Source organism: Poromitra crassiceps (genome assembly GCF_964638095.1).
Source record: "Poromitra crassiceps genome assembly, chromosome: 5".
Taxonomy (NCBI): domain Eukaryota; kingdom Metazoa; phylum Chordata; class Actinopteri; order Beryciformes; family Melamphaidae; genus Poromitra; species Poromitra crassiceps.
In genome coordinates, this window is record NC_139642.1 from 58,461,313 (window position 1) to 58,590,382 (window position 129,070).

The 129,070-nt window shown below is 44.7% G+C and overlaps 7 protein-coding genes across 7 annotated transcripts in view; all 7 read right to left on the minus strand.

The window, feature by feature from the left end:
• Positions 1–14,532: 14,532 nt before the first annotated feature.
• LOC310776642 (uncharacterized protein) lies at positions 14,533–19,697 on the minus strand (the record flags this gene model as incomplete). Its single annotated transcript, XM_083636815.1, has 3 exons — positions 18,147–19,697; positions 15,783–15,795; positions 14,533–14,722 (listed from the first exon to the last, which is right to left on the minus strand). Exons 1-3 carry the CDS (start codon positions 19,159–19,161, stop codon positions 14,533–14,535), a joined length of 1,218 nt encoding a protein of 405 aa, XP_083492941.1. The 5' UTR covers positions 19,162–19,697.
• A 6,218-nt stretch (positions 19,698–25,915) lies between these two features.
• On the minus strand, positions 25,916–33,513 carry timm29 (translocase of inner mitochondrial membrane 29). Its single transcript, XM_083637975.1, has 2 exons — positions 33,348–33,513; positions 25,916–27,990 (listed from the first exon to the last, which is right to left on the minus strand). Exons 1-2 carry the CDS (start codon positions 33,454–33,456, stop codon positions 27,305–27,307), a joined length of 795 nt encoding a protein of 264 aa, XP_083494101.1. The 5' UTR covers positions 33,457–33,513; the 3' UTR covers positions 25,916–27,304.
• A 2,313-nt stretch (positions 33,514–35,826) lies between these two features.
• Positions 35,827–40,889, minus strand: xaf1 (XIAP associated factor 1). Its single transcript, XM_083637805.1, has 7 exons — positions 40,720–40,889; positions 39,714–39,849; positions 39,421–39,477; positions 38,386–38,617; positions 38,225–38,292; positions 37,306–37,563; positions 35,827–36,104 (listed from the first exon to the last, which is right to left on the minus strand). The coding sequence occupies exons 1-7, from the start codon at positions 40,755–40,757 to the stop codon at positions 36,072–36,074; spliced, it is 822 nt and encodes a 273-aa protein (XP_083493931.1). The 5' UTR covers positions 40,758–40,889; the 3' UTR covers positions 35,827–36,071.
• Positions 40,890–65,378: 24,489 nt separating this feature from the next.
• On the minus strand, positions 65,379–70,488 carry tekt1 (tektin 1; the record flags this gene model as incomplete). The annotated part of the gene is made up of 7 exons (XM_083636816.1): positions 65,379–65,538; positions 65,657–65,853; positions 67,300–67,525; positions 68,508–68,654; positions 69,459–69,587; positions 70,073–70,238; positions 70,323–70,488. The coding sequence occupies 7 exons, from the start codon at positions 70,486–70,488 to the stop codon at positions 65,379–65,381; spliced, it is 1,191 nt and encodes a 396-aa protein (XP_083492942.1).
• A 1,507-nt stretch (positions 70,489–71,995) lies between these two features.
• Positions 71,996–92,533, minus strand: LOC310776197 (inositol polyphosphate 5-phosphatase K-like). Its single transcript, XM_083636384.1, is given in 14 exon segments — positions 71,996–74,943; positions 74,945–74,980; positions 76,649–76,753; positions 77,783–77,866; positions 78,016–78,153; positions 80,096–80,330; positions 82,366–82,475; positions 83,663–83,774; positions 85,083–85,258; positions 86,313–86,429; positions 86,917–87,025; positions 87,643–87,747; positions 92,029–92,128; positions 92,487–92,533. Coding segments are annotated over 13 exon segments (1,461 nt in total). The 5' UTR covers positions 92,112–92,128; positions 92,487–92,533; the 3' UTR covers positions 71,996–74,892.
• Positions 92,534–93,812: 1,279 nt separating this feature from the next.
• Positions 93,813–120,815, minus strand: LOC310777077 (phosphatidylinositol transfer protein beta isoform-like). The gene is made up of 12 exons (XM_083637337.1): positions 120,677–120,815; positions 111,191–111,221; positions 102,001–102,146; positions 100,366–100,457; positions 99,857–99,864; positions 98,943–99,017; positions 98,679–98,762; positions 97,725–97,802; positions 96,796–96,906; positions 96,375–96,497; positions 96,173–96,232; positions 93,813–95,947 (listed from the first exon to the last, which is right to left on the minus strand). Exons 1-11 carry the CDS (start codon positions 120,691–120,693, stop codon positions 96,185–96,187), a joined length of 813 nt encoding a protein of 270 aa, XP_083493463.1. The 5' UTR covers positions 120,694–120,815; the 3' UTR covers positions 93,813–95,947; positions 96,173–96,184.
• A 2,307-nt stretch (positions 120,816–123,122) lies between these two features.
• Positions 123,123–129,070, minus strand: part of LOC310776644 (large neutral amino acids transporter small subunit 4-like) — a 19,090-nt gene continuing 13,142 nt past the window's right edge. Inside the window, exons 7-9 of the mRNA XM_083636817.1 lie at positions 128,919–128,992; positions 127,998–128,121; positions 123,123–127,748 (exon numbers count right to left, since the gene is read on the minus strand). Of these exons, the coding sequence (XP_083492943.1) occupies positions 127,584–127,748; positions 127,998–128,121; positions 128,919–128,992 (363 nt within the window). The 3' untranslated portion in view covers positions 123,123–127,583. The remainder of the gene's footprint in view (positions 127,749–127,997; positions 128,122–128,918; positions 128,993–129,070) is intronic.

Sequence of the window (129,070 nt, forward strand, 5' to 3'; positions counted from 1 at the left end):
TACAGTCTCTAGTGTATGATTCAACTTTTCCCATGTTCTAATCTAGTGTAAAAAAGCAAACAAACTGAAAAAATAAAAGAAAAAAATAAACAAAAATCGCAATAAATCGTAATATCGAATCGCAATAATCGTAGAATCGCAATAATCGTGAATCGCAATATATATCGAATCGGCACCAAAGTATCGTGATAGTATCGAATCGGGAGATAAGTGAATCGGCACAGCCCTACTTGACATACATTGTCATGATGTCATGGGCCTTTGGGAGTGTGGTCTTCCTGTTCTGAAGAATTTCCGACAAGTTCTCGAGCTCGGTCAGAACGTCCGCCATCAGCGCCAGACTTTTCAGGAAGTTGACGGAGCACATCTCAGAAAGCAGACCGTCGAACTTGGCCCTCTCTCTGCTGTCCCTCGTGTCGTCCTCCGACGCCTGGCGGAAATGCTGCGCCAAGGCTGGATAAGACTGCCAAACTGCAGAGACTGCCCTGCATGAAGAAGCGACCCAGCGAAGACCGAACAGTCTAACGGTCCTGAGGGCGATGTCTAGGTTGTGAGCACGTTCACTCAGCTCCCGCGTGGTTTTCGGTGACTGGCTATATAATGAATATAGGCCGCCAAGGAACGCCTGGAAGCCCTTTGTTCCCCCGGTCACATCCAGGGCCTGGTCCACAGCAAGCTCCAGTCTGTGGTTGAGGCAGTGCCATAGTAGGATGCCTGGGAAGTCATCCTGGAGCAACTTCCCAACACCCGAATTCACTCCCAGCATTCCACTGGCCCCATCACTGCAAAACCCAATGAGGACTTCCCCCAGCAACTCAACAGTGAAGCCGTTCTTAAGCAAGCAACCCGTAATCTGTTCCTTGATATGAGCAGCAGACATGCCATCCAGCTCGACCAGGTCCAATGGAAAGGCAATGGGCTCCATGTCTCCATCAACACTAGCCTTCAGAAACACAATGAGTGTCGATTTGTGCCCGACACTGGTTGACTCATCAGCCAATACTGTGATTTTACTCCTGGTCTCCATCATCTTTTTCAGAAGCTCCCGTTTCATCTGGGATGAAACGTGATCGATGATATCGACACAGACCGTCTTGCTGTCCAGAACGCACCCTAAATCAGCAGAGTTGGCACGCTGCAGGTCAATGAGACTCTCAAAGTGTGTGAAAGGCTTGTTGTTCTTGGCCACGTAATACGCGGTCCTGAACACCTTGGCGGTCGACTCCAACGTAGACTCCTGACTCACGGCGTTCCTGTTCAGAACCATATAGTTCCTTTCCGTCTGAAGAATCTTGATTGCTTCGTTGTGCGCTGCCGAGTTCCTGTGCTCGTGGATCTTCTTGCGCAGCGATGAAAGCTGGACATCCCGCGTGCTACCAAACGGGGTTATCTTTCGCTCGGCCCACTGGACGGCAACATTGACCACGCCCAGCTCCTTCACGTCGTGGCACGAGGTGCAACCTAGCTTCCCGTCGCGAGCGCACAGCCAGTCGTGTTTGCGTCTGAACTGATCGTACTGTTCTTCTCTCCATACAGAAGGGTAAGCAGTAGGCCTGGGACCATCACCTGCGCTTGCTTCTGAGGGTCCCGCCTCTTGGTTTTGCCGAGTCCCTGCCTCCTCCCTCTGGCCCTCAACTGTTTTAGAAGAGAATTACAGCTAAAGTCATCAACAGTTGAACAGTTTACAAGTCTCAGTTTCAAAGTCTCTGTTTACAAGTCTCAGTTTACAAGTCTCTGTCTTGGAATTTTTCAGAACATTGGGCATATAAATGAAAGAACAGGTGAGTAAAAATGTCTCAAAATGTCTCTTACAATGTGCACAATAAAATGGGAAATAAATTCTACGCATTTTTCCATCAAAGCAAAACACTTGACGTTAAAACAAAGTGTGCACAACATAGTTCCACAATAAATCCAAGGCACCCTTCCAAGCGCTGTGTGTGTGTTTATGGAACTAATGCACGTGCACCATTATGCTAGCTAGAGTTTAGCTTGTTTGACCTGCTGTTCATGTTGTTGGAATAAAACTCATTTTAGTTGGGAGATTTATTATCCGAGAAACAGCTGTCAGTTGTCAGCCAGTAACGTAACTAAACAGTGTTGGAACTGATGTAAACTGATAACTGTTTGGCCTGTGTGTCTTAGTTTTGGACTGAAAACATAGCGTTGTTTGGTGGGTACTGGCCTGGGTATTACGAGCAGACCAGTACCATTCAGGGAAGCCAGCCACAATGGAGACGTGCACAGGCAGTAATCATGGTCAAACTCTGGGGAGGCTGTTGGACATATGAGGAGCTGGGTTTAAAATATAAATCAAGCAAAGCTGTATCCCTGAATTGCCAAGAAACTGAGAGGATGACATTTTCTTAAATTAAATTAAACAACTCACATATTCTTGACAACTGACAACAGAAGTAATTATACTCCCCTTGATAACCTAACCTTATTCAGACTCAAATGAATCTCTCTCTAGATTTATGTAATTTGTTATTTGCTGTTGATATGGTCTAAGTTGTTCCGTTTGTTTTTTTACATAGGGTTTTCTTATTTAACCATGACCATACCCACACCCTAACCAAATTGTTGCAATGCCTAACCCTAATAATAAAAAATAAATAAACAAATAAATAAATAAATAAATAAATAAAGAAGAAGAAAAAGAAGAAGAAGAAGAAGAAGAAGAAGAAGAAAAAAATATGAAAAAATATTGTTAAAAATGTGTGTGGCACTGGTTTGACCAGGAATCGAACCCGTTGTCAGATTGGAAGGCAAGCGCCGCCTTACCCATTAAGCCAAGAGCTGAACCCCCCCCCCCCCCCCCCCCCAAAAAAAACCAAACAAACAAATGAGTTTGGGGCGTAGTTTCATCTATACTAGGTTGGCAAAAGCATAGGAAGGGGTGGGGGTCCCGCCAAGCACGTGCACGCTGTTCAGTGCTCACGCAGTATGTGTGTCCGGGGCGTAATGTTACCTCAGTCTGATGCAGGGTGTACCTTATATGCACATTCACTCAATTCGGTTGTCACTACCAAATTGTGGCAGTGTCGGGGTGTACAGTACATAGCCTTAGTGACATTCAGTTATAAAAGTAGCTGGCCAGACAGAGGTGGGTAGACTGCTAAATAGCCGGCTGCTGGCGTTTGGGGAACCCCCTGATTTCAGCAGAACACTGAACTTAACATGGCTGCAGCTCATTTACATTCAAGTTGTTGCTACTCTATAGGAGCAGTGGTTCGCAACCTTTTTGAGTCGCGAGTGGCGACCCCCAAAAACCTTGAGGGTAGGGTTCCCCCCTCCCGCCGCTGCCCAGCCAAACGACGACTTCCTAGTGCGCACGCATTCACACACTGATTTCACTCACTAACTGAAATCTTTTTTTATACGGTTTATAGTTTATATAGCTTTATATACAGGAGATGAAATCATTGGTATGGGAGATTTAATCATCATGGGAGAAAAACTATTTTATTTTTTACAATCATCCCCCCCCCCAAAATAATCTTGCGACCCCCCGGGGGGTCCCGACCCCCAGGTTGAGAACCACTGCTCTAGAGTTTAATAATGAGCACACTGAAGACAACTTTGGTTTCGACTGGTTTTCATAGTGAAAATGGACAATTTATGAATAATGGAAACATTTTATTTGTACATACCTGTTCTTGGTAACCGCACATCAGCTTTACAATCAGCATCCAGTAGCTCACGTTGTCGGTCGTTCTCTTTTGAACAAGAAGAATCGAACTCCTTGTACTCTGCTATCGTTCTTTCAAACAGCCCAAAGATCTCCTCAACCGCTTCAGCCATTTGTTTGTTGACCAACTCTTTCAGCATTTTGACTCGGAACGTTTTCATTGAACGATAGGAACTGAACTTGTTCCTGACAGACAAACGTTGTCCTTCAACTCTCTGTCTCTTCTTTGATTTATGCGAGTCTAAATCTGACTGAGGTTCTCTACTCTCCTTTTCATAATCATCACTGTCTTCAGTCTCCGGTTCAGAAGCGGCTGAATTCCTGCCAGCACTAGTTGGTTGTAAAGGACTAGCTGGATCTAAGTTCCTGGCTGATTCTGATATTCCACAGTGCTCTCCAGCTTCTGTTTTCATGTGTTCAGTTGAGCTGCTGGCTAGAGGCTCTGCCTCTCGGTTCTCCTCAGTTTGGCTTTGATGAAGTTGTGAGGACTGAGGTTTCTCTTCATCATCTTCACTCTTCACAGGGAAAGGAGTGAATGGGAACTCTGTGATATCAGCCTCCTCTAGCCCTTGAAGCTGCTTTCCCTCCTGACTGATCCAGTGTTCCTCCGGTTCCTCTTTAATGTGTCGGGGCTCTGGGTCCTCCTGGCCCAGCTGTGGAACATCTAACAGGAAGGACAAAAACATGTAACTGAAGGTTGTGATCACATTTACAGTAAAAAAGAAGAAGAAGAAGACATACTATTTTACAATCTTGCCTTCAAATTTGAAGTTGGACAGCTCAGTACAAAACCAATTTACTGGATATAAACACTGATTTAGCTTCAGTGTGTCCTCATGTTGGGAAGACAATGGATTTGCAGTTAAATCAATCCTTTATTTAGGGGAATATTGTCTGCAATGCATCACATGTAAACAATCCCTCAGGACTAACTTTAATTAACAAACATCATAGATATTTTTGTAATTTTACATCTTAGTAGATGGATCAAATGCACATGGACAACACTGGTAATAAACAGAAAAGAGACCAGCCTTGCTACTTTAAACATATTAGGAAGAAGCAGACTAAACAAGAGGTACATGAACTTTCCATCACCTGGAGCTCCACTGACACAATCTGCACGATTCATCATCACTGAGTCAATATATACAATGTGACACCTTAATACATTTAGACTAGTCTTTACTTCGCCTGGTTTTGAATAAGATTGGTTTACATGTTATATGAATAGCCCTATGTGAGAAAACATGACTTAAGGCCTTGAATCTTTACGTTCTTCTAATGGGCTACATGCACAACTCCACTACTTCCTGAAATTAGTACAGCTTCTTTATTTCCTGTCATCACTATTGGATGAACTGATTAATGTCAGGTGTGCTGCAGTCACAACAATGATCAGGCACACCTGATTAATCAGTTCATCCAATAGTGTAGGACAGGAACTAAAGAAGCTGTACTAATTTCAGGAAGTAAAGAAGTTGTGCATGTAGCCAATTCGGCACATAGGATTGACAAAGCAACAAACTCACCTTGTGCTCCACACTGCTCACTACCGACCAGTGTTTTATGGAATACACTGGTGGAATTGAAAGCAAACTCCAAAAGTATAATTTTCAGGGCTCGACTACATTAACAGTTGCCATCTGTAACATCTGCCAGAACCAACCGGCCCAACAGCAGCAGCAGAATTCTACAGTTTGTTCTGAGCTTGTTCGGGACAAAACGTTTCAGTTTACTCAGGGATGTAGCAGTCCAGATAGGGGCTACTCAGGGATGCAAACTCACCAGAGTGAAAAAGGTGACAGATACCAAGGCAGACAGACCACTCAAACGCATTCAATGAAGTGCCCTATTTTGGGATCAAAGGGGTGACTGTCACCTAAAGGTGACTAGTTTGCATCCCTGGTTTACTGATCAGGAGGAAATGCTAGTTTCTGAGCTCCAGAGGGAAGCTATTGTTAGCTGCTAGCTAAGAAGAATGAAAACACGTGTCGGACTCTGTCCCTCCTGTCCTGTTCAGTCAGCTGCTTTAAAGGCAGGCGCTTGTAACATAATAGCGGCGAGTTTTAATTCACCTGACTGAAATCAGTGGAGTCAGTACATCATGTAGAAGACATTCTACACAGTAACGTTACACACCTGGCGTGTTGATCTGGATATCAGGCTTCACGTCTGCTAGCAGCCTGCGGTGGTGCTCAATCTCCTCCTCGTACTCTGCTATCGTTCTCTCAAACAGCCCAAATATCTCTTCAACTGCCGCAGCTAGTCGCTGCTTCACCGACGCTCTCAGCTGCTGGACTGAACACATTTTCTCATAACGTAATGTTGGCATTGCCAGTGGCACGAACAAGTCTACATCAGTACTTTCTTCTTCTTCTTCTTCTTCTTCTTCTTCTTCTTCCCCTTCCCCTTCCCCTTCTTCTTCTCCTCTTCCTCCTTCTTCGTCTGGTTTTAGTGGCGGTTGCACAAACAGCTTTTTACCGCCGCCCAGTGGCGGTAATGCACCCAGATCAGTGGGTGGCACCTACTGATCTCGTGTGGACTAAAATATATCCTCTCTATTTATACAAACCATTGGTATCAAACAATAAACACAATAGTCATAATCACATTCAACGAAATCAAAGTGCATTCTTTCAGCCTTCTCTCTCTGACATGTACTTCTGGCAATACAATAAAACATGACCCTGTTTATTCCTCTCCACAAGATTCACACCCCCCATTATTATGCTTTCCAATCCAAAAGAGGAACTAAAGAACTAAAGCAATATTATTATTAGTATGATTATTTAAAGCAGTAAATAATTCAGTCGTGCGACTCCTCTAGATGTCATTTCTTACAGCCCTGACGGAGTAGGCTACAGCGTAGCCTAGAGCAGTGGTTTTCAAACGTTTTGTGACCGAGGCAAACCAAAGGTAAGACAAAATCTCAAGGCACACCTATATATTAGTGCAAAATAGCTTCTATAGAGGCTATCACTCTTCTAGAGGTTATCACTCTTATCACTCTAAACGTTTATTTACTAATGCAAAATACAATTTGACAAACAACTATATTACCGGTACTCATGACATATTTATTAACAAAATCATTCAGGAATTAATTTGAAACTTTGTAAAATTACTACATCAAAGCAGCAACACACATTTAAACCACACAGAGGCCACAAATTGACTCCTAACTTTTTGTATAGTTTTAGGCTATATTTGCAATACTAATGTATGTTGTTATGTCACAAATTCCCAAGGTGCGCACTAGGCACACTAGTTACTTTTTGTAACTAATTAATACTTGGACTTGCCATTGCCGTATTTTCAAATGTTCATCAGAAGATAACTAACGTTAACCATGACCCTAACATCCAGAGCACTGGAATACTGTAGCTATATGTGTTGCTGTTAACCACGAGCAACACAAACTGTCCATTTTGCTGCAACTCGACAGTACTGCTTAACCCAGAACCTTACTTCCTGGAACTCTTGAGAGTAAAAAAACTGGTCCATTGGAGTGAATGGAGATGTCACGACTCTTCTATATACACGGTCTGGGTTTGCCCATTTATGTTTGTATAAAGAAGATGGGCAGGTTGGAGCGGAGACCCCTTCACTGGTCTCCCCCTGGTGGTCAGTCTTAACGCAGACATCCTATCTACTGCAAACAAAACTCACACTCCTCTTCACCCAGTTTACCAACACTCACATCTTCATGTCCCTCACTGCCTTTCGGTAGGACTCGTAGCAGCACGACGACTTGCTTTTTGACACATAGTCCTTATGCATAGCTTTGATGTTTATGTCAGATGGGAAACATCGCGGATTTGGAGCGCGGTCTCTTTGACCGTGACTGATCGGTGGATTGAAGGACGCTATGTGCTCAAAGATGGGAGCCATGTTTAATTTATTGGCAGGTGTGTGCCTCCCTCTGCGGTCCGGTGGAGGAGTGAGACTGTTTGGGTCGCCGTTTCCAACCACAGCGATGACCATGCGGTCATTTTTGGGATGGTAGCCCAAAGTCGTCAGGAAGAATGTTTTACAGACCTCCTGTTTCTTCCCTTCACCGTTGTTGAGGAAATAGCTGAAGGACCTCGCACGTCTGCTGGGACCCTCTGTTCTCACACGCTTCACCTGCCGCTGTTCCACATTGTGGAATATGAAGCTCCTTTTCACAGCGTAAGGGATTTGATAGTACTCCTCAAATATGGCTTTTCTCGTATCCTCTTGGATCTTCACGCTGCACTTCTTTCTACACAGAGGACCACATGGCTTTCCCAGTCGCAGGACCTTCTTCTGCGGACTCGCAGACGACTCTTCCTCTGGGGGAGCAGCTGAGGGAATATCGTTCGCTGTGCCACAATCTACAACGTGAACGCACCCATCATCATCGCTATCCCACGTGTCGGCCTCGGGCTCATAACTGACGTCTGAATCTGAACAAGCTTCTTCAGTCGCGTGATCCTCCAGATTTAAAAGGCTGTTGGCTGCCCATTCCTCTGTGTAAATGTCTTGCTCAAATTCAGCGTCCAGTGGTGCAAACGATTTCTCCGGTGTCGCTGGTGACGGTGACGCTGGTGGTGGAAACTTTGGAGGAATCTCCTGATCTTGTACTACAAGAGAAAATATATGAAAATTAACATTTATTTAGAGGAGTTGATTATTTATTTGACATTTATTTGACACAGTCCTTATGCATAGCTTTGATGTTTATGTCGGATGGGAAATATCGCGGATTTGGAGCGCGGTCTCTTTGACCATGACTGATCGGTGGATTGAAGGACGCTATGTGCTCAAAGATGGGAGCCATGTTTAATTTATTGGCAGGTGTGTGCCTCCCTCTGCGGTCCGGTGGAGGAGTGAGACTGTTTGGGTCGCCGTTTCCAATCACAGCAGTGACATCACTGGTCCACACTAACTCAAATTAATAACTCATTAACTCGAATCAACTCTCAATAACCATCAAACTATTCATCATTCATCTAGTTTGACAGTTATTGAGAGTTGATTTGAGTTAATGAGTTATTAATTTGAGTTAGTGTGGACCAGTGATGTCACTGGTCCACACTTTAACACTCAATAACTGTCAAATTAAATGACAGATTTCAAAACCGTTTACAGTTTTCTGATATACTACTGATGTTCTAATGATACAAAGCTGGTTGAAAATGGGCGGAGTGTTCCTTTAAGATTAATCTAGCTCTAGCAGAGTGTTGGAGAGGAGACACATTGAAATAAAGAGTTCATTGAGGAGAACACGTTGTCTTTCGTATTTTCTGCCATAGGCATTCATTTTGTAAAAAAAAGAAAAAAGAAAAAAAAAGAAAATATTATTTATATGATCGATAATCGATAATTGATCGTTAATTTTCCCGATTTTCGATTATGGAAATTTTTCAAAATGAACATCCCTAACGTATACACACACACATATATATATATATATATATATATATATATATATATATATATAATGTTCTTTATAGGCTATAGCCTGTTATCAATTGTTTTTTAGCTCAATAAACACAGATCTAATTGATTGGAATTTATCCACTTTGCTAGCACACTGAAGTCTGCTGCCAAACACAAATATCTCCTCACATGGAGGATCTGTCTTCTGATATCAATAGTATATTGCATCAAAATAAGTAAATGGTTTCTCACCAGTGTGTATTCTCATGTGTGTCTTCAAGTGATCTTTACGACAAAAACGTTTAGCACAGTCTGAGCACCTAAATGGTTTCTCCCCTGTGTGGACTCTCATATGTCTCTTCAAGTCTATTTTAACACCAAAACCTTTACTACAGAATGAGCAAGTAAATCGTTTCGCCCCAGTATGGACTCTCATGTGTTGTTGCAGATGTCCCTTATGGCCAAATCTTTTACCACAATCTGAGCATGTAAAGCGTTTCTGCCCAGTAGAAGTTATATTATGACTTATGAGTGAGGGTAATCTGGACTGAGGTTCTCTAGTCTCCTTCCAATCATCACTGTCTTCAGTCTCCGTTTCAGAAGAGTCTGAAGTCCTGCCAGCACTAGTTGGTTGTAAATGACTAGATGGATCTAAGTTCCTGGCTGGTTCTGATACTGCACAGTCCTCTCCTCCAGCTTCTGTTGTCATCTGTTCAGTTGAGTTGCTGGCTAGAGGCTCTTCCTCTCTGTTCTCCCCCTGAAGCTGTGAGGACTGAGGTTTCTCTTCATCATCTTCACTCTTCACAGGGACAGGAGTGAATTGGAACTCTGTGAGATCAGCCTCCTCTGGCCCTTGAAGCTGCTCTCCCTCCTGACTGGTCCAGAGTTCCTCCTGTTTCTCTTCAATGTGTAGGGGCTCTGGGGCCTCCTGGTCCAGAATGTGGCTCCAGTCCTGCTGCTCAGAGAGAACCTCTTCACTGACCAGCAGCTGCTGGACGTCTGGAGGCAAGGCTGAAATACACACAGAGTGAGCAGAAATCATAATCTATTTCTCATCATCTCTATTTCTCTGTTCCTCATGTTAAGAAATCCAATTGGCAAAAGTGCTTTTATGTTTAAAGCACCAGCTGACTGGAATAATTTACCTGTCGATATTCGATCTATCTTCTCATACTGGTATGTTTAAGCGTGCACTGTCTTCTTACTATGAATCATGATAGACTCTTTTTGTTATCATTGAAACTGTGTGTGTGTGTGTGTGTGTGTGTGTGTGTGTGTGTGTGTGTGTGTGTGTGTGTGTGTGTGCCGAATTTAGGAGAGGAGAAGCGTCCCAGTCCCAGTACCGAAAGGGACCTCTGGAGTTTGAGTATTTCATTACATGTTTTGCTTCCCAGGTGTGCTGATGGATCACTGTGCCGCCGTATCCATGTGACTGCAATGTTGTTTGCTCACCGCGCAAGTGGTGCACCATGATAGTAATATATACACACCCTGCTGTAGATTCAGCACAGGCTGTGGAAAAAGTGCTTTTAAACGGTTGTTCCACGCAGGAATATCATTTTAACACGCTTGACCGTACTACTGGCTTCCGTAGGGAGATTATTAAGTCTTTGGATCTGCGATCAGACGTAGGAGACAGGCAGGAGAGCGTTTTAACCACTTGATGATACCCCCCATTTCGTTATGTGAGGTTATGTGTCGCTGTTTCGGAATAATGGAGGGATACAGCAGAAGATTATGGGACTACCTGAAAAAAAGAGGAACCAACAAAGTTTACTCCTCCTTTCATTTGACTAGAGCTCCATCTTCAACATATTTATTCCTTTTATATTCACTTTGTTCCCCAAAAACTGATATTTTCGTTGATAGGCTTTTATTTTGAAAGCTGTGACCTGACCGGAAGTCACCCCATTGTATTGTGTGTAGCTAGCTTGATGCTGCTACTAGCTAACGGTCCGGCCTCCAGAAGGACTAACCTGCTCTGTGCAGCTTCACTTGGGGTTTCAACAGGACGTGGAGCAGCTTCCTCTGGCGGCGGATCTCCTGCTCTGACCGCTGAACTTTGTCTTCGTACTCCGCCAGGGTTTTCTCAAACAGCCCGGAAATCTCCTCCGCAGCCGCAGTTAGCCGCTCTGTGAGCAGCGCTCTCAGCTCCTCCGTTTCTGTTGCTTTTTCCAGCAGCAGCAGAAAGTCTTCAGCAGCACAGCTGATCCGCTCCTGTACACACAGCCTCAGCAGCTGCACGGCCCCGCTGCTACCACACATTTTACTCCTTTCTGCTGCAGCACGTCAGCCTTGCTTTCGAAGAACAGTGTCAGTACGTCCGTACGTCCGTGGTACCACCACCAGCTACGGCAATACCACTTGGACAAAGACGGGTAGGCGTGCGGGGGAGAGAAAAAAGCAAAGCAAAGAGAGGACGAGAGAGAGACTGAACAGGGTGTGTCCAGGGTACAATGAGGAATAGTGGATAAAATAATGTGGAAAAAAGTAAAGTGAATAAACTGACTGTAAATGACGGTCAGTGAGTTAAACATAAAAGCTTAAACAAATGAGCCCGGACCAAGTATACATTCTTAAGGAAAATGTGTTTTTGAGCCCAGTAGATAGAACAGTTATATAATGACAGATTCAATTATTACAATGATCCTACCTGCTTTAAGAAAAATTATATAATAAGTGTCTGGGAAGAGTAGCCTAACAACTGTATAACTCAGCAAGTCCAATTGGAGTGAATTTAATTCACAACGAATGAGTAGGCTACACTGAATTAAATCAGACAGGAATTCAATTTCAAATATAAAATCAATTGTTCATTGCTGATTGTATTTCAATGTGGACAAATAATGAAAAAGATACAAAAAGTACAGCAAACCTTTTCTGACAGATGAGCCATTTAATGTTGAGTCAGAACTTTGCCTTCATCCTGAACAGCCTCCACTCTTCCGTAACGTCACATAGACCTTCATTCAAATCATATTCCCTCATTTGTTTCATCTCATTTTGCAACAATAATTATTTGCATTTGATCACTTAGAACAGAATTATGAAAATCACTTGATCAATGGTCTGTGTTAATATGTTTCCATTGACAATTATAATACTGAATTATTGTCCAGCCCAATATAATTGACCTCGGCTGCTGTGTGGCCTAGCATGTGCTTCTTCATGGTGGGTTTATGGCCAAAACATTTCCCACAGACTGAGCATTTAAATGGTTTCTCTCCTGTGTGGACTCTCATGTGTTCTGCCAAGTGTCCTTTATTACCAAAACATTTCCCACAGACTGAGCATTTAAATGGTTTAACTCCTGCGTGGACTCTCATGTGTGTTGTCAACTGTCCTTTCTGACCAAAACATTTCCCACAGACTGAGCATTTAAATTTAAATGGTTTAACTCCTGTGTGGACTCTTGTGTGTTCTTTCAAGGTTTCTTTACGGCCAAAACTGTTACCACAGACGGAGCATTTAAATGGTGTATCTCCTGTGTGGACTAGCATGTGTCTGGTCAAGTTGCTGTTACGACCAAATCCTTTACCACAGATTGCACATGTAAATGGTTTATCTCCTGTGTGGACTAGCATGTGTCTGGTCAAGTTGCTGTTATCACCAAATCCTTTACCACAGTTTGCACATGTAAATGGTTTATCTCCTGTGTGGAGTCTCATGTGTGTTGTCAACTGTCCTTTCTGACCAAAACATTTCCCACAGACTGAGCATTTAAATGGTTCATCTCCTGTGTGGAGTCTCATGTGTGTTGTCAACTGTCCTTTCTGACCAAAACATTTCCCACAGACTGAGCATTTAAATGGTTCATCTCCTGTGTGGACTCTCATGTGTTCTTTCAAGTGTTCTTTACGGCCAAAACTGTGACCACAGACTGAGCATTTAAATGGTTTCTCTCCTGTGTGGACTCTCGTGTGTTCTTTCAAGGTTTCTTTACGGCCAAAACTGTGACCACAGACTGAGCATTTAAATGGTTTCTCTCCTGTGTGGACTCTCATGTGTCTGGTCAAGTCTCTGTTATCACCAAATCCTTTACCGCAAAGTGAACAACAGTGTTTATTCGCAAGAATTTCCCAGTTTTTCTGTGTATCTAAGATAGACTCACGTTCACTAGATTCTGTCCAATTGTCACTGTCTTCAGTCTCAGAAGAGTCTGAAGTCTTGCCAGGACTAGCTGGTTCTGATACTCCCCAGTCCTCTCCATCAGCTTCTGTTTTCATCTGTTCAGTTGAGCTGCTGGCTAGAGGCTCTGCCTCTCTCTTGTCCTCAGTTTGGCTTTGATGAAGCTGTGAGGACTGAGGTTTCTCTTCCTCATATTCACTCTTCACAGGAACAGGAGTGATTTGGAACTTGATGATATCAGCCTCCTCCAGCCCTTGAAGCTGCTCTCCATCCTGACATATCCAGAGTTCCTCCTGTTCCTCTTTAATGTGTGGGGGCTCTGGGTCCCCCTGTTCCTCTTTAATGGGTGGGGGCTCTGGGTCCTCCTGTTCCTCTTTAATGTGTGGAGGCTCTGGGTCCTCCTGAAGCTGCTCTCCCTTCTGACTGGTCCAGAGTTCCTCCTGTTCCCCTTTAATGTGTGGGGGCTCTGGGTCCTCCTGAAGCTGCTCTCCCTTCTGAGTGGTCCAGAGTTCCTCCTGTTCCTCTTTAATGTGTGGGGGCTCTGGGTCCTCCTGGTCCAGTCTGGGGCTCCAGTCCTGCAGCTCAGGGGGAACTTCTTCTTTAATGACCAACAGCTGCTGGAAGTCTGGAGGTAAAGCTGCTCTGTGTAACAGCACTACAGGATTTAAATCAATGTCCAGCAGTGTCCAACAGTGTTGCTCATTCTTTTTGGAACGAGAAGATTCTAGCCTGATATCAGACTGAATTGTTAACTTGTTACACTCCATTTCCTTTTTCAGAACGAGTCAACTCAGTGGAGTGGAAAGATCTGAACTCAGGCAGAGAAGCTTCCTCCTCGTACTCTGCTATCTTCTTTCAAACAGCCCAAATATCTCTTCAACAGACGCAGTTAGCAGTTAGCTGCTAGTTCACCAACGCTGTCAGGTTTTGGACATTAGACATTTCCATACAGTGACACAGGAAGTTTTCCTCCTGAATGTTTTACTGACACGTTGTTCTCCAAAGCTCCAATAAACGTTAGCTCCATTAGCTTCACAGCTAACTAAACCATCTGAGTCGATAAGAGAGAGGAGCTTCTTCTTCTTCTCTGTGCTAAACGGAGCCTCGGCTCCAGTTTATATATTCGTGATAATATCATCCATACATACAGAGTCTTCTGTTGCTCAATTACAGTTGTAAAAAAAACTATACTAATGAAGAGGAAAATCGGTAAGCTACACCTTTGTCGTCTCTGCCACGGTTTTCTCAAACAGCCCGCAAATCTCCTGCGCAGCCGCAGTTAGCCGCTCTGTGAGCAGCGCTCTCAGCTACTCCGTTTCTGTTCCTTTTTCCAGCAGCAGCAGAAAGTCTTCAGCAGCACAGCTGATCCGCTCCTGTACACACAGCCTCAGCAGCTGCACGGCCCCGCTGCTACCACACACGTAAAGTGTGGCGAGTCTGTTGTGACCACTAGTGTCCACGACTCTGGTCCGTACCACCCATGCGTACCACCACCAGCTACGGCAATACCACTAGGACAAAGACGGGCGGGTGTGCCGGGGGCAAGAGAGAAAAAAGCAAAGCAAGCAAAGAGAGGACGAGAGAGAGACTGAACACGTGTGTCCAAGGTAACCCCCCCCCCCCATCTCATTGACACACAAAAACAATTCATAGTATTCCCATGATGTCACAAGCATTTGTCCTACCAATATGGCGCTACAATACACACAGCTCATTGGCTGTAAGTGTCACTTGATTGTAATCACCTGTTAATTGATCACAATCACATGTTATTTTCCTACCAAGATGGCCGTGTGGTGATGTAACAGAATGCTAGCATTAGCATGGTACAAAATAAATGAACATTTCCAATCCAGTCAACAGACGAGCCTAATTTAAAAAGCAGAAAAGGGGACACACACACAGAGAGAGAGAGCGAGGTGTGTGTGTGTGTGTGTGTGTGTGTGTGTGTGTGTGTGTGTGTGTTTGTGTGTGTGTGTGTGTGTGTGTGTGTGTGGTGGGGGTCATAGGGGTTCTCTCTGCAAGTCTCATCTAACTAAATTAGTAGGCTAAGTCAGTCTCACACATAGGGCCCACATTCTTCTTCTTCATACATGTAAGGGATAGGAAATAATGACATGGTTCCTTGTAAAAACAAAAGTAAAAGTGTAAACATTTGGTTGTGGCAATCAAGCACATAGTGAATCTGATGAAGCAGTATGTGAAACGCATAGTTCGCTCCTTCTTGTTTTTAATATAATCTAATAAAAGTGTTTATTCCATCCTGGTGTGTGCTGGAAGACTTCTTTTTGGGGTTCAGTTTCATATACGGTTGGAATTTTCACGTATGCCTAAATCGCCAATACAAAAAAATACTGTTTTAATTAAAAGCAATAGGATTTTGTGCGCCCTGATGGCTCCCCTGGTAGCACACGTATGATGGAGGCTCTGTCCTTGGTCCTTGTGCAGCTGACGCGGGTTTGAATCCGACCCAAGGTCCTTTGCTGCATCTCATCCCCTCTCTCTCTCCCCACCTTTCCTGTCTGCCTACTGTCCCATCTGAATAAAGGGTAAATACCCCTCAAAATAATCTAAAAAAAAAGAGCAATGGGATTTAGATGAGAGCATAAAACATTGAGGTACAGCTGCAACACTAGTACATGCACAAACCAAATAATCACAACACCTCTGAAAATAACACATTTAATATATTAAATGGGTTATTTTCAGAGGCGGAGACTTCCATCTCCGCCTCCTATGGCTCCTCCCACGGCTCCACATCCATCCAAGGCAGTTGCCTATGGATAGAAAAGGGCACAAGCCCTGAGCTATCCCATGATCAAGAACTAACGAACGAACGAACAAGGCTTATAAATGAGGTGAAGGCGGGACATTGTAATCATTGCTGTGACCAAGCAGCCTGTGCCAATCTCTAACCTGTGGTTTTGTAGCTAATGACTTAGAGAAAACTCTAATCTGTCAGTTTCTACAGGACAGCTTGGAGACAAATGCAGCTTTTACCTTTATGAAGAATGCAGGACCTGCTACAAATCTAATGAATGCCATTCTCAAGCTATTGGCTGGGACAGGATGTGGATTTCTCAGTGATTGCTGAGTGCAACAAAGGGATGCATAAGCTTTATGTTATACTAGCAGTATTTACATAGTCAATTTTATTTAAACTTGGAAGTGGGGAAGATGTCAAGCAAAATGTTGGTGAATGGAGGATCTAGCATTGCTGTCAAAACCCAAATGATTGACCACAACCTTGAATTGTTTACCTCTGAGAACCCCACAGAAAATTTAGTTTGAAAGGGAAGGGTTTTCTTTATTCACCTTTAATTTCACAAGTGTATATGATATATGTTCATGTTTTTAAGCTTTCAAGTTTTCAGCAGTTTCAGAAGCAAAAGCTGTTACAGGTAGACATTCCCCCCCCCCCTTCCAGGAAATGAGTCCACCCCCTTGTTTTTTTTACCAACGTCATCAAGACAGTTATTTGTATTTTCCATTTCAAACATAAAAGTATAATGTGATTTAAAAAATAAAAATGTGGAAAAAAGTAAAGTGAATAAACTGACTGTAAATGACGGTCAGTGAGTTAAACATAAAAGCTTAAACAAGTGAGCCCGGACCAAGTATAGATTATTTTTGTGCCCAGTAGATAGAACAGTTATATAATGACAGATTCAATTATTAGAATGAGCCTACCTGCTTTAAGAAAAATGATATAATAAAAGTGTCTGGGAAGAGTAGTAAGTTAACAACTGTATAACTCACCAAGTCCAATAGGAGTGAATTGAATTGACAATGAATGAGTAGGCTACACTGAATTAAATCAGACAGGAATTCAATTTCAAATATAAAATCAATTGTTCATTGTTGATTGTATTTCAATGTGGACAAATAATGAAAAAGATACAAAAAGTACAGCAAACCTTTTCTGACAGATGAGCCATTAGATATGTTGAGTCAGAACTTTGCCTTCATCCTGAACAGCCTCCACTCTTCCGTAACGTCACATAGACCTTCATTCAAATCATATTCCCTCATTTGTTTCATCTCATTTTGCAACAATAATTATTTGCATTTGATCACTTAGAACAGAATTATGAAAATGAAAATCACTTGATCAATGGTCTGATAATGTTTCCGTTGACAATTATAATACTGAATTATTGTCCAGCCCAATATTAATTGACCTCGGCTGCTGTGTGGCCTAGCATGTGTTTCTTCACGGTTTGTTTATAACCAAAACATTTCCCACAGACTGAGCATTTAAATGGTTTCTCTCCTGTGTGGACTCTCATGTGTTGTGCCAAGTGTCCTTTGTGACCAAAACATTTCCCACAGACTGAGCATTTAAATTGTTTAACTCCTGCGTGGACTCTCATGTGTGTTGTCAACTGTCCTTTCTGACCAAAACATGTCCCACAGACTGAGCATTTAAATTTAAATGGTTTAACTCCTGTGTGGACTCTTGTGTGTTCTTTCAAGGTTTCTTTACGGCCAAAACTGTTACCACAGACGGAGCATTTAAATGGTTTATCTCCTGTGTGGACTAGCATGTGTCTGGTCAAGTTGCTGTTATGACCAAATCCTTTACCACAGATTGCACATGTAAATGGTTTATCTCCTGTGTGGACTAGCATGTGACTGGTCAAGTTGCTGTTATCACCAAATCCTTTACCACAGTTTGCACATGTAAATGGTTTATCTCCTGTGTGGAGTCTCATGTGTGTTGTCAACTGTCCTTTCTGACCAAAACATTTCCCACAGACTGAGCATTTAAATGGTGTATCTCCTGTGTGGACTAGCATGTGTCTGGTCAATTTGTTGTTATGACCAAATCCTTTACCACAGATTGCACATGTAAATGGTTTACCTCCTGTGTGGACTAGCATGTGTCTGGTCAATTTGTTGTTATGACCAAATCCTTTACCACAGTTTGCACATGTAAATGGTTTATCTCCTGTGTGGACTCTCATGTGTCTTGTCAACTGTCCTTTCTGACCAAAACATTTCCCACAGACTGAGCATTTAAATGGTTCATCTCCTGTGTGGACTCTCATGTGTTCTTTCAAGTGTTCTTTACAGCCAAAACTGTGACCACAGACTGAGCATTTAAATGGTTTCTCTCCTGTGTGGACTCTCATGTGTCTGGTCAAGTTTCTGTTATCACCAAATCCTTTACCGCAAAGTGAACAACGGTGTTTATTCACAAGAACTTCACTGTTTTTCTGTGTATCTAAGATAGACACACGTTCACCAGATTCTGTCCAATTGTCACTGTCTTCAGTCTCAGAAGAGTCTGAAGTCTTGCCAGCACTAGCTGGTTCTGATACTCCCCAGTCCTCTCCATCAGCTTCTGTTTTCATCTGTTCAGTTGAGCTGCTGGCTAGAGGCTCTGCCTCTCTCTTGTCCTCAGTTTGGCTTTGATGAAGCTGTGAGGACTGAGGTTTCTCTTCCTCATATTCACTCTTCACAGGAACAGGAGTGAATTGGAACTTGGTGATATCAGCTTCCTCCAGCCCTTGAAGCTGCTCTCCATCCTGACTGATCCAGAGTTCCTCCTGTTCCTCTTTAATGGGTGGGGGCTCTGGGTCCTCCTGAAGCTGCTTTCCCTCCTGACTGATCCAGAGTTCCTCCTGTTCCTCTTTAATGTGTCGGGGCTCTGGGTCCTCGTGACTGATCCAGAGTTCCTCCTGTTCCTCTTTAATGTGTGGGGGCTCTGGGTCCTCCTGGTCCAGTCTGGGGCTCCAGTCCTGCAGCTCAGGGGGAACTTCTTCTTTAATGACCAACAGCTGCTGGAAGTCTGGAGGTACAGCTGCTCTGTGTAACAGCACTACAGGATTTAAATCAATGTCCAGCAGTGTCCGACAGTGTTGCTCATTCTTTTTGGAACGAGAAGATTCTAGCCTGACATCAGACTGAATTGTTAACTTGTTACACTCCATTTCCTTTTTCAGAAGGAGTCAACTCAGTGGAGTGGAAAGATCTGAACTCAGGCAGAGAAACTTCCTCCTCGTACTCTGCTATCTTCTTTCAAACAGCCCAAATATCTCTTCAACAGCCGCAGTTAGCTGCTAGCTGCTAGTTCACCAACACTGTCAGGTTTTGGACATTAGACATTTCCATACAGTGACACAGGAAATTTTCCTCCTGAATGTTTTACTGACAAGTTGTTCTCCAAAGCTCCAATAAACGTTAGCTCCATTAGCTTCACAGCTAACTAAACCATCTGAGTCGATAAGAGAGAGGAGCTTCTTCTTCTTCTCTGTGCTAAACGGAGCCTCGGCTCCAGTTTATATATTCGTGATAATATCATCCATACATACAGTCTTCTGTTGCTCAATTACAGTTGTAAAAAAACTATACTAATGAAAAGAGGAAAATCGGTAAGCTACACCTTCGTCGTCTTCGTACTCCGCCACGGTTTTCTCAAACAGCCCACAAATCTCCTGCGCAGCCGCAGTTAGCCGCTCTGTGAGCAGCGCTCTCAGCTCCTCCGTTTCTGTTCCTTTTTCCAGCAGCAGCAGAAAGTCTTCAGCAGCACAGCTGATCCGCTCCTGTACACACAGCCTCAGCAGCTGCACGGCCCCGCTGCTACCACACACTTCACTCCTTCTGCTGCAGCACGTCAGCCTTTCTTTCGAACAAACAACAACAGTCAGTACGTCCGTCCGTAGGCCTACTAGTGTCCACGGCTCTGGTCCGTACCACCACCAGCTACGGCAATACCACTAGGACAAAGACGGGCGGGTGTGCCGGGGGGAGAGAGAAAAAAGCAAAGCAAGCAAAGAGAGGACGAGAGAGAGACTGAACACGTGTGACCAAGGAAGGTAACACCCCCCCCCCCCCATCTCATTGACACACAAAAACAATTCATAGTATTCCCATGATGTCACAAGCATTTGTCCTACCAATATGGCGCTACAATACACACAGCTCATTGGCTGTAAGTGTCACTTGATTGTAATCACCTGTTAATTGATCACAATCACATGTTATTTTCCTACCAAGATGGCCGTGTGGTGATGTAACAGAATGCTAGCATTAGCATGGTACAAAATAAATGAACATTTCCAATCCAGTCAACAGACGAGCCTAATTTAAAAAGCAGAAAAGGGGACACACACACAGAGAGAGAGAGCGAGGTGTGTGTGTGTGTGTGTGTGTGTGTGTGTGTGTGTGTGTGTGTGTGTGTGTGTGTGGTGGGGATCATAGGGGTTCTCTCTGCAAGTCTCATCTAAATTAGTAGGCTAAGTCAGTCTCACACATAGGGCCTACATTCTTCTTCTTCATACATGTAAGGGATAGGAAATAATGACATGGTTCCGTGTAAAAACAAAAGTAAAAGTGTAAACATTTGGTTGTGGCAATCAAGCACATAGTGAATCTGATGAAGCAGTATGTGAAACGCATAGTTCGCTCCTTCTTGTTTTTAATATAATCTAATAAAAGTGTTTATTCCATCCTGGTGTGTGCTGGAAGACTTCTTTTTGGGGTTCAGTTTCATATACGGTTGGAATTTTCATGTATGCCTAAATCGCCAATACAAAAAAATACTGTTTTAATTAAAAGCAATAGGATTTTGTGCGCCCTGATGGCTCCCCTGGTAGCACACGTATGATGGAAGCTTGGTCCTTGGTCCTTGTGCAGCTGACGCGGGTTTGAATCCGACCCAAGGTCCTTTGCTGCATCTCATCCCCTCTCTCTCTCCCCACCTTTCCTGTCTGCCTACTGTCCCATCTGAATAAAGGCTAAATGCCCCTCAAAATAATCTAAAAAAAAAGAGCAATGGGATTTAGATGAGAGCATAAAACATTGAGGTACAGCTGCAACACTAGTACATGCACAAACCAAATAATCACAACACCTTTGAAAATAACACATTTAATATATTAAATGGGTTATTTTCAGAGGCGGAGACTTCCATCTCCGCCTCCTATGGCTCCTCCCACGGCTCCACATCCATCCAAGGCAGTTGCCTATGGATAGAAAAGGGCACAAGCCCTGAGCTATCCCATGATCAAGAACTAACGAACGAACGAACGAGGCTTATAAATTAGGTGAAGGCGGGACATTGTAATCATTGCTGTGACCAAGCAGCCTGTGCCAATCTCTAACCTGTGGTTTTGTAGCTAATGACTTAGAGAAAACTCTAATCTGTCAGTTTCTACAGGACAGCTTGGAGACAAATGCAGCTTTTACCTTTATGAAGAATGCAGGACCTGCTACAAATCTAATGAATGCCATTCTCAAGCTATTGGCTGGGACAGGATGTGGATTTCTCAGTGATTGCTGAGTGCAACACAGGGATGCATAAGCTTTATGTTATACTAGCAGTATTTACATAGTCCATTTTATTTAAACTTGGAAGTGGGGAAGATTTCAAGCAAAATGTTGGTGAATGGAGGATCTAGCATTGCTGTCAAAACCCAAATGATTGACCACAACCTTGAATTGTTTACCTCTGAGAAACCCCACAGAAACTTTAGTTTGAAAGGGAAGGGTTTTCTTTATTCACCTTTAATTTCACAAGTGTATGATATATGTTCATGTTTTTAAGCTTTCAAGTTTTCAGCAGTTTCAGAAGCCAAAGCTGTTACAGGTAGACATTCCCCCCCCCCCCCCCCCCCCCCCTTCCAGGAAATGAGTCCACCCCTTGTTATTTTTTACCAACGTCATCAAGACCATTATTTGTATTTTCCATTTCAAACATAAAAGTATAATGTGATTTAAAAAATAAAAATGTGGGGAAAAATTAAAGTGAATAAACTGACTGTAAATGACGGTCAGTGAGTTAAACATAAAAGCTTAAACAAGTGAGCCCGGACCAAGTATAGATTATTTACAACTGCATAACTCACCAAGTCCAATAGGAGTGAATTGAATTGACAATGAATGAGTAGGCTACACTGAATTAAATCAGACAGGAATTCAATTTCAAATATAAAATCAATTGTTCATTGTTGATTGTATTTCAATGTGGACAAATAATGAAAAAGATACAAAAAGTACAGCAAACCTTTTCTGACAGATGAGCCATTAGATATGTTGAGTCAGAACTTTGCCCTCATCCTGAACAGCCTCCACTCTTCCTAAAAGTCACATAGACCTTCATTCAAATCATATTTGATTCATCTCATTTTGCAACAATAATTATTTGCATTTTATCACTTAGAACAGAATTATGAAAATGAAAATCACTTGATCAATGGTCTGATAATGTTTCCGTTGACAATTATAATACTGAATTATTGTCCAGCCCAATATTAATTGACCTCGGCTGCTGTGTGGCCTAGCATGTGTGTCTTCACGGTTTGCTTATAGCCAAAACATTTCCCACAGACTGAGCATTTAAATGGTTTATCTCCTGTGTGGACTCTCATGTGTTTATCCAAGTTCCCTTTCAGACAAAAACTGTGACCACAGACTGAGCATTTAAATGGTTTATCTCCTGCGTGGACTCTCATGTGTGTTGTGAAGTGTCCTTTGTGACCAAAACATTTCCCACAGACTGAGCATTTAAATGGTGTATCTCCTGTGTGGACTCTCATGTGTGTTGTCAACTGTCCTCTCTGACCAAAACATTTCCCACAGACTGAGCATTTAAATGGTTCAACTCCTGTGTGGACTCTCATGTGTGTTGTCAACTGTCCTCTCTGACCAAAACATTTCCCACAGACTGAGCATTTAAATGGTTTAACTCCTGTGTGGACTCTCATGTGTGTTGTCAACTGTCCTTTCTGACCAAAACATTTCCCACAGACTGAGCATTTAAATGGTTTATCTCCTGCGTGGACTCTCATGTGTATTGTGAAGTGTCCTTTGTGACCAAAACATTTCCCACAGACTGAGCATTTAAATGGTTTATCTCCTGTGTGGACTCTCATGTGTGTTGTCAACTGTCCTTTCTGACCAAAACATTTCCCACAGACTGAGCATTTAAATGGTGTATCTCCCGTGTGGACTATCATGTGTCTGGTCAAGTTTCCGTTATGACCAAATCCTTTACCACAGACTGAACATTTAAATTGCTTATCTCCTGTGTGGACTCTCATGTGTGTTGTCAAGTGTCCTTTCAGACCAAAACATTTCCCACAGACTGAGCATTTAAATGGTTTATCTCCTGTGTGGACTCTCATGTGTCTGGTCAAGTTTCTGTTATGACCAAATCCTTTACCACAAAGTGAACAACGGTGCTTATTCGCAAGAACTTCACTGTTTTTCTGTGTATCTAAGATAGACTCACGTTCACTAGATTCTGTCCAATTGTCACTGTCTTCAGTCTCAGAAGAGTCTGAAGTCTTGCCAGGACTAGCTGGTTCTGATACTCCCCAGTCCTCTCCATCAGCTTCTGTTTCCATCTGTTCAGTTGAGCTGCTGCCTAGAGGCTCTGCCTCTCTCTTGTCCTCAGTTTGGCTTTGATTAAGCTGTGAGGACTGAGGTTTCTCTTCCTCATATTCACTCTTCACAGGAACAGGAGTGATTTGGAACTCGGTGATATCAGCCTCCTCCAGCCCTTGAAGCTGCTCTCCATCCTGACTGATCCAGAGTTCCTCCTGTTCCTCTTTAATGGGTGGGGGCTCTGGGTCCTCCTGAAGCTGCTTTCCCTCCTGACTGATCCAGAGTTCCTCCTGTTCCTCTTTAATGGGTGGGGGCTCTGGGTCCTCCTGAAGCTGCTCTCCCCTCTGACTGGTCCAGAGTTCCTCCTGTTCCTCTTTAATGTGTGGGGGCTCTGGGTCCTCCTGAAGCTGCTCTCCCTCCTGACTGATCCAGAGTTCATCCTGTTCCTCTTTAATGTGTCGGGGCTCTGGGTCCTCCTGACTGATCCAGAGTTCCTCCTGTTCCTCTTTAATGTGTGGGGGCTCTGGGTCCTGGTCCAGACTGGGGCTCCAGTCCTGCAGCTCAGGGGGAACTTCTTCTTTAATGACCAACAGCTGCTGGAAGTCTGGAGGTAAAGCTGCTCTGTGTAACAGCACTACAGGATTTAAATCAATGCCCAGCAGTGTCCGACAGTGTTGCGCATTCTTTTTGGAACAAGAAGATTCTAGCCTGATATCAGGCTGAATTGTTAACTTGTTACACTGCATTTCCTTTTTCAGGAGTCAACTCAGTGGAGTGGAAAGATCTGAACTCAGGCAGAGAAGCTTCCTCCTCGTACTTGCTATCTTCTTTCAAACAGCCCAAATATCTCTTCAACAGCCGCAGTTAGCTGTTAGCAGTTAACATGCAGTGTCTTCTGTTGCTCAATTACAGTTGTAAAAAAACTATACTAATGAAAAGAGGAAAATCGGTAAGCCACACCTTCGTCGTCTTCGTCCTCCGCCACGGTTTTCTCAAACAGCCCGGAAATCTCCTGCGCAGCCGCTCTGTGAGCAGCGCTCTCAGCTCCTCCGTTTCTGTTCCTTTTTTCAGCAGCAGCAGAAAGTCTTCAGCAGCACAGCTGATCCGCTCCTGTACACACAGCCTCAGCAGCTGCACGGCCCCGCTGCTACCACACACTTTACGACGAGTAGTGTTGCGAGTCTGTTGTGACCATGGATGTATTAAAAGAACTGGATAGGGGACGTGCCACGCCCACCCATGCATTCGGACGGAGCTTGCTCATTGGCGCATGAAGCCATCATGGGGGCTTTTTCTTCCTGGTTTTACTTCCTGACAATGCAGCCCAAGGCGAAGTGCGCATGTGTTCCATGACGTCTCCCACCCCTCCCACCCATGGATTGTATTACAAGAAAAAACAATTCATAGTATTCCCATGATGTCACAAGCATTTTTCCTACCAATATGGCGCTACAACACACACAGCTCATTGGCTGTAAGTGTCACTTGATTGTCACCTGTTATTTTCCTACCAAGATGGCCGTGTGGTGATGTAACAGAATGCTAGCCTTAGCATGGTACAAAATAAAGTAACATTTCCAATCCAGTCAACAGACGAGCCTCATTTAAAAAGCAGAAAAGGGGACACACACACAGAGAGAGAGAGAGGTGTGTGTGTGTGTGTGTGTGTGTGTGTGTGTGTGTGTGTGTGTGTTTGTGGTGGGGATCATAGGGGTTCTCTCTGCAAGTCTCATCTAAATGAGTAGGCTAAGTCAGTCTCACACATACATTCTTCTTCTTCATACATGTAAGGGATAGGAAATAATGACATGGTTCCTTGTAAAAACAAAAGTAAAAGTGTAAACATTTGGTTGTGGCAATCAAGCACATAGTGAATCTGATGAAGCAGTATGTGAAACGCGTAGTTCGCTCCTTCTTGTTTTTAATATAATCTAATAAAAGTGTTTATTCCATCATGGTGTGTGCTGGAAGACTTCTTTTTGGGGTTCAGTTTCATATACGGTTGGAATTTTCATGTATGCCTAAATCACCAATACAAAAAAATACTGTTTTAATTAAAAGCAATAGGATTTTGTGCGTCCTGATGGCTCCCCCTGGTAGTATGCGTATGATGGAGGCTCGGTCCTTGGTCCTTGTGCAGCTGACGCGGGTTCGAATCCGACCCAAGGTCCTTTGCTGCATCTCATCCCCTCTCTCTCTCCCCACCTTTCCTGTCTGCTTACTGTCCCATCTGAATAAAGGCTAAATGCCCCTCAAAATAATCAAAAAAAAAAGAGCAATGGGATTTAGATGAGAAAATAAAACATTGAGGTTCAGCTGCAACACTACTACATGCACAAACCAAATAATCACAACACCTTTGAAAATAACACATTTAATATATTCATCCAGAGCAACTCTGTGTGACTGGGTTTTTTTCTGTAACATGGTACAACAAACATGGTACTGTTCACTGCTTACAGAAACAGGTTTTTTCACAGAGAGATCAGTCTTTGCTGCATTATGATATTTGCATTATAATCCATAAAATCAACAGACTTCTGCCATAGGAAGCTCATATCCTTTCCAATCCCCAGAGGATACAGCTTGACATGCTTTTCTTGTGTCGACTAAAGGTCCTTACACATCGGGAGCGTTTTATTTTGTGCGATTAATTCGCACGTCAATAATATTTTCCGTCAGTCAATGCAACCGTGCATACCAACGGCAAAGTTTCGCTGAGCGTTATTGCGGCGTTTATTTTTTCAGACCAAGGTCGATTTTTCAGAAAATCGCTTCCGACGTGTACACATCTATTTGCATCGCAATTTCGTGGTGAATATTCGCATCGCTCTTGGTGTGTAACAGCTTTAAGTCTAATAAATTCTGCAGACTCAGAGGTGTGACCAAGTCAACTCTGCTTGAAACCGAGTCCCATGTCAGTCTCAAGTCTAAATGCAGATTATCAAGTCAAGTCAGTCCAGTATCAATTTAATATCTTCAAGAAGACTCAATATCTAGGAGAGGAAGAGGGCACTGAAAGAGAAGAGGCTAGAGGAGGAGCAGCACGAGAAGGAGGAGGTCACCAGGATGTGCCAAGAAGATGTCCATAAGGCTCAGCCAATCAGATATTATAGGCCATAAGGCTCAGCTAGTGTCCCCTAGAGAGAGAGTGGCGTCAGCGGAGGACCAAAATGCGAGACTCATTAGCCAATGAACAGCCAGGAATGGGTCTCGCGCTACTTTCGCATGCTAAAATAAAGCTGATAATGTACAATTTGATTCAAGAAAAAAAAAAAAACTTTCAAAGTACAACACAAACTGTCCATTTTGCTGCAACTCGACAGTGCTGCTTAATCCAGGACCTTACTTCCTGGAACTCTTGAGAGTAAAAAACTGGTCCATTGGAGTGAATGGAGATGTCGGGACTCTTCTATCTACACGGCTCTGGGCTCAGCCAATCAGATATGATAGGCCATTGGCTGTGAAGAAGAGTGACATTGCTCTCACAGTGCCCCAGTCGCCCAACTTCTCTAACTGCTTCCGACTGTGACCAACCAAAAGTGACTGGTATTTTAAATGAACAAAGCATTATGGGTAAACTAATAAGTCAGAGTCAAGTCCAAGTCATGTAACTCAGGACCCCCCTCTGCTATTGATAGATTCTGTCATTTCTCTGCGCACAGTTGATAATCTGATCATAATATTAGTCTGTGTCCAAGGCATCACGCTGAGCTGAAGGTGAGAAGCGATTGTTCCACACAGCACTTAAGCGTCTGCCTGAGCAGTCTGTTCTTCTTCCAGTGATTCCATTGGCTCTTGTTCTACGTGGCCGCCCTGCTCTGCCGCAGTTGCGTTGACGACTTCCTCCTCCTCCTCCGTCTCCAGCGGCAGCCACGACCCTTTGTGCGAGCTCTCGTTCCTCTCCACCTCCTTGCACCCGAGAGAGGGCGTGGCCTGCATGTGCGCCGGCAGGTGCTTGAACTCTTCCTCGTTGACGTCGTAATCCTTCATCTTCCAGTCCAGGACCCACCAGCGCCCCGCGAAGCCCACGTCCTGCACCCGCTCGGGGAGCTCCCTCCACGGCACCGACAGGTTGGAGCAGCAGGCTTCGTAGAGGCTGGCGTCCGGGTCGTAGTCGGCGCGGCAGACCAGCGTGAGGAGGCCCAGGCTGACGTGGCGCAGGCGGCCCTCGTTGCGGAGCGCCACCAGACGGAGCACGTGGCCGTCGGAGGCGGCGCTGCGGACCCAGGCGGACAGCAGGCCCAGCTGGTTGGCGCGCTCCAGCAGGGCCTGCTGGAAGGAGGCGTCGTCGGGTTTGGTGTGGAAACAGGCCCAGGCGCCGCCCAGGAGGCCCGCGTACACCGAGGCTTTGAGCGGCCGCTCCCAGGCGCCCACCACCACCTCCCGACACGCCTCTTTGTAGTCTGAACACAGGCTGCGACACCACACACCTACACACACACACACAGAGAGAGGAACACACAGGGACAGCGAAGGGAATTAGCTGCTTTGACATGCGAGGAATAAACACCTGGATCAGGATTAGTGTGTGTTTACGTGCACACGAATAAACCGGTTATTATCGGTTACCCGATGATCAAGTGGTCATGTAAACAGCATCCTTTACCGGATAAAGCCCGTTATCGGTTTATGAGAAAACCCATGAACACACCTTTCTGCTGAATCATCATTGCAGCGAGTGAATTGTCCACTCACAGACTTTGAGGTGAGTTACTGCTATTTAATACCAAGTGCATGGAAACGCGGAAATCCGATTATTGCCGGTCACCCGATTATTCTCAGTTATCTGTTTATTGTGTGCATGTAAACGCACTCAATGTGCCACGGTGGCCGGGGGGGGGGCCAAGACTGAGTCTACTCTGCATGTTTTCATCCCAACCAAACACCGTCCACAGCAGCTCCTGTCTCTGAAGAACACACCTCCAACCAGAGAGGAGGAGCTGAAGAGTCCAGTGAGACAGAGAAGGGCTGGGCGATATGCACCAAAAGTCATGTCTCGAATCTAGGGCAGGGTGATAATTCCATTATTATCGTTTATCGTCTTTCAGTGGAATAACATTGTGATGATATGAAGATGTATTAATATCGTGACACAATTCTGCTGTCTGAATTCATGATGACCGGCATAAGTTATTTAAAAACTCTGGGAAAATGACGTATGGTTGGTAGGAAGGAATATTATTTGAAAATGTCAGTATTATCGACACCACGCCAAACATTACCATTTGGTTCAATATGATGAACAATGAACATTAATTTGATTATTCAATGTGATTTTGCATAGATGAACCATATCATGACGCATATCGACTGCGAAAAATACTTATGATTATCATAATTTCGATCATATCGCCCAGCCCTACTCAAATGGATATATACTGTAGCTCAGTATTTTCGACGAAGTGGGCTCAATGTTCAGTTGTAACTTGGTGCTTTCACAAAATGTTAGAGATTTTTGATAACTAATCATCAGTGATGTGGATTTAATGATTAAGTGGGTATAGGTAAGTTCAGAGAATGACTTAACTTGACTGTAATGCAGACAGTCTTTAAAACCAGGAAAAGACAACAGTGCAATCATCACAAATCTAAGCTATCTAGTCTCATATGGATAAAATGTATCCATTATTGTCTTAGTCCATGGGCCAGACCAGATATCGGTACCATATGGGTGGGCAAAACTTTACCTATACTAAATTGTTTATAGGGTCAATATAAGTAAATTAATATATGATAGCCTTTCCACAGGAGTAGCTTTTCATATTTATTGGACATTTTCTTATTTTCCCCTATTTAGTCCATGGGCCAAACACAAAAATTGCACATATCGGTACAACTCAAGTGGACAAATTCTAATCATGATTTTTGAACAGGTATATATCCATAGATGATATTTTAGTATGATAGCCTTTGCAGAATGGCAGCTTTGTCACAGTTATCGGCTCATGAAGTTAGCCAACCCCTACAATAAATTCGATTCTAGGTGCTGATGCATAACCTATTTTAGGCTCAGGACCTTTAACCATGTTCTATGAGAACATGTTTGACAACATTTTAAAGGCTAGCTTCTTAGCTTTCATTTGAGCAGTTGTGTGTCTGTCTGACAAATAAAGAGCTCACATGGGCTCTTCAAAGTGTCAGTGACATTCATTTTTCCAGTTTTCGCCTAAATTATAGTCTTTATTTCAGCACTGTGACATCTAGGAACATCAGAGACACAAACAACAAACACTGGAATACTCATATAGGACTATAGGCTAAGGATTCAGAAAAGGTATAATGAACCCATACTATCCCATCGTGAGGGGTGAATTTGGCCCTTTGAATTTGGTAGAAGAATGCCTTCTCGAGGGAAATGGGCCAGAACCCAAAATGTAAGATATCGGTACCATCCGGGTGGAGAAATTCTACTTGTGATTTTTTTTAATTCCTATTCATCCCTAGATTATCTTTTTATATGATAGACCTTGATGACCATGGTAGCTTATTAGTGCTTAACCACCCCTCCTAAATTATGGACTTATGGGAATTATGGGAAATCATCTTTCTTTCATTATATCCTCTCCCTGGGGTGTCTGGACTACTGACTGTTAATATTACATGTCTAGATATAGGCATGCTATCCTATGATACTATACATACCATACTATACTATACTAGATAGATATATATGCTATACTTAATTGTCTACTAAATTGGCACATTTCCCAGTCAAAAAGAGGGTAAATTGGCACGCTTTTCAGTCAGAAATTGTTTTATTTGTGTTACGGTATATGTACAGCTACATTCAAAATGTTTCCAGTCTTTCAACACAATATTATGACAATCTACCCTTCCTGAGACCATGTCATCCACGAGGGCAACACCATCATCGTCATTCACATCTGAGTCTATCAGCTGTGCAGCAAGCTCTTCTTCACTGTGTTGGTTGGCACATGTTTGTAGTTTGCACAGGTTTGTGCATTTCAGACCGTTATTGAGACATGTGCACTCTGGTGGTTTGCACGACCTCACACACTTGCAGGAGAGCAACTGCAAGACGGCACCTGGTGCTGGGGAACCGTGCACCCACTGGATTTCAAGCTGCCCCTCATCATCTGTGGTCCACCTATGGTCCTTAAAGTACACTCCATTGTTGATATCATGGAAAACTCCTTTGTGAATCCACTCAGTCCAGACCAATATGAGTTTGTCAGCTTGTCAACTGCAACTGTTGCCCCGCCAGATGTAGCCAACCTGCATGATTCCAGCCACAACATCCAGCAGTGGAGGAAACTGCTCTACAGCACTGCCAGCAAAGCCAGTCTGATCAAATTCTTGTTTGAGGAATGGAAAGGACCCAAACACAGATAGAAACTACAAGACAAGGCCTTATATGTTACCTGTGAAGTAATCTGCTTCAAAATCAACAAGAACCAATGGGAGGAGGTAACACAGCTCAAATCCTCTCAGGAAGAAGCTGACACCTGCATGCTAATGCATGCTCTCCATGTAGCAGAGTCTGGCTTCAAGGCAGTGATCATCATGGCAGACACAGATGTCCTGCTACTGACTCTGGGTTGGAGCAAGGACATCCCATGCCCAATGTACCAAAAATGTGGAACACAGAACAAGACAATGTTCCTGGACATCACCAAACTATGCAAATCACGCGGCGATAGTATTGCTGGTGCCTTGATTGGCATGCATGCACACGTTCACTGGCTGCAACACTGTCAGCGCTTTTGCAGGACACGGAAAAGTGGGCACCCTGAACAGACAGGACATATCAAGAAGCCTTCCTTGAGCTCGGCCGTGCTTGGGATGTCTCTAATGAGCTCTTCAAGAAGCTGCTGGAAATCATGTACCACATTATGTACCCTCTACACACATTACAGATGTCAACCTCCTCCGATACCAACTTTTCTGCACCAGACGTGGGGAGGTCGAGTCCAGCCAGCTTCCACCATTTTAGGATTGGCTATTAATGCATTCCATTCATGCAAACGATCAGACTGCAATCTCTAGACGGTCTCTTCAAACCCAGCCATCTGTACCAAGCCCCAAGGACCATGGGTGGACCACAGACGATGAGGGGCAGCTTGAAATCCAGTGGATGCGTGGTTCCCCAGCACCAGACCGTTTTGCAGTTGCTCTCCTGCAAGTGTGTGAGGTTGTGCAAACCACCAGAGTGCACAGGTCTCAATAATGGTCTGAAGTGCACAAACCTGTGCAAACTACAAACATGTGCCAACCAGCAGACTCAGATGTGAATGACGATGATGGTGTTGCCCTCGTGGGTGGCATGGTGTCTCAGGAAGGGTAGATTGTCCTAATATTGTCCTGAAAGACTGGAAACATTTTGAATGTAGCTGTTCATATAATGTAACACAAATAAAACTATTTTTGACTGAGAAACGTGTCAATTTACTCTGTTTTTGACTGAGAAATGTGCCACTTTAGTAGACAAGCATAGTATATCTAGTATAGTATAGTATAGTATGTACAATATCATAGGATAGTTTGCCTATATCTATGTAATATTAACAGTAGTCCAGACACACCCTAGGCAACGGATAATGATAGAAAGATGATTTCCAGGGAGGGCACTTTCCTGGTTTTGAACGACAGCAGTCCATAATTTAAGAGGGGATAAGCACTAATAAGCTACCAGTCATCAAGGTCTATCATATAAAAACATAATCTAGGGATGTATATGAATTTAAAAAATCACAAGTAAAATTTGCCCACCTGGCTGGTACCGATATGTTACATTTAGGGCTCTGGCTCATTTCCCTTGAGAAGTCACTCTTCTACCTTAAGGGCCAAATTCACTCCTCACGATGGGATAGTATGGGCACATTATACCTTTTCTGAATCCTTATAGTCCTGTGAGTATTCCAGTGTTTGTTGTTTGTGTCTGTGATGTTCCTAGATGCCACAGTGCTGAAATAAAGACTATAGCTTAGGCGAAAATTGTGGAAAAATGAATGTCACTGACACTTTGAAGAGCCCATGTGACCTCTTTATTTGTCAGACAGACTCACAACTGAGCTCAAATGAAAGCTAAGAAGGCCCTTTAAAATGCTGTCAAACAAGTTCTCATGGAACATGAGTAGGTAGGCTACTGAAAATCTGCATAGAATAGGGTATGCATCAGCGCCTAGAATCCCATTTATTTTAAGGGCTGGCTAACTTCATGAGCTGATAACTGTGACAAAGCTACCATTCTGCAAAGGCTATCATACTAAAATATCGTCTATGGATATATACCTGTTCAAAAATCATGATTAGAATTTGCCCACTTGAGTGGTACCGATATGTCAAATTTTGGGGTTTGGCCCATGGACTAGTAGTAGCGTTTGTGCGCACGCACGCACGCACGCACGCACACACACACACACACACACACACACACACACACACACACACACACACACACACACACACACACACACACACACACACACACACACACACACACACACACACACACACACACACACACACACACACACACACACACACACACACACACACACACACACACACACACAATACCCGTATGTGACAAGCTAGCTACTAGAAGCTATATAACGGTACATTTGAGAATTGAGATGAACACACTTGACACGTGATATGATTGAGAAGTGAACCAATGAATGTCTGCACTCTGCAGTGTGGGATAAAGTCACGACACGTCACATTATTACGTTTGCTCTCGGCAAGTGAGGTTATGTTATGACATGTGCAGCATGCTATGCTAACGTCATTTAGCTTAGCCTGTTAGTGTGTGTGTGTTTCTCACCGGCTCTGCTGTTCTTCAGCCTCTCCCAGCGGCTGCTTCTGAGCGGAGCTGCGGCGGCGGGCTCTGCCACAGCGCAGAACAGCCTCCTCGTCACCCACCACACAGACATCGAGCTCCTGTAAGGTCCCTTCACACAGGAGAAAACACCAAGGACACAAGCAAGCTAGTACCAGCAAGCAAGCCTAGCCAACCCGTGTCACCATAATACCCAGAGTGCCTTGCGGCACAGAGACGAGCCAGAGAAGGTACGAATCGTGCATTCCTTTATAACTGGGAACTGGTAATCTTACCGGTTCAAAGTTCATGAGCTGGGACGTGACGTCACTAGAGCTGGTATTTCCCATTCCAAACTCGTAGGACCCTCAGCAGCCCCGACCTAAAAAAAAATCCCAGATGGCTGATCCGCGCAACAACAGTAGTTATAATCGTATAAATGCTATTTAGCACTTCCGTCTTGTTTGTGTCTCATTAAATCAGCTGTAGGCTACACACAGCACGGCCTACTTCTATCTGTGTGGACATGAGGCTGCACTACCATTGGTAGAGATGTGTCACCGCAGGCAATGGTAGCTACTAGCAACTCTCCTGAGTGGGCCTGTGTGGAAAACCATGGGCAAAACCCACGTGACAAAATTACAGGAAGTGAGTTGAAGTCGGGGTGTCTTGCTTGAAATCCCATCGTCTTTGGCCGAGCAGTCGAGAAAACAGTAACAACTTAAAAAGTTAAACTGATTTAAATCAGTGTCTGTTTGTCTGCGCACAATTGCTCAACTTTGCATCACTGATGACATCACTCACTGATGACATCACAATGATTGTGCACAGACATACACTGCTGGAATCTTTTTGACATCATCAGTGATGCAAAGTTGTATGTCTGCGCACAATAGACCCTTCTCACGGGGGCCATTTTGTGTCGAGAAGCCAGGGTAAACACAGGTGCAAGCAAAACACTAATGAGGGTTTCCAACTTCCATGATTGTAATTTGGAAACCCTCATTAGTGTTTTGCTTGCACCTGTGTTTACCCTGGCTTCTCGACACAAAATGGCCCCCGTGAGAAGGGTCTATTGATCAACTTTGCATAACTGATGACATCACTCACTGATGACATCACAATGATTGTGCGCAGACATACATACAGACACTCCTGGAATTATTAGATATAGATATTATTTTAAATGCATTTTGCACTATCAGCCCAACACAGTCCCAAACAGCTCTTTGGCTTGCTCGATTAAATATATATTTCTACTTGAAGACGGAGTGCCTTAGTTTTATTCCATGGTAGTCTGCATCAAAACCTGGGGACTGACATCATGCAAGCAAGACCTCCTGGATTCTGTTTGTCTAATACTATTACCTGCACCACTAATGAGCACCTGTCGGATGAGCCATCAGATCCATGCAGCGCTTCCCTCTTTACTACTAGCTCTTTGGCTTGTATTTGTCTGTTAAACCAAATTGCCTTGATGGATTAATAAAGCTGTATTGAATTGAATGGAGCCTCATGGTTTGAATGAGAGCTTAGAATTAAATTCTTTCTTATAACGTGGGCGGTGTGTTTATCTATTTTTTCTATATGCATATATATATATTTGATGGTCCACATATATATCTCTTTTAATATATATGTATAAATTTATTGGTCCACACATATATATTGAAATGCTTTTTACTTTTCTATTATAGCCTACTTTATGGCTTAACATGTATTGTATTTTGACTGACTCCCTGGTGTGGATGTTTTCTCCTCACTTTAGACATCTCGTCTCTTATCATTGTGTGAATTTATATATCTAAGACAACTTCGAAGCATTAGTCTTCAATCTTTATTATTAGTATGTCTTAACTTGTTTTTTTACAATAATGTGTATGTATAAAATATGATCTTTTGTAATCTAGATGCCTTTAATACTGGTAGAGATTGTGCACCGTTCAAGACTCTGTCCTGTTCCTTTTAGAACTGATTGACTGATTGATTTATGCGTTCAGAGGCGGGCCGTTCTATCACACGGCCCTACAAAGGTGTGTGTGATCACTCATTTTCATGAATGAACCTGATGAAGCATCTGCGAATGCGAAACGCGTTGTACCTGTGAGCTGTTGCAAATAAATGCCACGTGAAAAGTTGGTCCAAGTCTGAGGAGTTTGTGCGGTCCGCTGGACTCTTAGTCTAGTGTTTGTTTATTTCTTATTCAGTGTAATTTTTCTTGCTGTGACCAGCACCTCCCGCTCTGGATGTGCACGAGTGCTCTACTTCTGTATTGAATTGAGTTGACGTTTCCTGCGTCTGCTGCTCGGTGTGCGAGATCACACAGCATCCTTGTGCCGCTGAATGTTCCAGCGTTGTCAAGTAAATCACTGTATAATAATGAAAAACCAAAAAACTTCTGAACACTTTTAATAGTTGGTTTCAATATAAACTATTATGAATGTACACCAACAAACATGAACATTACTCACTGTGATGTTGCCAATTTAACATGTCCAATCAATGTGCTGGTTCAAACAGTGAGATCAACAGTAGAGAGTAACAGAATTATAGTCAAGAGTCTGACTGTAGAATTTACTTTAGGCCACCAATGATAGTATTGCATTTTGAACCAAACAGAAAGTCTAATAACTTTAACTTATCTAAAAATATTACATTTTCAGTGTAAATGTGCAAAACTTGTATGGCATCGTATCCACTGTTGGTATCCAGTGTCTGTAGATCTCTTCTTTATTTCAAGAGGATGTGGATTTGGCACTTGGCCTGAAAACAGGAGGGAGAAAAAAAGACTTAAATTAAGTATAACCTTCACAAGCCAAATATCTTTGTTGTTATTAAGCTATCTTCTGTACAGGAATCCAGTCTGCATATGTTATGAGTATGGCATTAGACAGTCATCTAGGTTTCTCCATTAATCAAATCTTTACAAATCTGTTTTATTCTAAAAAAAAAAAAGCGTAAAGCTGCACCAGGCAGGGGAGGAGGCGGGTGGTTCGACGACACACACTCTTTGTAAGTTAAGGCTTATTTATGCTTGATGACAGTGCCTGGTGTGTGTTCCTTACCTCATGCCAGCAGTGTGATGAGGGGCAGGGCCAGATGACGGTGCCTGGTGTGTTTCCTTCCTTACCTCATGCCAGCAGTGTGATGAGGGGCAGGGCCAGATGACAGTGTCTGATGTGTGTTCCTTCCTTACCTCATGCCAGCGTAGTGTGATGAGGGGCAGGGCCAGATGACAGTGCCTGGTGTGTGTTCCTTACCTCGTGCCAGCGTAGTGTGATGAGGGGCAGGGCCAGATGACAGTGCCTGGTGTGTGTTCCTTACCTCATGCCAGCGTAGTGTGATGAGGGGCAGGGCCAGATGACAGTGCCTGGTGTGTGTTCCTTACCTCGTGCCAGCGTAGTGTGATGAGGGGCAGGGCCAGATGACAGTGCCTGGTGTGTGTTCCTTACCTCGTGCCACCGTAGTGTGATGAGGGGCAGGGCCAGATGACAGTGTCTGGTGTGTGTTCCTTACCTCGTGCCAGCGTAGTGTGATGAGGGGCAGGGCCAGATGACAGTGCCTGGTGTGTGTTCCTTACCTCGTGCCACCGTAGTGTGATGAGGGGCAGGGCCAGATGACAGTGTCTGGTGTGTGTTCCTTACCTCGTGCCAGCGTAGTGTGATGAGGGGCAGGGCCAGATGACAGTGCCTGGTGTGTGTTCCTTACCTCGTGCCAGCGTAGTGTGATGAGGGGCAGGGCCAGATGACAGTGTCTGGTGTGTGTTCCTTACCTCGTGCCAGTGTAGTGTGATGAGGGGCAGGGCCAGATGACAGTGTCTGATGTGTGTTCCTTACCTCATGCCAGCGTAGTGTGATGAGGGGCCGGGCCAGATGACAGTGCCTGGTGTGTGTTCCTTACCTCGTGCCAGCGTAGTGTGATGAGGGGCAGGGCCAGATGACAGTGCCTGGTGTGTGTTCCTTACCTCGTGCCAGCGTAGTGTGATGAGGGGCAGGGCCAGATGACAGTGGGGGCAGGTGCTGATCTGGTCTGGGTCTCCTGTCTGTCTCCAGGGCTCCCTGCTGGGCCTGCCAGACAGGGAGGCCGCCTTCAAGGAGCTGCTGAGCCCACTGGCCTCCTCCCTGTACAGCTGACCCTGCTCCTCCACCTCCCTGTAGATATCACCATCCACCTCCCCGTCTGCCTTCTCCTCCTCAGCCTCTCCCACGGGAACACACTCCAGCTAGTTGTTGGGTTAAAGACAGAGGCGTTACTTGAGTAGCACACGTTAATAACCTGATGTCAGATATGGCTCCCCCGCAGGATTGGGGGATGTTTTATCCACAGTGGAAGTGGTCCCTCGGAAATGTGCTTTGGTACATAAGAGAAGCTGCATGAAATAGGCCACGCCCATCACGGGGGAAAGCTCTCCATTCACTCCCAGACACCAGCGTCATTTTCCTTGAATTAAACATAGCTAAAAGCTGTTGTGTGGTGGGGCTGCGCAGACAACAAATGTAAAACATCGCCAATTAAAGTTTTGTTGTACTCCCGAGCAAAACAAGGAAGCCATTGAGAATTGGCAAGAAGAAAAATGTGGCTCTAGCTGTCAAGGAAGTAAGTTGGAGTATTCATGTTCTGTATATATGATCTTTGTGTGCAACACCCACGCACGCGACATAGAAGAATGCCAGGATTGGGGGGGAGTTTGTGCTTCCCCCCGTTTTGGGGCGTGGTTTCTGAATGATGACGCGCTCTGCAGTGTCTCTATAGCTTGGTACTTGGTCTGAAAAGTGTGTGAACCCCTGGTCTAAATTATTAATTGTAAAAAATAGTTGGCGATTCATTTTCTGCTGATCGACTTAATCAGGTCTAACAGGAAAGTGCTTAGAAAAAGATTGTACCTTGTGTTCGTCTATATCTTCAGCTGGGAATGATGCCTTACAGCCACTGCAAGTCATTGACGTTTGCCCTAGGGAAATAAAACAGCCAAGGTTAAGACGAGGGAGAAAAGTCTCTGGGATAGTTAGAGGTTTTTCTGCTGAATCCTCATGACCTTACTTACTCTCGTTAGGCCCGCGGTTGGCGGTGATGAGCGGAGGATCTGAGGAAGCGGCTGCAGTCTGGGGACAGGTGTAGCCGTGCTCCAGCTGGTCCTTGAGGATGACGTAGCGGCCGCAGTCTGCGCAGCGCTCGGTACGGCTCCCGCAGGCCTGGCGGTGCTCGGCCAGCTCTCTGCACGGCGCCTCCAGCTGGCAGAACTCACAGCACTGCAAGCGCTCCGCACACACCTCTGCCTGGGGGGGGGGTGGGAGAGACAGGTGTGCAGCGGAGGGCCAGGGTCAGGCTGATGTGAGGGTCAGGATCATGTCAGGGTCAGGCTGAGGTGAGGGGTCGTTACTGGCCTTTTAATACCTCTGATGTGATGGATACTGTATGAGGCAGTTTGAGCCAGATTTGTTCTAGGCAGTCGTGGCCTAAAAGGACAGCCTGGATCTCAGGATACAGTAACCGCCCCCCTTCTTAAGTCATCTTGGCATCTCAGGGCTTGTGGACACTTGGATTACGGCAGGTGAGGAGTAAGGGCGTGTGTCCACCTAGAGTCTTTTCCTCAGGTCCAGCGTCTTTTTTCAGTTGTTTCCAATGGGGGGAGAGCGTATGCGAGCGCACACGGACGTCTATAGAAAGTGCGCTGCGCCCAGCGTCTATTTTCAAAGCGCTCCGGTGTTTTTGTGCGCCGGCTCCCAGCGCTCCCAGCTGAGAATAATTTAACTTTTCAGAAAGACGCTGGTGTCGGGTGCTCGTTTTCTGGCAACTAATCATATGGAGAAACTATCGCAACAGAGACAGAAAGGCTCAATTGTGGGAGCAGATTGGCTACACTTAATATTTCTGGTGAGTGTTGTTGTTTTTTACGTTTGAAAGTTGGACCCCATCCACTTTAATTGTTTAGGAGGATTCTGTAACAGTGTTTTGCTGTGAAACTGAAGGTTTTGTGGACTTATCAAACTTCACCCGCCCTTCCATCAGCATGAGGGTGAGTAGCTAATGACTGAATTTTCTGAACTTATCTTTGAAGTAACCCTGGACCTTAACTTACCTCATGATCCATCAGGTGGCACCGCTCCATCTTCTGGTTACATTTGGAGCATCTCACCTGCCAGAGAAACAGTTATAAAGCTCAGTGCTCACAGAGACGCCCACACATGACCTGTGCGCGCACGCGCGCGTGTGTGTGTGTGTGTGTGTGTGTGTGTGTGTGTGTGTGCGTGCGTGCGTGCGTGCGTGCATGCGTGTGTGCGTGCGTGCGTGCGTGCGTGCGTGCGTGCGCGTGCGTGCGCGCGTGTGTGCGTGCGTGTGTGTGTGTGTGCGTGCGTGCGTGTGCGCGTGTACCTGGGTGTGCTGCTCCTCCCTGTGCTGGTCCAGTTGCTCTCTGGGAACGGACTCGTCACAGTCGGGACAGAGACACAGGAAGCGGCGGCAGTGGGGCTCGTGCAGAGCGAAGTTGGACTCGGCCACCTCCTTGTGGCTTAAACAGACAGAGAGGCTGGCTTATACTTATTGAAATATTCACGAGACAAGGGTCTATAATATGATTTTCACACCATGGGGTGGCATTAAAACTGTCCAGCATTGTCATCGAAGGCCTTTATTGACCTCTACTGGTGACTTGTGGGAATGACAATAACACTGACAGAATTAATTTATTCCCACACCTGAATTGATTGGCAGTTGGAAACTCTCACACGTGTTTACCCTGCCAGACACAAAATGCCTGCTGTGAAAAAGACCCATTAGACTCAAATTAAGTAATTAGTAGAATATTGAAAAGTAACACACATGTCCTGTCCCCAATAAAACTATACAGCCTTTAAAAAAGGAATTATCATGTGGTGTGAGTGGTTTAAATGGAGACGACAGCTTTCCGCTGCTGAGAAAAAACCTCAGAGGTGGAGGATGATGAAGCATCGTGAAAATGAAAGCGTGATTGTTGCAGTTTAAAAGTAGGCCTACGTGAAGTTCCACACGGTCCTGTTTCGAACAGAGCATTTCAGCTAGGCTATGTTGTGTTACCTCAAGCTAAGTGAATGGCGATTGATAATTGAGAACAATTAACGTTTAGAAGTTGAAATTGTATCATGATGTTGCTGTAAATGCACGCAATACACAGTGTATTGACGTCATGCAAGCATGTCGAATTGAAAGATAGGTCGTAGCAAAAGTGTACAAGCAAAACCACATTTCACTGATATTTTGAATAGAGTTTGGCGTGGCCACCACTATTCGTCACGTAGGTGACGTGCCGGCGGCGGTGTCCGCAAAGTCCTAGCCTGGTTTACCAGGCTAGCAAAGTCCTACTGTCTACTGCAAATCAAACCAAATAAGATCATTCCCTCACCATTGGCCGCAGATGCGTGTTGCTGCTTTGTTGTCCATCTTGGAGAGTGTTTGACTGGTGGTCCAGTGACAAAACCAGCGGAATCTGATGTTCCTGAATCCTGACAGTGTTCCTTGACTTTCAGTTGACCAGAAATGAAAGTGAAATTATCACGTCTGCTTTTACGTCAGTCACAGGTCACAAGGTCTGTGTGTGTGTGTGTGTGTGTGTGTGTGTGTGTGTGTGTGTGTGTGTGTGTGTGTGTGTGTGTGTGTGTGTGTGTGTGTGTGTGTGTGTGTGTGTGTGTGTGTGCGTGTGCGTGTGCGTGTGCGTGTGCGTGTGCGTGTGCGTGTGCGTGTGTGCAGCGCCGCTGCTGGCCATTTGGCGTACATTTTTTCATTGTGCCAATGAAACACCCCCCCCCCCCCCACACACACACACACACACACACACAAGAAAAAAATCACAAATGCAATCTTGCCAAAAAATAATGTGTGAATGGCAGTCATGTGATGTCCCTGTGTGTGTGTGGTGTGTGTGTGTGTGTGTGTGTGTGTGTGTGTGTGTGTGTGTGTGTGTGTGTGTGTGTGTGTGTGTGTGTGTGTGTGTGTGTGTGTGTGTGTGTGTGTGTGTGTGTGTGTGTGTGTGTTGAGAAATCTGGTAATAGTAATTCCGTTATGTTTTAAGATGCCTGAATTATTTCATGTTAGAAGCAGAGCCGCTTTATTTTGAAACTCCAAGAAGGAAGTATCTGCCCTATGCAGGGAAGTAGGCTACAGTAGCTTAACTACGATCAAGTGTCTCGCAAGATGGACTGAAAAGTCTGCTGTTCATCTCCCTTTCTGCTGCACCATGTTGAAGAACTTAATGTTCAATTTGAACAACACCCGTTCTGATCATTATAGAGCAAGATGATGGCTTCACTACACAACACTGTATTTACTAGGGGGGCACACTATTTTAAAGTGAGAGCAAAATTAAGAGGCTAGATCTATAAAGACATATTATATTAATATCCTCTTTACTGTGCTGTTGCTTTACAATGATACAAAAAATAAATGTCTCCCCGCATAATATATATTCTGCATACAGGTCACATGGCAGAATACTGCTCAATTCAATACAATGGCTCATCTACACAAACATCACTTAGCCTACAGGGGAGTTACTTACCCATTCACTTGAATAGAACTGTCCCCAAAGTCTAGCCCCAATCTAGCCCCAATGCAAAATGTGAACGTTGTGTTGAAGTTATGTCTCTTCCTTCTATATAGCACACAGAGAGGAAGCAAATTGTTGCATTTCTGATCAACTGTGTCATATATCATGTTATTTATGAGGGCTTTAAAACATCAATGACAGATGAATAGATCTGGGGGCCGGGGCTATTTTTCAAATTTTCTTTTTTTTTTTTATACCGAGGTCACGGTGTCCTCAATGGTAGTTACGGGCATGGATGCGGATGAAAGATTCAGGAAGACACCCGAGACACAGAGGAGAAAACAAGAAGGCAGAGTAGGCATGTATGTATTTTATATTCCTCCTTCTGATACTTGGTTGTTGTCCTTCTTTTCTCTCCCTCTTTTCCCCTCTTCCTCTCTTTTACCAGCCGGACATGATCCAGAAAAAAGGTCAGCTGCTCTGGGGAAACTGCAAAGTGGAGACCGGCGGCTCTGGTGGGATCGTGCTCCGGCAGCCTCGCCTGGCCCCGGCCTCGCCCGCGGCCCTTAAAGCTCCACAAGTTCCGGAAGTCCGGAACCGGCGCCAGAAGGAAAATCAGTGGCACTTCCCTCTCCATTCTCAACTCCTACCCCCCCCCCGCATAGCCCCACACCCCAGCAAGAAGCCACCGGACAAGACTTCAGCGAGCGAGGACTCCCAGAACCTGAGCAAGAGGGTGTGCACCGAACACAACAGCGCCGGCTGTTCTGCCACCAGCAGCCTACTTGAGAAGCAGCTTCGTCAGCAGCCTGAATTTGCGGTTTCAGGCTGTTCAAACAGCCGTTCCTCTAGTCCCACTGTCTCTTCCAGCCGGGACTCCCCACCCGCCTCCCCTCTGTACAACTCCTCTTCCTTCCTAGCAACTACAGGGCCTCATAGAAATGGCGTCTCTAGCACAAGCCACCGCCCTTTCCTCAACACGTTAGAAATGCTCAGGCAGTCAGGTCTGCTGGACATTGCGCTGCGCACTCGGGCGCTGCTGCGCCGGAGCAACGACGGTGCCGCGTCTATGTGCCGACAGGCCGCAGTGCCGACAGGTCGCAATGCCGATAGCCCACAAGCAGAACCAGCTGAGCGAGGCAGCGTGCAGCGTGTCGGTGGAGCTAACCTCTCCCAGCCCCCACGCCAAACCTAACCTCCCCCATGCCTAAACCTAACCTCCCCCAGACCCTAACCCAAAACCTAACCTCTCCCAGCCCCCACGCCAAACCTAACCTCCCCCCATGCCATGCCTAAACCTAACCTCCCCCAGACCCTAACCCAAAACCTAACCTCTCCCACCCCCACGCCTAAACCTAAGGTCGGCATTGCGGGTGGTCGGCATAGCGGGTGGACCCCAGCAACGACACCACGCGCCGCATCGTCCAGCTGCGGCAGCACACCCAGCGACTGTGCCAGGCCGCCATGCAGCCCACGGGCGGCAGCGCGGCCTGGAAACATCTCCACCGGGCCATGGCCGAGTCCGGCAGCTACCCCGACCTCAGGATACTGCCAAATGAGCAAGTGGCCTCTCGTCCAGATTCAGCGAGTCATCCGGAGAGCCCTTCCATAGGAGGGACCAAAGGCAGGGAGCACAAGGCTTGTGGAAAACCCTCAGAGAAAGTCACCTTTGTGCCTGCTGACAGTTCCACCGGTTAGGATGTTCTCCAGAGGACGAGTTCTCAGGGGCTGCTCATTGGAAGACCAGAAACTCCATGGTTTTAGCAGTTGCGGTCATCTTTTTTGGCTATTATATTTGGCTTTAAAGACCCCCTAAAGTCCAAAATGTGTTTTTCTTAATGTTTATGTACCCTAAAAAGAAACATCCTTACGATACTGACTTGTATCTGTGCAAAGTTTGTCACTAGAGTAGAGAGGTGTTTTTACACTCCTCAACTGAAGTTGAGGAGAACTGAACTGCTGTTTGGTGGTTGGTGAGGTGGGAGCGCTAGGCCTGGAATATTTGCATATTTGAATATTCATAGAATCCAGAATTTCTCAATGAGGCAGAAAGAATAGATGCGCTTCCAGCCGCCTTTTCAGATTTTTTTTTTCGTTTTTACTTTATAGGCTATGTGGGAAAACCTTGTCAAATAAAATATTAATAATTTTAACGTGTGTTTTTTTTTTTACATACTGGTGACTTTGGGGGGTCTTTAAAGGAGTATCACTGGCTACTTAGGCCCAGTTTGATCAGGATCACACAATTTCTCTGCAGGTCAATAGAAATCCAGTGGTGACTGTAGTTTTTGTATCTATTGTAACATGTTTCTGTCCACGTGTAAAACTTCTGGTCCCGGCCGCCCGTTGCATTTCACTGGAGTAAAGTGTCGGACATCTGGAAGCCGAGCCCTGATTAACACGCAAGTGCAACCTAATAATCCTCTGACTGTATCCAATATCACATTGCGTTCTTTCTATATTAAAAAAAAGGATTGTGAACCACTTGAAGGATAGTGATGACTTTAAAGTCTTTCCCAGGAGATACAGGGACTTGGTTTACACAGTGACAACTCTGATATATTGTTGTTATTTCTATTATTGTTCAGCTCTCAGAATCTTTTGGTTGTCATGTCAGCTCACATCCATTCAGGGTAAAGGTGAATCAAACCCATCTCTTCATAGAAGCTGAACTAGTTTGTTTCCAACACCCTGCTTCATCACCAGAGAGCTAGCCGCCCCCAAAAATGTCGTGCCTTCGGTGCCTGCCTCAAAGACATTGCTGAACACTGAAGCGTGGCAGTTGAAGGGAAAGGGCGTGGCGGAGGCCATATTGGTGCTTTATGTCGCAGGGGAGCGCTCCATAACATCATAGACTGTGCACTACTACACTTGAACTCGGTTCCTTTATTCAGTTCACATGTAACATTTGTGGGAATGGACGCAATTTACACTCTTGAAGATAATAATTTGTACTATTTCCTCTCATATGCCGAATCTTTGTACCTACTGTATGTCGACTTTCATGGTATTATAGTTTTATTTGCACCAAGCCTCAAATATGTGGTGTTCTGTTAACTGGCCATCTGTTTTACTCATTAGATGGACCACAGTTTATACTGTAAGTTGTTTGAGAGAGAGAGAGAGAGAGAGAGAGAGAGAGAGAGAGAGGAGAGAGAGAGAGAGAGAGAGAGAGAGAGAGAGAGAGAGAGAGCGAGAGAGAGAGAGAAAAAAGAACATGTTTGATGATATCAAGTAGGTGTATGCAGATGAAGTGGTTACTGTGCATGTGGTATTTGTATGAGCTTTTTTCTCTTTTTTACTTTTTTGCTTTACATTTGATAGCCAACAAGGCACATGTTTCCGAACAATAAAATGATTTATACAATGTTCATGCATGTAACTTTCATTTATTTTACGGTCAGGGTTCCTACGCAAGTATGAAAAAGTATGGACTTTGATTTTAGTATTTTCCAGGTCTGGAAAAGTATTGAAAAAGGAAAAGAGTATGGAAAAATATTTGTTTACGGACTATAGACTATTGTGACTAACTGACTATATATAATACAATTCTGAATTTAGACTAAATAAATGAATACAAGCAAGTGCTTTATCATGCCATCAGAATGTAACATACATGTTAACAGATGGATTTTAAAACCATTTAAATTAGTTACATAATAAACATCTAGCTGTATTCCCAACCATGGTCTCACTCCCGGGCAGTCAAAATACGATTTGTCACACCCCCTCAGCATCATTATTGCCAACGCAAAGCCCACTTGTAGACAATACAGACACATACAGTAGGTATTCATATAGGTATATATATACAGTAGGTATTCATATAGGTATATATATACAGTAGGTATTCATATAGGTATATATATACAGTAGGTATTCATATAGGTATATATATACAGTAGGTATTCATATAGGTATATATATACAGTAGGTATTCATGTAGGTATATATATACAGTAGGTATTCATGTAGGTATATATATACAGTAGGTATTCATGTAGGTATATATATACAGTAGGTATTCATATAGGTATATATATACAGTAGGTATTCATGTAGGTATATATATACAGTAGGTATTCATGTAGGTACAGTAGGTATATATATACAGTAGGTATTCATATAGGTATATATATACAGTAGGTATTCATGTAGGTATATGTATACAGTAGGTATTCATATAGGTATATATATACAGTAGGTATTCATGTAGGTATATGTATACAGTAGGTATTCATATAGGTATATATATACAGTAGGTATTCATGTAGGTATATATATACAGTAGGTATTCATATAGGTATATATATACAGTAGGTATTCATGTAGGTATATATATACAGTAGGTATTGTGTCACTGTTCAGCCTAAAAATACAGATATGATTATTCTTCCATGATATTATTGTCCATAAGTGGGTTGTAGCTCACCCAGATAAACATATGGATGTGGTGCAGAAGGTTGTTGGTTCAGTCCCTGCATCAGGCTCGGGCTTCAGAAATGTTTACATGATGCAGTAAGCTGCTGGCTGTAAGATGCCAGCAGTGATGCTTCTTTATCATCAGTAGTTTGAACACTGATAGAAATAAGCTGATGAAGGAGACGGGATAGTCTCGGCCTCTAGCTCAGTGAGATAAACAGTTGCTTGGTGTGTAGGTGTTCACTGGTTCAAATCCTTCAGCATTCTGTGGTTTCCTCCCTCATCTCTCTCGTCTTCACTTGACCTGCTGTCTCTGTGTGAATCTCACAATGTCAAGTCATTTCTGTCACAGCTTTTCAGTCTTCACTTGAGAAGTTCTTCAAAGCCCACAACTGAGGCTCAACCCCAAAACCTCCAAATTGTGGTGTAACCATAGGTGTCATTTACAATGGGGACATGTCCCCACCACCTTTCAACACAAAGTGATGCCCTTGAGTACTCAGATGTCAAATATGGTCTGACAGAGAATTCTGGAAATTTTAGTCTGCAAAAGTATGGGATTTTGAAATGGAAAATGTGTAGGAACCCTGAGAATTTTAAGCGTTCTTGTGAACATGACAGAGAAGTCTGGAAAAGTATGGGATTTTGAAATGGAGAATGTGTAGGAACCCTGGTAGCCTATAGAACTAGAACAACGTCCTATTTGGGGGACCTGGCCAAGAAGAAAAGCAGCACAAAATTACAGACGCTACCAACATTACATTAAATAACATTACTTTTTTATTTAAAAAGACAAACATAACAAATAAACCCTCATATCAAACAGATAAAACAAACAAACGCCCCCCCCCCCCCAAATAACAATAACAACTTTAAAGCACATACTGATAGAAAAAACATCTGTGCAATTGTCCAACCACAGGCACGTCCAACCACGCGTCCCACCACGCGTACGAGCCAGGCAAAAAATATTGAATAAAAAATATCCTAGAGGAAACACTGGTCCTGATCTGATCACACTTGTTCATAGCGGCCGGTCTAGATCATGAGGCCACAGATTATGTGCCTTTACACAACGTATGACAAACAATTTACACTTTACAAGCTGTTGAGGTTTATTTACAAATGTTCACATTCTCATAAATGAGCATAAATCTTATGTAGAACTCTGACTCTCTCATTGCACTACCACAAATGAAAAGGGGGCTGGAGATATTTAAAGGGACAGCTCATGCTAAAATCAAAAATACATATTTGTCCTCTTGTAGTAAAAACATACACTTGAAAAACTCAACAGCAATGTCTCTTAATCATGACCTGGTTATTCAAGATAATCCACAATCCTTGTTGTGAGCAGTTTCATGTAGGAACTATTTTATTTAGACTGAACTACACCCACTAGCTGCTAGCTAATTCCTACATGAAACTGCAGCGGGCTAGCAGCTGTGGGAGTATAGTTTAGTTGAAAGAAAACAGTTCCTACATGAAGCTGCTCATAACTAGGTCTGTGGATTATCTTGAGTAACCGGGCCATTATTTCTGGAAAGAGACAATGCTGTTGAGTTTTTCAAAATGTATATTTTTGCCATTTTGAGCACCCCACACCGAGTGCCATCCAGTTCCATTGTATTGGAGAGAAGGCAGACATCACTAGGGCTGAGCTCTCCAAAACTCAGGCAACTAACACAAAACTATGTATGGATAAATAGCACGACACGTAAGTAGTCTTTTGAAATCCATGGACGACTAGACCTAAAAAATACATTTACAACATACATGTTCACTTTTCCTCGACTAAACTGAGGATCAAAGTCTCTATTTTCTAAAGAAAATAGTGTGTTGAGTGTTAGGAAGGGAGGAGATCTAGTACAAGACTTTCATAAAACACTCTACCCAGAGCTGGAGTAGCTACCACAGTTGATGCTGGGTTCAGGAGGTGAACTGTCCCATCTCATAGAGGATCATCATTGATAAGAATGACACCGTTATTATTCCTCGATGTTAGATAAGACTCTCGGGCAGCATGGACATTTTTCAGATTTAACAAGCTTGGGAGATGAAGCACTGTTTCCCTTTACTGCAAGCCTGTAAGGCGAGTGCATTACCTACTGACTTGTAGTTGTGCTGTGCTGATCGACTGCTGACACATTGACACGTGCTCTCTGGTCAACTGTTTTGACTTATTAGATGTTAGAAATTCTAACAATTAGTTATTTAGACTGATGTTCTAGATTAGGAGTAAGTCGTTTCTGACTTGAACTGATTGACGACCGTCCACGCAGTGACAAGTTAACTGGGGAGATGACTCGACCCGGCCCGACTGTGAAACCATCGTTTCCCTCGTAGTTTCCAACACCGTCGCTGGGAAAATGTAATTTATCAGTTTGTGTCGGGGGTTGATGAAGTGGGCTCGAGCCTTGCCGTCTATCATCTTCTGAGCCGGGGGGACGGGCACCACTGGGCTGGGCAGAGGGGATATCAGCTCTACCTCCACCGAAGCCCCAATGCAGCTTTAGGCCTGGAGGAAGACAAACGCATGAGTTTCTTCACTCTCAACATGGGACCAAAGGCTATTACAAAAATAATGCTCTTGTGAGGTGGGGACCGACCGTTATAGGTCTCTTGACACAGGCAGATCTTCAATCTGGTTCTTAAAAGTGGTTTTGTACCATGTAAAGAGCTGAGATGAGCACTGAAGTTTGGATTTGTCATAATACAATATATTCATGCACTGAAGATCAAAATGTGTTTTCTGCATATAAATAACATGAGATCAGTCTTGTAGAACTTTAGTTAAATCCATGTGCATGATGCAGATATTATCCCTACAGCTTATAGATAAGCCACAACCAACATTAGGAATTTCAGTCTCTTCTAAGGAAAGATCCCAATCTCCACACCATTACAAAATAAATAAAACACACAGAGATGATCTGCCTCTTTTGGGTCCAAAGTTATAAACTCCCACTATTGGTAAAAAGCAACAAATAAAATAAGAAAATGTATCTTACTTGGCCGTTGTTCGTTTGCTAGTTGTTCTGGTTTTAGAACCGACTGCTGCCTTCGCCCTCACCACATTATCTTCTGAAGAAATTTCATCCTGAAAAAAAAGAAGACAGAAAAAAAAAGTGCTTTTTAAAACAAGTGTTGTTGTTTATTGGGCATCTTCTCCATGCCCAATTTATGTTGGTAACCATTACCGCCTCCCGCACAAAAACACAGGCAATATGCCCCCCCCCCCAGTTTGTGAGGACAATGTGATACAGCCCCTATCAGTTACTGGCCTGTACTGTACTCCATAGTGGAGTGGGAGGTAAACAATAAAAATGTCTGTCAAAACAGGTTATCACTTTATAGATCGATTTGCAGCGGCTGGGCTTAGCTACTGCTATGTATCTGGTGGAAAACCAAATATGAATCCAACAGACCAAGTTGAGCTATGACAGACCAAGTTTAGTTATGAGACAAAAATGAGCAATGGTCTCACTGCTTGTTTCTTCTTTCTAGCCTCCAGTTTGCTCCTCTGCTCCGGCTCCTTGTGACGTTTCAAAGCCACCTTCTTCTTCTTGGCCTTCTGCTCTGCCAGGCACTCGACCTGAAGCTGGGATCAAACAGGCACAACGGCAAAGATCGTTAGTCCAAAATCCCCCTGCTGGTTTGAGGTGGATTCTCATATGCAATTACTGAAGAATCAGAGTAATCACATTGATTACACACCTTGGCTGGGTTTCCCAAAAGCTTCTTTGCGCTAAGAAGCTAATTTAACCCTTCTTAAGGCCCCCTTAAGAAGCAAACGCGTTTCCCAATTGCTTCTTTACGAAGGCATGCGTTTCCCAAAAGCTTCTTAGCGCTAAGAAGCTTCTTTGACCCTTCGTAAGGCTCCCGTAAGAAGCCAACGAAGCCAACGTGTTTCCCGATTGCTTCTTAGCCTAAAATTATCTTCCAATTATCTTCCGTTAAGAAGGCTGCGTTTCCCAAAAGCTTCTTAGCGCTAAGATGATCTTTCGTTAAGAAGGTTTTGTAAGAAGGGTCTGGGGCATTCTTAACACCTTCTTAATGACAAAACACTGGCAGATCCAGCCGCGTCAGGCAAAAGGAGATACTTGTGTCCACTGTTCCTCTTGTGTTTTTCCCTTTTTCCTTTCTTTCATGCACCCTTTAGTGTTTAAAATTGGGGAACACTTGAAAATCTCCCCTGTATGTACTGTATGGTTACTTGTGTTTTAAATGTTTTACCGTAGGCTATATTGCTCTAATCAGAATGGATTCCTTTTGTAATGTTGTGGATTTATATAGCACCTTTCACAGAACCCAAGGTCGCTTAAATTCTGTAGTGTTTCTCGCAATTTTGTTGTATGCTGTGTATATAAAGCAATTTGAACTGCAGTCCATGTCTGAAATAAATAATGTTTAATAGAAGAAGCTCTTGTTTAACATGACCACGATTAGGTTATTCTACAACAGTGTTTCTCAACCACTGGGTCGTGGCCCACTGGTTCTTAACTCTTAAGAAGCTTCTCTTAAGAAACTCAGCCCTTATCGTTTTTCTCATCAATCTGTTTAATGCTGTGATTCTTTCTTTAAATTCAAACTTTCAAAGATTTCAAGGACCCGTGTGAACCCTCAGTAGCCTATGTGGAAACAGATGACTTCCCGAAACAAAATACAACACAATCCTGGCATTAGCTTAGGCAAAAATCCACCCAGACATAATTTAGTTTATTGCTATGTTCTTACAGAGTTCAGTGGAGATGCGTGGTTCTGGGAGCCTAGAACTTACCATTGAGTTGACCGGGCGGTGTTGAGGGTCTAATTCAACAAAACATCTACGATAGGTGTCAACTTCATCTTCGCCACCCACCCAACACTCATTCTCATCTACCCTTTCCTTTCTTCAACATCCAAGCTAGATTCATACATAGAAGCTCACCCATATGGCACAAGGGACAGTGACATCCGCTGTGTATTTCTAAAATATGCCACAAAGCTATAACGCATGCAGTCATGGTTATATTATAGTGTGATTTCCTCTAATAGTATTCTCCCAAAACGGACTCCATCCACAAGAAACAGGATGATAACCTAGCGGACCATGTCACAGTGCTCTTGTGGAATCATCTTATATATTGAACGCTCCTGGATCATTGCAACGCATCTTCTGTTTATAGATGGATCTTCCATTCTACCTACTGCAAATCACAAAATGTGTTTTAAAACACAGTACATGGTGATGTTATGGTAACTATTTAAAAGGTTGTTGTTATATCAAAATGTGTTTTAAAACACAGTAAATGGTGATGTTATGGTAACTATTTGAAAAGGTTGTTGTTATATCAAAACACTGACTGAAGATTAGGGAGCCATGAAATCAAAGACTATTTCAGAGTCAGTGTACAAGTGTAGACAGACAGGTGAGGCTCAAGTGGTCAAGAAGTAAGTGGTGTTTGAGGAGACACAAGTTGCCCAGCAGACTATTAGAGGCCCCCAAATGCCCACATATTAGCATAACCGTACACTTACCACAGCTTGTTTCAGTTTCACATTGTGGTTGTCAGTTGGTTGACAGTTGTCAGACAGCTGCTGGCTCTCACACTGGAACCTGCAAACGCACACACAGTGATCAGAAGTTTCAGAACAAAACATACGATTCTATCAAAGAAACATTTCATAGATAGAGTCTAACCCTTAAACACAATATGCACAATACAGATGTGTGCACACACAGACACAGACACACACACACACACACACACACACGCGCACAGCAGCAAGTGTAGGAAAGTGATATGTCAGTGAACTAGACTCCTGGGGCCAGTTGCACCATGTGGTCTTACGACTGGTTTTAAGCTACGCCGGTCGTAACTTTACGACCTAACAGCTACGCCGGTTGCACCAAGAGGGCTTAAGCCTTCTTTTCCACTAAGCCCAGGCGTAACTCTTACGCCTGGTCAGGAGGAGGCGTAGTGCCTGCCTGTAACAGAGATCTCCGTGTCTATCCAGCGGAGACCTTTTTGAGTCCTTACCGTCATCGTCACCGTCATCGTCGTAACGTCGCCATCGAAGCATGATGTTAGATTATAACGAACTAGTTGTGTGGCTTAGCCTTCCCAAATGTTGCCGTTAGTTCTTTAGAATTTAATACATAGAATTGGGAACGTTACATTCAATTTCATTCAGACTGTCTGGCGCACTCAATCGCCGCCATTTTTCCCCCGGAGCGAGGGAGGGTGGGAGGAGGGAGGGTGTAGTGATGCACATACAGTAGTGGCTGATAGAGCGTAGTGGCACAGTGACGCTCCAAGCAGGTCGCGAGGCACATTTTTGCAACATCATCCAATCAGGGTAACCTGATGGATCTGGTCTGCCGGATGGATGTAAGTTCGTTCCCATTTGTTTCACACAACCAACATCCATCTGGGTTCAGCCAAGCTACATTGCTGAAGAGGGCGGTCCCTTTTTTCAAGCTACTAGGCAGGTGATTGGATGGACCGTCTGTCCGTCACCGTCTGGGCTTGCCAACGCCAACCAATCAGATCGACTTCCCTTCATGACGTAGCAGCGTGTGACTTGCGTGAATGGCTAACGGCTATAGCCATTCACTAGCCTTACAGCTAGCTGATGCGGAGTCAGGCTACAATCAGGGTGCATTCCCTGGCAATTCACATGGACGTGCATTGCTACGACCGGCGTAGTTAAGACCAGAGGTAAGCCGTGTTGGTGCAACAGGCATAAATCCACTCTAAAGACTGGTCTTAACTAAGACCGACGTAGGAGTTACGACCAGGCATAGTTAAGACCACTTGGTGCAACCGGCCCCAGGGGTCTCGTGTCAGCCTTCGGGGGCCAGGGGTCATCTGTAAAGGATTCAGCATTATTATGGCGCGTGCGTGTGTGCGCTCTAGTCTGTATTCTCATGTTACTAAGTTCTAGTAATAGTGAAGAATGATGGTTCATTGTAATGAGCGTTGTGAATGCTAATTGGTTGCCTTGTGTAGTGTCAAGTTGCAGGGGGAGATACAAATACTGGCCAGTAATAATAGTATGTGTGTATCTTGTTTGCGAGTGTGCAGTACAAAATAGCTTGTCCTGTTAATGATCTTGTGTGTGTGTGTGTATGTGTGTGTGTGTGTGTGTGTGTGTGTGTGTACCTGTGCAGCTCCTGCCTGAGAGCCTCAACTTCCAACCTGCTGCGCTCCAGTTCCTTCCTGCTGCGCTCCAGCTCGGCCAGCGTCTGGGCCAGTGTCTCCCGCAGCCGCTCGTTCTCCTCCTGCTTGTCTGGAGGAAACATCAAACATGTTGGGAGGAGGTCACAGTCAATACTGGCTCAATGTTCCAGAGCAGCCATGCTGCGGGGGCCCCAATTTGAAAGGTGAAAATGTTACGCGCATACGCGGCCTATCCAACCCTTTAATCACAACTCTGATCAGCACATGAGACTAAGATAAAAAAATATATATATAGCAGCTCCTGTTCCCCCCCCCCCCACTCCTCAGTTTGTAATCCATATGATATGACGTTATTTCAGCTCAAATAAATACGGGCGGGCGGCCATTGAATTAAAATGCATTGTCCATAATCTCGTAATCAGATCAATACCAGCGGTGGTTACCATGCCAGGCTACATACAGACTGCTCAAGTCGCCCTGCAAGTCCCCGCATGTGCTTTCAACTCGCCCTGTTCAGAGACTTGCAGGGCGACTTGAGCGCTCAGGCCAGTCAATCTGTAGCCTAGCATGGTAAACAAACAGCGCTGACAGAGGAGCGGGGGGAACAGGTGCTCTCTCTAATGTGATGGACAGGAAACAGAGCAGGCTGAGCACGCTGGACCAAGGTAAATACATTGTTCATTTGTCAGAAAATAAGCTATTTACAGGACATAAATACACGCATTACACACGCCCCGTATTCCTCATGTTTCCAGGTGGCAGCTCAAAGCATAATGATCGTTTCAGTGCATGGATGTCAAACCAAACTTATCAGGGTGAGTTGAAAATCATAATTAAAGCTGGAAATAAGGTCCAGGTTGTAAAAAAAAACCCAGAATTCTCCTTTAAAGACACACAAGCCTACCTACACATGAAGAGACAAAACCACTTGTACGAATACTTTCTCTCTGTACCTTTGTCAGAGGTGTGTGAAGAGACGCCGCTATCACTACCAGAGGAGATGCCATCATCTTCATGCAGTGAGACATCCGAGGAGGTGGAGGGCTGCGAGAAGAGGCTGCTGCTGGAAGACCCCAGGACCGGGGAGGAAGCATCCAGCGGGGGGGAGTGGAGGTGGGCGTGGCTCAGCAGGGGTCCAGACAGCACATCCTCCTGAGAGTTTAGGAGGTGGGCGTGGCTCAGCGGGGGTCCAGACAGCACATGCTCCTGAGAGTTTAGGAGGTGGGCGTGGCTCAGCAGGGATGCAGGCAGCACATCCTCCTGAGAGTTTAGGAGGTGGGCGTGGCTCAGCAGGGGTGCAGACAGCACATCCTCCTGAGAGTTGAGGAGGTGGGCGTGGCTCAGCGGGGGTCCAGACAGCACATCCTCCTGATAGTTGAGGAGGTGGGCGTGGCTCAGCGGGGGTGCAGACAGCACATCCTCCTGAGAGTTTAGGAGGTGGGCGTGGCTCAGCAGGGGTGCAGACAGCACATCCTCCTGAGAGTTGAGGAGGTGGGCGTGGCTCAGCAGGGGTGCAGACAGCACATCCTCCTGAGAGTTGAGGAGGTGGGCGTGGCTCAGCGGGGGTGCAGGCAGCACATCCTCCTGAGAGTTGAGGAGGTGGGCGTGGCTCAGCAGGGGTGCAGACAGCACATCCTCCTGAGAGTTGAGGAGGTGGGCGTGGCTCAGCGGGGGTGCAGACAGCACATCCTCCTGAGAGTTGAGGAGGTGGGCGTGGCTCAGCGGGGGTGCAGGCAGCACATCCTCCTGAGAGTTGAGGAGGTGGGCGTGGCTCAGCAGGGGTGCAGACAGCACATCCTCCTGAGAGTTGAGGAGGTGGGCGTGGCTCAGCGGGGGTCCAGACAGCACATCCTCCTGAGAGTTTAGGGACGCCCTGCTAGTCGTTGGCTCTGTGAGGAAGAGAAACAAAAGGCGGGCATGAGCAAATACACAGGGGATATACATTGCCATGGCTTATTTATGTGATAGCTCAAGGGACTGATTGGATCTCTCACCTGTGTTAATGGGACTGGGGTCTGGGGGGTCCCGTCCGTCAAGGGCAGGAGGTCCCTCCTCGCTGCCGTTGGGCTGGCTGTTCTGCTCTGTCCCCTGCACAGCCCCTCCCCCTTCACCCCAACTGATCATGCTCAGCTGCTGCTGACAACGTGAGAAAAGACAGACATTTTCCTCATATAACATATTGTGGCTCATATATATATATATATATATATATTTATATATATATTATCATATATATTGTGGCTCGCAAGACAGAAACAAGACTGAAAGCCCAAAATAATGTATCTAACCTGTGGAATCTGCAACTCCTGTTTCGCCCCACAAGTTGCCACACTTTGTGGACCATGGCTCTGCAAATCTAAAAGTAAGAAAGATGGTCATAAAAATCATAAATCAATCGTAAAAATGGACCAACTACGCCCACTAAGTTTGACCTAGAGAATGAATCAAACATACACTCAATAGTTTGATACGATTTAGGAAGTGGACTCAGAACTCTACCTGGGGAGCGCTCCTCCTGGGTAGGAACCAGCCATTTCCCACCAGCTTTAAGGTTACGCATGGCTACCTCTAGCATCTCGCCTGGACTAGGATTTGAGGCCTGGGCTGTGTGCAGAATTTGAGCTGCTTTGTCCACATTACCTGAAGGGAAACCAGGAAGAAAAGTTTGCATATACATTATACAGTACACGACAATGTGGTACAATAGGTAGGATTTACATAACCATGCTCATATCAAATGAGCATTATTGACTGTAAATAAATAGTGGGTATAATGCATTGAAGTCAAATATGATATGTGCTATAGTGTATCTATTCCACATATCAGCTTTCTGTCAAATAACTACAATAGATATAAATACCTCGAGACAGCTCGAACTGGGCGGATGCCACATGGACAAATGCAAAGCCTTTGCAGTTGCCACGTGCAACTGTGAACCAATTCCGTGCTCTGATTGGCTCGTCTCGCTCATCTCGCTCTTCATCTTCAATCCTACAGAAGAATGGAAAAAAAAGAAAAGAAAAATCATCTACTCTGAGAGAACTAGTGACAAGATGTTCAAACAAAAGACAACATGTTCTGGTTGCAACAGCCTCGCTCACGGTTACATGATAGCATCCATATTCTTTGAACCTACAGAACAAGTCAAGATCCAATCAATCCAGTCACACAGACGTGTATACGAGGGATCAGGATGTTGGTAAACAAACGGCTTTAACAGACTTCCGGGTGCAACTGCTGTTGGCTTTAAACAGCAGTTCATGGTGAAACCATGCTCTCTTTGAACTAAACTGCTCCTTCATACTCCCCCCCCCCGCCCCCGATTTTTTATCCCATTTTTATCCCCCATTAGTGCTAATTAATTAATTTATCCTGGTTGCTACTCCACCCTCTGCCGATCTGGGGAGAGCCGAAACTGGCTCCATGCTTCCTCCGAGACATGGGCAGTTAGCCAGCCGGTTCTTTTCACCTGACAGAGGAAGCTTCACCGGTAGGACATAGCACGTGGGAGGTTCACGCTATTCCAACCAGTTCCCCTCCCTCTGAACAGGCGCCCTTAACGACCAGAGGAGGAACCACATTAGGAACCAGGATATTGCATGTTTTTGGTGTGGGGTTCCTATATGAAGGAAACCCCCGGGAGGCACGGGGAGAACATGCAAACTCCACACAGAAAGGCCCTTTTGACGACCCCACCCGGGCGGTGGACACTCGAGGACATGCGGACGGGCACGCATTCCTTCAGCGTTCACAGCGTCCCAGGTGGGAATCGAACCCAGGACCTTCGAGCTGTGAGGCGACAGCGCTTACCACTGCACCACCGTACCCCCCTTCCTTCATGCTTTAAGCTGTGATTGTGAGCTACGATTATCACCTTAATTCAGCTTTAATTGATCTTTTGCACTGTTTGAGAAATCACAGTTTATGTTTCATGTTTTTTTCAGCCTTTATAATGGGACCCTATGGAGCCAGCCTTGAGTGTGTCTCACTCTAGCAGGCTGTACTTTAGACTATTTTCACATTTTAAAACTGTGACAATTCACACAACTTTAACACTACACGTACATATATGATACATCAGACCCTTGAGCTACTTCCGCTACCACTCACAAAGTCTAAATAGAAGCCATGTGATGTATAGTTTTTCAGATATTAACGCTTGTTTGGCACAGATTTTTCAGCTTCATTTCCTGGTGCTGCAGTGGCACCCGGGAAGTGCTTTTTTGTTGTTGTGATGTCACGCGGATTCGTCCTATATCTGAGGCTATGTATGAATACATGGCATGCATTTGAACTTTGAATGGATAGTAGCACACATAGAATTGATACTTCCCCCACAAAGCCACCCCAAAATGCCTTTTCTATCATGTGGATCATTGCAGCCACACTCACCCGTTAAGTTCAGCATATCTGACCAGTATTCTGGCGTAGCTCTCGTCCTCTCCGTATGGAGCATTCTCCATTGACATTCCGTTCATTATTTTAATATAACATTCCTTCAGCTTGTAAAGGAAGTTCACATCTGTGTGAGGGTCGCCCGTCTTCTCCAGGTTCAGCATATACGCCCAACACGACTCGGGGGCGCTTGAATTGATGACCTGGTCAAGAGTGGGAGTTGTATCTGCACATGGGAAAACAAAATGTATCAAAATGACAAACTGATTGTAAATGTCCCATTGTGTCCCATTGTCCACACAGCTCTGCAGTGAGAATGTCCTCTCTCAATGATATAATACCTTCCATCCTAGAGGTGTCTCTCTGGTCCTGCCTGTGAAGGAGTGTGGTGGTGGGGCCCACCAATGGCTCATCCTCACAGGGGCGAGGCACCGGACTGGTAGTTGTTGGCTGGGAAGAAAGCAGTGCAAAAAATTGATTTAATGGAACACTGCCATTTTTTTTTGGACCATATATTGGCCATCACTAATACAGTATATCAGGGGTGCCCAATACGTCGATCGCGATCGACCGGTCGATCGCGAAGGTAGTGTGGTCGATCGCGTGGCATTGGGGAAGATTTTTTTTTTTTTTTTTACTGTTTTTCCAGTTTACACTGTTTTTCCACTGTTTTTCCACTGTTTCCACTGTTTTTCCACTGTTCCACTGTTTTCCACTGTATACTCAGTGTATATATATATAAATAAATATGTTTGGTAGATCACTTTGACTTGGTCATTTTAAAAGTAGCTCCCAAGCTGAAAAAGTGTGGGCACCCCTGCAGTATATGATATAAGACAGCATCATGTCCTATGTACTCGCTCTGTGTCTTTGAGACGGGCTGTGGGACGTCCCAAAATACAACAATCTTTTTGAATTTGCATGTATTAGTGAGGACAAATTAATATAGATATGGTTAAAAAAAAGTGTGAAGTGTTCCTTTAATATTTCTTTGGCCAACTAGTGTCATGACACTAGTCACCAAAACCAGTAACCAAGAAAAGAAGAAGCCCACGTTTTACTCACTTTAAGCCTGAGGAAATCTCCATCGACAGCAGTTTTCTTGGAGGACGATGAAGCAAACACTGAGCTGGTAGTTGAAGCAGATGTTTGCCTGAAACAAAATGAAAGCAGTTCAGATTCAACACGTGGCCTACATGACTACAGTCACAACTATAATTCCACTTTGTAACAACAATGCAATGCCATGAAAAATGCATTACAATACTTTCAATAATTACACAGTGGAGTGCAGGGATGCAAACTCATGGAGAGTGAAAAAGCTGACAAGATACCAGGGCAGACACAAAACCACTCAGAAATCCTATTTTGGGATGAAAAGGGTGACTACTAGTTTGCATCCCTGAGAGTGATATACTTAGGAATTACAATGTAAAGTATAGTAAGCCGTTTGAGACAGCATACAAGTGCCTGTGTGTCCTCCATCAGTGATGAGTATTTTCAGCCTAGGTTTCAGTATCCTGCTACCTCCCCACCTCCAGTACAGACAGTTCTGTCATTATGTACAAAGCCATAGCTAACAACAAACATCTTCTCAGATGCCATTCCTCAGGAGAAAATCTAATACAACACAATTCCATGGTGGAATGCCTAACTACCTGTGGGTCCTTGTCATGAAAATCCCCGTCCTACATAATTACCTGGACTTGCTGCTGTGGATGGGTGCACTTGTCAGCTGAATATTGAGGTTGTGTTCTGTAACAAAAACATGTTCAAATCAGTTGATCCCATACTGACAAATGGAGACTGATGAATTTTCATCTCAAAATGACAATTGGGTCGTCAGCACTTACCTTTATTGACACCTGTGATGTATCTGTTGAGATGTTGATAAAACATGGCAAATTGTTGCTGTCTGTCCATAGGCTCCTCTTTGGATTTGGACTCAGCGGCCGGGCCAGAGCGAAGAACCCCCATCTCACTGTGGACGAGACGCTTGGTCAAAATAACATCACCGCAGACGCCAAGTCAAATGCCTTTTGATTTTTGGGGGTCATTTTTGCTTTATTTGATAGTTGACAGTACGGATGGGACAATATATCGAAATTCAGCATCGCAATACAAAAATGGGACAACAGGTATGGTGGGACAGAAAAATGAATTGCGATATTAGCTCCATGTTATTCTGCTGTAGTAATCACAAAACAGAAGTCCATGGTGGAATGCCTAACTACTGTGGGTCCTTGTCATGGGAAAAAAGGGGGACACCCCCGTCCTACATAATTACCTGGACTTGCTGCTGTGGATGGGTGCACTTGTCAGCTGAATATTGAAGTTGTGTTCTGTAACAAAAACATGTTCAAATCAGTTGATCCCATACTGACAAATGGAGACTGATGAATTTTCATCTCAAAATGACAATTGGGTCGTCAGCACTTACCTTTATTGACACCCGTGATGTATCTGTTGAGATGTTGATAAAACATGGCAAATTGTTGCTGTCTGTCCATAGGCTCCTCTTTGGAGTTGGACTCAGCGGACAAGCTGCTGGGGATGGATGCACCTTTCTTTGAAGGTATCTCGTCGCCGTCGTCAACATCCGTTTCTGGGATGGGAACTATGGGAACTCTCCCTTGCTGCAAAGCAAAAGATCAGAGCACAACTTCAAAGACTGATCAGTAATCAGTTTCATCCACTCTTTGACAAGTAGGGGGAAAATACTGGCAGGAAGAAATCCAACTCTCACCAAGCCAACAGCTCTCGGCTGAGATTCAGACCTGCATCCTGGCAGCTGGTCATTTGATGATCCGCTCAAGTGCTCTGTCCTGAGGGCCGGAGAAGAGGGATTGGATGTAAGATTTTATGTTTTAGAACAAAATTAATACCTGGTGAAAATTGAAAGCAGTTGTTTTATTCTTACCCTGACACATTTTCCTCATCCTCAGAACAGACAAGTTGTGCTTTTCCTGTCTGCAGGCTTTGTAACGCAGCCTCCAGCACTTCTTTTGGTTTGGCGTCCAGTTCAATTGCCCTCTGCAGAATGTAGATGGCTGTCTTGGCGTTGCCTGGTGGGATAAGACGGCAGACAGTGAAACATCTCACATCATACCACAAGTCATGAGAATAAGTTGATATATTCCTTCATATTTTTAACAACAACAAAATGACATCTCTCTTTACCTTGAGAATGTTCAAAGTGTGCATAAGCAATGTGGACAAATGCAAAATCCTGGCTGTGACATCTCGCCACATCAAAGTGGGCTCTTGCCTCATTAGCATCTTGGACCCTAGTAGAAAAAAAGAGGGGAGGGGGAAGAATTGATATCCACCAAACTGTTCTTTGATAAGCATATCAAAATGACTGCATGCAATCAGAGGCTGAAAGAGGTTCAAATAGAAGGTATTAAAAGAGTAGGTTAAACATTATAGCTACTCACGCTTTCAGCTCTGCAAATCTGACCAACATCCTGGCATAGCTCTCATTTCCACAGTGGTTTTCCAGTGGCATGTTGGAGAACAGTCTTCTATAAAAGTCCATGAGCCTGTCGAGCTGGTCACGATCCAGGGCAAGGTCACCTTTTTCCTCCAGGTGAAGTGCAGCGGGAGGCGGACACTCGGGGGACTTGATGGGGCTGGAGGACTGGAGGAGGATGGAGGACTCCCCGAGCCAGAGCTCGTGGAGTTCCTCGATCAACCGAAGCTCCTGGTCCATTCGATCAACCTGCCGAGGGTCAGACGTCAAACGTCACACAAGCTGGCTTCACAGTCAACAGGTCAAATAAAAATAAGAAGATAGAGGCAGGGAAAACAAAACACACAAAACTCACACAATCGAGGCCGTTTGGAATTGAGGAAAAAAAAAAAAAAAAAGATGGTGTAGTAAACAGATTAAATTATTACCTTGGTTTTCAAGGAGGCGTAGCAAGAGTCGGACAGCTCGTCGACAGCTTTCTCCAGTAGCTCGAACTTGGCCAGCTCCATCTTCTCCATCCAAACCCATTCCAACTCCTGCAGCTCCTCCTTGAACGACAACTCTAAGAAATCCTCTGCAACTGACCTCAACTGCTCCTCCAGCAGCTCCTCAAAAAACGTCTGCTTCTGACCACTGTTAGGCTCGATGGGCCTGGAGACAGACACACACACACACACACACGCATGCACACACACACACACACACGCACGCACACACACACATACACGCACACACACACACAGACACACAGACACACACACACACATACACGCACACATGCACACACACACATACACGCACACACACACACAGACACACACACACACACACACACATACACGCACGCACACACACACACACACACACACACACACACGCACGCACACACACACACGCACGCACACACACGCACGCACACACACACACACACACACACACACACGCACGCACACATACACGCACACACACACACAGACACACACACACACACACACACACATACACGCACACGCACACACACACACAGACACACACACACACACACATACACGCACGCACACACACACACACACACACACACACACACGCACGCACACACACACACACACGCACACACACGCACGCACACACACACACACACACAGACACACACACACACATACACGCACACATGCACACGTTTGACACAACACACTCATACACAAGTGTATATAAACTAGACTAGACACTTTGAAAGTGAAACACAACTGCTGCTACAACTCCATTAAACTTTCAAACTTGTGTGTGTACATACATGGCACAACAATCAAACATTCTCCAACATGTCTGACAACATTCATGTTGGCAGTTGCTGGAGAATGTTTGATTGGTGTGCCATGGGCTAAACATGGACAAACAATGATTCAACATGTTGAATCTGACCCAAGGACAGACAGCCCCATGTCACACCAAACAAATGATAACTGGTGATAGTCTGTCCACTGTTTGAATTGAAAATAGTTCAGTCAGAGCAGGGGTGTGTTGGTAAATACAGAGCTGGGTAAACTATCCAAGCTGGTGTTTACCAGAGCATCTTCACAAGAAAACACATCAATCAGGGCTGAAACTGACACCTTTAACGTGGGTATTTACTAGTCAGCTACCAAGAACCATGATAATTAGCGTTCTGTAACGAACATTATAACTGTAGCCGAGTGTTCGGGTCCGGTTGACACTTAACAAAACAGCAAAAGAGAGAGAGAGAGAGAGCCTGTAACGTTAGCAACCGCTTCAACATTATTCAGACCACACGACAAAATGTGTCTTCCCCCCAACACAACACACAACTTTCGAGGGACACATACACACAGTTAGCTACCTAACGTAACTGAGCTAACCGCGCACATTAAAGACCCATATTCCGCACGACGAACGTTATAAGGAAACTGAGCTAAGCACTCAACCATTACTGAAATTACACACATAAAGACCCATGCTAACTAGCTAGCGGACATTTGTGACTTTACCTGTTGATGTCATCAGCCTGCCCGTCGACAGAATCCACCATCATCGCAATCTTCTCGGCTGTTTCTTTGCTCACGGAGTAACTCACGGAGATGCTCTACTCTGCGACTGCTGCTGTAAGTGACTTAACGGCAACTGCTTCACTGTGACGCCAGTTCAGGAGTTCAAATCCAATCAGGTCACGCCCCTACACGTATGCGCACGCACCATTGAGTTATTAAATATGTCGATGTCGCACGCACACGAAAGTAGCATTATGTTTAGTAGGCTCTGATTAGCCAGCGAGTTAGCGTTAGCTTCTTACACATTAGACAATAATTAGCCTACAATATGTCACGGTAATACAATGCCTAATAATCTACTGCAGTCAAGCCAGCCCCCTCACCTCGGAAAGCACTGTCATTCTAGCCCCCACTTGTTTTGTGGTGCGTGTATATACTAGGCATTACTGTAAAACCGTGCGAGAACTGATTTCAAAATAAAAGCGCACTCCCAGAACAAATCTATACTAATTAAATGTTCTAATTTTTACATATTATAATTACAATTGCACGCTATGAGAGTTGATGTACAATTTCAAAGTAAAAGCCTACTTTTTTTTTGTTTTCACTGTTTTCTGAACATTCAAATGGATAGTTAAAGGAAACTGCCTGTTATTACAAAATAATTATACTTCAGACTGATAGTACTCAACCCCAGGGTGTCATCCAGACAATTTCATAACAATCTGTTGTAGCATTTCAGAATAAAAGCCTTCTAAATATTGATTTTTCACTGCATTACATGTACATTTGGAGTCATATTGATAGAAAACTACCTGTTATTATTGAACCATTCCACTTCAGACTCATAGTACTCCACCCCAGGGGGTCACCCAGAAAATTTCATAACAATCTGATGTAGCATTTCAGAATAAAAGACTTCTAAATATTGATTTTTCACTGCATTACATGTACATTTGGAGGAATATCGATAGAAAACTACCTGTTATTATTGAACCATTCCACTTCAGACTCATAGTAGAGAATAAGTATTTGAAGTGTTAGCATTTAGCACACACACACACACACACACACACACGCATGCACGCACGCACGCACGCACGCACACACACACACACACACACACACACACACACAATGTGTGTGTGTGTGTGTGTGTGTGTGTGTGTGTGTGTGTGTGTGTGTGTGTGTGTGTGTGTGGACAGGTGTGAACGTGAACCTGTGAACATGGGTGTGAAGAGAAGAAGCATAACCTGACGCTGCCAGATGGACGGGTTACTTGGCTTCACATTCTGTTTCATAGACTGAAACATGGACTGCATGGGAAAACCTCAGCTTGCCCACTGCACTGGTGTGAAGCCAGGGTTCGCTGCTTGCAACAGGAGCTGTTTTCAACGTGGAAGCTGTTACCATGGTTACCATGAGGCTGCACTATTTACAGTCCATGGGACGCACAAGTGGTCATAAAATAAATAAATAAATAAATAAATAAGGGACTGTTCATTATTTAGAAGGGGGGGGGGGCGGTTCACTGGAGGGTTTTGGGGCGCTCTGAATTAAAAAGCTGTGACCCTTCTCTGACCGAAATATATTTTTCCTTGAACCTCCACAAGTTATTGTAAACATATGATTGACACTCCCCAACAAAATGTTATATTATATATGAAAATATAATAGACTACAAAAAAGCACAATGCCAGCAAAAATATGCCTCTCAATTGAGTTTATTGCAATAGTCGACACCCAATATATTCAATATATTAATATATTATATTAATATAATATAAAAAATATATTATATTTTTGTTGTTGTAAACAAATCTGGGTTCTTCTGGGTTTTGTTTTATCAGACAAATCAACAGTAAAGACTTGACTACGAGTGGTTAAGACACAAAAAACCAAAACGGGAAACCGTGCTTATGCCATAATGAGAGAGAATCAGGCTCCATTCTCAAATAGTTTATTTCTGCACTGATTTATTTCATTTATTGAAATGTGGGGGAAGAGGGGGGGGAGGGGGGTGCAGGGAAATGTATTTCTTTGCGGTCGCTGTCCCATCAGAAAGTGCGTATGATAACGGGCTCTCTGAGCTGGGCGCACACGACCTCGTCGATGTACAGAGACTTGGCCTTGATCTCCACGTTTTCCTGCAGCTCCAGCTGGCAGCGAATCAGACTCCTCTGCTCCATCTGTGACTGGGCTGCTGCCTCACGCATTCTGACGGACAAATACAGAGATGTCATATTGTCACTTTGTACATGTTTGACACTTTTACATCTTCTCATCTGTCTTAGAACTGGCTTGCCCTGAGCCTTCACATGAGAGCAGAGCTTACTTGTTGATGAGAGCAGTGAGCTGTTGGACCTCGGTGCGGAGGTGGGAGTGGACCGGGTCGTGGCACAGCTCCTTGGCGGGCCTGTGGCTGCGGGCGCTCAGCCGGGCCTCAGCCACGCTCCGGACAGTCTGCTTCTCCTCCACGGCCGCCTGGAGAGCCTGCATGTTCCTCTGCTGGCTGCCCCACTCACACAGAACCTGCCGGGGACAGAGACGCCACACCGCACCAGGGTCAAGCAGACGAGTTTAGCCAATCACGGCAAATCTTTTGAGGCATTTTAGCATACTGTTCTATGGTTTACAATGTACTGTATGTGATATTCATATCTCCTTAATATGTAGTGAACTCCACCCGTCTGGTACTTTACAAGGTTAAATAAAATGCTTAACGTTACTCCTTTCAGATAGGAACCACGATGATGTACTAGAGTCCAATGGCAGATTTGAGTTTAAAGATTGCCAGCTGGAGCTCTAACAATTATTCTTAACTTCTCTGTGGTGAGGTCTAACCCTAACCCTAACCCCTCTCTGTAGTGAGGTCTAACCCTAACCCTAACCCTACCCCTAACCCTAACCCAAACACACCAGACGCGTATCCGACGCTGAAGCAACAGCTTGCGGAGGCAGTTTCATTTCGGCGTCCTTCTTAACAGAGGAGACCGATCACACGGGCCGCAGCGCGGCACCTCGCCTTGCGACGCGTGCAGCGAGAGTTTTGGTGTCGGGGGTCTATTTTTGACACGACGCGAGCAGCCAGGCATGAAGTCAATAGAAGTTGTGAGCAGCGCGGGGCAAAACAGAGCAAGGCGTGGAGCAAAACAGAGCCTTTCTGGTGTGAATGGCAAGGATCCTGCTCGATGTTTCCGTGACACGCTGCTTCTGTGATGCTTCTGGTGTGAGGCCAAGCATAAAACCTAGACTCACAGTGAATAGTGTCTATATATCAATCAGTATCAACATATACAGATGAAACCACTGAAGAAGTCACTTTTTTGTTTGACCACTTCTCACCTGCTGCTAGATTGTTGCTCTGCACTGCAAAAATGTGTGACTGGCTATTATCCAATTATTAATAAAAGGCCTATATAGATTATATATAATATATGTATATATACTATATAGATTGTTTTTTAATCAAGTTTTTTTCTCCCCAATTATACTTGGCCAATTCCCCCTGCTGTCCCGGTCGTTGCTCCACCCCCTCTGCCGATCTGGGGAGAGTTGTAGACTAGCACATGCTTCCTCCAACACATGCAGTCGCCAGCCACTTCTTTTCACCTGACAGCAAGGCGTATCATCGGCAGGACCTAGCGTGTTGGAGGATCACGCTATTCCTCCAGTTCCCCTCCCCCTGAACAGGTGCCCCCGACCGACCAGAGGAGGCGCTAGCGCAGCGACCAGGACACACATACCCTTAATCCAGCTTCCCAAGCGCAGACATGGCCAATTGTGCTTGTATGGATGCCAGACCAAGCCAGAGGTAACACAGGGGCTCGAACCTGTGACCCTCGTGTTGGTAGGCAGGGAATTTACCACTGCACTACCTGGTCGCGCCTATATAAATACTGCATCATTGTCTTCACGTATTTCTCCATCTGTGCCAAACACGTAATTTGGTACGTAGCAGATAGTAACCTAGCCTACCTTGGCCAGCTGATCCTCCAGCTGGCTCTTGGCGTTCTTGATCTCCTGGACGTTGAGCTGAAGGGCTGCTGTCGTGGTGCGGACCTGCCTCTGCATGTCTGCAGCTGTCTGCTCCAGCAGAGACTCCACCAGGGCTCGCAGAGACAGAGAGCTGGTCTTCTCCTGCTCTGCCTTGGCTATGTTGACGTCCGAGAAGAACTCCCACTCCTCTGGACTCACCGCCCGGCTGAGGGGAGGGGAGGGGAGGGGAGGGGAGGAGAGAGGAGAGGAGAGGAGAGGAGGGAAGAGGAGAGGAGAGGAGGGGAGAGGAGGGGAGGGGAGAGGAGAGGAGAGGAGAGGAGAGGAGGGGAGGGGAGAGGAGAGGAGAAGAGAAGAGAAGAGAAGAGAGGAGAGGAGGGGAGGGGAGAGGAGAGGAGAGGAGAGGAGAGGAGAGGAGAGGAGAGGAGAGGAGGGAAGAGGAGAGGAGAGGAGGGAAGAAGAGGAGAGGAGAGGTGGGAAGAGGAGAGGAGAGGAGGGAAGAGGAGAGGAGAGGAGAGGAGAGGAGAGGAGAGGAGAGGAGAGGAGAGGAGAGGAGAGGAGAGGAGAGGAGAGGAGAGGAGAGGAGAGGTCAATTGAGAAGAGGCGAGTTTAACACAGGTAAAGAGAAAGAGACAGGGCTCCTGCACACACTGTTTTGGCAGAGCTTCTTCAGTATTCTTTACAACAACAAAATATCACAATATAGGACTGTTTGTAGCACAGCGATTTATGATGGTCGCCGCCGATTATGATCATATTCTGCTGTCGTGGCAACGACATAATGTTTATACCGGTACTTCCAGCACAACGGGCGATGTGTCATCGTTGCGATGACGGTTGCACCCGTCACAGAGATTTAAAGACCATGCATTTGTAGAAAAAGTAATAAAGACAGTATGTAGCCTAATTATAGGGAATATTTTTCCATCCTTTTCCGAAACTTGATTCTACAATTTCCAAAACGCTCAAGTCTTTTCCCCACACATTTCCAGACCTGTGTAGAAACCCTGAGGAGGAGAGAATCCTCCCAATTCATGTTGAAGAAGGTGGGTCAAGCTCATCAGGAGAGGGAGAGCTACACACCTGACACCCACTGAAATAATGCTAGCAACCAAAACCCAGTCCATTAAGAATACATGAGCTACATAATATCAGTCATATTGTCCTCCTGTGCTCATATCATAGCTCACCTTGGCAGAGTGATGTTGGCGTGTTTGGACTCGTGGTGGTTGTTGATGGAGTGGTTGGTCATCGAGGCGCAGGAGTCGTCGATGCACTGAGCCTCAAACTTCTCCCTCAGATCCTTCTCTAGTCGGTACTTGGCTGCTCGGTTCAGCCTGGCACGCACGCACGCGCACGCACGCACGCACGCACGCACGCGCACACACACACACACACACACACACACACACACACACACACACACACACACACACACACACGTTAGTGTCTACTACAGTGCATATTAGGAGATTAGCCCAATTTCCATAATATCTTAAAAGGATGATGTAGAACAATGTTACACATGACCTAAATCTGTACAGATTGGGACCCAATCATCTCTAGGCGTCTGTCCAATATACACTTTTGGGTCAAATAAAAATTACGACATCCTTGAAATGTACACATACAAGGGGTTTTGTTCATTTTTTCTTCATCATTATTATTATTATTATTGTAATAACAGACAATGTATTTCTGTGGATGAGACATCTTGACATAATTGAAACACGGTGATGATTTTACCTTGACTTTGAACACAGAGCACAAAACAAGATGATCTCAAACCACCAAAGTCAATATCAAGAATTAGTCAAATCAAACTAAAAACAAAATGCAATAACAAAATTATTTCTCGCATATATAACGTAAAAACCTTTTTTTTAACTCTTTGGTTGCACAAGTGTGCACAAGACTTGGGCCGATATCTGGTCATATATAGCAATACTGTAATGACTGGCCAGGCAATTCCCCCCAGCAATATATTCTATATCGCAATATTTTGCTATATCCAAACCAAAGTGAAAAATATCCCTTTGAATTTTCATTGAAGATGTCTCAGAGTGTAGTAGACTTTTGATATCCGCTATGCTGTACACAGCATATAGAATTAAATGACACGTCGTCCCCCTCTCCCGTACCGTATCTGCTCAGTGATCTGCTCTGCTGTGCGCTGCAGCAGGGCAGCCACGCCCTGGATCACCTCCCTCTCCCTCAGCAGCTCTCTGTCCACCTCGTCGGGCAGCCGCTCAGCGGGCGAACGCTTCATTCTGCAGGGAGTGAGTGAGTGAATGAATGAATGAATGAATGGACAGTGAGATGATCAGTGCCACCTCCCCTTTCACCTGGAGGTTTAACATCCCTTTTTTCCTCAAACTCCTGTGCTCATTGAAAATCCTAATTTTTCTTGGGGTGGGCCTGCGGAAAGGATTTGTGACATCCGAAATAGTTTGACATCCAATCCCTGTCCAATATTCAACTCAGCGAAAATGGAAGCCTCCAGTGCACATAATATATACTGATAATGGACTTTACAGTGAAGTATGAGACATCTTGTGTTCAACAGGAAAACCTTTGAGATTAAATATATTTGCATATTCATAGACTCTGAAATTTGTATTGGGAGTAGATGTCATTTTAAGGATTTTAACAAGATAATTTAACTTTTTTTTGTGGGAAAACCATATAAGCCTATAATACTGTATAGTGCATTTCCCCTCTTAATGTTAAAAAACACCTTCCAATCCTTTCTCACCTCTCCTCCTGGCAGAGTGTGGTGACTCTCAGAGGCTCCTCGCAGGCCTCCAGGGCCTTCTCCACTCGGCTCCTGAACGTTATGAGGACGTCGATCTCCACCACGATCTCCTCCAGCTTCCGCTCCAGCTCCTTCCTCTGGAACTGGATGTCTCGGATCCGCCGATCTGAACAGAAACACCATGGGAGGAATGAGTCTCTAAAGCGGAGTCTCTAAATGAGTCTCTTCTCCTGTGGGAATCATATCTTACCCAGTCTCTTGTTGGCGTCTTGCTGCATGCGTTTGGAGGCCTTCTCACTTTCCAGGATCAGCCTCTGGCTCTCGGCTGTGAGAAGCTCGGAGCTGGTCCGCATCGTCTCGATGTTCACCAGGTTCAGCCCGCCGGCCTGCCCAGGATTGGCGTCCAGGAGAGACATCGTCCTCCACTGGTGCTGCTCAGCCTCAGACCGTCACTGAGAATATACAGACCGTTTGTTTCAACTTGACATTTGACAACATGAAGATTCTAAATTGGTCCTAGCCATACTTCCTGTTGCAGTGTTTCTAATAGAATAACTGACAGGAAATAAACTTGAGTTCAAACTGTTCCCATAGCAACATCATTCTGATGAAATGATCTACATGTAGAGTAGATGAAGAGGAAGGTTTAGAACACTTCAATCATTATTTATTCTCCATAGGGATCTCGAATGTTCTTCTAATTGCATTCACAATGTGTGTTGAACTGAAATCAGATGAGGTGACCGATTAGATTAAAACCAGGAATAAGGAAAAGTCCAACAAATATCACACATTTTGGAAGGTTTATCCCATGCAGCACCGAGCACCCCATTTGATTTTAACATGAAGGAATTAGATAATGTAATGTAATATAGCCTACTATTGTTGACACAATTACCGAATAAAGAAAAGTGAAGAATACTTCCAGAGTATCTTTCCAACATTTCTATCCAGTACTAGGGCTGCTAGGCTATTGCTAAGCAAGCGCTATCATCAACTGAGAATAGACCTGTTGCTTTTACCGTGGGCTAGCGTTAGCCAGCACCAACTGAAGGGTTAAAATAGCCTACTTCAAAAATTCCAAGACAGACACATAAATAGACGTCTTTTCTCTGACCATACCTTTTTTCTGTGCTACTGGAAACCCCTCCTTCTCGGCTCTGGTGTTATGGTTGTATGATGTATCCGTTTCTTCACTTCACACAGCTGACTGCTGGGATGTAAACAAATGGTTGTCGTGGCTACATGAGGTGGCAAGTGTTGCCAGATCTCGCGAGAGAAACAAGCAACCAAGGCAGGGGTGTATTCAATTTGAAAAGTGTGTGCAGTCTGTACACCGTTTGTAGATTCCTGCTTTAGCTAAAACTAAGGAATTCAAATAATTGACTGTATTATCCCCACTCCTTATGAAAATACAGCATTGATTAGATTACATTAGTAGACATTTCCTTAAAGACCCCCTAAAGTCATGTTTCAAGATGTAGCCTATATAAAATACTCTACTTTGAATAATGATGGGGTCTGATGGTTTCCCCCACAAAAAAAGTTAAATTAACGGCGGGCCCCTATGTACCAAAAAACAAATAAATAAAGATTGTTCACAAGTCTCAAACCTCAAGTCGCAAGCCTTTGAGGACGAGTCTCAAGTCAAGTCTTAATGCCACTGTGTGCGACTCAAGTTCAAGTTGCAAGTCCCCATTCCTGCATGTTGTGAAAATGTAATCAATAAACCACATCATATGCATCACACCAAAGTGAACAACACAGAATGATAGCTTGAATGACAATATCGGACATAATCAATAATCCGTCATCTCTCAAAAAGAGTAGGTTACTACTAATTAAAAAAACAAAGACACAAAGGATAAAGTGTTTTTTAAATATATATATATATGCTTTTTGCAAAGCTATACATTTGTTTTGTTACAGTACATTACATAATTCCCATATACATTGCTACTTGAGAAAATAGATCACCATTGACTTTTACAACAAAAAAGTGACACAACTGGGCTAGTTTTAACTGTAGTACACAAGTGATTCCAGCAAAGCCAATAATAATGACATGGAGTTGAACAGCTCTTCTTATAGTGTAGCTGAAGAGTGAAGGTGTCAAGTAGCAACATTTAAAACCAAGATCAATCCAGAAGGGGCCATGAGCATCACATCCTGCTATATGATCATCACATGAATATTGATCACAGGGTACAAAAGTTGAGTAGCATAATAGTAGGCTACATAAAATGTAAAACGACAGTCATTTGAAAGGCACTTGCTGAATCCAGCTTTTCTGAAAAATAAATGTATTTTCTTTCTCAATAGACACTAATAATATGACACATAACCAGCAGAAAACGATCACTTAAGTCAAACCTATAAATACTTCTATCCAACAACAATACAAACAGTGCAATATTTATTTTACATCTTGTATAGAAGTTTCTTTTCTTCTCCATTAGACAATTAGCAATGAAATGGAATGACCGATGCTAAAAAGCGGCACAACGCTGTTGAGTTAATGGCAAGTTGAAAAGGAGTGTTAATCTGCACTATGAAAGTAAAGATGAGAAAGAGATGTTTCTCGAGTCCATCAGGAGCAATTGAAGTTCATTTTTATTATATTACTATGAGCAGAAACAACAGGGGCAATTGAAGTTAATTATTATTATTATATTAACTATGAGCAGAAACAACCCAACTGGAAAATCTCTTATCTTCCTATAGGAGCTCATTTACAGTGAGAGTTACCAATAGACAATTCAGTTACCATGTCTGAAATGGTGGTAAAATTGATTATAAAATTAAAATAGGATTCGAGTTGTATATGTGCAACAAGTATTCCTTCAGAATTGGTCTGTATGTTAAAAAAAAAAAACCTGTCTTTGACTTTTGAGACGGGGTGGGGACTGGGGAGTTGGGCTTTTATTGTCTAATGTAACTGCTGAATACATATATGAGTTCCACTATGACACAAATATAATGGTAAACATCTAAGAATAAGAAATGCATTATAAAAGACCTAAACTAAAAGCCACAGGTTTCAAAAGACCGGTCAGCATTAAAATCTGCTGTTAGGCAACGAGTAGGTTAGCACAGCTATGTAATGCAAAGTGGGGTAGCATAGCATGCAGTTAGCAAGTGACAGAAGCTGTTTAAGGTTAGAATATACACATGCCCAGTATTGTTGTCATTTTCTTTCCTTAAATAACTCACTCCCGATCCAGCTTGGAGCAAACAGCCCTCAGTAATCTGTCTCAGAGGTTGGTTGTCAGGAGGGACAGTACACAGATTAAGCCTAGTCTAGATTCAGAGGTTGGTTGTCAGGAGGGACAGTACACAGATTAAGCCTAGTCTAGACGGATTTACACTTCCTAGTACAGTTGTAAGTATTCCTTTAGAATTGGTCGCATCTTGTTTTTAAAGGAATAGTTCACTTTAAAATTTAAATTTAGGCATTATCTACCACCACCATCATCCCAACATCAGTGAAAACTCCACTGACGTTTGTAGGCGGAGTTACAGTAGGTGGGCCATCCTTCTATCCCACGGAAAGAAAGAATCAAAAGGCCGTCACATTTCACCTAACAGCTTGTGCAGCATAATCCAAGTGTTTTGTAGTCAAATGTGTGCATTGTGCAAGCATTTGACTACAAAACAAAAGTAAAAAATCTGCCTCATTATCTCCTATATTGACCTCATTAACAGCGCTCTGGTCTCACATGTGTTCCCTACAGCGCTCGCTGTGTGTTTGGTGGTCCTGTGAACTGTACTGTAGCTTTGACTCTTTGTTTTCACCTCCCCGAACAAAGGAACCAAATTACTGTAAGAGTTTGAGATATTTCCATTCAACTACACAAAGTAAGGCAGGTGTGAAAGCAGCCCTAAGTATTAAAACAATTATTATAGTATTTAGATGTCCTTCTAACATGCTTTTGAAGGGAGAGCTTCCTTCAGTGACATGGAGTGACATACTTCACTCTGATCTTGCATGCCGGTACAAATCCTACAACGTACCTCATCTTCTATTTAACGGAGTGTAACCTTACACACCGGGAGCGTTTTTTTCCCCATCCGATAAATTCGCACGTCAATAATATTTTAATATTTTGAATGCAACCGTGCATACCAACGGTGAAGTTTTGCTGTGGTGTTTATTTTTTCGGACCAAGGTCGATTTTTCTGAAATTTGCGTCCGACGTGTACACATCTATTGCTGTGATTGACAGGTGGGTCAAAATTCGCATCGCAATTTCGTGCTGTAAATTCGCAGCGCTCTCGGTGTGTAACAGCCTTAAGTCTTCCTCACTAGTCACATACCTTCCAATCAAAACCACAGCTGCTGACTGCACTCATATTGCACATCCTACCATCCCAAGCTCCGCCCATAACTATTTGTTATCACACAGACATTTTTTTGAGTTTCCATTCTCTCAACCTACACATTCCCACCTTCTTAGGAGTTTGAACTAATTTGCCGATGGCGTTTGAATAAGACGTTTTCTGCTTTTGATTTGAGTCTGACGTTAGAATATTCTTCATCTGTGTACAGAGAACCTAACCCCAGAGATCATTCATCAAGGTGTACTGGCCGTGTACGTTTAAGTAAGCAATAGCTACACCAGTGGCATTTGAGCTGTCAGATGAGAAGAGAGCAACAGTGTGAACGCACAGCGTTTCCTTATCGGCTCCTCCAGTGGCAGGTTAGGAAACACTTCAGTGACTACAGGCCTTTGTTGTGGTCCAGGAGATGCAGGCCTACATAGATACATCTCTAGATACATCTCTCATACAACATCTATGACTGATTCCCGAGGTCACTCTTAACTGGCTGTGGTTTTGTCGAGTCCGTTGATGTTCTCAGGAGTCAGGAAACAAGCCCTCCTCAACGGCTACCTTGGACTCATGGACCTAAAAGAGAGATTTTTTCTGGATTAATATTGTTTTTAGTATTGCTTGCTTACTTAACAGGGGACTGTACTGTACTTGTTTTGACTGGACAAATGCAAATTGTCCAATGGGACGAGTGTAGAGGGGATAAAAACGTTTGGATTCAGTTAAGAAATATGTGGTCCAAAATGTATCATGTAGAGCAGTGTTTCTCAAACTTTTTCAGACCAAGGACCACTTAACCAATAAAAAAAAACTCGGGGACCACCTAACTCCCAAAATATCCCCAAAAACAATAGGCCTACTACTTCAACTGTAAATGACAAATGACAGGCTAATTAAATGACAAATAGCATTAAGGCTGTACAATTAATACAATTTCTGGCTTCCCACAATTATGAAAACAAGATAACCGATGTAAAAAATATATACAATTTATTTTAGTCCATTTACCTTTTTTTTTTACATTTATTTCTCCTTTTCAATTCAAATATATTCAAAGTTCAAAGAAAGTTTATTCAAGTTCAATAAATGCACAATGTTGCCAAAGTCAAATAGGCTATCTGTTGCCATCTTAAAGTTGCATTCAGTGATGTCTTTGTGTTCAAATAAGTGTTAAATGGCCCTATATTCTGACAGCAATCACTGAAATAGAGTGTTTGGTCAGTAACTTGGAGCTCCCAACCCCCCGCTGTAGCCTACTCTGTCTCTCTCCTGTAGCCCTGCATGCAGAGTGGACCTATCTCATCAAACCGTAAGTCGTAGAGACTCACGGGTGGTGGCGTTGGATTCGGGGTGAAAAAATACATATAGTCTTTAATAGGCATCGCGATCTGACCTTCCCTTTCCCAGAAAATGTCACATTTCTCTGATTGGATAGTGGGAGGGGAAAAAAAGGGAAAAAAGATCAATCTACTCGCGGACCACTATCAGATTCAGATTCATTTATTTAAAGAATGGGACTTTACACATTGATGAACAGTACAGCCGTACAGTAAATATGTCAGGTTGTAGCCCAAGGGCTAGTTTCCACCTGTAGTCCCATGGCAGGTTGGTGTAATCATGAAAGCGAAAGAAAAATTAATAATACAACAAAGATTAAAAGTACAGAAAGTTAGTAAAACCAGAAATGATTAAAACACACAGTTAATAATACCAAAAAAAAAAAAAAAAATTAATAGTATAAAAGGTTAGTAAAACCTAAAATGAATAAAATAAATAAAACACACAGAGCATGCTGCAAAACATGGCAAATGTTAATTGTGATCACATTGTTGGTTTGATCTGAGCCATATTTTCAACTGGCCTTTGAAGGTGGCGAGACTCGGGCATTCTCTGATCGAGGGAGGTAGATTATTCCAGAGAGTGCTTCCCATGAAGGATAGGGTCCTCTGACTAAAGGAGGTTTTTCTAAAGGGGACCTCACAGACCTTGTTCGTAATGGCCCGGGTGACACGGGTCGAATTGGCGGTCGCACGATATTTAATAAAGTCAGCAAGAGGAGGCGGCGCCAGTCCATGTAGAACTTTGTATACTAGACTAGGGGGCGCCCTGTTTGAGAAACACTGATGTAGAGCCAAGTAACCCACCAAATTCTACATAAGTAATCAACTGATATCTGATAGCCACAGTATATGAGGAAAACAAGAAAGGTTGTAGATGCTGAACTATTCCAGCGTTCATACTCACCTTGAATGGTTCACTGATTCCAATAATGCACTGCAGTGTACTACTGTAGTAGCACAGCACACACTCTGCTCCCAGCACAGGGAGCTCCTCCTTACTAACATACACCTACAGGAATACAGAGAAGCATGTATCTCCATTGTGGGGTTTTCCTAGTAGATTTCTTCAGAAACACTTGAATAATTCTGCATTCAGACTGCTAGCAATCTCGTCACAATGCTCCCATCTAATGGTGCGTTTTAAAGCAACAAAATGTTCCCGAACTAGCAGTCAATCACATGGGCCCTGTTCATAACTGGTATTATTAACATTCATGCCAAAGACGCATTAAGGACGCAATGAGATCCGATCCCTCAGACCACATTCGGAGGTGGTCTGGGCCACATGATGTGACCACATTCGTATGTGTCTGACCGTACTCAACTGACGTGCTCTGCGTTTGTGTCACTTCCATCATTAAGATGCATCTTGGCAGAAAAAGCCTGCAATTAATTAATTTAAAAAAGCATAAGTCCTCTGCGACATATGAGGTTAAAAACATCATTGAAGGACCAGCCGCCTACTCAACTGACGCCCTCTGTATAATAATGGGCCAGACGGAGCTGATATTCTATGGCTATAAGACACTATTGCTATACTGTGGCCGGCTGTCCCGGTAAGATCATGACATATGCCATACTAAAAATATGTTTGTTTCCATGATCATTCCTATAGTAACTCCGTCAGACTAGGCGCACACGGTTTACTGCATTGCTGCCTCCTGCCGGTTAAAAACAACATTGTGTTTATTTGCATATAGACCGAGGAAGTGAGATCCGATCACTCGAGATCACATTCTAATCTCGGGTGTGAACGGATGTACTTGGAGAAGTCCGCTTGAGATCAGATCCCCCCAAGACGCATGTTCTCCCTGCATAGCGTGTCGTTATGTGACAATAAAGACAAGCATGCTTGTTGAATAGCAGGTCTTAACCCATTGATACCTGATGCAGCATTTGTGTGTATATCCCTCATTTGTGTGCGTATCCCTTTAAGACCGCGAACCGCGTTAACGCGGTTCGCGGTCTTAAAGGGATACACACACAAATGCTGCATCAGGTATCAATGGGTTAACAGGGCGATGGGCGCACTTGTTACCTGTGTGAGCTCTTCGTTGCAGCACACTTCGTCGTCTTTGACCCAGGTGTAGGTGATGTAGTCGGACACACTGCTGAAGCCCACCTGAAATGCATTCATACTTTCAAGACTCTCAGCATTGACTGAAACATCCCATTCAAAATGCCACTGTTGTTACACCACTGCTGTTACACCACTGCTGTTACACCACTGCTGTCACACCACTGCTGTTACACCACTGCTGCTCTCCCAACCTTGTAGAGTCCAATCCAGTCCCAGGCGCTGGACGGGAAGGGCTGCAGCGGGCTGTAGAGGACCATGGAGTCGATGTCAGCACTCCAGTCGCCCTCCGCCTGCAGACGCACCAGAGGAGTCTCGTACATCTTCCTCAACTGGAGGAGAGAGAGAAAGAAAGAGAGAGAAAGAAAGAGAGAGAGAAAGAAAGAGAGAGAGAGAGAGAGAGAGAGGCACTTAATTGAAGGGCTTCCCATAGACAACATGTGAAGTGCAGATGAATTTTACAACTTTATATGGAATCAAATAAAGCGTATCATATCAGGGGCGGACAGCACTTGCTTAGCTGTTAGCCGATTTAAAATAAAAGGCCAGGATAAACCATCTAATCATAGAAACAACAGTGAGTGTGTAAAGGCCTTTACCAAAAAGAAACGTTAGCTGGGTGTCTGGGGTCAAATCATATCAGAAGTAAGAACTGAAATAAGTCCGGTTTGTGTCACAATGCCAGCTGAGGGCATTTGGCGAGCTGAGCGCATTAGTTCAAAATCTGTGTCAGGAGTGGGATAATTAATTTAAGTGATCCTTTATTTATCCCGATGGGGAAATTCATCCTCTGCATTTGAGCCATCCTCTACTAGGAACCTTCCTAGAACTAGGAGCAGTGGGCAGCCGCAGTGCAGCGCCCGGGGACCAACTCCAGTTCTTTTGCGATTGCCTTGGTCAGGGGCACTGACAGGAGTATTAACCCTAACATACATGTCTTTGATGGTGGTGTGAGGAAACCGTAGCACCGTAGCTGTCAGACCTGTTCTCAGTCAATAGTGACTGGGAACTGAGAGAGCAGGTCACGTGGGGGCTGGGTTTACCTAGGCTAAGGAAACCGGAGCACCTGGAGGAAACCCACACAAACATGGGGAGAACATGCAAACTCCACACAGAAAGGACCTGGGACGGACCGGGGTTCGGACCCGGGACCTTCTTGCTGTGAGGCAACAGTGCCAGTGCCGATGGACGTCTCCCTAACTCCCTAATGGAGCTAATATATAGCGTTTTCTAACTGAAGAGTGAAGCACTTGGTCTAATCTCATGAATGAGACATTATTGATTTCCCTCTGATCAGGTTTATAGGTGCGACTTGTGTCCTAAGTCCTGGTTACCAATATGCACAGACAAATAGAACCAGCCTATGTAGCCGCCTATCTAGTTCTCACTTCATCACAGTATTGTTGCCTACACATTTTGTCTATGTCCATCTAGTTCAGTGATCGTCACTATTTCTTCGATGAGAGCCGTACTGGCAGGACAAAGTCAATAGGAGAGCCACTTTTACCACAAAACACCAAAAGCCACCCCAACCAAGCACATCTGCCTACCATTTTTGTGTGTTTTATTGTTTTACACACACACACACACACACACACACACACACACACACACACACACACACACATATACATATACATATACACATACACATACACATACACATACACACACCATATATACCAGTGTTTCCCCTAGAAAATCTTTCAGGCCTGGAGGGATTTCGAAACGTATCCGACCGCAAAGGTGGAGGCTGTCGCTGGCGACGCTAAAGTTTTTGGCACAATACTCCTAAAAGCAAAATGCTTATTGTTTTGAATGATTTGGCACCTTCTATTACTGTCAACACCAGTATTGTTGTATTGTAATAATATGCCATAAAGGCTTATTGAAATTTTGGGGAGAACAGGGGGAAAAAATCTTTAAAAAAAAAAAAGAAAAAAAAAAGATTTCTTAGAGCCGCCAACTAAAGCTTCGAGAGCCGCCAGCGTCTCATGAGCCGCGCAATGAGGAACTATGATCTGGTTGATGTAGATCTGTTGATGTCGCAGGCAAAAACTCACAAAAATCGACCTTGATATGCACAGTTGCATTGACTGGATATAGGTACGAAAAATATAATTGACGTGCGAAGACCTTCAGCAACAGAAGTGAAGTGAAGGAAGGAGGACAGAAATAGACTGTGTGTGAGAGAGAGAGAAAGAGAGAGAGGGGGAGAGAGAGGGAGGGAGGGAGGGAGACTGGCAGGGTGACCAGGCTCTAGTAGCACCTCACCTGCAGAGTGAAGAGGCCTATGACAGGCTTGTGGTCGCTGATGCTGTACTCCATGGTGCTGGTGTACGACTCCTGCCTGACCTTCAGAGGGTACTCCTCAACCTCTTCCTGCTGCGCCGCTTTCTTCTCAGCCAATCCGGGCTCCTCGTTTTCATCTTTCTCTCCAGGGGGCGGGGTCTCGGGCCGGAGCCGCCACAGGATCCTGTCGGTCCAGGCCGGTTTACGCTTCTTACCGCTGCACAGATTGAGGGGTGGAGAGCAGGGCACAGGAGGATTTAGTCTGGAGATGAACATCTAACAGGTCTATGACCATTCAATGCATGACAATATGAGCAGCATGATGAGAAAACGCAGATGAATGTCAAACAATGTAAGGTTGTTGCCACGATTCAACAATACCATACCAGGCTAGATATCAAGATACACAGATCGAAAAATGTCGAGATCCAAAATGACACTGATGAGAGCTCATTTCTGCTCCATTTTCGTCCGAAAATAAATGCGTCCGTTTCAAACGATGTAATCGTCACAGCCCGCATACTTCCATGCGTCTTTCACGTTGGTATCGTGTTAAGCAATGCATCCACTAGTGGGCAGTAGAGAGTCAAACGTGTGAGTGCGTGTGCGCTACTGCTCCATTTCATCCGTATCCGTAAGCTTTCAGAAAGCGTGCAGAATTACGCAGGAAATGAACGCAGAGTACGGACAGGAAGCTCCATCCGTATGCGCATCCGTATTTAACGTATTCAAACCTAAAAACTCAATCCCTCATTCAGTATTTCCTCACAAGTTTGAGACTTCTCGGGTCAGGATGCAAATGGAAATAACATTAAGACCTGAACATGAGACCATCATAAGACATTAAAACTCTCCACTGAATGCTATTTAAGTGGGTTAGTGGTTCGTTAAGGGTAGGTGATGAACCCAACTTTTCAGCGGTAGGCGATACATTGCTGCCTTTACTGTAATTTACGAAACACTTAACAAACCAACATTGAACAATTAAACAAATGAATGAATGAAATGTGCAAAGGAAACAAAATATAATTGCAGGTTTGATAGACTTTTTATAGAGCTGTTAGCAACGAGGAACATCCCTCATGCATACATACAGACAGACACACACAGAGACAGAGACACAGACACAGACACACACACACACACACAGACACACACACACACACACACACACACACACACACACGCACACACACACAACTCTCATAGCTCCTGTATTGCCAAAGCTTCTCTTTATGACTATGCATGCTAGCAGCTGCTCCGCTAGCTTGTAAACACATGATACGTAGCAGGATGGTAGCTTAGATGTGGGTTAATATGGACAACTGATACTTTGCTGAAACAGCAACAGTATCGGACCCCAAAATAAGAGAATGAGAAGCCTCTGTTCTGTGGGTCCAGACAGGATTTGGCAAAAGCAACTAGCATGTCAACCTTTTCATGGCAGAGACTAAATGTGTTATTTGTCTTGCAGAGACTGTTAGTGGTGCCAGGCAGCTTGTTTACTCACATTACACTGTGGACGGAGCTAGCCTGGCCTCATTCGGCCTTTGAAACCATGTGTTTCAGAGAGTTACAGTTAATATACTGTAGGGCTGGGCCATAATTCAACATGATCATGTATCCTCTTTCAGTGGAATCATAATCATATTCAATTAATGTCGTGACAGATTTCTGTTGTCGGGAAGGAAAAATCGATATTTCTGTTCTGTATGACATCATACCTAACATTACCATTCGGTCCAATGAGATGAACGTCAAGTTGATTATTTAATGCAATTTTGCATACATGAACCATGTCATGATATTCATATTGAGAAAAATCCTTATGATTATCGTGATATTGATTTCCACCATATGGCCCAGCCCTAACATACTGCGTACAGAACAGTATGTAGACAGTATAGTGCAGTTAGGTGACATAAAGAGGACATGTGACATATTAAGGGGGGAACATAAATGTGTTTTGAACCCTTACTTAAAGGCAAACCATGTCCTGTAGGGCCTGTGAAGTCAAAAAGAGGCGGAGATTCAAGATTCACAAATAAGGATATTAAGAAGAAGAGTTTGGAAGATAGAGTGACATGATGATGACAGATGCAAGGCGGTAGGTGTGTGTGGTGCATGCGTGTGTGTGTGTGTGTGTGCGTGTGTGTGCGTGTGTGTGTGTGTGTGTGTGTGTGGTGTGTGTGTGTGTGCGTGTGTGTGCGTGTGTGTGTGTGTGTTCAGGTGTGATTGCTGGAAACAGTCACCTGCTGTCGTAAGTGTCAGAGTTTAAGTCAAACTTGTACGTGGGCTGAAAGTCTAGAGGTCCCTCCTCAAACTGCTGCAGCATCGGCTCCTTCTTCTTCATCATGGTCAACTGAGGAGGACAACACACACACACACACACACACACACACGCTTCATGACCTCCCTGAACACAACACACTGATCGACTGAGAGCCATCATCCTGCTTACACATGCACAAGTCACTCAATGTGTCTTTTTTCACAGCAGCCATGTTGTGTCTAAAAGGCAGGAAGTAACACAAGTGCAACCAAAACATTAACGAGGGGCCCCGGCACTGGAACACCTAAATCAGTGATCCTCACTACTTTCTCCATGAGATCCACACTAGCCGGTCAAAGTGAAGAGGAGAGCCACTTTTACCGCAAAACCACACAGTAGGCCTAAGCGTTTGATTTAGTTTTTAGTTTATTAAATGATAAAACCAATGATAAAAAATGTAGAACTAATGATAAAAATGTTAGAAACAATTATAAAAATCATAAAAACATTCAGACCGACTTTATATATATATATATATATATATATATATATATATATATATATATATATATATATATATATATATATATAAACAATATAAAAAATGATAAAAGTGATGAAAACATTCACACCGACTAAAATATATATATATGAAAACATTCTGATGTTCAGTCTGTCTCTCTCTGGGATGCAGCTCCAAACCTCCAGACAGCTGCTTTGCTTATCGTTAAAACTCTGACGCTGGGACGCTGGTGACTTGATTGTTGCAGCTTGCGCATTTCTCGTTAACGACGAGGAAATGCCAGCTGCAACAATACGCCCTGTCACACCTGAAGCGCTCTGTTTCTGCATCCCTCCCTGCCACTGACCCAATCCCTCCACGAGGCATTGGCTTGTTTGCAGAGTTGCCAGATACCGGTATATGGTGAGTTTCAACCCCCATTTGGTGCTCCAAAGGGCCACAAACCTGGCAATGGTTTTGACATGATTGTATTATTTCTATCAGCTGCGAGCCGCCAATGAAAGAGTGTAGAGCCGCTATCGTCTCGCGAGCCGCGCAAAGAGGATCTAGGACCTAAATGGATTGGAGGTTGGAAACCCTCATCCATGTTTTGCTTGCACCTGTGTTACTTCCTGCCTTTTAGGCATACAATGGCTGCTGTGAAAAGGGCCCAATGTTGGGTTGTTGTGGTAGCCAGGACCGGCATGGGAACAGGAGTGATCTACAGTGGCATCTCTGTACTACAGTACGTGTAGGACTCTTTAAAGGCTCAAACCTGGTCTCTGCTCCACAGCAGCTTGTAGGTTTGGTTGTTGATACAGGAGCGCACAAAGTGCATGCCGTGGTCCTGGATCCGGAAGTTGAGATCCCCAAACCAGAAGACCAACCTGGGCCAGGAAAGGGACCACCAAGGGGTGAGGGAGGGAGATGATGAAAGGGACCACCAAGGGGAGAGGGAAGGAGATGATGATGGATGAACAAAGAGGGATTGATCGGTGGTGAAGCGATCGTCAGTTCACAAGGGCATCATTCCCTTAAACTTGTGCTTTAGGTGTCAATAATCACTAATACCTGATTAGTGATTATACATTGTGTGAGAATTGTGTAAAAAAAAAAAAAAAAAAAAAAGCATGCCTGATGATTGAAATTCACCAGACTGGCTTAATAAAAAATAAATGTATTATTCCAGGGTGGTGGTGTGTGGTAAATGGTAAATGGACTGCATTTATACAGCGCTTTTATCCAAAGCGCTTTACAATGTGCCTACATTCACCCATTCACACACACATTCACACACCAAAGGCGGCAAGCTGCCATGCAGGGTGCTGGCACACCACCGGGAGCAATTTGGGGTTCATTATCTTGCCCAAGGACACCTCAACATGCGGACTGGAGGAGCCGGGGGGATCGAACCACGGCCTTCTGATTAGTGGACGACCTGCTCTAGCTCCTGAGCCACAGCCGGTGTGTGTTTCAACTGAGGAATCCAACATCACATAGACATGTGATGGTGCAGAATATAATTTAAACGCAAACTGGAGTCAAATTCCTTCTATGTGTACATACTTGGCCAATAAATCTGATTCTGATTCTGAAAAGATTACGATACCAGTACCAATACCAGTGCCCTTAAAGTGATACCGATAACAAGAGAGTACGTCATTGCGGAGATAGAGGCAGCCATACTGTTTCCGGTCTACTGCCTGAAAGGCAGACAAAGATCGTATATTGAAGGCAGGAGCGAGGCTCTTATCCTTTTTGGACAACAGTGCTCCAGCCATGATGTTGCAGTGGGGCAAGGTATAAGCCTTCGGTTCTTACCAATAGATGATCTTTGGCGCAAATGATGACGTGCTTTGTTACAGCACGCGCACATGAGCGTCTTCATAGAACATCAATGTTGTACAGGTAGGAAAAACTGACTGGAGGGGGGCTTTAAATGTATTGATTACCGATACCCAGCCCTACTGTATGCAGAAGTAATCCGACTAGTGCGGCTTCCTATGCTACTTGCTCAATGTTTGCCTCTCCATATAAATACATTTGGGAGAGCACTGACATCTCTCAAACTGTCCTCAAACGCTGTCCTTCACTTCGCTTCATGATGTGCTGTGTCTGTAAGATGGGTGGTAACATTAAAGATTGGCGTGGGGGGGGGGGGGGACTGGGTACTGTATTGTTGCGTGTCTACTGACCTGTGGTCAAGGACTCTCTGAGCCTTGTCAGATTCAAAAATCTGCGTGTCCAGGATGTACTCGAACTCGTCCACTCGCTCTGAGGCGTACTTCATATGAGCTGCCAGGTGACAGTTGAGGAAACAGATCATGTGTCCGTATAAAGACAAGCGGATGGACACGGCACCTTTATTACCCTGAGGAAGAGAGCGGGAGAGCAAAGAGGAAGGGCAAATTCTGCATTATCCATTAGCTTTATTCATGCTAAGTTCGGGATACACCGATACCACGATTTTATGACTGACGGCTAAAACTTGAAATCGGCATCAAGTCACATTCATGCTTGACCTTTAGCACCCTCTATCAGCACCGGCAAGAATTGCAACAACATTGATAGAAACCTGCTACCTAGTAAAAATGTATTCATCTTTTGCTGTTCATATCAGTCTCCACTGACCAGAAAAGGCACTTAGAAATGTTGGTTAATTACTTTAAGCTCGTACTGCAAATCCCATCGCGTGAATAACTTAAAGATGTTTACTTTTACAGTGAGGCCATTTACACCTGGCATTAACATGCGTTTTCTGTCATCAGATTGACCACATTAGCTTGATTTCACACCTGGTGTACTGTAAGCATGCGTTTTGGGTGTCCTCTCAATCCGCATACAGTTGCTATATGCGGATTGAGAGGACACATTGCATTTACACTTGTGTTCAACGTGTACCCAATGCGTCCCTGAGCACCCTCCGGAGGTGGTTTGGCCGATCAGATTGGCAATCAGTCTTCAATCTGTCTTGGGGGCGTTTACACCTGTACTTTCAAGTGGTCAAGCACAATCAGATTGCAATCTGATGACAGAAAACGCATGTTAATGCCAGGTGTAAATGGCCTCAGTTATTCCAGGGTGAAGAACATCTCCTCCAGGATGTTGTGCAGGTCTCAGAGGTCTACTGTTTCCTCTTTACACGCAACAGGAGCTTGGCTAAATGCATTGCTTGAAGGCTGACAGCAGCCTGGTGAGACCATCCTGATCACATGACCTGGCCAAAAAATAATGTGTGAATGGCAGTCATGTGATGTCCCTGTGTGTGTGGTGTGTGTGTGTGTGTGTGTGTGTGTGTGTGTGTGTGTGGTGTGTGGTGTGTGGTGTGTGGTGTGTGTGTGTGTGTGTGCGTGTGCGTGTGTGTGTGGTGTGTGGTGTGTGGTGTGTGTGCGTGTGCATGTGTGTGTATAGAGCTCATTTCTCACCCAGTAATGGAAAAGGCCTGTGCGTGTGTATGTGGCCTGGATGTCTCTGATGAAGGGCACATGTTCCAGTTTGGAGAAGAGGAGCAGCAGCAGACCCTGCATTCTGATGGACGACACCTTGGTAGCAGCAAACACACACACACACAGTCTGAAACTAAAAGTGTGAAAAGTACCAAGTTTACAGCACTACTTACTGATAGATACTGATACTTACTGATAGATACTGATACTTGCTGATACTTTCAACATTTTCACTGAGTTTCACACGAGTTGTGAAATATCTTATCCATCTCGGATGCCGTTAAGATATTTCACAACTCGTGTGAAACTCAGTGAAAATGTTGAAAATAGCAGTAGTAAACGTGTTAGTTAGTAAACGTGTTAGCGGCCATCATTCTGATGGTAAAAAGTCAGTATATATAATGGCTGCTGTTGAGGCAGGCTTTTCCAAACCAAACAAAAAGTGGAATCATGTGATCCATCCCCTTCTAACTCAACGTGCTGCTGACAGAAGAAGATGCTGATGATGCAGCAGTGGACCTGCCTGGTGTAGCTGAAGAGCGGTGGGACCTCCTCTCTACTAGAAGTAGATGCTGGTTCATACCTTCAGGTATCCCCGTGGTGCTAAGGTGCTCATCAACAGCTGACTCCATTGGTCATCAAACGTCATGTCCAACATGAACCTCACTGGCCCTGCATACACCTCCTGGAGACTGAGACAGTCACACGCACACACACACACACACACACACACACACACACACACACACACACACACACACACACACACACACACACACACACACACACACACACACACACAGACGCACACACACACACACACACACACACACACACACACACACACACACACACACACACACACGTTGGGTTTACTTCTCAGTATCTACCCAAACGTATCAAATGAGTGACCTCTCCAGTCAGTTAGAGCTGCAACGAAGAATCGATTAGTCGATCAACAGACAATTAATCGACTCCTATTTTGATAATCGTTTTGAGTACTTTGTTAAGAAAGAAATTCAAAATCCTCTGATTCCAGCTTCTAAAATGTGGTTATTTTCTGGTTTCTTTACTCCTCTATGACAGTAAACTGAATATCTTTGGGGTTGTGGACAAAACGAGACATTTGAGAAAGTCATCTCCGGCTTCTGGAAACACGGAATGATATTTTATCAACATTTTCTGACATTCTATAGACCGACCAAACTAATCGATTAATCGAGAAAATAATCGACAGATTAATCGATAATGGGAAAAATAATCGTTAATTGCAGCCCTAGAGTCAATGCACATTCCATGTGCCACCTACCCGATGACGTAGAGGTCCGGGCTCTTGGGGGAGTGCAGGTGGAGCAGGGAGGCCAGGTCATCTGGAGGATTGACTGTGGCCACGTTCCATGTGACCATGTGCAGCCTGCAGATGAGGAGGCGAGGATTTGCACAGCACTTTTCATCAGAAAATGTCAATCACACATCAATAATAGATACTGTAGATCAGGGATACTCAACTTGCTTTGCCCCGGGGCCACTTTCGTGAAATGATAGAAGGCCAGGGGCCAGTTAATAAACAAACAATAAACATTTTTCTGTTGCGGATTGTAGGTTTTTGGGGTGTCAGCCGGAGTTTAGTCTGACAATGTTGTGCACACCGGATAGTTAGTTAGGTTAAGTTAGTTACCGGTAGGTTAAGTACATACACAAGTGCCTGGGTAGCAAGCAGACGGCGGTATTTGACAATTTAGCAGCTAAATCATAGATTATTGAAAGATATTCCATATTCCAGATTGAAATGCTATAACAGAACGTTACAGAAGTGGAGTATTGGCCAGAATGACATGAACATTTGGACACTTATTCAGCGGGTATCTTGCATGTTGCGTTCAGGTGCACTGTAAAAAAAAAAAAAAAATTTTTTTGTTGCAATTCCATCGCGGGCAAGTTGAGTATCACTGCTGTAGATCATTTAAGTGTCAAGTTATTCCTCAAACAATAAATGAACTTGAAACAAAATAGCATGATTCAGCTGCACCTCTCTACTTGGGGGAAAATAACCCGCAATACTTTAGAAACAAAAGAGCTTAATTTAGTGTACAGCAGCAAGGCCCGAAGAGAAGCACAGTGACAAAGATGAAGATCTGGAGCCGTTACACAAGCTGATCAGGCTGCTGCTACAAGAGACCAGTCATTCTTTTCACACACACCAACTCATAACATCCACAATACATACAATTGTATTTCCTGTGCTCAGCTACGACGCTAACGCCTACGGTGAAAATTCAAAGGAGACAAAGTTCTACTGCTCTCAATCAACAAGAATCAACAGCGTATTTGATTAAGTGGTTCCTTCAACCCAGGAGAGCATGTTAAAGAACAAGGCCAGAAGAAGAGTTCAGGCAAGAGAGCGGTGAAGAAGAAGAAGAAGTAGTAAGGGAAGAGGCCGCTACACTGCATCGTTCTCCACCTGAAGCGGTCCTTCTTAGGCTTGTTGGCCTTCTGGCCACAGATGGTGAAGGCGCGCTCCAGGGTCGTGGCCACCTCGTCGTGCAGCTTGTCTTTGGGGTCCAAGTCGTCCACGCAGGTCAACAGCTGGTTGAGTCGTTGGCGCAGCGCCTGCTTGCTGCCCGTCGAGCATGTGGCATCGCTGGCAAGGCTGTCAGCGCGGACGCGTCCCACAGCACCAAACAGCCGACGGATTTCATCCATTATGGCTGAGAGAGTCGGAGTGGTCAGCAGACTGCTCTGGGCAGAGCTAGTCTAGAGAGTCAGAGTGGTCAACAGACTGCTCTGGGCAGAGTTAGTCTAGAGACTCGGAGTGGTCAACAGACTGCTCTGGGAAGAGTTAGTCTAGAGAGTCTGGATGGTCAGCAGACTGCTCTGGGCAGAGTTAGTCTAGAGAGTCGGAGTGGTCAGCAGACTGCTCTGGGCAGAGTTAGTCTAGAGACTCTGAGTGGTCAGCAGACTGCTCTGGGCAGAGCTAGTCTAGAGACTCGGAGTGGTCAGCAGACTGCTCTGGGCAGAGCTAGTCTAGAGAGTCTGGATGGTCAACAGACTGCTCTGGGCAGAGTTAGTCTAGAGAGTCAGAGTGGTCAGCAGACTGCTCTGGGCAGAGCTAGTCTAGAGAGTCGGAGTGGTCAGCAGACTGCTCTGGGTCTGGCAGTCCAAAATGCCTCTCTTCCTGGTATCCAACGCGTCGCAGTGCAAAAGCGTAAATACCAGAAAATATGCTGTCACCAGGGTCCACAATTAAGAAAATAGGCAGCATTTGACCATCTCAAGTTCGGGTTGGATGAAGAGAAAAGCACAGAAAAGAGCAACGATCCAAAGCTTCGGTGGTTTACCACTAAGTGTGACGAGGAAAATCCTGCCGTGGGGATTTGGGGACTCGGGAACTCTGGCGTGGGTATGTGTGATTGGGAAATGTGTTAATTTATCCACAAGAATGTTTTCTTTGTGTACTAAAAAGTAGCTGTAATCACAATGTGTAATGCTGAACATTAGGCCTATTAAAAAAGTTGGGAAACACAGTTACTCCCCCCACAAACACACACACACACACACACACACACACACACACACACACACAGCTGGACACTTAACTGCACGTTCCTCAGACTCCCCCTTTCTAATCCGTATTATGTGTGTGTTGTTTGGCAACCTAATCCACCTGCTGATCTGTGGCATGGCAGACATTGCACTGGCATTGCAACAGCCAATTATGCCTCCAGAAAAGCCTTGCTACACAACACCAGTGTTGGGCAAGTTACTTTCAAACTGTAATATACTACATATTACTAGTTACTGTCATTTGAAAGTAATAAGTTACTTTACAATATTACTTTCTGTGTAGAGTAACTCGTTACTTATTACACTACTTTTGCATTACTTTTACCAAAACAACAGCAGCAGCAGAATGACATTGCCGCCCCGGAAACCATCCCGAAAAATCCAAAATTCTAAATGCTATTCTTTTCCTTTGTTATTGTCATCGATTATAGTGGTTATTTGCATAAAAACACACAGTTTGATTAGGAAATGATTGTATCTTTTTTTTTTTTTTAATATGTGCTTTGATTTAATAAAATGTAACTCAATTTGTAACTTGAGTTACTTGACAAAGTAACTGGTATAATATTACTGAAATCCTATAAGTAATAAGTTATATTACTGAGTTACTGCTAAAAGTAATATATTGTGTAAAGTAACATATGTAATATGTTACTTTTGTAATGAGTTACCCCCAACACTGCACAACACACAACACAACACAACACAACACGCATATCAGAGCAGATCAGAAAGAGTCTTGGTGGACTTAAAGGAGAACGACTGTCACCGAAAAACAATGCAGATTTTATTTTGCACATGATCTCACCAGAGCTGTGTATATAGAAGAGTCGCGACATCTCTGTTCACTCCAATGGACCAGTTTTTTACTCCAAAGAGTTCCTGGAAGTAAGGTCCTGGATTAAGCAGCGCTGTCGAGTTGCAGCAAAATGGACAGTTTGTGTTGTACTTTGAAAGTTTTTTTTTAATCAAATTGTACATTATCAGCTTTATTTTAGCATTCAAAAGTAGCGCGAGACCCCTTCCTGGCTGTTCATTGGCTAATGAGTCACGCATTCTGGTCCTCCGCTGACGCCACTCTCTCAATTTCTCTGGATCTCACACATACCAGTGATGTCATTCATGCACAAATGTACTTTTATTGAAGAAGGCTAATGTTTCAATGCCAAGTGCATCTTCATCAGAGTTTTCAAATCAACTCGCAATAACTGTCAAACTAAATGAATGCCTACAAAACGGTTTACAGTTTTTGTATTGTGTTTGAGGTCATGTGCAAAAGATATCAGCATGGTTTTTCTGTGAAGTGTCCCTTTAAGAGGTCCAGTAGGTTTTCTAGAGAAAACGTCACAATTCTTTCACCAAAATAAACTGTGATGTGCAAACAATACAAAAATGTGTGATTCACAATGTCTGTGACATCATCAGTGATGTCATCAGTGACATCAGTATTGACCAAAATCATCTTATGACATCACTGGTGATGTCATAGTGATGTCATAGGTATTGTTGTGACATCATTCTAAGATGGATCCTGCCAATCTTTGACACTAGGCATCTTGGTATGAGGTATTAGGGATGAAGTTACCAATGAATAAGAAACCATAAAAAATAAAACATCAATATATCAATATAAATGTATTATAAATATAACGGTTCATCAGATGGACTAACGGTAAAGTGAGGATTTCTTTTGCAAATGTACATTTCTCGAAAAAACTAAAGATGGATCAGAATCAATGTTGCTGCCAATCTTTGACATATCCCATCCCAAGCTATGATAATCCCCCCAGGAGAAATCCAGTTTTACTTTATGGGAAGGAAAATAATTCACTTTTTGTCTTTTTACTGTACTCTTTTATTTTTACTGTACATACTGTACACTGGCATTTGAGGGGTTAAAATTCGAATAGGTATGAAATGTTGGTATGAGGTATTAGGGATGAAGTTAACAATGCATTATAAACAATAAAAAATAATAAAAAATAAAAATTTGTATTCATAAATTAAAACATTATAAATATTAAGGTCCATCAGATGGACCAGTGATAAAATTGCGATTATTCCTGGTTAGGGTACAAGGGTTAAATTGCCTGATTTTGACATTGAGTTTGGTTAAAAGCTGTGATCCCACCTGAGGCTGTCTCCCTCGTCGTTTCCCTTCACACTGAAGTCTGACTTCTGGGCGTCCGACTGCTCCTCAGCAGTCTCCATCATGTCAACACCTGGAACACCTAGTTAGTGTCAACACAAAAAGAGCTGGAGGCTAAACAAAGTAAAATAAAACAACCTCGAAAAACACAGATAGGTGCAGTACTGCAGCAGCCACTTGTTACCACTGGAACGTTGTAGAGGATGGTAATGAATGTGAAAATTCAATTAATATAGGCGAACATAAGTTGTTGTTTACATGCACACGTCTATTTTTATCACAACGTTTGAGGCTACAGTGGGCTTGATATCATCATGCATCGCCATCAGCTGCCACTTGCTAGCTAACGTAAACCAAGCTCCCCTCATCAGTAAGGTTAGCATTAACAAGCTAACGCTACACCAGTGCATAAAATGGGCGATACATAATCGCCAGCGTACCTGATAAATCTGCTAGTAAACCTCGTTGTTTTCTTCCATTGCGTAAGTACAGTAACGACAGTAAATGGCAGTGTGAAGGTAGCAGGAAAAACTACACATTCCTGTTGTGGGCTGCTGCGTCAGAGCAGAGCTGTCAGCTGACAGACTACTAGCAAGAAGACAGACGATTTTGGCTTCAAAATAAAAGCATGGAATCTGTCGCGTTTAACAAAATAAAATTACAGAATCTTACGTAGATAATTGTAAATTGTCTATGAATGTATGGTATGAAAAGGAAAAAATGGATGGGGGGGGTATTTAGGCATAATTCCTTTCACATTGGCATTAATTTAAAAAAACTTTTGTTTTAACGTTTTAACCGGAAGTCTCGCTTGTCATGACATGAACAGGCCAACAGCGCCCCCCACTGAAATACAATAATATTATCACAAAGGTTTCTGGAAGGTTTAGTTAGGAAATGTTCTAATTGACATTAAAGAGCATGGTGCAGGTTGGAGACCACATTGCATTGATATGTGGGAGGGGGTATATAGCAGTGTGTGTGTGTGTGTGTGTGTGTGTGTGTGTTATTTATTGAGTGGCCTGCGGAAAGAAACTATTCCGCAGACGGTTTGTGCGTGCTTTCGGGACCCTGTATCTTCTCCCTGAGGGTAACAGGGAGAACAGGCTATTGTGCTGGGCCGCGCACCTCACCCTTCTCAGCGGCTTGCGGTCCATGGTGGTACAGTTCCCGTACTACCAGGTAGTGAAACAGCCGGTTAGCAGGCTGGCCAAATCTCTTTAGGCGGCTGAGTCCGTGCAGTCGCTGTTGGGTCTTAATTTTTTTTTAATTGATTTACATTTTTAAGAATAAAAGGAAAACAAACAAAAAAACATTAAAAAAAACGTTGCATCCCTGTCAGCTCCAGCAGAACGTTCAGCAACAAGTGATCTCACACGCAGTACTACTACTACTACTACTAATCATAATAATAATAATAGTAATAATAATAATAATAATAATGATAATAATAATGTGTTTTTGGAGCCCACAGACAGCCGGTCTTGCCTGGTCCTAACCAGACTCTGACTCAAACAGCTAAGAGAAAATAGCACTTTATTCATCCCCTTGGGGAAATTCAGGTGCCAGAGCAGCAACTGGCAGAACAGCACCATGGAAAACAAGTCAGGGAAGTACAATAAGATCATAAAAAGAAGAGGTACCATGGAAAACAAGTAAAGGAAGTACAATAGGACCATACAAAGAAGAGGTACTACTAAGCTACAGCTGGATAAGAGGCTCAGCAATCAGTACACATTTCAACAAAAGTAAACAAGTCCTAGAAGCAAAGGATAAATATATTGTATTTAATATATAACACACAATCTTGTGGAGGACTCATTACACAAAACGGCTGCTCATTCCAATAAAATACAGACAATTTAATTCAACACGGGGGAAATGAAAGAAGACTTACAATTATGTAGGCCTCGCTTGTGAACAATTACAGGGAAAGAGTTGTTTCACGCGTCCATTGTTTTGAGTTCCTGTTCCTCTTGCACAGCCCAAGATCCCAAAACAGTCAAACCCCTCAAGCCAAAACTACGATAAAAATGAACACACAGCATGGTTGTTGTCTGAAGCTAACCTGACCAACAGCAGGTACAGTAGGACCAGGATTATAGACCATAGTAATCTGAAAGTAGAACGTTACTCAGTCACTCTGGTGGCAATCTGGGAACCCAGAGTCTATTTCAGCATGTCAATTTGCGTGCCGAAATAGACTCTGGGTTCCCAGGTGGAGTCCTTTCAGTGGAAACCGCAGCATTGATGTCTTGACGTAAAGGCCAGAAATCAAAGCCTATTTCTTCACTGCAGTGACTCCATCCACCACGTCATGAATCATAAATCTAATTACTTTCACTTTGACAAAACACCATTAAAACAAGTGCATTTTAGAGCAGGAGACGAAAACAGATTTCCTTAAAAGCATTGCCGCCTACAGTACAGTATTATAGTCCACTTGCCTCCACAAGGCCTTTAAGAGTGACTGTAGTAGAGTATAGTAGAACAGTGGTTCCCAAACTGGGGTAGGCATACCCCTAGGGGTACATGGAGGTACTACAGGGGGTACTTGAGAGAAAGGAGAAAATGGAAAAATGTAAGAACAAATTGTGAAAATAAATGAAACGGGCACTAATTGCAACTCTTTCACTCCATTTCATATTTTGTAATGTTACATTCTTCAAAAGGTGGGTTATCATTCATTCATTGCATCATAAGCGAATCAGCTAAAGGGGGTACTGAAGCAAAAAAAAAAAAAAAAGTTTTGAGAAAGTTTGAGAACCACTGTAGTAGAGTATTTGTGGATGCAGACTGCTGGATAATCTACCTTGCTCCAGTTAGTAAACACAAGATGAATCACAGACAATTGGAAAACACTAAATCAAGAACAAAAACAAAAGCCCAAACGACATCATTCATTAAAAAAAAAGTATAACAGTGATATCAGTAATATTAATATTAAAGCAGCTACGAGCAAGATTTTCGATTGTTATTAAACAGTATAATTACAATATTGATGCATCACATCTTACCTATAATAGTAGCTGAGACCAAAGCCGTGTGAATCGGAGATTGCTCCCTTAGATGATTATTAAGTCTGTGTCTGTCAAAACTCGCATCAACAGGGGGCTCTCTCTCTCTCTCTCCTTACCGCTGGACCGGATAAACCCAGAAGTGAAACCCAGAAGTGAAACGCAGCTGCCTGCCTACCCCGTTCGTGCTGCCTAGCAACATACCATAAACAATGAGAACGCCATGCATACTCTCGCGAACATCTCTCGTTATATTCCAACAGGTTTTTTGGAAGTTATTTTGTGGTTATGGCCGAAGTGGCTGCTGCAAACCGTTTCATTTCACTTCCTGATCTGCCCTGGCCACAGACAGACTAACACTGGCCGACTCGGGGTTCAAGCGAGACTACTCTGCGTTGGTCTCGTCTACTATTAGAGGTAAGATGTGATGCATTGATATTAAATTTAGACTGTTTAATAACAATCGAAAATCTTGCTCGTAGCTGCTTTAATAAGTAATATTACAGACAGCCCGTTAGGAAACCTTGTCCATCCACCCTATCCCCTACTCTTTTGATATTTAAGAGGACTGGATAGGTATAAGCAAGAGAGCCTCAACCTCGAAACGGATTCCCCAACTTGCAAACTTGTCTCTTAGAAAACTAGGGTGGTTGTTGTATTCAAATGTATATACATAGATACATACATACATACATACATACATACATACGATTGTCTTTACAGTACTGAGCTCTTATTAAGAGCAAATTTTATTGGGGTGGAATTGTGGAATTCTTGATTATGCCTATCCAGATGTTGTAGATCCAGTGTCCAAGGAGTCGAGTGTGCCGAATGCAGGCAAGGCCTCCTGTCTGAGCAGCTGATCTGACGAGGTCAAAGAGGATCTGTTTAGAAAATGTGACAAATTGACCGTGTTCAAATGCAAACATGTAAAGGCTTTCCAGGTTAAATCCAGGGCTTAATTTGTGCCAGATCCTGCCGGAACAAGATCCGGGACGTCCCAGATCGGGACCGGCACATATTTGATTGCATCCAACACCTCCTTTGTCACTATCAAAATCTGTAAATTACATTTACCCCCCCCCCCCAGAGAATGATGTGAAACTTACTGTGTATGTTGGTCAGTCGTCAGCAGCCGCCAAGCCTTTCACTTCCTTCGTCTTCCTCATCTACGGCAAGAGCGCACATTTATGAGAGGTGTACTAAAACAACTGAGTCATGTGAGGAGGAGTGATGGAACAAAGAGGCTTTAACAGAGCGAGATAATTCACCGCACAGCCCTGAGAGCGGCGGGGTGTTCGGCGTGCTCACCTCGTCCAGCTGCGACTTCGTCTCATCCTCCATGAGACGGATGTCGTCCATCGACAGGTCGATCCACTTGTCGATCCAACAGAACAGCTGTCTGTGGAAGTTAGCGAACAAACGCTTCTCTAACTGTAGAGAGAGGGGGTCAGGGAGAGAAAGCGAGAGAGTTATTGGTTAATATTAATATAATATTAATATAACTTTCCTGTCGTGCCAATAAGGTTGTTTTGAATTTGAAAGGGAAATGGTAAAGTAGACAGCGAAACATAAAAGTAATCTGGCATAATATGGCTCTTGTATCATCTGTGGCCTCTTAATTAGAAGGAAAATAAACTGACATGGTTTTCCTTCCCTCTCTTCTGTGCAGCAATTCATATTTTGGCCACCAGATGGCAATCTACATCAGACATACATGATAATTGTGTACCTTTTGAATGAAGTTCTGTATCTTGCCCTGCAGTCCGAACCATTTGAACTTGACCGTGACTAGCTTGTAGGCACACATGTGCGGACAGCTGGGGTTGTTGAGGAGCTCCTTCTGCAAACACAGGTGTACACACAAACATCACAATACAAAACGCGTACATGCCTTCAAGCATTGTGCAAAACACAAATATGCATTCAAGTCCCTACAAATTAATTTTTCACAGAAGTCATCCCTCATCAGTGAGACCATCCATTTTGATATTTGTTAATGGAGACAAAACAGTTTTGTACAGAATGTCTTCTTTCGATAGCAGACATGTTTTCAACTGTTCACTAGTATTGTACATTTAATACAGTGTCACCTTACTGTATATTAAATTAATATATTATGGTCTTATAGACTGAGCCACGTATCAATAAGTGAGTCATGATTCACTTATTGGCTTTGATCATCTCGAACAGTGGACCATCTGTCATTTCTACACCACAACAAATCTGCAAGAACTGCATGGTGCTATGGAGTCACCATGGTCTAAGACCCCTGTGGAACCTTTCATGATGCCATGGAGTCACCATGGTCTAAGACCCCTGTGGAACTGCATGATGCCATGCAGTCACCATGGTCTGAGCCCCCTGTGGAACCTTTCATGATACCATGGAGTCACCATGGTCTGAGCCCCCTGTGGAACTGCATGATGCCATGCAGTCACCATGGTCTGAGCCCCCTGTGGAACCTTTCATGATGCAATGGAGTCACCATGGTCTGAGGCCCCTGTGGAACCTTTCCATGCCTCAAATAATTCAGGCTGTTGTGGAGGAAAAGGGGGTATATGGTGACGAACAACTTCATTGTATAATTCCTAGACCATACCAAATAAACATTCCATACACTTTTGAGTCTAGTGTGAAGGACTATGGGGGATGTAGTACCTTCCAGTCAGGTCCCAGAGGCCCTCTACCTGTCTTCTTTGATGTGAAGGTGGCGGGATCATGATCTGGATTGTAGTCCTATGGAATGGATGCGATCAATACAATGACATAACATACACAGCATAAATAACAGTAGGTTTATCTAGTTCTGGATAGTTTGATCAATCGATGTTCTGACTAGTTCCGTTTCGTTTATTAGGATCCCCATTAGCTGCAGCAAATGCTCTACCTATTCTTACTGGGTCCGACACATATATAATACAATACATAACATGTACAGTATACATTACAACATAATAATAATAATAATAACGACAAGCAAAATAAAACACTGTAGAGACACTACAGTTATTCAATTATTGTCAATCATCATCATCACATCATCATCATCATCATCATATCATCATATATAAAAAGGGAGGAAGTGGGCTCTGTTTGTTTATATTTTTTTCCGACATTGGATGATGTCATCAGCGAGTGACATCACTGATGATGGCATATTGACCAAAATCATAAGCGAGTGACATCACTGATGATGTCATAGGCATTGTGACATCATCAGTGACATCATTTTTGATCAAAATCATTATGTAAAAGAGACAGGGCCAACTCGCATGCCAATAGAGCAAGCGAGCAGCCGAGCTGTGGGCGAGGCCACGCAGCGGCTGAGCTTAGGAATTGAGCGCGGGTAGCATGCTCGATTTCTAGTTATATAAATGCCCTTCTAGTTGTTCTTAATGTTGTAGACTATTTCAAAATCATTTAAAAAAAATCACAATTGGCAACCACAAACAAGAAAACTATACTACCGTATATAAAAGAAAAAAGAAAAGAGAAAAAGAAAATAATAAAAAATTGGTCTTTTACCTAAATGACCGTACATATTTATTCCATAAGTACCATACCACAATAGATAGGAAGGAGTATGCCTATTGGCTAATCTTTTGCTCTCACCTTTGGTCCTATGTGACTTCTGTCAGCGATGTCAATGTGCTCAATCACAGTACTGCGCCAGGTTTCATCATCCAGTCCATGTACCTGCAGAGACGTTAGAGGTCCTTTTGTGACAATTCATTTCAGATTGAGTGATGTACACAAAGTAATGCCATTTTTAAAGTTGCATTGTTTCCTGCTGCAGCAGCAGCAAATTTAATCGATGCTCATTCTCAGCGGATATACGGTAGATAAATGTATATATTACCAGATCAGATCACTTACATTGTCCTGATCTCCCATATCAGGCTTGTGCCACGTCTCGATCTTTATCATGAAATCGTCTTTCATGTAGACATTCTGCAGGGAGGGGGGAGACACATGACAGGATCAGTGGACACACTTGCACATACACGTGCGCGCACACACACACACACACACACACACACACACACACACACACACACACAGTCATTCCTTTACATTATTTCCATTTTCATTCATTGCATTTTAAATTAACATATTTCCAAATCCACTCAGCTTGAGACAAGACACTGTGAATTCAGGTCTGCACATAAACATTACATGTACGTGTGCACGTGCACACATACACACGCGCACATGCACACACGCACACACACACACACACACACACACACACACACACACACACACATACACACAGTCATTCCTTTACATTATTTCCATTTTCATTGCATTTAAATTAACATATTTCCAAATCCACTCAGCTTGAGGCAAGACACTGTGAATTCAGGTCTGCACATAAACATTACATGTACGTGTGCACGTGCACATGCACACATACACACGCGCACATGCACACACACACACACACACACACATACACACGCACGCACGCACACACACACACACACGGTAGCCGCTGTGTGAAGTCAAGCTCGTCATTGCTTCTGCGTGTCTTCTTTCGTCTAAGCGACAGCGTTACCATCTCATCTTTCATCATGGCACACAGGCCGAACAGTGTTTCACTGGAACAGCGCTAAGCTAGTTCCAATCACATTTTCATTCTACTACCCTACCGCTATGGGTACATTCTAAAAGCAGGCCCGAATTACAAATATGAGTTCAATTCAAAATGCCCCTAAACAAGCATGTGGAAACACACCTGCCCACAATGTTCTAAAGTCAAAACAAAAAGATGTAAAAAGCACACTTACTGTAAGGACTGCATCAGAGGAGGAGATGGATGATGAAGGAAACGGGAGTGGATCAGGAGAAAAGAGAGAGGCAAGGTTTGAAACTAAACACAGTAACACACAGCAGCACAAGTGTCAAGCTTTTCATGCATATGAAATTGATTGTGAGTGATTATGGTCCATGTCGTGTTGATCAAATTCTGCAACAAATAACTTGTAATATCTCGCCACCAAACAGTTGTTATCAGTCTTATCCTGCTGCAGCCCATACTCTAGAATGGGGCCAAAAGGCATTCACTGAGAATGGGTGGCTAACCTGTACGCAGTGTTCAATTATTCATTGTGACCCAGCATTGTGTGTGTGTGTGTGTGTGTGTGTGTGTGTGTGTGTGTGTGTGTGTGTGTGTGTGTGTGTGTGTGTGTGTGTGTGTGTGTGTGTGTGTGTGTGTGTGTGTGTGTGTGTGTGCGTGCGTGCGTGCGTGTGTGTGCGCGTGTGCGTGTGCGCGTGTGTGTGCGTTGTTGGGACTCACTAGTTCGACAGTAAGGGTATGCATTCCAGGCCTTCTCATGAACCTCGAGAGCACCTTTGGGTGCCAGAGCTCGGATATAACCTGGCACTTTACTGCAGAGAGACAGACAGGCAGGATATACAAATTAATTACAAATTACAAATTACAAGTTGCAGTCAACAATAGAAGAGATGTTCACGTCCTGTTGCATCATTAACTCAACACTCCTTTTTGCTCTCGTTTCAAACATTTTATTGTGGGAAATGCAGACAGGATTTACCTGACAAAATGTTAACAAGGCTGAACGTACTCTCTCAATCAAATGTCTTATTCGAATAGTAAAACAAAAAACAAACAAAAAACATCCTAACTCCTATAGACCATTTCACTGGAGTTGTGTTGCTAGGGAACAGTTTGGAATCAAGTTAATTTCCTGTCAGTGATTGTATTAGCAAACACTGCAACAGGAAGTAGGTCCAGTTGAAACGGTCTCTATACTATTATATTCCTAACCGCTTTTCCTTCACCTCGATGGAAGAACCTCATGAGGTCAAGGAAAGATGTGAAGGAGAATTCATAAGGACTTAGGAAAAGATAACCACGGTGCTGAGAGAATCCCACTGCACTAACACTAGGCTACATTAGGCTACGTACGTAGGCTACACTAGGCTACGTACGGAGGCTACACTAGGCTACGTACGGAGGCTACATTAGGCTACGTACGTAGGCTACACTAGGCTACGTACGTAGGCTACACTAGGCTACGTACGTAGGCTACACTAGTACGTAGGCTACACTAGGCTACGTACGGAGGCTACATTAGGCTACGTACGTAGGCTACACTAGGCTACGTACGGAGGCTACATTAGGCTACGTACATAGCCTACACTAGGCTACGTACGGAGGCTACATTAGGCTACGTACGGAGGCTACATTAGGCTACGTACGTAGGCGACACTAGGCTACGTACGGAGGCTACATTAGGCTACGTACGTAGGCTACACTAGACTACGTACGGAGGTTACATTAGGCTACGGACATAGGCTACACTAGGCTACATACGGAGGCTACATTAGGCTACATACGGAGGCTACACTAGGCTACATACGGAGGCTACATTAGGCTACGTACGGAGGCTACACTAGGCTACGTACGGAGGCTACATTAGGCTACGTACGGAGGCTACACTAGACTACATACATAGCCTAGCACACTCAATCCCAACGTTCAACTTAGGTGCAAGATCAAAATAAATCATAAGTAAAAAAAAAAAGCAGGCCAGCACTCTAGGTGTCCTTTCAATATTTAATCGGCATCTGGGACAGACAGCAGTACAACAGACGCATTTCAGCATGAAGCCTAGTGAAGCAGTGAAGTCCCTTTCCTTAGCATTTAGAGAATTCAATCATGGCTGTATCATGGCTGCCACTGAGGTACTTCTGGCTCATTTCACTCAGTCCTAACCAAAAAAGAGGATTTGAACACAGCCCCTAATTCAATACACACACACACACACACACAAAATAGCCTATGTACAATCACAAGACACACACACACACACACACACACACACACACACACACACATACAGGGGACGGTACTTGTCATCCCTGTCGGCCTACCTCTGCAGGTGGTAGACCTTGTGGGTGCACCTACCTCTGCAGGTGGTAGACCTTGTGGGTGTACTGTCCCTTCTCTTTTTCATTCTCATAGGGCTCGTTGACCAGCACCTCCACTCCTTCACCTCCCCCCGTCTCGCTTTTACTGGCCTCCGCTACAGAGTACAGCTGGCCCACCTGGTACTGGAGTGAGAGAGGAGGAGAAAGGAGAGGAGAGGGGGGGGGGAGGGGAGGGGAGATGAGAGGAGAAGAGGGGATAGGAGCGGAGAGGAGAGAGGAGTGGAGAGGAGATGAGAGGAGAGGAGAGAGGAGTGGAGAGGAGATGAGAGGAGAGGAGAGGAGAGAGGAGTGGAGAGGAGAGGAGAGAGGGGAGAGGGGAGAGGGGAGAGGAGGGGAGGGGAGTTGAGGAGAAGAGGGCATAGGAGAGGAGAGGAGATGAGATGAGGAGGGAGAGCAGGGGAGGGAAAAGGGTCTATCGCCAAAGTAGCTTACTGGGCAGCTAAATGTTTTGTTGTTGTTGGTGTTGTTGTTGTTGTTGTTGTGTTGTGTGTGTTTTTTTGGGGAGGTGTGATAATAGACATGATTTCTCTCCCAAAAATGTCATGGTTGATATTCTACACTACCATTTACAACTTTGGCAAAACAGCAAATAAAACCATGTTCACTTTGTTATTGCATCCAAGAGTGTAAAACTCATGAAAAAAACATGAGACCCCCCCCCCCCCCCCACGCCCCCAGGATGTGGAAAAAGACCCCTGTGGAAAGTCCTACTCTGGTGACCTTAGTTAGCCATTTCCCTCTGGTTATCACAGAGCCTGACTTCAGCATATTAAAACGTCACAGTCAGCAAAGCGCTCGCCCTGTCCAGACTCTCTCTTCCTCCTCCTCCAGGCCTCCTCCATGTCCCTGATCCTCCCTGAGTGAGTCAGTCAGTCAGCAGTGTTGTTGCAATAGAGAGTGAGTGACTCACGTTACTGTTTGCCCGCACACTCACTCACTCCCACTCACACAAAGCCATGGCTTACTAAAGGAAAGTCTTTAGACACGTTTCCCTCAATCTGCCTCATCCGGCTTAAGTGAGTGATTTCCTACGTTTCCCAGAATGCCTTTCTACAAGTCTCCGAGAAAGAGGTTCTCTGTGCAATAGCTCTATAATAGTTAGTTCAATAGTTTGAACGCCGGCGCGACGCGAAGCTTTGCGTTAGGTCAGGCAGGACACGAGTCATGCACACCTGTATCAGCTGACCGTCAGCTGACCTAAATAAACACCAATCGTGTTTGAGAAAACAATGCGCTCTCTCCTCACCATCCCTGTGGCTCCTCCTACCTGACACATGCAGCTGTTGACTTGGGTGTGCTGCTCTCTCCCTTCCACCAGCCCAGCCTCTCGTTACGCTGCATGGAACCATACAGGAAGCAGCCTACACAGCAGAACCTGTACCACCTGGATAACCATTTGAGTAATACACTTTTTTTTTTATCAACCAATGACCATGGTCATTGGACCCCCCTCCTCCCCCGCCAATCTGGGGAGAGTTGTAGACTAGCACATGCTTCCTTTGATACATGTGCAGTCGCCAGCCGCTTCTTTTCACCTGACAGTGAGGAGATTCACCGGCAGGATGTAGCGCGTGGGAGGATCGTGCTATTCCCCCCAGTTCCCCTCCCCCCCCAAGGGCATACAGTATGCGCTTGTGCCTGTATAGAGACAGTCTGCATGTCTGGGAACGCCCACAAAATGTTAAACGGCTGGCGCGCGAGTGGGGTTAAAACCGCCCATATATCTCATGGGCTGACTGACCAAAAGACGGTGCTGCGGCTCTAAACTACAGGTTTGGGGGTTCTAGAGCAGAACACAAGACGTCTGCTCAGATGTGCGTTTACTGCGGTGGTTAAATCCCCGATCGTGTCTGCCTGGGCTGGGCTATCAGCTAAATTCAAACTTTGCTGAATGGATAGAACGGGGGGTTTTTACCCCACCCTCACCACGCCCCCAGCCAGGCGGAGCCAGCTAAACCAGCGTCTATGACGAGACGTGGCCTCAACCTATGGACGCCCGGCCAAGCCGGAGGTAGCACGGGGGCTCAAACCTGCGACCCTCATGTTGGTAGGCAGGGAATCTACCGCTGCACTACCCGGGTGCTCTAGCAATAAACATTCCTGATTTCATGACGCAAGCATTCCTGACTGGAAAACAGTGGCTCTAGAAAGACACCAAAACCTGACGTTTTCGATCTCTGAAATGTTCTGCTGTCAAACTCCATAGTAGCTGCTGGAAATATACCTTCATGAGATGTCACATCTTCTACACTTGGACAGTTATCCAGGATTTTGTCTGACAATAATTTGTCCAGCTATTTGTAGATTTGGGTAGATTAGGATGAGACCCCCCATCTGCTGACCCTAGCAGCATAGCTGGAGAAACGGCTTCAGAGCCAGGGTTGAAAGCGTTCCAGCAGGTCTGGCAGGTTGAGTGTGTTCAGGGCTGTGCCCCGTTCCTCCTGAAGACACACAAGACGTCTCTCCTCTGTGACCAACCGCTTAGGAATGTCACTCGGCGAGCACAACTAGCCATGGTAAGGCTGCACAATGATTCAAATATTAATCCTGATTTTGGCTTCTTCCCACGACCATGAAAACAAGAAAATCGAGATAAAACGATTTGTTATGCTGAATATTTTTGCAGTAGGTTGTGACAGTGCACTACGTTTATTATTTTTAAAGTTCTGATCAGATCTATACATATTTTAATTTGTTTCTTCTTCTTTTTTCAGTGAAATTATTATATTTAAAGTTCAATAAATGCATGATGTTCCCAAAGTCAATGAGTAATCATGGATCAAAATATAATCGTGATCTCAACATTGATCAAAAATAATCGTGATTGTCATTTCGGCCATAATTGTGCTGTGCGTGCAGCCCTTACTGCAGGCGTGACGTGACGTGCAAACAAGATCTTCCACTGCAGCTCCAGACAAAACAGGCTGAACATGAAGTTTCGTCGAGCAAGTTTTGTGGGTGAAAAAGTGGCCCTACAGGTCTCAAGTCACATGACTTGTTGATCATGTGATCAACATAAGGAGCAGGGCATGACTCAACATTCTGTGGATTCAAAACTAATGCTGCATTTACTGAGGTCACGAGGGGAAGAACAAGTACCACTCAAAGCAACAGCTTGTTTGAAGCCGTAGCTACACTGCTATATAGCTATAGGCTACAGCTGCTTCTGTACACTTAACCCACATGCTCTTATTGAGTTCATGCTTTGCAGCAACCACAAACACAGAATCCAGCTGAGAGCGCTGTGATCACAAAATGCCTCAAATTAATCGTAAAGATTTTTTGTAGAAATCGATTCATCGTTTAGACTGATTTGTAAGAAAAACAATCAAATTCACTCGTTCCAGCTATTATACTCAATTGGTTATCTTTAGGTTGTGGACTAGTTGCTCGGGGACATACGAAGACATTTGAGGATGTCATCTTGGGCTTTGTGGGGGGGGGGGGGGGAATATCAACATTTTTGCACCATTTTGTGACATTCTATAGACCAAACGACAATCGATTAGTCAAGAAATTATTGGACAGATCGATAATGAAAATAGTTGACAACTAAAGAGGCGAGGGGGGTTCACAGACACAGAGGAAAGCATAGATAGCCTCCCATTAAGGACACATCTATAGGAGGAAGTTGGACCTGCTGCAGCCGTGCTGATAGGGAAGTAGCCCGAGGTGGCATGGCAGATAAAACAGCTAAATAAATGCTGGGCCTGATATAAAGCCTACGACTGCAAGGGCATCTAAAGTCTACAACAACACTGCATGTGTGGGCAGCTAGCAGCGACTAGGCCTACATGATGCAGGTGGAGACATCCATTCACTCTGGTGTGTCGTTCATGATGTGTGGGAACAGGAACATCAGGTGTCGGAGGAGAAAGGAGACCCATGTGGATCAACGGCTCGGGGAAGTTTGAGTGCAGCAATTCAGCCTCCAGCTGGTTCCCTCCCATAGACGGTATAAAATATGGACATAGCCACCGTGACGTCGCCCATCGGTTTGGAGACTCAGCAGCAGCTAGCGTGAGGCCAGTGGTTTCCTACACAGAGCCGCAGCGTGACAGCGCCACCTGCTATTGGTCTGGGATCAGCAAGCTATGCGATCGCTGGACAGGCGACCTGTCAATCACGCCTGCGCCGTTGTAACCTTGCGTTCCCACTCAAGAAAACATTGGCGAAGCGAGTATCTAGCTACCCAAAAAGCTTCAAGTACTTTGAATACTTAATTTGGTATGTCCATGCTTCTTATTGCCAGACCCAGGGGGTCGGCCTACAGAAGGCTTTGTCGGTCGGTCGGTCTGTCGGTCTGTCGGTCTGTCGGTCGGTCGGTCTGTCCCTCTTTTCCTCCCTGGAGGTACACAGGGGGACCGTGCAAGAGTCATCCAGGCTGGGATGCACTATTGGCGGATAGATTGAGCGGGATGAGAGCCTCCTTTTATGGAGCTTTTTTCCGTTTTTTTCCATTTTTCGTGTGGTGCTCCAGGACGGACCCCCGTCATGGCGCAGAGGTATGCCCGGCCTCGGTGGCCCCCTCCCGGGTTGGGAGGGGGGTCTGCCCCCCCCCCACCCAATTTTTTTTTTTTTTACTTTTTTTTCCCCGCTCTATCATGCAGAGAGGTTGGTCCCAGCTTCGGTGGCCCCCTCCCGGGTTGGGAGGGGGTCTACCCCCCCACCCCCATTTTTTTTTTTTTTTTTTACTTTTTTTTTTCCGCTCTATCATGCAGAGAGGTTGGTCCTGGCCTCGGTGGCCCCCATCCCGGGTTGGGAGGGGGGGTCGACCTACCCCCCCACCCAAAAAAAAAAAAAAATGTTTTTCGCTCTATCATACAGAGGTTCGTCCCGGCCTCGGTGGCCCTCATCCCGGGTTGGGAGGGGGGGTCGACCTACCCCCCCCCCCCCCACCCCAAAAAATAAAAAATTGCCCCCCACCCAATTTTTTTTTTCGCTCTATCATGCAGAGGTTCGTCCCGGCCTCGGTGGCCCCCATCCCGGGTTGTGAGGGGGGGTCGACCTACCCCCCCCCCCCCACCATTTTTTTGCCAGACCCAGGGGGTCGGCCTACAGAAGGCTTTGTCGGTCGGTCGGTCTGTCGGTCTGTCCCTCTTTTCCTCCCTGGAGGTACACAGGGGGACCGTGCAAGAGTCATCCAGGCTGGGATGCACTATTGGCGGATAGATTGAGCGGGATGAGACCCTCCTTTTATGGAGCTTTTTTCCATTTTTTTCCATTTTTCGTGTGGTGCCCAAAAACACCCAAAAAAAAAAAAAAAATTGTTTTTCGCTCTATCATGCAGAGGTTCGTCCCGGCCTCGGTGGCCCCCATCCCGGGTTGGGAGGGTTCAGATTTCAACCACCAGGGGCAACAGAGCAGGTCTGGACTTGCTACCATTTGAACCAGCAGTGAATGGGGACACACTAACGAACATTGAATTACCTTTAATTCAACTGGTTTAAACATGTGCCGTGTAACTGTACAGGATCTGTACTTGTTGTAATTGTGGTGCCTAGTTTGGTTCATTATTGGCCATTAGATCATATTAGATCATACTTATTTATTTATGGAATAGTTAAAAGAAAGACATGTTTAAATGTGGTCATTAACTACAGTACATTAGAGGGCAATAGAGGGCCCACAACACCTGAAGGTAATTTGTATAAATATCACCTACAGCCAACTGATTAATGAGATGGCAATCAATAGTATGACAGCAATTGATCATATTTACACAACCATAAACCCACAACACACTTGTAACATTCATGAGTTGAAAATGTTTTAGCCACTCAAATTGCATTGGGAAGCTGCGTTGGGCAGGTCAGGTGAGCAAGTAAAATCAATGAGGGTCTAATCAACAAGGGACAGGTGAATGTAATCAGACTGGAAGGTTTGCTGGTCTAGCCTATACACAAATCTACAACCAAATACCCCTATACACCCCCACCGTGCTGTATTCCCATTTAATTCCAACAAAATGTTAATACGGCCTAAAATGATTTATACTTTTAACTTATAAAGTGGTTTGTTGTAGGTGTGTTGGTCTCAAAACCAGACCTACTCTGTTGCCCCTGGTGGTTGAAATCTGAAGCGTTCCTGAATGGCTGGGGAGGAAAAGCCCTTCTGCCCATATTCTGTGCACTGACTGACAAGGGACAGGTGAATGTAATCAGACTGGAAGGTTTGCTGGTCTAGCCTATATACAAATCTACAACCAAATACCCCTATACACAAAATGCTACACACACACAAAATGCCTAAAATGATTTATACTTTTAACTTATAAAGTGGTTTGTAGGTGTGTTGCCTACTAGGAATTTGTTCCTTCTGGGTCTGGCATAACCAGGTCTCCTGGTCTTGTTTTTTCTATCTCGTAGCGACTGGCGAGGTTAGGCTCGACTCCATTCTGCATTTCTATGGGAGAACGTTATTACTGCGGCACACAAAGCGGAAACGCCACCGGAAACAGCACTGGGGGGCGGGTCTTAGGAAACAGCACTGGAGGGCGGGTCTTAGGAAACAGCACTGGGGGGTGGGTCTTAGGAAACAGCACTGGGGGGCGGGTCTTAGGAAACAGCACTGGAGGGCGGGTCTTAGGAAACAGCACTGGGGGGTGGGTCTTAGGAACCAGCACTGGAGGGCGGGTCTTAGGAAACAGCACTGGGGGGCGGGTCTTAGGAAACAGCACTGGGGGGCGGGTCCTAGGAAACAGCACTGGGGGGTGGGTCTTAGGAAACAGCACTGGGGGGTGGGTCTTAGGAAACAGCACTGGGGGGTGGGTCTTAGGAAACAGCACTGGGGGGTGGGTCTTAGGAAACAGCACTGGGGGGTGGGTCTTAGGAAACAGCACTGGAGGGCGGGTCCTAGGAAACAGCACTGGGGGGTGGGTCTTAGGAAACAGCACTGGAGGGCGGGTCTTAGGAAACAGCACTGGGGGGCGGGTCTTAGGAAACAGCACTGGGGGGCGGGTCTTAGGAAACAGCACTGGGGGGTGGGTCTTAGGAAACAGCACTGGGGGGCGGGTCCTAGGAAACAGCACTGGGGGGTGGGTCTTAGGAAACAGCACTGGGGGGTGGGTCTTAGGAAACAGCACTGGGGGGCGGGTCCTAGGAAACAGCACTGGAGGGCGGGTCTTAGGAAACAGCACTGGGGGGCGGGTCTTAGGAAACAGCACTGGAGGGCGGGTCTTAGGAAACAGCACTGGGGGCGGGTCTTAGGAAACAGCACTGGGGGGCGGGTCTTAGGAAACAGCACTGGGGGCGGATCTTAGGAAACAGCACTGCGGGGGGCGGCACTGGGGGGTGGGTCTTAGGAAACAGCACTGGGGGGCAGGTCTTAGGAAACAGCACTGGGGGGTGGGTCTTAGGAAACAGCACTGGGGGGCGGGTCTTAGGAAACAGCACTGAGGGGCGGGTCTTAGGAAACAGCACTGGGGGGTGGGTCTTAGGAACCAGCACCGGGGGCGGGTCTTAGGAAACAGCACTGGGGGGCGGGTCTTAGGAAACAGCACTGGGGGGCGGGTCTTAGGAAACAGCACTGGGGGGCGGGTCTTAGGAAACAGCACTGGAGGGCGGGTCTTAGGAAACAGCACTGGGGGGCGGGTCTTAGGAAACAGCACTGGAGGGCGGGTCTAGTGCTGCCTTCCAGACACCTGGGACGTGGGTGTTTCCCAGTGGAAAAGTCCCACCCCCCACCTTCAAAGCATTCCAGAGCACAAAGGCAAAATGCAACCAAGAAACATGGCGGACCGCGACAAACTTTTTTTTGTTTGGCAAATAGCAAGACAGCTTAACAACGAGCAGAGCACCCTCCTTACATATTTAAATGAAAATGAGGAGCAGCAATGACACATAATGTAACAGACTCTATTATACATTTTATTTAGGCACTTAATACTTTGGACTACATACTCCATGTTGCGGCCATTGTTGTGTGACGTCAGAGAACTGGTTCCCAGCCTAGTGGGGGTAGATTTTTTTCTCCCAGTTTTCAAGTGGGAGCTCCCACTTTGAGTGCCGTTCCAGCGCACTTTTCCTAATAGGAGGCCAGAAAATCCGAAGGTCCCAGTTGTCTGGAAGGCAGCATTAGGAAACAGCACTGGGGGGCGGGTCTTAGGAAACAGCACTGGGGGCGGATCTTAGGAAACAGCACTGGGGGGGGCGGCACTGGGGGGTGGGTCTTAGGAAACAGCACTGGGGGGCAGGTCTTAGGAAACAGCACTGGGGGGTGGGTCTTAGGAAACAGCACTGGGGGGTGGGTCTTAGGAAACAGCACTGGGGGGCGGGTCTTAGGAAACAGCACTGGGGGGTGGGTCTTAGGAAACAGCACTGGGGGGTGGGTCTTAGGAAACAGCACTGGGGGGCGGGTCTTAGGAAACAGCACTGGGGGGCAGGTCTTAGGAAACAGCACTGGGGGGTGGGTCTTAGGAAACAGCACTGGGGGGCGGGTCTTAGGAAACAGCACTGGGGGGTGGGTCTTAGGAAACAGCACTGGGGGGCGGGTCTTAGGAAACAGCACTGAGGGGCGGGTCTTAGGAAACAGCACTGGGGGGTGGGTCTTAGGAACCAGCACCGGGGGCGGGTCTTAGGAAACAGCACTGGGGGGCGGGTCTTAGGAAACAGCACTGGGGGGCGGGTCTTAGGAAACAGCACTGGGGGGCGGGTCTTAGGAAACAGCACTGGGGGGCGGGTCTTAGGAAACAGCACTGGGGGGCGGGTCTTAGGAAACAGCACTGGGGGGCGGGTCTTAGGAAACAGCACTGGGGGTGGGTCTTAGGGCGGATGATCATGCCCTGTCTTAATGGGTGACGGGAGGTTACTCTCATGATAAATTATCATGTATTGATATTGAACATCACAGATTGATGACATCTAACAATGTAGATTCGATTTTTCCTTTAAGGAGCTACAGATCCTAACATCATTTCATTCATAAATTCATTCTTCTTTGGATGTTTCTGCCTTGAAAATCCATTAGAATTTGAACCTGATCCTTGAACCTTTGACCTCCGGGCCATTGTTGCTTGTAGAGACAGTCGTGTGTGTGTGTGTGTGTGTGTGTGTGTGTGTGTGTGTGTGTGTGTGTGTGTGTGTGTGTGTGTCCTATGCTCTATGCAGTTGATGAGAAGAGGAGAGTGAAGATACAGCAGATGTATGGCAGCTACAGTAGGTCCTTACCTCCTCCACTGAAATGGGCAGGACGATTCGACTGGGGGGGAGAGAGAGAGAGAGAGAAAGAGAGAGAGAGAGAGAGCATTAAGGCACAGCTAACACAACAGCAAAACATGGACGGGACATAAAAAAGGACACTTTTGTAGCCCTACACATGAAAACAAGACACATGCACCTACACATATTTACATACAAGGTAAGTAGGAATAAAAGCAAGGAGTTCCAACTATATTTTCAAATATCATGACAAAGTCGACTCTAGAGAGTTATTCCAGGTGATCAAGAGAACAAAAACAGGTTGTATAGGTTACTTCCTGGCTGCATCATTTAGCAAAGAAGAGGCCAGGATACATGTACAAACTTGTCTTTGCTCACTTCACCCAAAGGTTGACCAGCTATTTTAAGATGCTTGGTTAAACAGCCTAACTGTGCTATGCTGGTTAAATAGCCTAACTGTGCTATGCTGGTTAAACAGCCTAACTGTGCTATGCTGGTTAAACAGCCTAACTGTGCTATGCTGGTTAAACAGCCTAACTGTGCTATGCTGGTTAAACAGCCTAACTGTGCTATGCTGGTTAAACAGCCTAACTGTGCTATGCTGGTTAAATAGCCTAACTGTGCTATGCTGGTTAAACAGCCTAACTGTGCTATGCTGGTTAAACAGCCTAACTGTGCTATGCTGGTTAAACAGCCTAACTGTGCTATGCTGGTTAAACAGCCTAACGGTGCTATGCTGGTTAAATAGCCTAACTGTGCTATGCTGGTTAAATAGCCTAACTGTGCTATGCTGGTTAAATAGCCTAACTGTGCTATGCTGGTTAAATAGCCTAACTGTGCTATGCTGGTTAAATAGCCTAACTGTGCTATGCTGGTTAAACAGCCTAACTGTGCTATGCTGGTTAAATAGCCTAACTGTGCTATGCTGGTTAAACAGCCTAACTGTGCTATGCTGGTTAAATAGCCTAACTGTGCTATGCTGGTTAAACAGCCTAACTGTGCTATGCTGGTTAAACAGCCTAACTGTGCTATGCTGGTTAAATAGCCTAACTGTGCTATGCAGAGTTGAGTTTTGAGTATGAGATCATTACTCAGCAAAGGCTTAAGTGATCTGATTGCACCTTTTCAGATCATCAACAGCCAATGAGATTTCTTTGTTTGAAATTTGTTTGTTTGTTTCCCTACTGATGTGTTTTCCTTTCACGAAAACAAAAAATTGTTCTACCTGGAAAGTGCAAAACGGACGAGTACGTACATGATTCCAGCTAGGGCTGCACGATATTGGAAAAAAACAGACATTGCAATATATTTGGTTTCTGCGATATATATTGCGATATGAAAGAATACAGGAATTTTCACCAAATGACTTGATTAGCTCATCAAGCCTTGTCCCTTTAAGAAGGTAGTGGGTAACCTGCGTGGGTGACATAGTAGAAAGTGTTTTTAGCTGCAGCCAGAGTGATTGGCAGGATGCTAGTGTGCTAATGCTGAGTATCAACCAGCAAAAGAGTTATAGCATGACATGTTTGAGTTACTTTGCCTTATCCTATGACATTGCGCGTTCTGCGATGTGAGTATTGCGCATGCGCACATTGCGATGACGATGCTGAAACGATATATTGTGCAGCTCTAATTCCAGCCATTCAAAACGTCCCAGTTGACTACAGGAATAAATGTCTCAAAACAGTGCAGGGAGATTTGCAGCCATCTTTGGGGTCAATGAATGGTAACATCTGAATGATTGTTCTCCTGTTTACTTTTAATTCATGCTATTGCTACGCAGCTTGCTACCCGAGTAGCACCAAGGAACCTATAAAGAAGGGAAAGACATCACAGCGTTGGGGCCAGACTTTGGGGTCAGTTCTATTGAAGTGAATGGGGCGGGCGTGGGCAGGGTAAGTCCCACTATAAACCATCATATCTGCGTCGTTTCAGCTTGGATTGAAAAATGCTTCCGCCAGATTAAAGAAGACACGTGACATTAATGGGTCGGACCCGCCCCGTTCGCTCATGTAGCATGATGTAGCTAATCGAGCTATCTTGGACCAAACAGGGGCTTGAGTTGAGCTATATGCAGCTGCTGGACAGAGCCATGATCTGTTTGGAGACCAATAATAAGGAAAACTAACGTGCACATTTAGATTGAATAAATAAATAAATAAATAAATAAATAAATAAATAAATAAACAAATAAACAAACAAACAAACAAACAAACAGTCATCAGGCAATGTGAGAAGCAGCCAGACATGTTAAGCTCTCTGTTAATGTGCAGACCTGAAGATCCTGCTGTGACTGGAAGAGAGAAGAGGAAATAGAAACTACAATGAAAACTGTCACTGCCAGTGTGTGTGTGTGTGTGTGTGTGTGTGTGTGTGTGTGTGTGTGTGTGTGGGTGTGTGTGTGTGTGTGTGTGTGTGTGTGTGTGTGTGTGTGTGTGTGTGTGTGTGTGTGTGTGTGTGGCCTTTGTGTATCCTCCCCTTGTGTGCCATGATACAATAGCCAATTAATTGGCACCTGCTGCCAGTCTAGCGAGGTCTGAATATTTCATTAGAACAGATCAGAGTGGAAGAGGAGCCGGCCGGCCGGCCACGCTGGGACATGATGGCTGATTCAAACTAAAAAGTGGGCCTCCAGACACACAGACATAACACTAGGCACCCTGCATCACCTGAGTAAAGGAGTTACAGACATAACACTAGGCACCCTGCATCACCTGAGTAAAGGAGTTACAGACATAACACTAGGCACCCTGCATCACCTGAGTAAAGGAGTTACAGACATAACACTAGGCACCCTGCATCACCTGAGTAAAGGAGTTACAGACATAACACTAGGCACCCTGCATCACCTGAGTAAAGGAGTTACAGACATAACACTAGGCACCCTGCATCACCTGAGTAAAGGAGTTACAGACATAACACTAGGCACCCTGCATCACCTGAGTAAAGGAGTTGCAGACATAACACTACTAGGCACGGTGCATCACCTGAGTAAAGGAGTTACAGACATAACACTAGGCACTCTGCATCACCTGAGTAAAGGAGTTACAGACATAACACTAGGCACCCTGCATCACCTGAGTAAAGGAGTTACAGACATAACACTAGGCACCCTGCATCACCTGAGTAAAGGAGTTACAGACATAACACTAGGCACCGTGCATCACCTGAGTAAAGGAGTTACAGACATAACGCTAGGCACCGTGCATCACCTGAGTAAAGGAGTTACAGACATAACACTAGGCACCGTGCATCACCTGAGTAAAGGAGTTACAGACATAACACTAGGCACCCTGCATCACCTGAGTAAAGGAGTTACAGACATAACGCTAGGCACCCTGCATCACCTGAGTAAAGGAGTTACAGACATAACACTAGGCACCGTGCATCACCTGAGTAAAGGAGTTACAGACATAACACTAGGCACCGTGCATCACCTGAGTAAAGGAGTTACAGACATAACACTAGGCACCGTGCATCACCTGAGTAAAGGAGTTACAGACATAACACTAGGCACCCTGCATCACCTGAGTAAATGAGTTACAGACATAACACTAGGCACCCTGCATCACCTGAGTAAAGGAGTTACAGACATAACACTAGGCACCGTGCATCACACATAACACTAGGCACCCTGCATCACCTGAGTAAAGGAGTTACAGACATAACACTAGGCACCGTGCATCACCTGAGTAAAGGAGTTACAGACATAACACTAGGCACCCTGCATCACCTGAGTAAAGGAGTTACAGACATAACACTAGGCACCCTGCATCACCTGAGTAAAGGAGTTACAGACATAACACTAGGCACCCTGCATCACCTGAGTAAAGGAGTTACAGACATAACACTAGGCACCCTGCATCACCTGAGTAAAGGAGTTACAGACATAACACTAGGCACCCTGCATCACCTGGGTAAAGGAGTTACAGACATAACACTAGGCACCCTGCATCACCTGAGTAAAGGAGTTGCAGACATAACACTACTAGGCACGGTGCATCACCTGAGTAAAGGAGTTACAGACATAACACTAGGCACTCTGCATCACCTGAGTAAAGGAGTTACAGACATAACACTAGGCACCCTGCATCACCTGAGTAAAGGAGTTACAGACATAACACTAGGCACCCTGCATCACCTGAGTAAAGGAGTTACAGACATAACACTAGGCACCGTGCATCACCTGAGTAAAGGAGTTACAGACATAACGCTAGGCACCGTGCATCACCTGAGTAAAGGAGTTACAGACATAACACTAGGCACCGTGCATCACCTGAGTAAAGGAGTTACAGACATAACACTAGGCACCCTGCATCACCTGAGTAAAGGAGTTACAGACATAACGCTAGGCACCCTGCATCACCTGAGTAAAGGAGTTACAGACATAACACTAGGCACCGTGCATCACCTGAGTAAAGGAGTTACAGACATAACACTAGGCACCGTGCATCACCTGAGTAAAGGAGTTACAGACATAACACTAGGCACCGTGCATCACCTGAGTAAAGGAGTTACAGACATAACACTAGGCACCCTGCATCACCTGAGTAAATGAGTTACAGACATAACACTAGGCACCCTGCATCACCTGAGTAAAGGAGTTACAGACATAACACTAGGCACCGTGCATCACACATAACACTAGGCACCCTGCATCACCTGAGTAAAGGAGTTACAGACATAACACTAGGCACCGTGCATCACCTGAGTAAAGGAGTTACAGACATAACACTAGGCACCCTGCATCACCTGAGTAAAGGAGTTACAGACATAACACTAGGCACCCTGCATCACCTGAGTAGTAAAGGAGTTACAGACATAACACTAGGCACCGTGCATCACCTGAGTAAAGGAGTTAAAGACATAACACTAGGCACCCTGCATCACCTGAGTAAAGGAGTTACAGACATAACACTAGGCACCGTGCATCACCTGAGTAAAGGAGTTAAAGACATAACACTAGGCACCTTGCATCACCTGAGTAAAGGAGTTACAGACATAACACTAGGCACCCTGCATCACCTGAGTAAAGGAGTTACAGACATAACACTAGGCACCCTGCATCACCTGAGTAGTAAAGGAGTTACAGACATAACACTAGGCACCTTGCATCACCTGAGTAAAGGAGTTACAGACATAACACTACTAGGCACCGTGCATCACCTGAGTAAAGGAGTTACAGACATAACACTAGGCACCTTGCATCACCTGAGTAAGGGAGTTACAGACATAACACTACTAGGCACGGTGCATCACCTGAGTAAAGGAGTTACAGACATAACACTAGGCACCCTGCATCACCTGAGTAAAGGAGTTACAGACATAACACTAGGCACCCTGCATCACCTGAGTAAAGGAGTTACAGACATAACACTACTAGGCACGGTGCATCACCTGAGTAAAGGAGTTACAGACATAACACTAGGCACCCTGCATCACCTGAGTAAAGGAGTTACAGACATAACACTAGGCACCCTGTATCACCTGAGTAAAGGAGTTACAGACATAACACTAGTAGGCACCCTGCATCACCTGAGTAAACGAGTTACAGACATAACACTAGGCACCCTGCATCACCTGAGTAAAGGAGTTACAGACATAACACTAGGCACCCTGCATCACCTGAGTAAAGGAGTTACAGACATAACACTAGGCACCCTGCATCACCTGAGTTAAGGAGTTACAGACATAACACTAGGCACCCTGCATCACCTGAGTAAATGAGTTACAGACATAGCTAGGCACCCTGCATCACCTGAGTAAAGGAGTTACAGACATAACACTAGGCACCGTGCATCACCTGAGTAAAGGAGTTACAGACATAACACTAGGCACCGTGCATCACCTGAGTAAAGGAGTTACAGACATAACACTAGGCACCGTGCATCACCTGAGTAAAGGAGTTACAGACATAACGCTAGGCACCCTGCATCACCTGAGTAAAGGAGTTACAGACATAACACTAGGCACCCTGCATCACCTGAGTAAAGGAGTTACAGACATAACACTAGGCACCCTGCATCACCTGAGTAAAGGAGTTACAGACATAACGCTAGGCACCGTGCATCACCGGAGTAAAGGAGTTACAGACATAACACTAGGCACCATGCATCACCTGAGTAAAGGAGTTACAGACATAACACTAGGCACCTTGCATCACCTGAGTAAAGGAGTTACAGACATAACACTACTAGGCACGGTGCATCACCTGAGTAAAGGAGTTACAGACATAACACTAGGCACCCTGCATCACCTGAGTAAAGGAGTTACAGACATAACACTAGGCACCCTGCATCACCTGAGTAAAGGAGTTACAGACATAACACTAGGCACCGTGCATCACCTGAGTAAAGGAGTTACAGACATAACACTAGTAGGCACCCTGCATCACCTGAGTAAAGGAGTTACAGCCATAACACTAGGCACCCTGCATCACCTGAGTAAAGGAGTTACAGACATAACACTAGGCACCCTGCATCACCTGAGTAAAGGAGTTACAGACATAACACTAGTAGGCACCCTGCATCACCTGAGTAAAGGAGTTACAGACATAACACAAGGCACCCTGCATCACCTGAGTAAAGGAGTTACAGACATAACACTAGGCACCCTGCATCACCTGAGTAAAGGAGTTACAGACATAACACTAGGCACCCTGCATCACCTGAGTAAAGGAGTTACAGACATAACACTAGGCACCCTGCATCACCTGAGTAAAGGAGTTACAGACATAACACTAGGCACCCTGCATCACCTGAGTAAAGGAGTTACAGACATAACACTAGGCACCGTGCATCACCTGAGTAAAGGAGTTACAGACATAACAGTAGGCACCCTGCATCACCTGAGTAAAGGAGTTACAGACATAACACTAGGCACCCTGCATCACCTGAGTAAAGGAGTTACAGACATAGCTAGGCACCCTGCATCACCTGAGTAAAGGAGTTACAGACATAACACTAGGCACCGTGCATCACCTGAGTAAAGGAGTTACAGACATAACAGTAGGCACCCTGCATCACCTGAGTAAAGGAGTTACAGACATAACAGTAGGCACCCTGCATCACCTGAGTAAAGGAGTTACAGACATAACAGTAGGCACCCTGCATCACCTGAGTAAAGGAGTTACAGACATAACACTAGGCACCCTGCATCACCTGAGTAAAGGAGTTACAGACATAACAGTAGGCACCCTGCATCACCTGAGTAAAGGAGTTACAGACATAACACTAGGCACCCTGCATCACCTGAGTAAAGGAGTTACAGACATAACACTAGGCACCCTGCATCACCTGAGTAAAGGAGTTACAGACATAACACTAGGCACCCTGCATCATCTGAGTAAAGGAGTTACAGACATAGCTAGGCACCCTGCATCACCTGAGTAAAGGAGTTACAGACATAACAGTAGGCACCCTGCATCACCTGAGTAAAGGAGTTACAGACATAACAGTAGGCACCCTGCATCACCTGAGTAAAGGAGTTACAGACATAACAGTAGGCACCCTGCATCACCTGAGTAAAGGAGTTACAGACATAACACTAGGCACCCTGCATCACCTGAGTAAAGGAGTTACAGACATAACACTAGGCACTCTGCATCACCTGAGTAAAGGAGTTACAGACATAACAGATTCCATACAGGTCTTTGGACTACAAGGTAGCGAGTTCAAGTCCCTGATGTACTGTGACCATTCTGAAGTTTCCTGAAAAGTAAATCAACCTGAAATCACAGCGTACCGTAGAAAACTCAAATCAGATTGAGCAGATGATTGGCATGACTAATGGACTAACCTTTCAACCCATAGAGAGCAGTGCAGTGCAGTTTTTTGTTTTGGCCCATGTGACTTACTGGTTTATTTGTTAATGCAGACTAGCACTGCAGTGTTCTATAAAGTGATTCGCACTGTCAGTCTGTCAATCATAGGTTGCAGGATCACACTACTTAAGTCTCTCCTCACTGAATCTAAACTTTAACAGGTGTTTGTCTCAGTAGGTAAAGCAACAGCCTATCATGTGGCTGTTGTTGTGGGTTCAAATCAAGACTTGTCCTTTCCAAAGGCATTAGTCATCTAGGACAAATAATCAGTTTGGCTGTTGTGAACAGCTCAAGTAGTGTGTGGTTGCAATGAAAAGATGAACTTCACAGAAGTCACAACTTCCAACACTGAAGCCGGTGGCCTCCTGGTAAAGCTGCATATCAAAATTCTATACTTTCAGCCGATTTCAAGGGATAAAAAGGTTGTATTCTTCCGGTTCAACTTCGAGAAGCAACGTGAAGTCTTATAGCTTATGCTTTCATTCTACAAAGAAAGGCGTTGAAAAATGGTTTTAGAATGGCATTGAACTCGGTGCAGCCTACTGCAACAGGTGCTGTGCTGTCAAAGAAAATGGCAGAAAAAGACGCAGATCATCCTTATTGCCCTGAAGCTACGGCCCACCCACAGCCTCATCTCATGGATTTCAAAGTGCACATGTAGCCTACCAGCTGCCTCAGTTGCCTCTGGCTAAGGCACAGGAGAGGGTTCCCTTTAGGCTAATCCTAAGAATACTCATGTTACACAGCAGAGCCCATGTGAGTGTACTTTGTACTGTGTGGTCAGATGACAGCAAACTTGATGATGCTCCTGCAATGATGTGCATATGACATGACCATGACACTCATAAAACTCTCTCAGGCTTAGCCGGTGTTAACTTACAGGGAGTGAAAACCTGCTGAACACAACCATTATTTCTCCCACTAACGTTATCCCATACATTCATTCATTCATTCACCTAACTCAATATGTGCAAAGCTCTACAACACCAAACTCCATTCAAAAATCTGTCAAAGTAATGTAGTCTTACTTATGGGCTCAGATGCATACCTCATAAAACATGACTCAATACCTTTTCTGAATCCGTAGGGGCCATTCTCCCCCCCTACATTCTTCCCCTAAATCCTCACAAAGCATTTACTTGTGTTTTAATACAATTCCAGCTTTACTAACGCTTGTTTGTTCGCCTCTTCTTGTAACCGTTGAGAAGTCATTGAAATGAAGTGATCTTCTCTTTATGTAGGATTGGAGGATTGTATGTATGATAATGCCGAAATGACGAGTGTCGCCCCCAAATTCAGGAAAGGCATTCAGTCATATTTACACGGTGTGAGTGTGTATAGGCCTACTTCAACCAAGAAGTGGTGCATTAAATTGTCTTTTTTTTAATGGAGTTTGGCTTGTGCTCACTCCATACAGCGCGCATCGGGGCTACAGACTTCGTCACTCATTCAAGCAAGCCAGGTGCTGACGACAAAGAAGATCAACGACACAGAGAAACCAGACGACTGCTCTCCCGGGCGCCCTTTGTAATGCCATTCATTAGAGAAAAGTTGATTATAAGTTCACGTTAATTCAGTGCGACAGCAACACTGCTCGGGCCTGTTTCTCTCAGTTCTCCAGCAACAACAGCAACAAACAACGCATTTTCAGCCTGAGCTATAATAATACTCACAATTCTTTGATGAGCATGCTTGCTGTGCCCTCCGTCCAGGTGCAGATAAATGTAGGCACAGAACCCTATAGAAAGCCTGTTCCAAGTTGACAGCCGCTAGTCTCCTCTCCGCCGCCTGACGCTTGGTGCGCTCAGTTTTCTTCCTGGAAGATGCCTTTGGCGTTGATCCAAAGGGGCGCGGCATGGGCAGAGCTGGAAACACCCACTTTCTATTTTCAGGTAACTTCAACTTTCATGTTTCATCACTTATATGTATCGAATTGGTGATGTCACCAGTGATGTCACTTGAGCACTCAATGATGATGTCATCAGTGAGTGATGTCATCAGTGAGTGATGTCATCAGTGATGATGTCACCAGATGATGTCATCATTGCTCGAGTGACATCACATCATTAATTGGGGCAAAGGTGGTGAGTAGTCTACAAGAGGGCGGTGGCCGGTGGGTTGTTAAACCACAACCTATTGACAATTGATGACATAATAAATAAAACATAAGCCTAACATGACATCAAATTCAAATTTCTAATTCAAATTCAAATGAGCTATTGGCATGACAAGTGACAAGCTTGTATTGCTTTAGTCAGACATCATAGTATGATGTTGACTATGATGTTGACTATGATGTCAGAAGTATCAGACTGAAGTTACTGTAACTTCGGTCTGATACTTCTGTGATGTAACTGTTACATTTAGATTACTGGATGTTTGACTTATAATGATCACCAACTGGAGGTGATAGTTGACCCACCTTATTTATTCCCCACAGTGTCAGCTTGAGGGTGTTACACTGTGGGATAGTGTGCTTTTACCTCCAGCTGAGAGGGTGGAGTAGCCTGCACTGAACACAGGGTGAACGCCTACATGATGTGCCTCGAAACCAGCACAAAGAGAAACTGCCACCTCCGGTTCAACCTGTCTCATATAGGCCACTCGGCTGCTGAAAGCAGTGCACGTCCACAACCTGTCTCCTAGGCCAGTGGTTCTCAAATGGGGGTCTGGGGACCCCCAGGGGTCCATGGCACTTTGCCAAAAATAAAAATAGTTTTATTTTATTTTTTACAAAAGCTTCATAGTTCAATGGAAATATTTTGTGCTTTAAATCTAAAATGGTTCATGGACTACATTTTAATCTAACAAACCTATCAATTTAAAAGTCAAGCACGTTACCGTGGAAACAATTAAGCTTAGCCCAAAATCACAAATCAGGATAAGGGGGTCCCCGGTATATTTTCTATCTTGTAAGGGGTCCTTGGCTGAAAAACATTTGAGAATCTCTGTCGTAGGCCACTCGGCTGCTGAAAGGAGTTCACGTCCACAGAGTCTTGTTCCTGTTCCTGTTAGCAGACCGAGGCATTGACATGACCTTGTAGGTCAGTTCTTGGTGATTATGACACCACTGTTCCTGTGTAATTACAGTACAGGAACAAAGCTGCAGGAGGCCACTCCTTGGTTGTCTGTCAGATCTGCCTAGAAAGTTGCCGCGTGAATAGTCCTTGAATAGTTTGGGAATTTGAAAAGAATGTCTGGAAAAGTATGGGAATAATAATGATATAGCTTTTGAATTATGTTGTTGTAGTAGACCCACTTTGAGTCCACAGATTTTGTTGATGGCATGAAGAATAATGTTCAGATAGAGGGATGCTCTTCTTACCCAGCTGCTGTCAGCACGCAATATATAAAAAACCCACCAAAATATGGAATTTCAAAATGGAAAGCGTGGGGGAACCCTGCCAGTCATCCCATATATTCTGGTATTTGTCGCTGTGAAGAACAAGCTTCATCTATACAGTGAGTGATATGAGCTCGTTAGCAGGGGCAAGATGTCTATCTGCATAAATCATATTAAACACCAGACAAAATCTCCAAATCAAATTTAGGTTTGAAAAGTATGTATTGTTTTAATTGAAAATATGAAGGAACCCTGTCACACCGTACATACATACATACGTATGTAACAGTCACAAGTTTCTTACATTCTATTCTGTTCCATTTCACTCTAGTTCAGATACCGAGTAGTACAGTGACAGTCTGACCCCTGCTGCTTTGAAAGAGTATTTCTCTTCCTTTACAAGCTAAAAAATACTGTAGGCCGGTTTTCCAGTCAGTACTGTCTATCTCCAAAATAACACAGTTTAGTGTCCCATGGTGTGAATCTGGTTTCAGAGTTGTTGTTTTCTTTTACCTGCCAAGAAGACAATTCCGGTGTATTTGTGGGGATTTCTGGGCATGAAAACTGACAAAACATTGAATAGCCTAAAATAAATCTATCAGCAGCTTCAATTAAAAAATGTTGTTTGAACCCGACTACACTCACTAATTGAAAGGGCTAAAATCAAAAAATCATTACCTCGTCTCAGAGGAACTTTCAAAATCTAAATCCCTCCAATTCTGCTGAACGGAGATATTTCAGTTCAATCGTCTAAAATAAGTCCAAAGACAAAACAATCAACACATCCGTACAAATTACTGTTTATTTTTGCTTCATATATATTGATCTGTTTTTTTTTTCTTTCTTTCAGATGAAACGACTCGAAATGTCAATGACAATGGCTATAATGTGGCACAAGACAAGAGAAAACCAAATATACAGTAGAAGAACATGAACATACACATTGTTGTAAACGTCAGAGAAGAAGAAAAAAAGACAATAAAAGTAATTTGTAACATTTGGGTAGAAATCAAATATAAAAGAGACGAGATGCCAGGGAGGGAAAAGAAGGCATTGGTGTGAATAAACAATACATCAATCAAAGGATCAATCAGTGAAAGTCGAGTCGTCCTCCTCCTAGGGGAAGTGGGGGTGAATTGCGCCTACCAAACCCGGGAAGGTGATGGCATGGAGGATGGAGTGAGACATTTAAGGTAATGGCAGTGTAAGAAAGTGCTGATTAAAGATTTCCATTCTGAGGGAATGAGGATATTACCTGGAGACTCGTTCGTTCGTTGAGCCAGGCTGACTGATCGCTGCACACTACATTTGATCCCAATTATAGCCGTAAATGTTTGTGCAGGTTTGTACAAACGGAATAAAATCATTTCACTTGATGAGGCCACGGTAGGGCTGAGAGTGAACACGGTAGGGCTGAGAGTGAACACGGTAGGGCTGAGAGTGAACACGGTAGGGCTGAGAGTGAACACGGTAGGGCTGAGAGTGAATTCAGGACAGGTTGCCAGGCAAATGAAAGAACAATTATCCGTCGTCACCCACATTCATAGCGCTGGAGTAAAAGTACTACATTGAAGTACAGCGTGTCCAGCTAGTCTTAACAGCATGTCACGCCATGACAATATCGTTGCTGTGAAAGATATTCCCAAAAATACATCGGCCAACAAGAAATACAGCCTTGTTTTTGAGCTTGATAGCAATGAATTCTTGACTTTATCCATTGGGATTTGAAAGGATTTCATACGTAAAAGAGGTCAGAGAAGTTCCTCGCAACATTGATTAGCATGGAATCCATCAAATTCAAGTGAAAACGTGAAAATCACCAGACATTGGGGGTTAGGAGGTGTTCACACGACGAACATCGGCATGCTACAAGAGACACATCTCCTGGCTGCTTCAGAGACAACCGACATGCACGGACTACAAGAGACAATCTCCTGGCTCCTCTAGAGACATGCACGGGCTACAAGAGACTCTAAGTGAGGATCAAGTCGCCTGTGTCCACACACTTGTGAAAGGTCCAGAACTGAGAGACAAGACTCGGCCTGCGCTACGCAGAACACGTGACGCGATAGCTCTCTGTGAATACAAAAATAACTGCATCTTTCCGTCCCCATGTTCCAACGTTTCAAAACATAATCTATCTACATCTGAAGCTTCTGAGGATACATTCTACGCGTCATGCACAACAACTAGCGAGCGCAGCCGCTGCACACAGCCGAGGGCGGGGGGGGGGGCAGGCCATTCAGGAATATAGCGTTAAGGTCCATTTTGGAGGTCTAAGGTGCATTATGTGCCATTTGTTTCTCGCCTATAGTCATTCGTTTGAAACGTCTGAGCGCAGCAGAGGCGTGTCTCTCAGCTCTGGTCACCTGTTTGCAGACGACGTGCTACTTAGCGATGGATGCGCTGCAGTTTTCAAGACGTGTTTGCGGACACACGGATGGATAGACGAACGGACGGACGGATGGATGGATGAAAGCGATAGAGAGATGTAGGGAGAAGGTTGCGGCGTGCACCAGAGCCTGCCTCCATCCACTCCTCCCATCATCTGCACATAGAGAGGCACTCTGCAAGGTCACGGCTGTCTTTGGAAGTGCCTCTGTGAGTTACTGCCAGGCAGAAGATCTATCTGAGGAACGTCACTGTATGACCTTTGTGAAGATAATATGACAGACTGAAGTCCGATTGAAATTACCTCTCCGTCTCCTCCTCCTCCTCCTCTCTCCTTTCAAAGACCCCTTCTTGTCTGTGTCCCTTTATGTCTGTGAACGAGGTGATTTCAAGTTTTGCAGAGTGAGACTTCGGCGGACATGCTGCCTCCCTTGCCTGACTGCTATCTGAGCAAATACATGGTGGCGTTGGTGCACTTTGTCTTACGGTGGCCCGAATATTGACCCAGGAAACTGCTTCGGAAGCGAGAGCGAAATGTGGTACGCTCGAGTTCTTTGGAATTCATTGTAAGTCTCGCGAGTTACCAACTGTTGCCGCTCTTCGACGGGGTGGATAAAAAAAAAAAGCAGCTCGTGTTTTAGCCGTTTGGTTGCCTTTGTGGTCAACTGAACTCAACTGATCCCTTAAAACACAAATGCAAAATGACACAATCCTGTAATTCAACTATAGCACCTTTTTTGATTTAGAAATACAGTCCAGAAAAGTCACACACTCTTTGTTGTGTGAGAGTTCAGTCATGTCGTCTGGAGAGTGAGAAGGTGCCCAGCACCTCACAGAAGCACTTATTGCTACAGCCAACTTCTAATTCATGCGTGTATAAGTCTTTAAAACACACCACCTCCTTCCTATCTACCAAACCACACACACACACACACACACACACACACACACACACACACACGCACGCACTTCCTTACTGTCGCCGGATCATATACATGTAGGCTACAGTACAGTGAACAAAGATTCAAACACCTCTGTAATCATATTGCGAGTCAACAAAAAAACAATCGAAACGACAAAGTGTTACGTCGTTCAAAACGTGATATAGCCTGGTAACATACGTCAGGAATTCATGAGCACTTGGGAGAACCATACGAGCCGACGTGATGAGTAAAGGCTTTTGCACACCAAGTCCGTATTTTCGTCCGAAATTGACGCACGAAAAAAAGAAAGAATACGACCTAATTTGTGTCAATCATCATTGACACACCGAGTCCGACAATTACGTCCGTCATTTAAGATTTCGGACGAGGTTCGATTTTCTGCGTTTTTCGCATCAGTCAATAGATTTTTGCGAGCTGGGACCCGTCTGTGTTTTCAGATGACGGATTAAAAAACACGCATACGAAAACAATCGGACTGTGTGTGCAAAGACCTTAAGTGTGTCCGGCTGCACCGGCCGGTGACTGAGTGAAAGGATACGACAAGTTTAGCCACGTGTGCTTTTGTGTTTCCAAAGTCTAAATACATCAGTGTCTCCGGCATCGTGCAGTGTGGTTTAACCAGTACTCTTCACATTGTAGAGTTGAGTACTCTTCACCACTATACTGCAATGTACAATACGTAGGCAGAGGCAGTGCTCCCTGGCCTGAGCTAGCCGTGCACACTGTGCTGTCTTACTGTGGCACATTATTGCTGCTTGAAAACACATTAGAACTCGTAGCGTGTATTCGATCCTAACTTCCACCCGACGTTGCCGTCTCTGGAATCGTATTTGAGTCTCTGAGCGCAAACCGAAAAAGCGAGGCTGGAAGTCGTGGCCCGTTAGAAGTAGAGGCGTCATGGCCATGGGCGCCGTTTGTGTGGGAGGGGCCCCCGAGCTGGAGGAAGGGGAGGGGCCCTCAGAGAGTCGAGACGATGTTGTGCTTAGCAGCGGCCCTGGCCAGAGAGCTCCCCTACAGGAGCAGTTGTCTGTGCTCTTTCAGTCTTCCCAGAGGACCAATCAGAGAGCTTGTTCTTCTGGTCGTCACGGTTACACGAAGGTAACGGTTTTCTCCGAAGTCTCCTTGCTTCTAGGTTTTGCATTGGTTGGCATCTTCTTCTTCTTCGATGGTTTTGAAGCGTGAAGACCGGCAAAGTCCGATCAGCTCGGCGCCGCCGGCAAACGCAGAACGGCGTGAAAAAATAAAACGACAACGGCGAAGAGGACAGATATTTGAAGAGGAGATGGGGGAGGAGTCAGTTCCTCGGGGGCGATGAAGACTCTGCCCTCCTCTTCCTCTCGCCTCTCCCATCTCTCCCTCGTTTCTCCTCAGTTCGGAGATGCGGTCCGGGGGGGAGGAGGAGGAGGGGAGACGTAGGATGATGTCAGTTCACTCGTGTGTCCCAGTGTGTTGTGTCAGCTTTCTCACAGTGTGTAGTCAGTGTATCAGGGAGGGGGAAACTGTGTCACAGTGGTATATGGGCGGCCATGTTTGACCCAATATGATTGACAGTATAATAGTGTGTGTGTGTGCGTGTGCGTGTGTGCGTGTGTGTGTGTGTGTGTGTGTGTGTGCGTGTGTATGTGTGTGTGTGTGTGTGTGTGTGTGGGAATGTATGAGAGAGAGAGGATCGTCTGAGTGCAAGTGCAGACGAAGTGAGAGCAGTGCTGCCGTCGCGTCGGGGAGGACAGAGTGAGTGAACGAGTGAATGAATGCAATTGACCTCCGCCACTCTTCCCTCTCTCTCTCTTTCTCTCTCTCTCTCTTTCTCTCTCTCTCTCTCTCTCGCTCTCTCTCTCTAGCATAGCTCCTCCTCCCCTGTTGTCTTCAGTGGATCGGTCCTTTTCGCTCCTGGAAGCCGGTCTAGACGGAGGCTTGCTCGGGCTCGCTGCCGTTGTTGATCTGGACGTAGATCTTGGGGTCCTCGTCGAGCTCGTCCCGGAGGCGCGTGAGGTGCCGGCTGTGGCACAGCAGGTAGAGGGGCAGGCAGAATCCCAGCATGCTCAGCACCAGCAGGCCCACGTTCACCTGGAGAGGTAACGCAGAGGTCAGACTGATATATCGCTCCGCTGGTAGTCACCTTTGACCAAAAATCGAACATCGAACAGTCAATGACCACGTTCACATGGACTGCAGTAGCCCAACTACTGATATTAATCTAAATAAGACAAGACAATATTTCGATAAAGTGTTTCCATGAGTTGCTTATAGAATATTCCATTCATATTCCTGTTGACATGCTATAGGGTTGTTAGGGTTGGGTCGTTAGGGTCTTACCCACAGGGGGTCGTCCTCCAGGGGTCCGACCATGGCCATGAAGAGGGGCTGCTGGAGCAGGGCGAACAGCGCGCTGATCAGAGACTGCATGCCTGTCAGGCTGCCGAACTGAGAGGACGGGTACCTGCGAGGGACAAACAACACCGGCGTCTTACTCTCTTCAGTGATAACGTGAAAAGGTTTTCATCGTCGTAAATACAAGTCTGACTGACTGTGCAGAATTACGTTTCATTTTTGAGCCACAAATCGTTCTAGCAATGGCACTGGCGTTCCACTGAATATAGATCCTTCTCACGGGGGCCATTTTGTGTCGAAAAGGCAGGCTAAACACAGGTGCAACCCAAACACTAATCAGGGTTTCCAACTTCCATGATTGGAATTTGGAAACCCTCATTAGTGTTTTGCTTGCACCTGTGTTTGTTCTGCCTTTTCGACACAAAATGGCCCCCATAAAAAGGGTCTATTGCAGTGGTTGTCCACGTGAGGTCCGGGGAAACAACAGGGGTCCTTTGGCGGGGTTCCAGGGGGTCCCCAACAAATTGATAAAATGTTAAACTTCACCACTATTTCATTTAGAAGAAGTAAACACAATTCAAGAATGTAGAAACGTGACTATTTTTATCATAGTTTCTCGGTTATCTGTCTAATCTACAATACAGACAGTCTTGGAATTCTAGACAAAATCATATCTAAGAATAAAAAATATTCTCAGTTTCGGGTCAGACAGACAAGCGGGGGTCCGTGGCACTAATGTGGACAAAATCAGGGCTCTGAAAAGGGTTGAGAAGCACTGAGTGTATTGCTATGTTGCGTATTACTATGCCACTATATGGTCATATGAAGTATTATTAGGCTGTGAACTGGTGAACACACAGACACACACACACACACACACACACACACACACACACACACACTTACACAGCAGCGTACAGCCCGCCCACTGCAGAGTGGATGAAGCCTCTGACGATGGTGTGCAGGATGAATGACAGGATCTGAAGGGAAAAGAGCAAAGTGAGAAACTCTCTGATTAGGTCAGACCAGAGCCGTGTATATAGAAGAGTCGCGACATC

Bases quoted from the DNA above. Each gene is read 5' to 3' on its own strand.
- timm29 (XM_083637975.1), bottom strand. From the start codon at position 33,456: ATGTCTGTGTGGTGGGTGACGAGGAGGCTGTTCTGCGCTGTGGCAGAG. The intron at 27,991-33,347 runs GTGAGAAACACA...GTGTGTGTGTAG, and splicing joins GCTGAAGAACAGCAGAGCCG to GTGTGTGGTGTCGCAGCCTG.
- xaf1 (XM_083637805.1), bottom strand. From the start codon at position 40,757: ATGGACAACAAAGCAGCAACACGCATCTGCGGCCAATG. The intron at 39,850-40,719 runs GTGAGGGAATGA...TGTCTGTTTAAG, and splicing joins ACACGCATCTGCGGCCAATG to CCACAAGGAGGTGGCCGAGT. The intron at 38,618-39,420 runs GTAAGTTAAGGT...CCCCCCCCCCAG, and splicing joins GCCACCTGATGGATCATGAG to GCAGAGGTGTGTGCGGAGCG.
- LOC310777077 (XM_083637337.1), bottom strand. The intron at 98,763-98,942 runs GTAAGTGATCTG...ACGTCTCTGCAG, and splicing joins ATATGGGAGATCAGGACAAT to GTACATGGACTGGATGATGA. The intron at 97,803-98,678 runs GTGAGAGCAAAA...TCCATTCCATAG, and splicing joins GAAGTCACATAGGACCAAAG to GACTACAATCCAGATCATGA.